Source organism: Ceratotherium simum, chromosome 2 (assembly GCF_057802395.1).
Source record: "Ceratotherium simum simum isolate JZ-2026a chromosome 2, ASM5780239v1, whole genome shotgun sequence".
Taxonomy (NCBI): domain Eukaryota; kingdom Metazoa; phylum Chordata; class Mammalia; order Perissodactyla; family Rhinocerotidae; genus Ceratotherium; species Ceratotherium simum.
In genome coordinates, this window is record NC_141901.1 from 84,117,050 (window position 1) to 84,258,370 (window position 141,321).

General features: G+C 36.9%; 2 protein-coding genes and 1 long non-coding RNA gene across 6 annotated transcripts in view; all 3 read right to left on the reverse strand.

Moving 5' to 3' along the window:
• LOC147918077 (uncharacterized) overlaps window positions 1-4,639 on the reverse strand; it is a 4,870-nt gene extending 231 nt beyond the window's left edge. Inside the window, exon 1 of the long non-coding RNA XR_015549162.1 lies at window positions 4,445-4,639. This is a non-coding gene — a long non-coding RNA (uncharacterized LOC147918077). The remainder of the gene's footprint in view (window positions 1-4,444) is intronic.
• Window positions 4,640-26,138: 21,499 nt separating this feature from the next.
• On the reverse strand, window positions 26,139-47,402 carry IFI44 (interferon induced protein 44). 2 transcript variants are annotated; one of them, XM_004431583.3, is made up of 8 exons: window positions 47,337-47,402; window positions 46,628-47,097; window positions 36,072-36,108; window positions 35,146-35,341; window positions 34,840-34,989; window positions 29,715-29,886; window positions 28,811-28,911; window positions 26,139-27,312 (listed from the first exon to the last, which is right to left on the reverse strand). In XM_004431583.3, the coding sequence occupies exons 2-8, from the start codon at window positions 47,085-47,087 to the stop codon at window positions 27,133-27,135; spliced, it is 1,296 nt and encodes a 431-aa protein (XP_004431640.1). In that variant the 5' UTR covers window positions 47,088-47,097; window positions 47,337-47,402; the 3' UTR covers window positions 26,139-27,132. The 2 variants fall into 2 exon arrangements, with proteins under 2 accessions (XP_004431640.1, XP_087304671.1); XM_087448545.1 differs by lacking the exons at window positions 46,628-47,097; window positions 47,337-47,402 and adding an exon at window positions 39,043-39,260.
• Window positions 47,403-53,312: 5,910 nt separating this feature from the next.
• On the reverse strand, window positions 53,313-79,509 carry IFI44L (interferon induced protein 44 like). 3 transcript variants are annotated; one of them, XM_087448553.1, is made up of 10 exons: window positions 79,413-79,509; window positions 77,896-77,983; window positions 70,466-70,953; window positions 69,862-69,910; window positions 68,924-69,119; window positions 65,164-65,316; window positions 63,154-63,325; window positions 56,751-56,851; window positions 56,299-56,473; window positions 53,313-56,149 (listed from the first exon to the last, which is right to left on the reverse strand). In XM_087448553.1, the coding sequence occupies exons 3-10, from the start codon at window positions 70,941-70,943 to the stop codon at window positions 56,136-56,138; spliced, it is 1,338 nt and encodes a 445-aa protein (XP_087304679.1). In that variant the 5' UTR covers window positions 70,944-70,953; window positions 77,896-77,983; window positions 79,413-79,509; the 3' UTR covers window positions 53,313-56,135. The 3 variants fall into 3 exon arrangements, with proteins under 3 accessions (XP_087304679.1, XP_087304678.1, XP_087304680.1); XM_087448552.1 differs by lacking the exon at window positions 77,896-77,983; XM_087448554.1 differs by lacking the exons at window positions 77,896-77,983; window positions 79,413-79,509 and having other exon boundaries at window positions 70,816-70,933.
• Between the last annotated feature and the right edge of the window lie 61,812 nt (window positions 79,510-141,321).

The following is a 141,321-nucleotide window of genomic DNA, read 5'->3' on the forward strand; positions in this document are numbered from 1 at the left end:
AGAGAAAGATAAGCAACAGGTGTTAGCTCAGGGCAAATCTTCTCCAGCAAGAAAAAAAAAGAAGAATAAAAGAGAAATCAAAAAAAAGAGACATCATTATAGATCCTACTGTCATTACAAAAGAATAATAAGAAAGGATAATGAACAGCTTTATGCCAATAAACTTGAAAACTTTGATGATATGGACAATATGCTTGAAATATAGGAATTATGAAAAGATATCCAAAATGAAATAAAAAACATAAATAACCCAATAGCAATTACAGAATTAGTATTTGTATCAAAATCCTTACCATAAAGAAAATTCCAGACCCAGATGGATTCAGAGGTCTTAGTTAACCAGTTTAACAAGGCAAAAATAAATAGATGATAGATAGAGAGATAGGTAGATAGATAGATAGATAGATAGATAGATAGATAGATAGATAGATAGACAGATGCTTGATTGCTAAAAGCAAGGCATAAATATTTGAAAGAAAGACTAAAAACTGTCTTTATTCACCCAGGACATTATTATGAAGACAGAAAATCCTAATGAATCTATACAAAAACTGCTAGAACTAACAAGTGAATTTAGTAAGGTCACAGGACACAGTCAATAACACAAAAATCACTTTTATTTCTATATAATCACAATTAAAAACTTTAAAATGAAATTAGAAACTACCTTCATTTACAAGAACATCAAGATATGAAATATTTAGGAATAAATTTAACAAAAGAGGGGCCAAATTTGTACAATGAAAACTAAAAGATTGAAAAAGAACATTAAAGAAGACATACATAAATAGATATATTGTGGAGGAATATTGGCCTTTAATTTTATTGTTCTATCTGTGACTGATTTTGATATAACGTTTGTGATGGCCTCAACAAACAAGATTGGAAGTCTTCCCATTTTACCCATTCTCTGTGTAAAAGCACGTACAATGTTTGGAAGAATTCACCTGGGAACTGAGTTTTCTCTGTGGATAGGCTTATTTTTTCAAATTTTAAACTTTTAATGGTTTTATTAAGGTATAACCCACATATAATAAAAAACACCCATTTTTCTTCCATAGTTTGATAAATTTTGTATTTGCCTACTATCCTGCAATCTCGCTGCAATCAGCTTCATCACTCTAAAACGTTTTTTCATGCTCCATTGAAGTCGATTCACTCCTAACCCTCAGCCCCAGGCAATAATTGATCTAATTTCTGTCATTATAGTCTTGTTTATTTTAGAATTTCATATAAATGGAATCATATAGTACATAATATTTTGTGTTTGATTTTTTTCACTTGGCATAATGGTATTAAGATTCATCCATGTTGTTTTGTGTATTAATATTTTCTCTCTTTTTATTGCCAAATCATATCCCATAACATGGTGTATTATTCAGAGGTCTTCAGAGAAACAGCACCAATAGGAGATATATATGTATGTAATTATTTATTATAAGATATTGCCCTGCACAATTATGAAGACTAAGAAGTCTCATCATCTGCTGTCCACGAGCTGGAGACCCAGGAAGACCAGTGGTGTAGTTCAAAGGCCTGAGAGCCAGAAAACTGATAGTGTAGACTCCAGTCCAAATCTGAATACCTGAGAACCTGGAGCACCAGTAGCATGAAGAGATTGAAGTCCCAGCTCATGCAGTTAGGCAAAGAAAGAGCAAATCCCCCTTTCCTCCATCTTCTTGTTCTATTTCAGGACCTCAACATATTGGATGATGCCCACTCATATTGCGGAAGGCAATGCACTCCATTCAGTCTATTGATTCAAATGATAATCTCTTCTGGAAACAGACTCACAGACATACACAGAAATAATGCCTAGTCAGACATCTGGACATCCCATGATCCAGTCAAGTGGACACATAAATTAACCATCACATATGGATATGCCACATATACCACAATTTGTTTATTCATTCACCAGTTGTTGGACATTTGGGTTATATACAGGTTTTGCTATTATAAATAATGCTGCAGTTAACATTCATGCACAAGTCTTTGTGCAGATATAAGTTTTCATTTCTGTTAGATAAATACCTAGAGAGGGATTTCTGGATCAGGTGGTAAGTATATGTTTAATTTTGTAAGGTATGACCACACTGTTTTCCGAAGTTAATGTGCTATTTTGAATTTCCACAGCAATATACGAGAGTATATTGCTCTACATCTTTGTCAGCAATTAGTATCATCCTTCTTCTTAACTTGAACCATGCTGTTGTGTGTGTAGTGGTATCTCGAAGTTTTCATTTTCATTTCCCTAATGACTCCTGATGTCAATCATCTGTTGTGATTATTGGCCACTTTTGTGAAATGTCTGTTCAAATGTTTTGCCCATTTAAAATTTTTTCCTGTCTTTGAGTACAAGTTCTTTATATGCTCCGGATAAGATCTTTGTTTATTTTTATGGATATCAGTCCTTTGTTGATATAGGGGTTTCAAAGAGAAAATGTTTTTAATTTTGACCTAGTCCATTTTAAATTTTTTAAAATTTTATGTGGTTTTTGTGTCCTGTTTAATAAATCTTTGTCAAATCCGGTATCATTAAGATTTTTTCTTATGCTTTCTTCTAGGAATTTAATAATTTTAGTTCTTTCATTTAACTTTCTGACCCATTTTGAGTTAATTTTTGTATATGGGATGAGGTAAGGGTTGAAGTTTCTTTTCTCCCTGCATTTATTTATTTGTTCCAAAACTGTTTCTGAAAAGGCTATCTTTTCCCGTTGAATGACTTTGGAACATTAATTGGAAATCCATTGAACATTTAAGTGTAAGTGCCCTTTCTGGTGCATTTTCACAGCTCCAGCTAGGAAGAACCACATGAGAACAGCGAGTTACCCATCTGAGCCCAGGTGGGATCCCTCTTAAAGAGTCATTTTTTAGGCAGGACTCTCAGAGATGGAGGCAATTTTCACTGGTATCCTGTACAGCCAAGATTCTACCTAATTCCTCACCTGTTTGCATATCTGGGCACTCTTTGGCAGGCACCTGGGAAGAATGAAGTAAACAACATATTTCTTTAGATATTTTAAACTTAGTTTTACTATGCATTAATGGCTTTCCTTATCTTTAATTTTGGTGAGGAGATTTGATAACTCTGAAGTGTCATATAAATTAATAAATGATTATTTAAAAGAGTGCAGGGGTTACAATTAGCCACTGTGTTTGCCTTGTAATACTGTATATTATTCAATAGTTCTGCAATGTATTTATAACAACTGGCATTAAGGGAAAAACGACAATAATAAATGTTGCGCAGGGAAAATAACATGCTTAACGTATTGGGGTTTTATGACTTATACTGGCTCTTAATGCAACTGATTCATTTTGTGACTAATAGCAAAAAAAAGAAAACACTAAATTAGCATCTGAACAGAGCTACCTGGCCGTTGTCCTGATCCTCCGTCACTGTTGGCCCCCCCAGGGCCTGCATTAAGATGATTCTGTCTCAGTGCAGTAGTGTTCCCAACCTATCCAGTCCTCTCTCCTGCTGCTCCTTCTTTTTCTTACTATCTATGTGGTCTGTCATTCTCCTCTCCTCTCCCCTGCCCAAGTCTCATTGCTGATTGTGAACTTGTCTCTTCTTGGTAACACGGACCTAACCTGGTTGAAATAATGAAATGATATTCTCGCATCTCTGGACATACAGTCTTGTCATCTGAGCCCACAAATGAAAAACTGGGACCAATTACAGATATTTGGTACATCATTTGGTATTTTAAATGATGTATGAAAACAGAATAAACACAGATTGAATTTATATCCTACTTTGATTCTACTTGGCTGCAAATTGTGATAAAACTTGTTCGGAATAGAAAACTAGGGAAAGGTGAGATAAAAGTCACAGAAAGACAATTTGTAACTTACAGGTTGCCCTTGTCTTTAAGTATTTCTCCCACCATCCGCTCATCAAAGATACTTTCAAAATCAAGTTATAGTGGATAAGGGAGTCAAGATGGCGGCGTAGGCAGACTCTGAACTCACCTCCTCCCGTGGACACAGCCAATTTACAACTACTCGTGGAAAAATTACCCCTGAGACAGAACTGAAAACTGGATAAGAGGAACTCCTGCAACAACGGACAATCCTCTCTGAGGTGGAAGAGGCAGAGACTCCCTTCTGGAGAGGAAAAACGCCACCTTCACAAGCCGCCAGCTTCACGGCCGCCGGGAGCAGCTCACAGGTACGCAGCCTCCCTGGAGGCGCGGGGCCCTGAGCCGGGGAGCGCCCCCGCTGGGGGCATTTTGTGGACCCAGCACAATCGACACCAGCGGCATAATATCTGACTTTGCTGCTACTAAAGCATTGGGTAGCAGCCCCAGAAAACCCGGTTCACAAAGAAACTAAAACTGGCTCTTAAAGGGCCCGTGCACAAACTCACCCGTTCCAGAAAGCATCCTAAAATCACCAGAAAGAAAGGTACACAGTGCTTCGGTGACAAGAGACTCACCTAATAGGCCCTGAGTGCATCACGGTGAGGGGTGAGACCTCTCCAGGGACTGGGACATTGGCGGCGGCCATTGTTGTGGCCTGGTGTGAGCGTGCTGACACAGACGCCATTGGAGTTCTCCCTGAGGCCTGCTAGCCCAGGGTCTGCTCCACCCGCTAGAGCACCAATTTAATCCAGCTCAGCCAGGGCAGGCAGCCCACCCTAGAGACTGGCCCCACCCAACAACAAGCCCTCAGGCAACGTGTGGGCCTGCATAGATTGGTGACTGGATTCTCTGCAGCCTGGCAACTGAGCTGACTTGAGCGGGGCAGGGTGTGCACAAGGAGCGGTGGAGAGTGTGGGGCAGTGGTGGAGTGTGTGGGGCTCCGCTGTGGAGAGACTGGGTCCACTTGCAGAGGTTGGGGCACTCACACAGGGCAGGACTGTGTTGACTGTGTGTGTGGACCTGTGGGCAACAGGGCTTGTCAGCTGCAGAAGACTTGTGCTTCTCAAAGACCCACATAGGAGGTTTGCCCCACCTTCCAAAGCCTGAAACAATTGGGTGCTCCTGTGCCTGAGGGCAGCCCCACCCAGCTGCAATCCCCAGAGAGCTGACAAGAGACCTAATAGGCTAGAGGTTTACAGCAATTGTAAGGCCCTGAGCCTAACAACCTGCCACACTGGGGGCCTACTCACTTAAAAGAAATACTGCAACACAAATGTGGTATTAGAACTTACAGCCAACTGTACTGGGGCTCCCCACACCTGATAAAGAGACTGAAGGGCCCACAACAACTACAAGCAGCTGAGCATTACAACAGCTGGCCAGGAGCATAACTCAGCCTCCTGGGCGCCTATAGGGAGAGCTAATAGGCCACAATAGAAGGACACACGTAGCCCACATAGGGGCCACCCCTGGAACATTGAGAACTGAGGGAAGCACACTGGAAGCATCCTAAGGCATCACTTACATAAGGTCACCTATCCAAGAGCAGGAGACGAAGCTGACCTACCTAATACGTAGACACAAGCACAGGGAAAGAGGCAAAATGAGGAGGCAAAAGAATACATTCCAAGTAAGGGAACAGGACAAAACCCCAGAAAAGGAACTAAGTGAAACAGAAATGAGCAACCTACCTGACAGAGAGTTCAAACTAAGAGTGTTAAGGATGCTCACTGATCTGGGGAGAAGAATAGATGAACTCAGTGAGAATGTCAACAAAGAAATGGAAGATATAAAAAGAACCAATCAGAAATGAAGAATACAATACTGGAAATGAAAAATTCATTAGAGGGACTCAAAAGCAGAGTAGAGGATACAGAAGAACGGATCTGTGAGCTGGAAGAAAGACTAGAAGAAATTACCCAAGGTGAACAGGTAAAAGAGAAAAGAATTAAAAGAGTGAGGACAGTCTAAGGGACCTCTGGGACAACATCAAGCGCACTAACATCTGTGTTATAGGTGTCCCGGAAGGAGAAGAGCGAGACAAGGGGGCAGAGAATCTATTTCAAGAAATAATAGATGAAAACTTCCCTAACCTAAGGAAGGAAACAGACATCCAGGTACAGGAGGCACAGAGAGCCCCAAACAAGATAAACCCAAAGAGGCCCACACCAAGACACATCATCATCAAAATGTCCAGAATTAAAGATAAAGAGAGAATCCTAAAAGCCGCAAGAGAATGTCAAGTTACATACAAGGGAAACCCCATAAGGCTATCAGCTGACTTCTCAGCAGAAACCTTACAGGCTAGAAGAGAATGGCACGATATATTTAAAGTGCTAAAAGGAAAAAACTTACAGCCAAGAATACTCTACCCAGCAAGGATATCGTTCAAAATGGAAGGAGAGATCAAAATTTTCCCAGATAAGCAAAAATTAAAGGAGTTTGTCACCAAGAAACCAGTGTTACAAGAAATGTTAAAGGGACTGATTTAAGGGGAAAAGAGAAGACCACAAATAGGAAAAATTATCTATTTCCACGATTAGAACGTAATGGATACAAATGCACAAAAAAGAGGTTAGATATGATATCAAAAACATAAAAGGAGGGAGGAGGGTAATTAGGGAGTACAGCTTTCAGACAGAGGTCAAACTAAAGTGACCATCAATTCTGTATAGAAGAAGTAAGGAACAGAGAAGGACTACTTAAACATTGAGGAAAAAAAAAAAAGAAGTTAAAAAATGGCAGTAAGTACATACTTATCAATAGCTACTTTAAATGTCAATGGACTAAATGCCCCAATTAAAAGGCATAGGGTGGCTGACTGGATAAAAAAACAAGACCCATATATATGCTGCATACTAGAGACACACTTCAGACCTAAAGACACTCACAAACTGAAAGTGAAGGGATGGAAAAAGATACTCCACGCAAATGGCAATGAAAAGAAAGCTGGGGTAGCAGTACTCATATCAGACAAAATAGACTTTAAAACAAAAACTGTAAAAAGAGACAAAGAAGGGCATTACATAATGATCAAGGGAACAATCCAACAAGAGGATATAACACTTGTAAATATCTACGCACCCAATGTAGGTGCACCTAAATATATAAAGCAATTATTAACAGACATAAAAACAGAAATAGACAGTAACACAATAATAGTAGGGACTTTAACACTCCACTTACACCAACGGATAGATCATCCAAACAGAAGATCAATAAGGAAACATTGGCCTTAAACGACACCTTAGAACAGATGGACCTAGTAGATATATACAGAGCATTCCATCCAAAAACCGAAGAATACACGTTCTTTTCAAATGCACATGGAACATTCTCCAAGATTGATCACATATTAGGCCACAAAACAAGTCTCCATAAATTTAAGAAGATTGAAATAATACCAAGCATCTTTTCTGACCACAACGGTATGAAACTAGAAATCAACTATAGGAAGAAAATCAGAAAAGCCACAAATACATGGAGATTAAACAAAATGCTACTGAACAACGACTGGGTTAACGAAGAAATCAAAGAAGAAACCAAACACTCCCTGGAGACAAATGAACCTGAAACTCCGACATGCCAGAATTTATGGGCTCCAGCAAAAGCAGTTCTAAGAGGGAAGTTTATAGCGATACAGGCCTATCTCAACAAACAAGAAAAATCTCAAATAAACAATCTAAAAATGCACCTAAAGGAACTGGAAAAAGAAGAACAAACAAAGCCCAAAATCAGTAGAAGAAGGGAAATAATAAAAATCAGAGCAGAAATTAATGAAATAGAGACCAAAAAACAATAGAAAAATTAATAAAACCAAGAGCTGGTTCTTTGAAAAGATCAACAAAATAGACAAACCTTTAGCTAGACTCACCAAGAAAAAAAGAGAAGGCACAAATAAGTAAAATCAGAAATGAAAGAGGAGAGGTTACAACAGACACCTCAGAAATACAAAAGATTATAAGAGAATACTATGAAAAACTATATGCCAACCAATTCGACAATCTGGAAGAAATGGATAAATTCTTAGAATCATACAACCTTCCAAAACTGGATCAAGAAGAAGTGGAGAATTTGAATAGACCAATCACCAGTAAGGAGATCGAAACAGTAATCAAAAACCTCCCCAAAAATAAAAGTCAAGGACCACACGGCTTCCCTGGTGAATTCTACCAAACATTCAAAGAAGACTTAATACCTATCCTTCTCAAACTCTTCCAAAAATTGAGGAGGGGAAGCTCCTAACTCATTCTACGAAGCTGACATTACCCTGATACCAAAACCAGACAAGGACAACACAAAAAGAAAATTACAGGCCAATATCACTGATGAACATCGATGCGAAAATCCTCAACAAAATACTAGCAAATCGCATACAACAATACGTTAAAAAGATTATACACCATGATCAAGTGGGATTTATTCCAGGGATGCAGGGATGGTTTAACATTCGCAAATCAATCAACGTAATACACCACATTAATAAAATGAAGAACAAAAATCACATGATCATCTCAATAGATGCAGAGAAAGCATTTGACAAGATCCAGCATCCATTTATGATAAAAACTCTGAATAAAATGGGTATAGAAGGAAAGTACCTCAACATAATAAAGACCATATATGAGAAACCCACAGCTAATATTATCCTCAATGGTGAAAAACTGAAAGCTATCCCTCTAAGAACAGGAACTAGACAAGGATGCCCACTGTCACCACTCCTATTTAACATAGTATTGGAAGTCCTAGCCAGAGCAATCAGGCAAGAGAAAGAAATAAAAGGGATCCAAATTGGAAAGGAAGAAGTGAAACTGTCACTATTTGCAGATGACATGATTTTATATATAGAAAACCCTAAAGAATCCACCAGAAAAATTTAGAAGTAATAAACGAATATGGTAAAGTTGCAGGATACAAAATCAACATACAAAAATCAGTTGCATTTCTGTACACTAACAACGAAGTAGCAGAAAGAGAAATTAAGAATACCATCCCATTTACAATTGCAACAAAAAGAATAAAATACCTAGGAATAAACTTAACCAAAGAGGTGAAAGATCTGTACACCGAAAACTATAAAACATTTCTGAAAGAAATTGAAGAAGACACAAAGAAATGGAAAGATATTCCGTGCTCTTGGATTGGAAGAATTAACATAGTTAAGATGTCCATACTTCCTAAAGCCATCTATAGATTCAATGCAATCCCTATGAAAGTTCCAACAACAATTTTCACAGAAATAGAACAAAGAATTCTAAAATTTATATGGAACAACAAAAGACCCCGAATAGCTAAAGGAATCCTGAGAAAAAAGAACAAAGCTGGAGGTATCACACTCCCTGATTTCAAAATATACTACAAAGCTATAGTAACCAAAACAGCATGGTACTGGCACAAAAACAGACACACAGATCAGTGGAATAGAATCGAAAGCCCAGAAATAAACCCACACGTCTATGGACAGCTAATCTTTGACAAAGGAGCCAAGAACATACAATGGGGAAAAGAAAGTCTCTTCAACAAATGGTGTTGGGAAAACTGGATAGCCATATGCAAAAAAATGAAAGTAGATCCTTACCTTACACCATACACAAAAATTAACTCCAAATGGATTAAAGACTTGAATGTAAGACCTGAAACTGTGAAAGTTCTAGAAGAAAACATAGGCAGTACGCTCTTCGACATCGGTCTTAGCAACATCTTTTCAAACACCACGTCTGACCGGGCAAGAGAAACAATAGAAAAAATAAACAAATGGGACTACATCAAACTAAAAAGCTTCTGCACAGCAAAGGAAACCATCAACAAAACGAAAAGACAACCTAACAATTGGGAGAAGATATTTGCACACCATACATCTGATAAGGGCTTAATCTCCAAAATATATAAAGAACTCACGCATCTCAACAACAAAAAAACTACCAACCCAATTAAAAAATGGGCAAAAGACCTGAACAGACATTTCTCCAAAGAAGATATACAGATGGCCAACAGACACATGAAAAGATGTTCAAAATCACTAATTATCAGGGAAATGCAAATCAAAACTACAATGAGATATCACCTCACGCCCGTCAGAATGGCTATAATTAACAAGACAGGAAACAACATGTGTTGGAGAGGATGTGGAGAGAAGGGAACTCTCATACACTGCTGGTGGGAGTGCAAACTGTTGCAGCCACTATGGAAAACAGTATGGAGATTCCTCAAAAAATCAACGATAGAACTACCATATGATCCAGCTATTCCACTGTTGGGTATTTATCCAAAGAACTTGAAAACACCAATTTGCAAAGGTACATGCACCCCTGTGTTCATTGCAGCCTTATTCACGATAGCCAAGACTTGGAAGCAACCTAAGTGCCCATCAAGGGACGAATGGATAAAGAAGCTGTGGTATATATACACAATGGAATACTACTCAGCCATAAGAAACTGACGAAAATCCAGCCATTTGTGACAACATGGATGGACATTGAGCGTATAATGCAAAGTGAAATAAGTCAGAGGGAGAAGGTCAAATACCGTATGATTTCCTTCATTAAGTAGTAGATAGTGACAACAATGGACGGATACATAGGGACAGAGATTGGATTGGTGGTTGCCAGAGGGGAGGGGGGAGGGAGGAGGATGAAAGGGATAATTCGGTGCATGTGTGTGGTGATGGGTTGTAATTAGTATTTTGGTGGTGAACATGATGTGGTCCATGCAGAAATAGAAGTACAATGATCTACACCTGAAATTTTTACAATGTTATAAACCAATGTTACTGCAATAAACAAAAATTAAAAGAAAAAAAAAAAAAATCAAGTTATATCACTTAGAACCTCATGTGTTAGAGGTGTATACTTTATAGTGTTTTCACTGCCTGTCCCATATATGCAAATATTCAGATCAGGATTTTTATAGTTATAATATCATAGAGTTTCAGACCTGGAAAAGAGCTTAGAATTAATATTGTGTAGTCCAAGCTCCTAATTTTATAAATGAAAACTAAATCTTACAGAAGTAAAGAAATTAACCTCAAATCACAGAGCTACCTAACGTTAGAGCAAGATGTTGAGTCCATGCTTCTAGAGTCCCATTTTAATGTTAGCCTCCTCAGATTCTAGAATCTGAACAATACCCTGCACAGTGGAGAATCTCATGAATAATAATCATGAAGGATGGAAGGAATCAATTTTCTTGAATACAAATAGAAGTCCATTCTTGTAACTTACCATTTACATGGTTTTCAGAACAAGCATATTTTCCATGCATATGGAATGCATAGAAAATGTAGCCTGGGGGCCGGCCCTGTGGCTTAGCGGTTAAATGCGCGCGCTCCGATACTGGCAGCCCAGGTTTGGATCCCAGGCGTGCACCGACGCACCACTTGTCCGGCCATGCTGAGGCCGCAGCCCACATACAGCAACTAGAAGGATGTGCAACTATGACCTACAACTATCTACTGGGACTTTGGGGGAAAAAAGAGGAGGATTGGCAACAGATGTTAGCTCAGAGCAGGTCTTCCTCAGCAAAAAGAGGAGGATTAGCATGGATGTTAGCTAAGGGCTGATCTTCCTCACAAAAAAAAAGAAAACGTAGCCCAGATGAATGCTAAATGTTTTAAAAACAAAATAGGCCCAGAAAAGAAGCAAAATTAGATTAGTGAAGAAGTGAGTCTCAAAAACATAGTCCGAGACTCTTGAAGAATATCTCAAGTTTGTGGAGATTGCAGAATATTTGCAAGTTTCTAGATATCTGAGATCTTGGACTGACTAACTGAGGCCTATACATTGAAATGCATATCCTTGGCATTGCTATGATGCAGTTAGGTTGTGTTATTTTAATCCCAGCTGAACCTTCAATCGTCCCAAAACACAGCCCTAAAAGGAACTCCCTCATCATCCCAGCGATCATTGTGACCAAACTGTGCAGAATTGACCTTCCTAAGGCCTTTGCACAGTCCGTGGCACATGGGTGCTCAATAAAGAACGTTATTGAACAGGTGAATTATCTCTTCCCAGAATAGTGGAAAATTTGTAGTTTGATACACTGGGAAATGTGTAGTTTGAAGCTACATCTGCAGATACGGACTAGCTCTAACAGTTGTGTTAATAAATCAGCTTCCACATCTCTCGAGAAGTGAAAACATACTGGCCATAATTTTCTCACCCTCTGAACCCTTATCTTAAAAAGGAGATAGAAATCTTCTCTGTATTTGGAAGAAGAAAGCAATCTTTCGAAAAAAATTCAATGCCCTTATTTTTCTAAGTAACTTAGACTCATGCTAGTGATAGATTCTCCAAAGAGAGTGAGGGCAAAATCTTGACATCCAGTGTAGCTTCAACCTTCCCATGCCTCAGGGAGAAAGTCCTTTTCCTATTGTCTCTGAGCTAATAGAGCTCAGGTCCCCTCTGGCGCCGTAGTCCTGGGCCGTGGGTGGAGCCAGAGGGTGCAGCTCACAGTCCACACATTTTGGCACTAAATAAAGTGTTGAATCTGCAGGGATTTTGAGTCAAGCAATCTCCAAAAATGTTTCTAATATTAGGAGAGAAGGACATATACATAGACCACTATACTGTAAAGCAAAAATTACTGCTACAAGAGAAGTATAATCATCAAAGTACTATAAAGTACCCAAGGGATACTTTATTTAACCAATAGCATGAGGAAAGTTATATAATGAGGTGGCATTCAAATTGGACTTTGAACAATTTATTGAATTCTAACAAGAAAAAACATAGAGACTGCATTCTATGCTGCAGGAGTAGTAAAGGCGTGAACATTTGTCTTGCGTTTAGGAATGGAGACAAGACCAGAGGTTGGAATGCAAGTTGTAGGGAAGAAAAAGTGTTTTGGGTGGGCAGTGGCACTCCTGCCTCCAGATCCATTCCTCAGGCAGGCATCCAATTCCACTCTATAGCACAGAAAAGCCCGCCGCCTCAGACTGCTTTTTCCTGGCTCCCACCTCAATGGGCTTATGGCTGGGTTTGGCCAGTGGTAGATACTGGCTAGACATTGGAGGGCAGGGGTGTGGAGACCTATGCTATGTCTGCTCCTCTCGCACTCTTGGGCATGACCTCTGGCAGCAACAGCGTCTTCTTCCTGGCTCCACTCCCATGGGACACCTCCACCCTGCGCAGTTTCCCTTCTCTCTAGGAAGCCCCCACTATGGTTAGAGTTTCCTCCAAAGAGCTTTGGCTTCTTGGTTCGGGTAAGACCATCTCGTCACATTGTTCTCTTCACCCTAAGGGTGGTAGCAGCTTCCTGTTTTAGTTGAAGGAAATCAGAATTTGTCACCCCAAAATATGAGTCTTTGACATAGAAATTATTTTGAGCTAAAGGCAATTAAGAAGCAGTAAAATCTTCTCTACCTTCTCCTTTTCTGCCTAAAGGCAGAATACAAATTCTCCCTTTACTGGAGACAAACTCTCATCAGCCCAGAGAGCACCAGAGGAACCTGCAAACAAAGCTTACTCCACTAGTTCCCTCCCATATAGTTACCTTCCCACAGTTTGCCATCCTCGGAAGCTTAAAACTGCTTTCCTTTGTTCTGTCATTTCTCCACAAATGTATCGGTCTTTGTTGAAGATGCTGCATAAACTGGAGTTCTAAGCCACAGTTTTGAGTTACCAATTGTTGAGGTTTCTCCCACAGGATGTACATGTTAATAAACTGTTTTTCTCTTATTGATCTGTCTTTTTGTTGAAGAGTCCCAGCAGAAAACCTAAGATGGGTGCAAGTCAAGTTTTACCTCCTCTACATAGCTAACCCATGGCTTGCTTCTCTGTCCTTCTCAATTTTCCTGTCACTTACATAGCAAAATTTCCACATTAAATTACTCTGCTTAAAAGACCTGGAGTTGCTTCTGTTTTCTGCCGGGAGTCGGATGAATGCAGATGGCCATTAAGGTTAACAACAGGAGTAGTGGCTTCAGATCCACCTCTCTTCGCCTTTTCCTACTTTAGTCCTCTACATTTAAAAATAGTTGTTTTTGTTGTTGTTCTCAGTGGGTTTTTAATGAATCAGTTGACACCCTATCAGCCTTCATATGTTCTCTAACTGCTTTATTTAATCTCCCAAAACATTATTAAACATATATTATGTGCAGTAAGTGTGCTACTTGAACTCCCACCCACAAAAAACGGTGTGCCATGTACATGGCCATGTGGCTAAATAATTAACATACGGTGTGGTAGTGCTTGAACTGTATCTGTAAAGAGTCAGCAGAGTGCAAATGACAGAGACATCAGTTCCTGATTAGCAGGTGCTAGAGGGGTATAGGGAGAGGAATATTACAGAAGGAAGGTCAGGGAAAGATGAATAATGATAACAGGCATTTATTTAGTGCTTACTGTGTTTCCGACACTTTTCAAAAAGTGCTTTGCATATACTCTCTCATTTAATCCTCACAACGACTCTGAGGTAGGTACTATAATTATCCCCACTTACCAGATAAGAAAACAAGGCAAATAGAAATTAAGGAACTGCTCCAAAGTATTAACAAAGGCATGGAGACAGGAGAATGCATAAAATGGTCAGGAAGAGGAAATCAGTCAGCGGAGTTCTTGTTTTACTGTTTGAGATCAAATATGTCCAGATTAGGAAAACCATCCTAAGAAGTTTGACTCAATACTGTGTAGCTGAAAGGAATCCATTGTAAATCTCTGTGGAGGAAGCATTGGCTGGGAAGCAGGGCATATTATCATGGTTTTGTAGCAATTTATTATAGTAACTACTTTGCAAGCTCTTGGTTCATATAGGATAATCCTAAATCAAATATAAATTAAAATGGAGAGAACTTGGCACTTGAAGCATAATGTTTCTCCTGTTCCACAGGAGTGTAATTTTCCTGTACAAATTAACTCGTGTATAATTGGGTTCAAAACTTCGTTATCCAAAAGTAATGTAATTGGGGATCAAATTTATGAAAAGCGAGAGGCAAAAGTACCCATATTATGTGTTAATTGATCACCATAAGCCTTGAGTATCATACATTCAAATTTCTATTTTGCAGATTAACAAACACACTAAAATGGGACACATTAATGTTAGCTTAAAATGCAAACATGCATGAATAATAAGTCTGACGTAATCCCAGAAATAACAAAATGTAACGCAGAACACAGCATTTCCAAATACTATTACATATACAACCAGGAGTAAATTGTCTTTCATTTAAATATTTCATACATTTTACAAAATTACACCTTTTTAAAATTTTCTGTTGTGATAGATTTTTTAAGATTAGACCCCTTAGCAGTTTTTTCTTCAAGCTTCTGAATTTAACCTCCAGCATCTTCTCCATTTAGTAGAGCATTAGCCACTAGGGGGCAGACGTGACCAAGCCATCTAATACGTTTCTATTTGCTATTTAAATTTTGAATTTGAGATCAAGTATGCTCTTGAAACCAAAGGTATATTTTCTTTAAAACTTCATATCAAAAAGCAAAAAAAAAAAAAGAAAAACCTCTGATAATTCAATTTTCAGTCTTTTTCATTTTCATACGAGCTACAAAGCCCAAGTCTTATCTTTGTTTTCAACTACAATAAAATTAAATTTACAATCAAAAGACAGAGTAAGTTATCAGTTTGTTGTTATAAAGGATTGGCAATGTCCATTAGCACCTGAGTTTGTGTTTCTAAGTGCCTACACTGATAATCTAGTTAAGTATATTACCTAATTTAATTCCTTCAATGTATCTATGAATAAAGTGTTATTCTCATCAGTAAGATGGAGAAATTAGAGATTTTTAAAACATCACAAATTATGTGGCAGAATAGGGATTTAGACCCAGTTTTTTCTAAGTCCAAAGATTGTGTATGATATTACTTCTCATTTTTTTCTGTTTTAATTATAAAATATACAATACACGCAGAAAAGTACAGAAAATACAAACGTACAACCTAAAATTAAGTGTAAAGCAAATATCCATTTCTCCACCACCCTGTTCAAAACAAAAGACATTTTTAGCCCCTGCAGAAACACCAGCTGAGCCCCTCATTCTTTACAACTGCCTCGCCTTGAAAGATAACCATCATCTTCGTTTTTATGGTCACCACTCCCTTTCTTTTATTTAGAACTTTTGTGAAACTTCTATAAATCTATTCATAATATACAGTCATGTGTCAATGACAGGGATACGTTCTGAGAAATGCATCATTAAGTGACTTTGTCATGCAAACATCACAGAGTGCACTTACATAAACCTAGATGGGAGAGCCTACTACACACCTAGGCTATATAGGACTAATCTTACGGGACCACCGTCATATATGTGGTCCATTGCTGACTGAAACATCGCTATGTGGTGCATGTATAGATTCATTCATGTCTTTCTCTTTTTGATCAGTACTGAAGTGGGTCATCAAGGGTAGGTGATTTTTCAGTAAAAAACTAAATCAGAGTTCTTGGGTCAGTCTTGTAGTTTGGCTTCAGTGCCATTCTCTTCACAGAGAAAACAAAAATTCCAGGATCTTCTCTCTGAGTTGGCGATTACTTGGCACTATATGAGAGTGTTGCTCTGAGACACTATCTCAGGAAAAGAGTGATGCATCCTTTCTCAGCATCATTACACATTTTATGTGCTCCCCTCCCATCTGCCGTAACTCCTTCTTTGCTTTCCATTTGTTACTTATTTATCACCAGATTTTGTTTTTTGGATGTGTCTCCATATTGCTTACCTCAAGAGCAGATAGCTGGAATAACTCTGCCGAGGCTTCCACTTCTGTCCATTCCCAGGAAGAAGGAAAGGCAAGTAGTGATGGAAACACCCTAATTCTAGGAGACAGGACAGCACTTACAGTCAGTCCTAGTTTAGACACATGAAATGAGTGACTGTCAAGTCCATTGTTTTCTTACCAGTATGTAAGTCAAATTCAGAGGAATTGAAATAGTTTCCTAAGTATGAACGCCTCCCTCTGCTGTCTATTGTAGTTCTAAACCTTATACAATTGGATCTCGCAAGATAAAAAATAATTTCTATTGGAAAGAGAGTTGTGTGATCGCATCATTGCTCTTCTCTTTATCCCTAAAAGCTTATATCGAAAACCTCCCCAATGGTTTTCCTACTTTATATTGACCTAATCAGGCCAGCCAGTCCTTTACATCCTTATCATCACCAGTTTTTATCAACAGATATTTTAATTGCCCGTTTCAGTTCTTAATCAAACTGCTACTATGTGAATGATACAGAATTTTGTAAGTCCATATGATGTTATATCTCTTATCTCATTTTTATAGATAGGCAACAGTGAAATGTATACTTTCATTTGATGAAATTTAACCTAGGAGACTAAGTTTACTCACATTTTCTTGTTTCCAAATCTCTAAAAGTGTCCTCAGCCATTGCTACACCCAAAGGAGGGCAAAGTCAAAGTCTAATATCTGTTTATTCTAGTCAGGACCCAGTTATAAAGGTCCTACATTGTCTACCTGCCATTTCTTGCCCTTCAGGAATCTTACCCAAAGTCATCTTTTGGAAATTCTTTTCCTATTAGCATTCTGGATACTGTATTACTGCATTAGCAGTTTCCATAAAAGAGATGTCATGGTTCCACTCAATGTTTTTAGCTTGAGTAACAATATCCCTATTTATTTCATGTACCCAAGTAGATACATCCAAGGAGTGGACCAGTGCATAAGCTTTTGTATTCTAACCCTCTATGAGCTAGCAGCCAAGTTTTACCTGGTGGTCTTTGACATGGCCCGTTTCAATTCTTCCACAGAATTCCCATACATTTCCATAATTTAAGTCTCCTCACAGTGGTATTCTTAATTATTCGATCATGTATATTATCCCATCTGCACTTAAAGCAGTCACTGACCACAGCATGTCTGTAAATATACAAGCATTCACCCAGATGAGAATCCAAATTTTCTTGCACTGTCAGATATACTGCCTTCAATTCTGCCCATTGTGTGGACTGAAACTTGCCTTCTTCAACCAAGATTTTGCCCTTGGCAAGATGAAACAGATTAGACTTCCAACAAGCATCATATCCCTCAATTAGGGGACTTCCATCTAAACCAGGAAGCTTGGGTTACTTTAGTAGGATGAGGATCATATGTTCAGACTTTTCAACAATAGAAACTAACAGTTCTTGTGATGGTTCTATCATCTGTCCTAAAGGCAGGGTTGCAACCTGCTCATGGATACAATGCACTTTCTCAGAGCCACCTCCAGTTACCATTTCATTTCCATGTTATCCATCATTGGAGCTGATCCATCATTATTGGAATATCTCTTTGACATTATATTACAATACATATTTTGGGTCTCAGACTTAAATTGCTGTCCTTCAATAATGGAAGCTATCTCCACCAAAGCCCACTTGCGGGATGACAATGGTCTCTTGGAGTGACCATATCTAGCTGTTGCCATCAGGTAACATGCAAGTTCAAATATCTGAGTAGCCACCAAGCGGGAATGGTTATAGACTTCTGCAGAGAATTTACCCTGCATGTGTCTACGTAGTAGATAGTTTCAAAATAATTTGTGTATCAGCATTACATGGCCTTGATTTTGCTACTTGAGCTACCATTCTTGCTTTGTAAATCTCTCAAAGCCTCTTTTGTTCCAGATCCCATTCAAATTCAAATTTCTTTCTGGTCACTTGATATTTTAAAGGCTAATAATATCTCAGGTGCAACATACATACCCTCTAAAATCCAAATAGCCCTACAAGCCATTGAGCCCCTGTCTAATTAGTAGGGCCTGGCAAAGATACTGTATGTATATACAAAGATAGTACATATATTCTGCACTGTCTCTGGAAGGTCTCCTGTGATCCCAGCCCCAGTGTTTCCCTTAAAATTAAATTGAATGAGTTATCATAGTTCTCATTTCTTCCCTGACTTTCTTTTCTGATAGAGAAACTGTCATGACAGCATCGTTGTAATGAATCAACTTACTTTTGATAATGATCAAGTATAAATCCTGATCATTAGGTTATAACAGTATACCAGAGAATATAAGTACCTTTGAGAGAATGTATACTGTTATTCCCATGAGAAAGTAAACTAAGCCTGGCATTCTTTTGATATGGAATGGAAAACAAAGTATAAGAAAGAAATTATACAACTTGTTACCTTGTATTTATAATAGATAGACACATACATACATTATTGGTCCCAATTCTTCACTCCTTTCTGCAATCACACGTGCCATGACGTCATTGTGGGGGGGTGGAATTTTTCAGCACTTTGATTTTGGTTTACCCATATGACTTGCAGTGGCCAATGGCAGGTGGGCAGAAGTGATGACGCGTTACTCATAAGCCTAGGTTTTAAGGGACCTTGCATAGTTCCCCTTGCCTTCTTGCAATTCCCCCACACAACAAGAAGAACTCCTGGCAGATGGCTACTGTCTCTTCAATCTGAGACTCAGAAAGCACTCATGTGGAGTGGAACAGCCCCGCCAAACCACCCCAACAGCCATAGCCTAAAGCAGAGCCCCTCAGCTGAGCCCCCCCCTGGAATAACCCACCTGCAGCCAGTCCTCAGACACATATGATAATAGATGATTCTTGTTTAAGCCATTAAATTTTAGAGTAGTTTCTTAGGCAGCAAGAGTTAACCAAATATAAGGTAATAACAGGTCAAATCTCTCACTTAAAATATCTAATTGAGTAATTAATTTGAACTTGTGGATTTAAGTTGAAATCTTGCTAAATTTGTGTCATATATTGGGAAATTTAGAATAACTTAAGGTTTTCTATGAGTTAGAAGTCAAGATGCTAGATCTTTAATAGTCATTTAGTACTCAGGAAGGTTTAGTTTAACAATTGAACCACTAAAATAGGAAATTAAATATATTAAATTTCTCGATGGAGTTTAAAAATTTAAAAAGGTTTAATTCATTAAATTTTAAATTTTTTATTGAAGTATAATTGACATACAATATCCTGTTAGTTTCATGTATACATCATAGTGATTCAATATTAATATACATTATGAAATGATCACCATAATAAGTCTAGTTCTCATCTGTCACCATGCAAAGTTATTATATTATTATTGACTATATTCCCTATGCTGTACATTACATCCTCCTGATTTATTTATTTCATAACTGGACGTTTGTACCTCTTAATCTCATTCACCTATTTCACCCACACCCCCAACCCCTCCCCCATCTGGTAACCACTAGTTTGTTTCCTGTATCTATGAATCTGTTTCTGTTTTGTGTTGTGTGTTCACTTGTTTTGTTTTTTAGATTCCACATATAAGTGAAATCATATGGTATTTTTCTTTCTCTCTCTGACTTATTTCACCTATCACAATACCTTCTAGGTCCGTCCATGTTGCTGCAAATGGCAAGATTTCATTCTTTTTTATGGCTGAGCAATATTTCATTGTATATATATTCTGCATCTTCTTTATCCATTCATCTATCAATGGACACTTAGGTTGCCTCCATATCTTGGCTATTATAAATAGTGCTGCAATGAACATAGGGGTACATATATGTCTTTGAATTAATGTTTTCATTTTCTTTGGATAAATACCCTGAAGTGGAATTGCAGGATTGTATGGTAGTTGTATTACTAATTTTTTGAGGAACGACCATACTGTTCTCCATAGTGGCTACACCAATTTACATTCCCAACAACAATGTATGAGGATTCCCTTTTATCTACATCTTTGCCAACATTTGTTATTTTTTCTCTTTTTGATAATAGCCAGTCTGACAGATGTGGAGTGATATCTCATTACGGTTTTGATTTCCATTTCCCTGATGATTAGTGATGTTGACCATTCTTTTATATGTCTGTTGGCCATCTGTATGCCTTCTTTGGAAAAATGTCTATTCCAGTCCTCTGCCCATTTTTTTAATTGGGTTGTGTTTTTTTAATATTAAGTTGTGTCAGTTCTTTATATATTTTGGATATTAACCCCTTATAGAATGTATGATTTGCAAATATCTTCTCCCATTCAGCAGGTTGCCTTTTTGTTTTGTTGATGGTTTCCTTGTTATGCAAAAGCTTTTTAGTTTGATATAATCCCATTTGTTTATATTTGCTTTTGTTGCCCTTGCCTGAGGAGACTGGTCCAAAAAAATACTGCTAAAACTGATGTCAAAGAGCTGACTGCCTAGGCTTTCTTCTAGGAGTTTTATGATTTCAGGTCTTACATTCAAGTCTTTAATCCATTTTGTACTTATTTTTGTATATAGTGTAAGACAGTGGTCCAGTTTTTCTTTTGCATGTAGCTGTCCAGTTTTCCTAACACCACTTATCAAAGAGATTGTCTTTTCCCCACTGTATATTCTTACCTCTTTTGTCATAGATTAATTGACTGTATATGCATGGGTTTATATCTGGGCTTTCTATTCCATTCCATTGATCTATGCATCTGTTCTCATGCCAGTACTGTACTGTTTTGATTACTATAGCTTTGTAGTATAGTTTGAAATCAGAGCGTGTGATACCTCCAGATTTGTTCTTCATTCTCAAGATTGCTTTGGCTATCTGGGGTCTTTTGTGGTCCCATACAAATTTTAGGATTCTTTATTCTAGTTCTGTGAAAACTGCCATTGGTATTTTGATGGGGATTGGTTTGAATCTGTAGATTGCTTTAGGTAGTAAGAACATTTTAACAATTAATTCTTCCAAGTCATGAGCATGATATATCTTTCCATTTATTTGTGTTGTCTTCAATTTCATTCATCAATGTCTTACAGTTTTCAAAGTACAGATCTTTCATCTCCTTGGTTAAATTTATTTTTAGATATTTTATTCTTTTGATGCAATTATAAATGGGATTATTTTCTTAATTTCTTTTTCTGATTGCTCATTATTAATCTATAGAAATGTAACCAATTCCTTTATATTAATTTTGTATCTTGCAACTTTACTGAATTCAGTTATTAATTCTAATACCTTTTTGATGGAATCTTTAGGGTTTTCCATATACAATATCATGTCATCTGCAAATAGTGACAGTTTTACTTCTTCCTTTCCAGTTTGGATGCTATTTTATTTCTTTTTCTTGCCTAATTGCTGTGGCTAGGACTTCCAATACTATGTTGAATAAGAGTGATAAAAGTCAGCTTTCCTGTTTTGTTCCTGATCTTAGAGGAAAAGCTTTCAGCTTTTCATTGTTGAGTATGGTGTTAGCTGTGAGTTTGTTATATAGGGACTGTATTATGTTAAGGTACATTCCTTCTATACCCACTTTATTGGGAGTTTTCATCGTAAATGAATGTTGAATTTTGTCAAATGCTTTTTCTGCATCTATTGAGATGATCATATGATTTTTATACCTCATTTTGTTAATGTAGTGTATCACATTGCTTTATTTGCAGATGTTGAACCATCCTTGCATCCCTGGAATAAATCCTATTTGATTGTGGTGTATGGTTCTTTAAATGTATTGTTGAATTTCATTGGCTAATATTTTTTTTGAGAATTTTTGCATCTGCGTTCATCATGGATATTGACCTGTAATTTTCCTTCTTGTGATACCTCTGACTTTGGTATCAGGGTAATGCTGGCCTTGTAGAATGAGTTTGGAAGCATTCCTTATTCTTCAATTTTTTGGAATAATTTGAGGAGAGGTATTAAATCTTCTTTAAATGTTTGGTAGAATTCACTTGTGAAGCCATCTTGTCCTGTACTTTTGTTTTGGGGGGTGGTTTTAATTACTGATTCAATTTCATTACTCTTAATCAGTCTATTCAGATTTTCTATTTCTTCATGATTCAGTCTTGGATGGTTGTGTATTTCTAGGAATTTATCCTTTCTATTTATTTCTGTGTATCTACTGTAGAGTTTGGTTTGTGGTTACCATGAGGTTCATATATATTGATCTATGTATAGCAGTCTTTTTAAGTTGATAGTGACTTAAGTTCAAATGCATTCTAAAAGCACTACATTTTTACTCCCCCCACACACATTTTTGAAATCATATTTTACATCGTTTTATTTTGTGTATCCCTTGACTACTTATGGTAGTTAGAGTTGATTTTTCTACTTTTGTCTTTTAACCTTCATACTAGCTTTTTAGGTGGCTAATACACTATCTTTACCGTATATTTGCCTTTGCCAGTGAGATTTTTTCTTTCATATATTTTCTTATTTCTAATTATGGCCTTTTCTTTTCTGCTTAAAGATAACCCTTTAACATTTCTTGTACGGCCAGTTTAGTGCTGATGGACTCCTTTAGTTTTTGCTTCTCTGGGAAACTCTTTATCTCTCCTTCAATTCTGAATGATAATCTTGCCAGGTAGAGTATTCTTGGTTGTAAGCTTTTTCCTTTCAGCATTTTAAATATATGCTGCCTCTCCCTTCTGATCTGCAGAATTTCTGCTGAAAAATCTGCTGATAGTCTTATGGAGTTTCCCTTGTATGTGACTAGTTGCTTTTTTCTTGCTGCCCTTAAGATTTTCTCTTTAACTTTTACCATTCTAGTTATAATGTGTCTTCATGTGGATATCTTTGGGCTCATCTTGTTTGGGACTTTCTGTGCTTCCTGATGTCTGTTTCCTTCCCCAGGTTAGGGAAGTTTTCAGTCATCATTTCTTCAAATAAGTTTTCTGCCCCTTTCTCTCTCTCTTCTCCTTCTGGGACCTTTATAATGTGAATGGTAGCATGCTTGATGTTGTCCCAGAGGTCTCTTAAACTAGCCTCATTTTTAAATTTTTTTTTCTTTTTGATGTTCTGATTGGGTGATTTCCATTATTCTGTCTTCCAGATCACTGATTCGATCTTCTGTGTCATCTAACCTGCTGTTGATTCCCTCTAGTGCATTTTCATTTCAGTTATTGTATTCTTCAGCTCTGATCAATTCTTTCTTATATTTTCTAACTCTTTGTTGAAGTTCTCACTGTGTTCATCTATTTTTCTCCTGAGTTAGGTGAGCATCTTTATGACCATTACTTCCAACTCTTTATGAGGTAAATTACTTATCTCTGTTTCATTAGGGTTTTTTCTGGAGTTTTATCTTGTTCTTTCATTTGGAACATATTCCTCTGTCTCTTCATTTTGTTTGTCTTTCTGTGTTTGTTTTGATGACTTAGATGAAACAAGTACCTCTCCCAGTTTTGAAGGAGTGGCTTTCTTTAGGAGCATCCCATGTGTAGACTGCATGTGCTGGGTGGCTTTGGCAGGCCAGCTTGTGTTGACATGGGCACATATGGGTGGTCCTGTAGTGCACCCTGCCACAGCCACCCCAATGGGGTGGCTGGAGCTGGAGCTGGTGCAGGCTTGGAGATCCCAGGGCACACTGCACCAGGGCCACCTTGAGGGGATGGCTAGAGTTGGTGTGGGCTGGAGGCCCAGGGTGCACTGCAGTGGCCTTGGCAGGCCAGCTAGAGCACCTGGACCATGCTCCCACCCACACTATCAAGGTGGAAGGGGAACACAAAAATTTGTGTTTGCTAGTGCCTCCAACCCTGGAGAGAGTTCCAGCAGTTCCTTGCTCATTTGGCAAACGCTCTAATGTCAGTAAATGGATTTCCTTCATGAATAGCCTAGGTGTCTTTTTGTTGTTGTTGTTGGTGTGCCCCTGGGTGGGCAAGACTGCATGTGGGCCACTTAGTGATATTCCTCTCTACTGCAGGTCATCATATTGGAGTGGGGTTCCCATTGATACCATGTATCCATCTCTCCTATCAGTCTCTCTGTGGTCCCTCTATCACCTGTTGTGCAGAAGCTATTTATGCAGCCCTCCTGTCTTCTTCACGAAGAATTGGTCTACTGTAGGTGTATATTCAGTGTGTCCATGAGAGGAGTGAGTTCAGGGTCTTCTATGCCACCACCTTGGACCTTCTAATTCATTAGATTTTTAAATGGAACCAAATACTTCTTAAAGTCCCTTTAAGGGGGATTGGCAATATCTATTAAAGCTAGAAATGTACATACTCTACTACACAGCAATTCGGTCCTAGACATACATACCCAAAAGAAATGTTTCCATATGTTCTCCAAAAAGCATGTAATGGAGTGTTTATAGTAGCACTATTTGTAACAGCCCCAAACTAGAAACTACCCAAATGCCCATCAATGGTAACATAGAGGAGAATAAATGATCTTCATCTACATGCAATGATATGAATCAAACAAATATATTATCACATGAAAGTCAGACCTAAAAGAGTAATAGTACATAATACTATTTATATAGGGGATAAAAACAGTCAAGACTAATCTATGCAATTAGAAGTCAAAATAGTGGATTTCCTAGGTAATAACTAGACTGGCACATAAAAGGGACTGCTAGGATGCAGGTGAAATTCTGTTTCTTATCTGAGCTCTAGTCTCATGGGTTTGTTAAGTTTGTGAAAATGTATTGAGCCATATACTTATGAACCATGCAGTTTTTATGTGTATACCATAGTTTAATAAAAAGCTTTTTTTTAATTAACTTAATTTTAGACTTCATAATATTTTTTGTATCAAACCTATAATCTAAATGAGGAACTAGATACAAAACATCCTGAATCTATAAGATACATGTTGTGGTGCCTCACCAACTCAGTTAACCCAACAGTGGCCATGTCCGTGATTAACTCTCTTCTAATAATAATAAATCACTCTCTCTGGGCAAGTATGACCTAAGATGGGCTGAAATATTTCCTTGCTTTTCTGGATAGAATGTTCTTGGGGGTAGGCATATGATTCAAGCTAGATCAATTGTAGTCTTTTTTTGGATTATTTCACAATGAAACTGGGAAAGAAAAGTCTTATTTCTTTTCCTCTTTCTTTTCAATAAGACTGAATAAATGTGAGCCTGAATCTTGCATTTAGATAGTTTAAGATTTATCAAGAATGCTAGCCTGAGACAATGACAGCAATATGCAGAAAGAAGGAACCAGAGGAGTGTCTGTGTGTTTGTGTGTGTGTGTGTGTGTGTGTGTGTGTGTAAGAGGGAGAGAGAATAGCTTTGGATCCCTAGATTCAACCATCTCTGAAGCCAATTCAGTTGAATCCCAGCCTTTTCTATGGGTTGATTACTTGATCCAATACTATAGTCCTCTTTTTTATTCATGTAGTTAAGGTTGAGTTTTGTCACTTATAACTAAAATAGTCGTAATTGACAGAGTAATCAAACTATAGTCCCTATGGAACTCATTAATTGCCACAGCCTGGAAGAGGGGTTAGAATATTAAACAAAAAATGGTTTTAGGTTAAAGCTGGGGACCCAAAGCGAATAAAATCAAGTCCTTTGGAAATAAAATAAAAAGGCAAAACTAAGGTGAAGGAGATAAAGATGAGAAGTTGCTGACAAGTCATATTAAAATAAAATTTTTTCCAAATTCACAAACACACACTCAAGTTAGATTCAGGTTTTAGAAGAAGAAACTTTAATTTTTCACAGATACAAAACATAAATCCAAAAGAAATTATGATTGTTTTTTACAATTGATGACTTTAAATCCTGCTATTCCTAGTTATTTACAGGTATTACAATTTTGTATGTGCATCTTCATCTCAGACGAAAAGAAAATATCCCCTTCAGTTTTAGCTAATTTTTTTCCTATGTTCTCTCATTTCTCAACTTCACTCTTCTATGATGAGATAAAAATTATAAATATACAAAGGGTTCATATATTTATTATGTTCTTTTGCACATTTGATAATTCTTTTTCTAAGAAATGAATTACCCCTGAGAAAAGGTTAACAAAATATTCTTAATGGATTATTTAGGGAAAGCAGCCAGAGGGAAGAGGAACATTGGGCTATGGAGGTCTAGGCCAACCCTGACTTTGGGAGTGCATGTACCATGAGGACGAGAAGAAATGGAGAAACCAAGATGGCAGAGCCAAGAAAGCAAAATTAGTAGTATGAGAGCTTCCCACACTGCATTAAGAGGGAGTCTGAGGAGGGAGAGGTGTCAAAACAGTCAAATCAAAAAAGGCAGAAGTATGAGGTCCCAAGGAGGGGCAAATAATCAAAGGTCACATCTGATCAGGAGCAATGTTGATCCAATCCAGTTCTGGGTCCCAAGCAAAGAAGTACATTTTAAGAGAAGAGGGCAAGGATACAGCTTGGGATGTTCAGACAGAAGGAATGGCAGAAGTGGATCATTTCAAAAGTTTCATTTTAATACAAGATAAGAGGGAAGAGAAGTAGTGCAGATCCTCTAGAATCTACCCTAGGGGTAAAGAATCAGGAAATGTAAGGAAAAAAAATACATCCAGCCAGTGGCTTAAAGGGCAGGATTACTCACATGGCAGCAACCCGCAGAGACTGAGAACTGCCCGGTACCCAAAAGATTCAAGCAGGAAGTAGTCATGTAGCTGACATCTTCAAGTTTCTACACCACCAAAGGTATCTACCTTGTGTCCTCAAGAGGCAAATCCTCTAAGAAGTCATCTGCAGCCCACAGCATATGTCTCAGTGCAGAGAGGATCAGAACGTCCTTTAGAGGGTCCAGCTCCCACTCACAGGTGTAATTACTAACCACCAAAATGTCAGAAAGAGCAAATCCAAGTTCTTTGTGAACTGCCTCTACCTGCAATACAGAAATTAAAACCCAGAAATCTCAAAACAGTAAAAAATGTTATTTTATGTCAATATAGATTATTAAAGCAATAACAAAAAGTAGGAGCTTGGCTATAATTTTCCTGTTGAGAAAAATGGAGACAGAGATCTGGCCCCATTAAGTACTTCTTAAAGAACCTGACAAGTCAAGCTCTAATATCACTGCTAATTTTCACTTAAAATATACACAATAGATTCAACATAAACTAGAAATGAAAGGTAACTAATAGTTCTATATAAACTACTTTGAAATTGAAGCATTTTTAATACAATTACACTAAAGTCCATAATTTTCTTCAGCTTCCTTTTAAAAGTTATTCTCAGGATAAGTCGATTTTACTAGACTGGTTTAATGTTGATATTTAATTCTTGCTTAGACTAGTTTATCTGTGGAGCCAGACTTCCTGGGTTCAAAACAGGGCTCTGTCCCCTCTTAGCACTGTCAATAAACACTAGCAAGTGCTTTACTCCGTGTGTTTTCGTTTTCTCATCTATAAAATGTGGCAATGACTGTACCCACCCCATAAGGTTGTTCTAAGTATTGAATAAGAAAATCTAGCTCATATTTAGTGTACAACAAATATCAGCTATTATTTTATCCTTCCAGCTGATGTTCCCACCTCCAGGTTCCTTTCGACTCCAATCTATTTTGTACGCGTGTGGCAGATTAATTTTTGTGAAGTTTAACTTTGGTCACATCACTACTCTTTCAAAAAATTGCTATGATTTCCCATAGTGCACCTAATTAAGTAAAATTACCTCATGCCAAGGTAACTTTCTCGATTTATCTCCCCCTGCAAAGACTCAGCCCTCCGCTAAACTGAACAACTCCATGCTTCCCATCCACAGTGCCCTCTCCTGCGTTGAGGCATTGACTGATGCTGTCCCCACAGCCTGAATTATTCCCCTTTTTTGTTTCTTCATGTTTTGAAATACTCTGCCTCCTTGAGTGCTATTTCCCAGTGAGAAAATTTTCCCCCATTGTCTTTAACACAATATTTTCCTCTCTAAACTTTCAAAGCATTTTATTTTCAGTCATGTCATGATATTTATCATATTCAATCACATCAAATTATTTTGTCAGCTTTTTCTTTATTGCACTCCCACATCCCTTCACCTCCACCTATAAAATTGTAAGCTTTTTAGTGCAGGGGGATTGTTTTAATTATTTGTGTATCTGATTAGAGATTATTACACTGGCTCGATCATTAAAAGTAATCAATGTTTTTTGACTTGAACTTAATTGAATTAAATTGTAATGAATGGAGTTATCTGTGTCAGTGTGAAGATAAATATATATTTAATTTTTAAAACTTGGGAAATGAGTCTGAATTATCCAAGCAATTGTTTCAATTCTTCTTAAATTCAATTCTTCTTAAAAAAATGTCTATTTTTATTTTTATACACAGTAATATCATGTGATTATAGTGATGTCCCAGAAAATGTTTACAAAGGGCAACATTCATTACCTTGGACTTCACAGGCAGACATCTGTATATGTCTATAAAGTCATCTTTTGTAATCAGATCCATGCTATCCACATGAGTGAGCAAAACCAAATGTACCATACCTATGCCAAACAGATATATATTGTTTTTATCATTATAGACAGCATCACTATTTTTTAGTTAATTAGCTATCAGTTATGCAATAATGAAACAATTTAAGAGATGTGGGAAGGCCCACCACCCCCCACAAAAAATTCCCCTGAACTACTCATTAATACCTGGAATTCTTCCCACATAGGAAGTTCCCTTCATTGCCTTCCATGGTAATAAACGAGGCTTCAAGTGAAACTACCTCTTGGAAAAGGTAACTAAAATTTATGCTACAATACTGCTGATTGATTTGACAACCTATACAAACAGTAATGTTTTTATGTAGACTAGAGAAAAGATCAAAGCATTCTAAAAAACAAGATGGAGGAGAAGAGGCCCCAAGAAGGAGATAGGATGTGTCAAAGCATCACAAATAAACTGCTCCTATGTCACAATGTTGGCAAGCACCTCCCTGCACACCACCCTTGCAAGGTTTTAAATTGCAATGAGCAAGTCATTGAAGTCATACATCATTCCCTGCCTCTAACTTAATCAAAGTTGTGAGAAACTAGCTCTTTCCCAAACAGAACAGATAATAAAGCCAAGAAAAGCCAGTGTGGGGCACCCTAATTTCCTAATCTTGTTTACCTTCTCCAAACCTTTAGTCACTTGCACATAGTCACATAGCTAGTGAGTACTTGATTTGATTAAACCATGCTGATGGACCAGGGAAGATTCACACACGCAATTTCTTAAGTTCTTCATCCTATCCAAAAACCATTCTACAATACAGTCTAATCAATTGCCCTTGGTAGTAAAGTGGAATGAGACTCACCATACTTTATCAACTTCCTTCGAACTCTTCTGATCGTTGACACCATCTCATGAGAGAGGTGTTCAATAGAGTTGGCGTCGAACACAAATGCCACACAATGAATTCTGTCCTTCAGCAATGGGGAGTCAATATAGTTACAATGACCTGATGTGATTGGTTTCATGGGATTAAACTGTAAGGTAAACATAAAGCAACATATTAATTCAATGAATATTTATCAGCACATACTGCATACCAGGCACTGTGCAAGTGAATGACACAGGGAACAAAACCGACAGGTCTCTAATATTGTGAGGCTAGCAATCTGGTAGAGAAGAAAGTCATTATGCAGAAGCTAGCAGTCCTTTCACCTAGTCAGGTAAAGCTTCTGCAAGAAAGGAACATGTAATCTGAGAGCTAAAATATAGAGAGAGTTAGCATGATAAAGGGAATAAGGATAAGGCAGAAAGTATTCTAGATAGAAGAAGCATTCAGAAAGAAATCTGGTATCATCAGGCAGACTGTAAGGGGGAAAAGTGGTGCAAAATGAGATGCAGTTACTCTTGAACTAGTAATCCCTCTACTGGGAATCCATCCCACAGTTACACCGGCAAAACATGAAATGATGTATGCACAAAACTGTTAACTTCAGGACTATTTGTAGTGGCAAAATTCTGATATATCAATAATATATAGTATTCTATCACTACTCTAAGAAAGGAGGAGCCACAATCTATAACTATTTTCTTAAATATTAAAAAAAAGGAAGTAAATCATAAATTTTTATATGGTTACTGATAGAAAGAGGAGAGAAATGTATTTGAAGGGGCAGAGAAAGAAGATGAATTCTTTGAATATATCTTTTTTTGTAGATTTGACTTTAGAACCATATAAATTATAAACATAAATAAAAAACAAAATTAAATTTAAAAAGCAATCCCTAAATTAAATTAAAGTGAACTTTTGCGTCCAGTTGGGGTCATAACTACACAGAGAAAAATCATTTCTGATTGACTTTAAAACACAGTAATTTCTATACTCTTACCACATGATACATCCTAAAGACAGTATAAACATCTGCTAAATTTGTGTGTGTGTGTGAGGAAGATTAGCCCTGAGCTAACATCTGCTGCCAATCCTCCTCTTTTTGCTGAGGAAGATTGGCCCTGGGCTAACATCCGTGCCCATCTTCCTCTACTTTATATGCGATGCCGCCACAGCATGGCTTGACAAGTGGTGTGTCTGTCCTCACCCAGGATACGAGCCTGTGAACCCCAGGCTGCAGCCACAGAGCGCACGCACTGAACCACAGCGCGCACACACTTAACTGCAGCGCCACCGGGCCGGCCCCTAAAATTTTTTAATTGGTTACAATTTTGGTTGTGATTATTGATATTAAATATGATTATGATTAGATAATTCATGGTAGCATTAGAGTTTTTATCCTGAGACTACAGTGACTATTATGTGAAATAAAGCAAATGAGTTGTGACATGATATTCTTTCATCTCTGGTGTCCTTGAAAACAGAGATTCTCTGTTTGGGAGAAAGCAGATATAGATGCAAGATAGAAGATATTAAGTAATAACTGTCTAGTCTTGAATTTGAATGAGAAGTTTCTATGTGAATATATAATGTATTTTACCATAAAAACATATATTTCTTAGTTCTGTCCACTGAAAAGGGCAAAAACCAATGACCAACCAAGTAGCAACGAACAGTGCTATTGACCCAAACCAAGACTTCTTTGAGAAATAACTTATTTAAAATCTGGGGCAGGGCCGGCCTGGTGGCACAAGGGGTTAAATGTGCGCGCTCCGCTTTGCCGCGGCCCGGGGTCGCCGGTTCGCTTCCTGGGCCGCACCGACACACCACTTGTCGGGCCATGCTGTGGCGGAGTCCCATATAAAGTGGAGCAAGATGGGCACGGATGTTAGCCCAGGGCCAGTCTTCCTCAGCAAAGAAGAGGAGGATTGGCAGATGTTAGCTCAGGGCCAGTCTTCCTCACAAAAAAAAGAAAAAAAAACAAATAAAATCTGGGGCTGCAAATATACAAGATGTGGCTTGGATATCTAGTCATAACATAAATCAAGGAACATAACAGGTTTTTAGGTTCATGTCAAAAAGATTCAGGATCCAAACTGTAGAGGCTCCCACTGGTCAAAGATGTTACATTTGACAACAGTATGGAGAAAAACTACAGTGGATTGAGACACATCAAATATGTTCAATTCATGAGTTCATAATGATAATAAAACAATCTCTGGTCACTATTGGCAGATACAAAGAAACCAACTTATTATTTCAAAAGCTTGTATAAAAGAAAAAAAACAAGCAAACATCCTGTCTTTCATATATTAACTGTACCCCTAGGTCATCAAATAGTACATGAGGAGAAGTTTTTCTTTCATATGTGAAATGAAGGAATGATAGAGATAAAATATCACTATTTTCACACCCTAATAAATAAATTGATCCAGGCACTGAACATTAATGAATACCAAAATTAGAAAAGCAATAAAACTGAAAACTGTGTGCCTTCTCCTGGAAGAACACAACGCCATCTATGAGGTAGAAGCTGAGTCTGAATGTGCCTCTAGAGTCAATGACCAATTTTCAGGATACATGGAAAACAAGACCATGGAAAACTACATCGACGGATGCAAACAACAAAGTTCAGACTATGGGGAAGTCTACAGAACAAACAACCAGATTTCTTAAAAGACAAACTGCAAGGAAAAATACCATAAGAGATAGAGGCAGAATGTACAGGCCAAAAGAGGCTGAATAGGGCCGGCCCTGTGGCCTAGTGGTTAGGTTCAGCATGCTCTGCTTTGGCAGCCTGGATTCGCAGGTTCGGATCCCGGGCACAAACCCACAGTATTCATCAGCCATGCTGTGGTGGTGACCCACATACAAAATAGAGAAAGGTTGGCACAGATGTTAGCTCAGGGCAAATATCCTCAAGCAAAAAAAGAGGAGGATTGGCAACAGATGTTAACTCAGGGCGAATCCTCCTCAGCAAAAAAAAAAGAGGCTGAATAAATTTATTTGAATTATTTTTCAAACAAACTGTTAAAAAAGATACATGATACTTATACTTATAAGACAATTAAAAAGCTGAACATTAAGTGATATTTGTTAAATTAAGCAACAATTATTAATTTTAGATGTGATAACAGTATTATGGCTATGTTCATTAAAAGATATGTATATCCCTATGTATATAAATGTATATTCATTTATGGATGAAGTGTTATGACTTCTTAAATTTGCTCCAAAATAATACAGGAGAGGAGACAGTGGGTAGATAGAGATGAAACAAAATTGGCTACGGGGGCTGGCCCAGTGGCATAGCAGTTAAGTTCACATCATCCGCTTCCATGGCCCAGGGTTTGCCGGTTCGGATCCTGGGTGCAGACCTACTCACTGCTCATCAAGCCATGCTGAGGCGGCGTCCCACATAGAGCAACTAGAAGGATGTGCAGCTATGACATACAACTATCTACCAGGGCTTTGGGGAGAAAAAAAGGAAAAAATGGAAGAAGATGGGCAACAGATGTTAGCTCAGGGCCAATCTTCCTCAAAAAAAAAAATTGGCTATGAGTCAAAAATTGTTGAAGCTGAGTAAATGAAAATTCATTAAATTGTTTTGTCTACTTTTGCACAGGTTTAAAATTCTGTATAATAAAGTTTTTTTTTTTAAAAAAAAGGATATTTAAAAATAAACCTAACTAATTCTACAAATGACTCTACACTGAGGAATGAAAGAACCTTGCATGAACAGAAAAACAAAAAATGCTGTGTCTCTGGATAGGAACACTGGATATGTAAAGATGTAAATCAACTTTCAATATAAAATTTTAATGTAATTTCAATCAAAGCATCAACAAATCAAACACAAACAAACAAATAAAACACAAACACACTCACTTGGAAAAGTATATGTGTGAAAATGGTCAAGAAAAACAAATGTGAGTAATGTATAATGAATATGACTTGTCCAGTGAGTTATCAAGACATAACTGAGTTCTATGGGAATTAAAACAATTGAATAATATGGTTATGAAAGCAACATCATGAAAGTATTGATAAATACATCAATAGAACAAACTAGAGGGTACAAAAACCATTCCCTATATTTGGTAAGGAAAAGTTGCAAAAGACATTCAATGAAAGATGTTGGCCCATTTGACTATTCATTTAAAATAAGATAAATTAATGATTAATTCAAGATCTAAATGTTTACAAAAAGGACTAGAAATTTAAAAAAAAAGATAGACTAGAATGACTTCTCTTTAATCTCCTCCTTCCTCTTGCCCGGAACGCTGACAGTTGAAGATCTTGAGAGCATAAAGATGGAAGCCATATGTCTTAGTCAGCTTGGACTGCTATAGGAATTACCATATTGGCTGGCTTACACAATAAACATTTACCACTCAGAGTTTTGGAAGCCAGGAAGTCCAAGATCAAAGTGCTGACAGATTTGGTGTCTGGTGAGAGACTTCTTCCTGATATGTAGACAGCCGCCTTCTTGCTATGTCCTCATATGGCTGAGAAAGCAATCATTTCTCTTGCATTTCTTCTGACAAGGGCACTAATCCCATTCATTAGGGCTTCACCCTCATGACCTAATCATCTCTCAAAGGCCCCAGGTTCAAATACCATCACATTGGGGATTAGGGCTTCAATGTATGAATTTTGGAGGGACACAAACATTTAATCCATATCATCCCATGCTGAGGACCTCAGAAAAGAAAGTCAGAAGGACCCTTGAAATTAATAACCTCAGAGAGCTGCCATATTGGCCCAAAGCTACCTACTTTCAGACTTCCTGTTACATAAGAAAAATTATCTATATGAGTAAGTTGATATAGTTTGATATCTGTTTCATATAGCCAAAGGCAATTGAATGTATAATAACATTCAGAATTGTTATGACAGCTATGATGGAATAGTCCTTCAGATGTTTTAACTCTTTGTAAAATAAAATATCAACAAGGAACAAAGGATTTTGAACAGGTATAGTTTAAGAAAATAAAAGCTGAATCACTAAACTAGACTAGAGTCTGATGTTCTCGACAGTGGGCAAAAATAAACATTTTAAATATCAATTATAATTTTTCAATGATTAACCACATCATACCTGGTATCTGTCAGAAATGTGGCCTTTTAAGATGTAGGGTATGTCATCCATGCAAAGCCCTTCTTCTTCCTCACCCAGCCCCATGGAGTCACACAGAATAAATGGCAAGGAGTTGCCATCCTGCTTATCCTTAACGGAATATGTCCTGTACTACAGAGGAGAAAAAAGTAACTTCAAGATTTCATTTTTTTAAAACTTTAAATTGAGATGAAGTCTACATATAATGAAGTTGATCAGCGAAAGACTTTTCAAATCTAATTAACTTGAACAAAGAAGCAAAGGCTGAGTTACCTAGAACGGACTCACCTTCTCAGATATCCCAGTTGTATCAGAGCCCACCAAAGCCTGGTGCATTACACGGCCTTGGAAAACAGATTTGACTGAGTTGGAAAAGCTAGACTTTCCAGCTCCAATTGGACCCAACAGAAGAATTCGTATTTGGGGAACCAGGTCTCCATATGGTTTGTAAGTTCTGATGCAAGACAATAAGCTCTCCCTGAGCCTGTTTAGACAAGACAATTTTAACAGCTGACTGAGATTAGGTCACAAGACTTTATTATAAATTTTCCTATAATTTATTTTTTCATATATATTATTATTTATTTTTGATTAGTAATTCGCCTTCTTGTATAAAAGACGTGAAACTATCCGACCTAAAATCCTATTGTAAAAGAAGGAAAAGAAAAAGAACACTTTTACCTAAAGCCAATCAGACATAAAATCTTTCAGATTTAAGTAACCAGACCATATAAACCTAGGAATAAATATCAACTATGTTAAACACGAAGATAAATTATCAATAATAGACTTCAAAAACCACAGCATAATATGTGACCTTTGAAGTTTATGGAAGTGGACCATTTCTAACACGTTCTTGAAACTCATGATAGGTATCTCCCACCTGCCAACCACCCCTTCCACAGCAATTTCCTAATGTAGTTGAAACTGTCACTGCAAGAATTCTAAGCAAAAATGTAGGCAGGCAGCCAAATAATTATTTTCTTTTAAGTATATAAAACATTAGAAATGTCTTCCCTCTACTCAGTGTTCTTTTTGTTTTAACTTTACTATTACCAAATTGTTTTAAATTTATAAATATGGGCATACTTTCTTCTTGATGATGCACAAGTTATCTGTTACAATTTGTGCTATCTATTTTATTGACAGAACTTGTAATAGAATAAGTCTAAGATAATGAACAGAATAATAGAGCATTAAAAACATTGACTTACTCAGTGACCCCTTCCATTGTCCTTTTGTCCAATACATCTACCAAAATAATCAGAGAATAATGAAGATTACAAGTTGTTGAATGACTGGCTAACTGAGTGAATGTCAATGAACTCGCTAGGGAAAAATACCAAAATAGCATTTCCAGGAGAACAGTGCAGTACAGTGAAAAGCAAGTGGAGAAAATTATGACAAATCTCCTTAACATCATCTCATTTGAAGAGTCGAGAGCTGGAGACAAGGTGGGCACTGCAAGATTATAGTGTCGGCAGATCTTTTCTCACCCAGTGACTCAGCAGTAGTGTGTGGCTCACTCCAACATGGGAGATGAGGGCTGGGGTCCTTTCTGAATCAGAGAAGCAAGGCCTAGAGGCATGGACAGGCCAAGGAAAGACTGGGAATACTCTAAGATATTTTCCCTTCCACAACCCAATAGGTCTGAAAGTGATAATTGCAGAGACACGCAAACAAAAAAACTACAGGCACCAGATTTTCTCCAAAATCTACTACCAACAATTGGGTCTCCTGGAACTTCCAGTCCAGTTGATTTTCTTCTTGGCTCCAGAAGAGAACGTAGGACTTGCACCTAGCCAACCAGAGCACAGTGAGTGGTCCAGGAGTGGGCTGTGAACTTCATTTGAACCAATGAGAGGCCCAGAATTTTTTTGTTTCTTAGGAAGAAGCACTATTTTATGGTGGATTTAAAACTGAAAGGATTGCATGTAGTGATGCTGGCAACTCTCTAAACCACAAAAGAAGAATACTGTGTGGAATGTTTATAAATATGACTATATGTGTGGTTACAAAGAAAATCTCTTTAAATTCCCAAAAGTAGAAATAGTGAAGACTGCATTCAATGACTACAATATAATAAAACTAAAAAAGAACAAGTGTAAACAAAGACAAATGCAACCTTTGGGGATTTTACAAAGCAGTCTCAACTTTAACATCCCAAAGAAAATAAAAAATCACAATTGTAAATATATAGGAAATAACAACAATATAAACACTCTATATCAACCTTGTGATAAAAGTATATTTCATTAATAACAAGAAAGAAGGAAAGTTTTGAAAGCAGAAAATAGAAACAGAAAAGAATGAAGGAACAAACTTAGAAACATAAGAAGAAAGAATTAAAAATACAAAGACAAAATTTATAAATTGAATAAAGCAGAAATTAATATAGTAGTTGATTAGTTTAAAATGCAAAATAAATAAATTACCAACTAGTAAAATCAAAGAAAACCAAATTCACAAAATGTCATACCACAGCTCACATACGGCTACCTATTGGCTACATATTGTACAGATTTTACAATATGGCTACATATTGTAAAACCAGTAATAAAAAGTGTTGGAAAAGATTTAGATTGATGGAAACTCTCGTACACTGCTTGTGGTAGTAGAATTGGTACCATTATGTTGGAAAACTTTGTCAGGATCCATTGAAGCTGAACATACACATACCCAATGACCCAGAAATTTCATATTTATATTCTTTGAAAAATATGTATATCCTTGAAGCAAAAGACACGTACAAGAATGTTTCTGGCAGTATTATTTGTAACAGCCTCAAACTGGAAAACCCAACCATCCACCAACAGTGATTTGATTAAAAAAAAAAAAGTGTGATGGAATCATTATAACGGAATACTATATGAAAATGAAAAGGAACGAATTACTGCTAATTGTAATAATATGGATGAATCTCTAGGGAGGTAAGATTTAAAACAGCTGGCCTGTGATGCATTGACTCACTTTACCAGGTAACACTTTCAGAAAGAAAGAAAAGTGACCCAGCCTAATTTCCTTATTAATATGCTAATACTCTTATCTTCTGCTAAATAGACTAATGATATTTGCTACCAGGAAAGTATTTCTCTCTTGAATGTCCTTAATAGGATGTTCCTGGCTAAGAATTACTTACAGTAAATAAATCCAGATTTTATGGATATATGAGGCATGTCTTCCTGGGAAATGTCGTGTAAGCTGATTGGCTTAGTCTGCTCAGGCTGCCATACAAAATACCATGGACTGGGGGGCTTAAACAACAGGAATGTATTTCTCGCAATTCTGGAGACTAAGTCCAAGATCAAGGTCCCAGCAAGGGAGGTTTCACTCTGAGGCCTCTTCTCTTGGCTTGTAGGTGGTTGCCATCTTGCTGTGTGCTCACATGACCTCTTTTTGTGTGTTCGTGGGGAGAAAGAAAGATCTCTCTAGTGTCCCTTCTTATATGGACACTTATCCTATTGAATTAAGGCCTCACTCTTATGACCTCATTTACCTAAATTACTTCCTTAGAGGGCCCATCTCCAAGTAAGGTCACATTGGGCGTTAGGACTTCAACATATGAATTTGATGGGGACACAATTCAGTCCATGGCACCGGCATATAAATGTCCCATAACCTAACCACTCTTTGATATGTAAAGTGGCCCTCAAACTTCATTTAAAAACCCATCTGGGAAAGAAGTCAAGATGGCGGCGTAAGCAGACTCTGAACTCCCCTCCTCCCGTGGACACAGCCAATTTACAACTACTCGTGGAAAAATTGCCCCTGAGACAGAACTGAAAACTGGATAAGAGGAACTCCTGCAACAACGGACAATCCTAACTGGGGTAGAAGAGGCAGAGACTCCCTTCCGGAGAGGAAAAACGCCGCCTCCACAAGCCGCCAGCTTCACGGCCTCCGGGAGCAGCTCACAGGTAGGCAGCCTCCCTGGAGGCGCGGGGCCCTGAGCCGGGGAGCGCCCCCGCTGTGGGCATTTTGTGGACCCAGCACAATCGAGACCAGCGGCATAATATCTGACTTTGCCTGCTACTAAAGCATTGGGGAGCACCCCCAGAAAACCCGGTTCACAAAGAAACTAAAACTGGCTCTTAAAGGGCCCACGCGCAAACTCACCCGTTTCAGAAAGCATCCTAAAATCACCAGAAAGAAAGGTGCATAGTGCTGTGGTGAAAAGAGACTCACCTGAAAGGCCCTGAGTGCATCTCGGTGAGAGGTGAGACCTCTCCAGGGACTGGGACATTGGCGGCGGCCATTGTTGTGGCCTGGTGTGAGCGTGCTGACACAGACGCCATTGGAGTTCTCCCTGAGGCCTGCTAGCCCAGGGTCTGCCCAACCCGCTAGAGCACCGATTTAATCCAGCTCAGCCAGGGCAGGCAGCCCACCCTAGAGACTGGCCCCACCCAACAACAAGCCCTCAGGCAACATGTGGGCCTGCATAGATTGGTGACTGGATTCTCTGCAGCCTGGCAACTGAGCCGACCTTCGCAGGGCAGGGTGTCCACAAGGAGCGGGTGGAGAGTGTGAGGCGGTGGTGGAGTGTGTGGGGCTCCCACCGTGGAGAGACTGGGTCCACTTGGGGAGGTCGGGGCACGCACATGGGGCAGGACTGTGTTGACTGTGTGTGTGGACCTGTGGGCGACAGTGTTTGTCAGCTGCAGAAGACTTGTGCTTCTCAAAGACCCACATAGGGGGTTTGCCCCAGCTTCCAAAGCCTGAAACAATTGGGTGCTCCTGTGCCTGAGGCCAGCCCCACCCAGCTGCAATCCTCAGAGAGCTGACAAGAGACCTAATAGGCTAGAGGCATACAGCAATTGTAAGGCCCTGAGCCTAACAACCTGCCACGGTGGGGGCCTACTCACTTAAAAGAAATACTGCAACACAAATGTGGTATTAGAAATTGCAGCCAACTGTGCTGGGGCTCCCCACACCTGATAAAGAGACTGAAGGGCCCACAACAACTACAAGCAGCTGAGCATTACAACAGCTGGCCAGGAGCATAACTCGGCCTCCCTGGGTGCCTACAGGGAGAGCAAACAGGCCACAACAGAAGGAGACACGTAGCCAACATAGGGGTCACCCCTGGAACATTGAGAACTGAGGGAAGCACACTGGAAGCCTCCTAAGCCATCACTTACATAAGGTCACCTATCCAAGAGCAGGAGACATAGCTGACCTACCTAATACATAGACACAAGCACAGGGAAAGAGGCAAAATGAGGAGGCAAAAGAATACATTCCAAGTAAGGGAATAGGACAAAACCCCAGAAAAGGAACTAAGTGAAACAGAAATGAGCAACCTACCTGACAGAGAGTTCAAATTAAGAGTGTTGACATTCTCACTGATCTGGGGAGAAGAATAGATGAACTCAGTGAGAATGTCAACAAAGAAATGGAAGATATAAAAAAGAACCAATCAGAAATGAAGAATACAATACTGGAAATGAAAAATTCATTAGAGGGACTCAAAAGCAGAGTAGAGGATACAGAAGAACGGATCTGTGAGCTGGATGAAAGACTAGAAGAAATTACCCAAGGTGAACAGGTAAAAGAGAAAAGAATTAAAAAGAGTGAGGACAGTCTAAGGGACCTCTGGGACAACATCAAGTGCACTAACATCCGTGTTATAGGTGTCCCGGAAGGAGTAGAGCGAGACAAGGGGGCAGAGAATCTATTTCAAGAAATAATAGATGAAAACTTCCCTAACCTAAGGAAGGAAGCAGACATCCAGGTACAGGAGGCACAGAGAGCCCCAAACAAGATAAACCCAAAGAGGCCCACACCAAGACACATCATAATCAAAATATCCAGAATTAAAGATAAAGAGACATTCTAAAAGCCGCAAGAGAATGTCAAGTTACATACAAAGGAAACCCCATAAGGCTATCAGCTGACTTCTCAGCAGAAACCTTACAGGCTAGAAGAGAATGGCACAATATATTTAAAGTGCTAAAAGGAAAAAACTTACAGCCAAGAATACTCTACCCAGCAAGGTTATCATTCAAAATGGAAGGAGAGATCAAAAATTTCCCAGACAAGCAAAAATTAAAGGAGTTTGTCACCAAGAAACCAGTGCTACAAGAAATGTTAAAGGGACTGATTTAAGGGGAAAAGAGAAGACCACAAATAGGAAAAATTATCTACTTCCATGATAAGAGGGTAATGGATACAAAAGCACAAAAAAGAGTTTAGATATGATATCAAAAACATAAAAGGAGGGAGGAGGGGAATTAAAGAGTACAGCTTTCAGACAGAGGTCAAACTAAAGTGACCATCATTCTGTATAGAAGAAGAAAGGAACAGAGAAGGACTACTAAAACACTGAGAAAAAAATAAAAAAAGTTTAAAAATGGCAGTAAGTACATACTTATCAATAACTACTTTAAATGTCAATGGACTAAATGCTCCAATTAAAAGGCATAGGGTGGCTGACTGGATAAAAAAACAAGACCCATATATATGCTGCATACAAGAGACACACTTCAGACCTAAAGACACTCACAAACTGAAAGTGAAGGGATGGAAAAAGATACTCCACGCAAATGGCAATGAAAAGAAAGCTGGGGTAGCAGTACTCATATCAGACAAAATAGACTTTAAAACAAAAACTGTAAAAAGAGACAAAGAAGGGCATTACATAATGATCAAGGGAACAATCCAACAAGAGGATATAACACTTGTAAATATCTACGCACTCCAATGTAGGTGCACCTAAATATATAAAGCAATTATTAACAGACATAAAAACAGAAATAGACAGTAACACAATAATAGTAGGGGACTTTAACACTCCACTTACACCAACGGATAGATCATCCAAACAGAAGATCAATAAGGAAACATTGGCCTTAAACGACACCTTAGAACAGATGGACCTAGTAGATATATACAGAGCATTCCATCCAAAAACCGAAGAATACACGTTCTTTTCAAATGCACATGGAACATTCTCCAAGATTGATCACATATTAGGCCACAAAACAAGTCTCCATAAATTTAAGAAGATTGAAATAATACCAAGCATCTTTTCTGACCACAACGGTATGAAACTAGAAATCAACTATAGGAAGAAAATCAGAAAAGCCACAAATACATGGAGATTAAACAAAATGCTACTGAACAACGACTGGGTTAACGAAGAAATCAAAGAAGAAATCAAAAATACCACGAGACAAATGAAAATGAAAATACGACATGCCAGAATTTATGGGATACAGCAAAAGCAGTTCTAAGAGGGAAGTTTATAGCGATACAGGCCTATCTCAACAAACAAGAAAAATCTCAAATAAACAATCTAAAAATGCACCTAAAGGAACTGGAAAAAGAAGAACAAACAAAGCCCAAAATCAGTAGAAGAAGGGAAATAATAAAGATCAGAGCAGAAATTAATGAAATAGAGACCAAAAAAACAATAGAAAAAATTAATAAAACCAAGAGCTGGTTCTTTGAAAAGATCAACAAAATAGACAAACCTTTAGCTAGACTCACCAAGAAAAAAAGAGAGAAGGCACAAATAAGTAAAATCAGAAATGAAAGAGGAGAAATTACAACAGACACCTCGGAAATACAAAAGATTATGAGAATACTATGAAAAGCTATATGCCAACCAATTCGACAATCTGGAAGAAATGGATAAATTCTTGGAATCATACAACCTTCCAAAACTCGATCAAGAGAAAGTAGAGAATTTGAATAGACCAATCACCAGTAAGGAGATCGAAACAGTAATCAAAAACCTCCCCCAAAATAAAAGTCCAGGACCACACGGCTTCCCTGGTGAATTCTACCAAACATTCAAAGAAGACTTAATACCTATCCTTCTCAAACTCTTCCAAAAAATTGAGGAGGGGGGGTAGCTCCCTAACTCATTCTACAAAGCCGACATTACCCTGATACCAAAACGAGACAAGGACAAAACAAAAAAAGAAAATTACAGGCCAATATCACTGATGAACATCGATGCAAAAATCCTCAACAAAATACTAGCAAATCGCATACAACAATACGTTAAAAAGATTATACACCATGATCAAGTGGGATTTATTCGAGGGATGCAGGGATGGTTTAACATTCGCAAATCAATCAACGTAATACACCACATTAATAAAATGAAGAATAAAAATCACATGATCATCTCAATAGATGCAGAGAAAGCATTTGACAAGATACAGCATCCATTTATGATAAAAATTCTGAATAAAATGGGTATAGAAGGAAAGTACCTCAACATAATAAAGACCATATATGAGAAACCCACAGCTAATATCATCCTCAATTGTGAAAAACTGAAAGCCATCCCTCTAAGAACAGGAACCAGACAAGGATGCCCACTGTCACCACTCCTATTTAACATAGTATTGGAAGTCCTAGCCAGAGCAATCAGGCAAGAGAAAGAAATAAAAGGGATCCAAATTGGAAAGGAAGAAGTGAAACTGTCACTATTTGCAGATGACATGATTTTATATATAGAAAACCCTAAAGAATCCACCAGAAAACTTTTAGAAGTAATAAACAAATATGGTAAATTTGCAGGATACAAAATCAACATACAAAAATCAGTTGCATTTCTGTACACTAACAACGAAGTAGCAGAAAGAGAAATTAAGAATACCATCCCATTTACAATTGCAACAAAAAGAATAAAATACCTAGGAATAAACTTAACCAAAGAGGTGAAAGATCTGTACACCGAAAACTATAAAACATTTCTGAAAGAAATTGAAGAAGACACAAAGAAATGGAAAGATATTCCGTGCTCTTGGATTGGAAGAATTAACATAGTTAAGATGTCCATACTTCCTAAAGCCGTCTATAGATTCAATGCAATCCCTATCAAAGTTCCAACAACAATTTTTCACAGAAACAGAACAAAGAATCCTAAAATTTATATGGAACAACAAAAGACCCCGAATAGCTAAAGGAATCCTGAGAAAAAACAACAAAGCTGGAGGTATCACACTCCCTGATTTCAAAATAAACTACAAAGCTATAGTCACCAAAACAGCATGGTAGTGGCACAAAAACAGACACACAGATCAATGGAATAGAATCGAAAGCCCAGAAATAAACCCACACATCTATGGACAGCTAATCTTTGACAAAGGATCCAAGAATATACAATGGGGAAAAGAAAGTCTCTTCAACAAATGGTGTTGGGAAAACTGGATAGCCATATGCAAAAAAATGAAAGTAGACTCTTACCTTACACCGTACACAAAAATTAACTCCAAATGGATTAAAGACTTGAATGTAAGACCTGAAACTGTGAAACTTCTAGAAGAAAACATAGGCAGTACACTCTTCGACATCGGTCTTAGCAACATCTTTTCAAGCACCATGTCTGACCGGGCAAGAGAAACAATAGAAAAAATAAATAAGTGGGACTACATCAAACTAAAAAGCTTCTGTACAGCAAAGGAAACCATCAACAAAATGAAAAGACAACCTAACAATTGGGAGAAGATATTTGCAAACCATACATCTGATAAGGGCTTAATCTCCAAAATATATAAAGAACTCGTGCGTCTCAACAGCAAAAAAACTACCAACCCAATTAAAAAATGGGCAAAAGACCTGAACAGACATTTCTCCAATGAAGATATACAGATGGCCAACAGACACATGAAAAGATGTTCAAAATCACTAACTATCAGGGAAATGCAAATCAAAACTACAATGAGATATCACCTCACGCCCGTCAGAATGGCTATGATTAACAAGACAGGAAACAACATGTGTTGGAGAGGATGTGGAGAGAAGGGAACTCTCATACACTGCTGGTGGGAGTGCAAACTGGTGCAGCCACTATGGAAAACAGTATGGAGATTCCTCAAAAAATCAACGATAGAACTACCATATGATCCAGCTATTCCACTGTTGGGTATTTATCCAAAGAACTTGAAAACACCAATTTGTAAAGGTACATGCACCCCTGTGTTCGTTGCAGCGTTATTCACCATAGCCAAGACTTGGAAGCAACCTAAGTGCCCATCAAGGGACGAATGGATAAAGAAGCTGTGGTATATATACACAATGGAATACTACTCAGCCATAAGAAACGATGAAATCCAGCCATTTGTGACAACATGGATGGACATTGATGGTATAATGCAAAGTGAAATAAGTCAGAGGGAGAAGGTCAAATACCGTATGATTTCCTTCATTAAGTAGTAGATAATAACAACAACAAACAAACACATAGGGACAGAGATTGGATTGGTGGTTGCGGGGGGGGGAGGGAGGGGGGTGAAGGGGATGGTTCGGTACATGTGTGTGGTGATGGGTTGTAGTTGGTGTTTTGGTGGTGAACATGATGTAATCTGTGCAGAAGTAGAGGTGTAGTGATGTACACCTGAAACTTTTACAATGTTGTAAACCAATGTTACTGCAATAAACAAAAAATTAAAAAAAATAAAATAAAATAAATTAACATATTGTACACTAAAAAAGAAAAGAAAAAAAAAAAAACAAAACCATCTGTTGTTCTTAGCCAGAAAGCATATGTCTAATATGGGAAGGAAGGATCTAGGAGTCTCACAGAATATGCTAGTACTCTTTCTGTCTTCTTTGATATTTTTTGATTGCCTTTATCCTTGAAATTATTAGTAAAACTTGATATTGGGTAAAATATCTGATTTGTAGAGGTCTGTTCTTATAATCCAATCCCTTGTGTTACCTCAATCTCTCAAACATAAGATTGAATGAAAGAGGCTAGACACAAAAGAGCACATATTTTGGTACGCTTCCACTCATATAAAATTCAAAAAGAGAAAATATTAATTAATGTTGCTATGAACTAGAATAAATAAATGAATCTGGCCTTAGGTTTTCCACAGAAACATCAATGCTGTGGAAAACATCCCCCCCAAAAAATGTGATCCAAGAATCGTGTACTCTGACAGTCATTTCAGTATGAAGACCACAGACAATTAGTTTGGAACATGAAAATACTCAGGGAGTATTATTCCCAGAAGCCCTTCTTTTAAATGGATAGATAGAAACAAGTATTTCATAAAAGAAATGTAAATGGCCAATACATGTAGACTTGTTAGCTATCAGGGATATGTAAAAATGAAAGTGAGAAACCATCTTTTGACCATCAGATTGGCAAATATTCTAAATACTGATAATATCAAAGATTGGCAAGGATATATAAGCATTTCTATAACACTCTTGGGGATAGTCACACACCTGAAGCTTTTGAAAGGTGTCTATCAAAATGCAAATGTACGTAATCCTTAAACAGCAATTCCACTACCAAGAAGTTACCATAAAGAAGTATCTTTGTGCACAGTTATATGTATAAAGAGATTACAGGAGCATTGTTTATAACAGTAAATACTGGAAACAATTTAAATGTCCTTTAGTAGAAAAATAAGTAAATTAATTTTGGTCTTTTGGTCTAATGGATATAAAGGGAAACTGCATCAGAAAGGACCCTGTACCAATCAAGAGAAGGTCAAGCTCTGCTTTCTTTCCAAGAGAGTCTCACAATCTTCAAGTTTTCTTCTCTCTCTCTACCTTCTCCTTCCACTTTTCCTTCTCCTCCCCTACTCCTTCCCCCACACAAATACACTCCAGAAAACTCTGTATATACTTCTTTTGACCATGATTGTGTCTTAGTAAACAATTTGTAGCCAGGTTTCAGTCTGGGCCACCTGGAGATAAGAACAAGTGTAAAAGTCATTTTTCCTGGCAGAGGTGAGTCAGCTCTAACCCTCCAAACATGCAGGAGAGAATTCTATAGCATAGGCTACCTGGTTAAACCTACCTTCACATCGAAACACTTCACATTCCTTGAAGGAAATACTATCGCATTGAGGTAATCCAAGTTTTTTACTTGTATTTGAGTGTATATACATATATTTTTCCTGTAGATCTATGTTGAATTCAGAATTCCTTTGCCATGGCTTTGCTTTTCCTACAGGAAACAACATAGATGGTGTGCATGGTCTTATTTCACATTCCAAAATTTCAGTCTCTTGAAAGGCAAAAAGCTTAATGGAAACTTCGTTTTCTGCCTGGTAACTCTTCTGCATAAATGCCCCAATGACATGATCTCCACTATAAATCACTGTCACAGTAGGTCCTTGGTCAGAGCATATCTGGAGCAAAACTTGAGGAGAGAATTCATGGTCACTAGCTTTATAGAGAAGACTAAACTGCTTTCCTCCAAAGTGATTCTGCAGACTCTTCTCTTGCACCCACGTCAAACGAGTTGTCACTGTCATACTTCTAAATCTAGGGGAAAGTCAAATACATTATCTGCTAAATATTGAAAAATAGATAATATATTCTGTCTCAAAGCTTGTATTTATGCCTCTTCTTTACATTACACATGAAATGAGTAAATAGAGGGTAAATAGATAAGAAAAATCATTAGCTAGTTTTTTATTCTAAATGATTATTTAAAAAAAATTTTTTTTTAAGACTATCATTTGCAAGTGGCTAGGAAAAGTAAAAAGGAGCAAATCATTTACCCGTTTGTAGAATCTGCACAAGGGCTGAAGCTGAGGGTAGCTGTTCTGTCTGGACAGCTAGGCAGGCACAAAGTGGGAGCAGAGAATTCTTCAGCAGCCTTGAGGTTTCAGAGCTTCCAAGAAAAGGAAACTGAAACTCACTACGGCTCAGCCCAATTGGCAGTGTGCCAACTTCTCTCTGTAGCGGGAGCATAAATTTATCCAATTAATTTAACTTAATTTTTTTTAACAGAAGTATAGTTGACATACAATATTATGTTAGTTTCAGGTGTGCATCATAGTGATTTGATATTTATATACATTTATAACCATAGAAATTTATTACAATATTATTGACTGTACTCCCTATGCTGTATATTATATCCCAGTGACTTATTTATTTTATAACTGAAAGTTTGTACCTCTTAATCCTCTTCTGCTATTTCATCAAACTCCCCATCCCCCTGCCACCTGACAACCACCAGTTTGTTCTCTGTGTGGGTCTGTTTCTGTTTTGTTTTGTTTGCTCGTTTGTTTTGTTAGATTGTTGTTAGATTCCACAATGTTAGATAGTAACATATAAAAATAATATTGAGAGAAACAAGGAATTAAAGTCAGAGGGAAGAAAACCTAACAGCTCACTACATTTTTTTAAGTGACTCTTTAAAAGACTTATTTTTAAGAAAAATTCAATAAGTTTCTGTATATGACATATAAAAGAGTGCTGTCTATCCTAACTCCAGAACATATGTTTCAAATTCATCCGCTTCTCTTGATCTCTGCTGTCAATTTATTCTAAACCAACATATTTCCTTGTTAAAAATGTTAAAATATTTCCTTGTTAAAACTGTTAAAATGATCTCCTAATTGGTCTCGCTGCTTTTCGGCTTGCCCCCTCTCCAATTCATTCTCCTCAACACAGACAAAATCAACTCCCTTTGTAAAATGTAAACCAAATCCTGTCAATTTCACACTAAAACCCCTTCTCTGACTTCGCATTGCTGGGAGTCACAAACCTGAGTCCAATAGGCTGAATTCAACTTGTAGATTTGTTTTGTAGGGCCAACACAGTTCCTTTTCTTTTTTGTTTTGAATTTCAAATTTGAATGCTTTTATATCATTGGACATCTGCTCTTCAGTTCCCAATTGTCCTCACAAATCCCCTGTTCCTGATTCTGACAAATTTAAATTACCTACTTGGCCCAAAAAGGAATTTAAGTTTTTGACTGTATTAAAAAACAACAGCAACATCAAATAAAAATATTTTAATCAGCCTTTAGGTATTACTTACCTAGATAAAAAAAATACCAGAAGTTATTATATGCTTATTATTTGCTAGGCATTTTCCATCTATCTCATTTATTCATTTCAATAACCTTATGATAAAAATACCAATATTATCTCCATTTATCATATAAATAAACAGAATTTTGAAGTTAAATAATTTGCCAAAGATCACTCCACTAGTAAATTGCAGAGCCAAGGTTTGAACTATAGTCTATGTGAAAACAGAGGGATGATGGTTTCACAGGTACCTACATTTGTCAAAACAGATTGAGTTGTATACTTTCAACATGTGTGGTTGAATGTATCTCAACTACACTTTACTATATCTGTTTAAAAAAAAGGCCAAACTTTCCAAACAATCTATTATCCTGTTTTTCCTGTGTTGTAAGGAAATTTGTAATACCATTAAACTGCCTGGCCACTGTTTAAGGGCAATGACATATATAAACATATTTAAGTAATGTATTTCATTAATATGAAGATGAAAGTAAGAAAATAACATCTAAAAGATCACTGACCTTCCACTTGAACAGAAGCTGCTTCCCCAAAGTCATTAATATCTGTTAACTCCAGTGTCTCTAGCTATGCAAGGTAAGCTTCCTATTTGGGTTGTGAACTGTTTCTTTCATTCATTCTTTCTTTCAGTAAATATTTATTGAATAGCTACTACGAGCCTCCACAGTTCTGGAGACTAGAGAGATAGCAGTAAACAAGATAGGTAAAGTTCTACCCTCCTGAAGCTAAGTTCTTCTCTGGAAAGCAGGCAATCGACATAAATGTCACCTGGAGAAAAGTGCTCAGGAAAATAAATTAGAATGAGAGGAAAGTAAATTAGAATAAGAGGAAAAGGAGTGATGAGGGAAGGTCTCTGCCACTTTAGACTGCATGATGGGAGAAGGTCTATCTGATGAGATGACATTGGAGAAGAGACCTAACAGAGTGAGGGAGAGTGCCATGGAAATATCTAGAGAAAGGGCATTGTAGGCAGAGAGAAAAGCAAACGCAAACAACCTTGGATGGCAGTTTGTTGCAAGAGGAGGCCAGGATGTCATGTAGGTTCGGAGGAGAACAATGTCAGTGCTCACTCTGGCAAGAGGCAGAGTATAGGACAGCTAGAAGGCTCTTGCAATGTCAGGTGAGAGATGAAGGTCAAGTAGACTAGAGTGAGAATGGTGCAAGTAGTGAAAAGTGATCAGAATCAGGACGTCTTTAAGAATGAAAGAAAGTCAAGAGAACTTATTGCTGGACTGGATGGAGTGGGGAGGGGGCAGGGATGAAGGAAAAGGTAGAACTTAGTATGACTCCAAGGATTTATGGCTTGAGCACTGGGTAACTGTATATGGAGCTGTACAACTGGGAGCTGTATATGGAGATGAGTACACTGGAAGAAGATTTCTTGAGGGGAAACCAAGTATTCTGTCTCATACTGAAATCTATAAGTGCATACATAATATAGGTAGGTGAGTGTATGAGATCAGGGAGTAGAGAAGGGGATCAGGGTTGGACATTAAATTTGAGAGTTATCAGCATATAGACACATTTAAAGCTAAGAGTGAGTTTCAATTAATCAGACCAGTCCTATGGACCAAGCCCTGCCCCTGCCCCCAAAATTTAGAGGTCATAATTATTAAAAGGCTCTATCCAAAAAGACTAAGGAAATGTGACTGGAAAAGTAGAGGCAAGCCAAAAGAGTGAGTCCTCCCAGGAGCCAACTGAAGAAGGAGGACGTGATCAACTGCATCAAATGATGGGGCTCTTTCCTTCAAGGACTCCCCCATTTACACATCTAGAAAGACTGGCTCTCTTTCTGAGGAGCTGGGAATTTGAGGGATGGTCTTGTCTCACTGTGGGGAGAGGCATTTGGGTGGTGGTAGCAATCTCCCTGTGATGAAAATGCTGGGAAGTGCTAGACGTGAGAATGTAGCTCTGCTGCAAAAAAGGAGTAAAACTTCAGAGCTAACTCCACAGAGCTGAGAAACACACTGCAGTCTGGTGCTGACAAGCATCCGAGGGTGGCCTCCCGCCCTGGCCACAATGAATCTTCGAGGGTGAGCAGTTCCATTTCTCTGTTTTCATGCTCTGTGAAGAGGTCACCTTGCCAAATCCCCTTTTGTTTTTCTCATCAGAGTCAACTGCTTTATAGGCTGCTGGAGGTAAGGAAGACTTTGAAACTGACTCCAGCAGAGAAACACGGGAAGATTTCTGAAAATTGTGATAGAGGAGAGGCAGTCTCAAGCAGAGAACACTGGTAATACGTCAGGCTTTCAGAGATCAGTAAGTGTTAAGCACAGTGTCACCACCATCTGAACACCTTCTATAGTCAGATCCTACTGCTTCCCGACAGGCTCAAAAGAGCAGGAGATCCTCTCTTTTTCCATCCTGAAGACTGCCTCAGGCACTCCGACTGGAGCAGGGGGTCTAACATGGTATAGCAAACAGCTGTCAGTTCAATAAGAAAACTGGGAGTCTTAGGGTAATATTTGACAAATTCTCTGTATCTTTGATTGAACTGAAACAAACAAGGCTTAGCTCCTTAATAATAAATAAACAAGACACGGAGATGGGAAGAGAGATCATTTGTTAGTCTATACTTACCTCATATTCTTTCAAGAGATACTGTAGAATTAGTATATATTGAGACACAATTTCAAACTTGCCCCCACCCCCCCCACACACAAATAATCCAATAACTTAGGTAGCCTCTGCTCATAAATTCTGTCATTTGAATAAACCAGCACCTTCTAGAAATTGATATTCTCGGCTCTCTTTTCCTTGAGACTTTGAAAAACACAGATGCTCCGTATGAGCTCAGAGGTGTGATATGTCCCATCTAAAGACTTGTAATGGGGTTCCTCCTTCCATATTTCCACTGGTCTTTTCAGTGTTAAGGACCAACCCTCTATGTTGGGAGCATTCAGAGTGTGTCAGGTCTGTAAAAAGTGGGTCTGCTGTTCAGCCAGCCTTAGCTAAATTTCAGAACAAAGGTAGATCTTTCTGTTGGATAATGTATAGATGACAGTCAGATCATTATTAATGAAAGACCCACGGGCCACATTGACAAGACTAACAAATAACATTTCTTCCCTACCAAGTGAGCTGTGGGGCTTCCTCAAATGGGGATGAAGACTTTGGCCATGTTGCCTGGCCTTCAGGCAGTGTCCTAGCCCCAACTCTGTCAAGTGGTACTCATAGTTCCCCCTATGCTGACCACACCCTTCCCCTGGTACCTCCAACTCTGTTCCTTTCTCATACTTCTACCAGAGCTTTGTCCAATTTCTCTTCCCTCTTCCTTCTCAGGATGGGTGACTATCTTGTAATTTCTATAGAAATGGGAAAGGAGACAGCTTTCCCTCTATTACCTTTTTAATCCATAGCAATTCCATAAATTCAGTATTCAGATTCTTTCATGGGGGCTAGACTCCCAAGAGTCTACTCTGGAAGTAAAAAGTAGGAATATGCTTCAGGGATTTTTTCACTTTCTGATTTAAACAGTCTTCTCAGGAGGACGTTGTAAGTGACTCTGGGAAATGGGGGAAGAACTATATACAAAGTACAGAAAAAAATATCAAAATTGTTATTTTAAGATGTTTTCTAGCTATATGTGGTATCCATTTGAAATATCTGAAATCCTATCTTGCAGATAAATTACTTTTTTTCCTCCGTGAGCTCTTCAGTTGTGGGGATTTGGAAATCCCCTCTCTATAAATCTAACACTGAGAACAGAACCACTGATTATCTACCAGGCAGAACAGGGTCTCATACACTCAGAACACCATAAATATAGTGACCTTGGTATGCTTGTTTAATTGTAGTAGTCCATTCACATTCGAAATACTTCCGCAATACGACACCAAAATGGAAGACAAATGAGCTCAGAGGCTTAAATATATATTTCCTTGCATTTTTCTTTTCATCAGATGAGGATTATCATAAAATGTGCAATAGAAATCAGCTGTTTAAAAACCAAAAAGAATTGTGATTATTTACACATCGTTGTTTAGCACGGCTTGTTAGTCTTCTTCCCTACCCCACCCCATTCCTGCAATCTCTACTTGCAGTTTTGCTTACACTGTCCTTTCTGTCCTGAAGCCTGGAACAGCTTGAATCTATTTGTGTGAGCTGTGTTGGAGAAAGAGGTAGGGGGCATCCTCAGGATGTTGGCTATAATCCTACCTTTATTGTCTGTCTGACCCCAGTGGCTTGCATTTTCTCCAACATCACAGTACGATTTTGCAAGAGTTGCAACTGGTATGCAAGTTTCCATCTTACTTAGACTGATGTCAAAAATCAAATCTACTTAATCTACTCCTCCATAACCTGGCCCAGATACTCATCACATGAGGGATGGCATTTGGGGACTTTCAAATTCCCACAGCTTTTAGGGACACCATGAAGACTTCGATCAGTCTTGCCATCATGTGGCTACTTTAGCATTAGATTGAGTTTTGTCCCTAAAAGATGACTACTCATCAGCTGGTCTCTGAAGATTCTGGGGCCTACTTGGGTCCCCCAATCAATTTTGTCATTTTAGTTATGGACCTGCCTTTTTTAGGAAGAAGCAATATAATCATCTTTAAAGTTAGTTTTCTAAAGAAAATAGGCTTACATATTATCCACCACAAGTACCCCTCTTGGTATTTCATTAAGTTGGAAGCTGGTGAGTTTGTACAATGCTACAAACTTCTAACAGAAACAGTCACTTTTTTTTTTAACTTTCTTTTCAGCTTTATTAAGATACAATTGACATATAACATTGTGTAAGTTTAAGGTGTTCAACATGATGATTTGATACACATATACGTTGCAAAATGATTACCACAATAAGGTTACTTAACACCCCCATCACCTCAAATAATTACTGTTTTTATATGTGTGGTGAAAAAAATTAAGATCTATTCTCAGCAACTTTCAAGTATATAGTATTGTGTTATTAACTATAATCACCATGCTGCACGTTAGATCCCCAGAACTTATTCCTCTTATAACCGGAAATTTGTACCCTTTGACCAACATCTCCCTATTTCCCCTACCCCCCAGCCCCTGGCAATCACCACTCTACTTTATTTCTATGAGTTCAGCTTTTTTAGATTCCACATATAAGTGAGATCATACAGTATTTGTCTTTCTCTGTCTGACTTATTTCACTTAGCAGAATGATCTCAAGGTCCTTCCATGTCATGATTTCCTTCTTTTTGTGGCTGAATTATATATATATATACATACATATATATACACACCACATTTTCTTTATCCATTCATCTGCCGATGGGCACTTAGGTTGAAGAACGGTCATTTTTTAATGCACAACTCAACCCACTCACTCACCTTGCAAAGGCTCTAGCGTTGATACTTAATCTATCTCTACAACATCCCTCCCACTTTACGATGATATTCTACCTCCCACAACACTTAAGTTTCATCCACTAAGTCCCTTAGCACTATTTTGCTAAGAAATATTTTAACGTCTTTGGCTGGACTGTACATCTAGCTCAGTTGTAAATTATGTAAAGTTTAAAAAATCCTGGATGGCCTCTAAAATGTGACAAAGTGCTAAGTCCCACTATCTCTCAGGATGGTAGAGAAAGATCAGTGGAACCCACAAATTCAGGGAAGGTCATCTCTCCAGTGAAAGAAAAGTTTCTCCCTTTTTGAGGCCCTTCTCACCAATCTTTTCCAACCTAGATTCCAAATATACCTTTAACTCCATTGGATATTTAAGTGTTCTCAAAGTAGTATAGAGCCAGAAGATTAGGAGTTGTGACATCATTTATCTAATACCGTCCTTTTTAGTACAAAAGGGAGAATTTAGCCTCAATACTTATGCTCTCTAACAATGTTGGTTCACCTGAACAGCCCCTCATTGTTTCTCTCTCTTGATCTCTCTATTACTCCTCTTCTTTCTTTCAGGGTCTCCATCTCCTTCATAAGTGTGCTCCATGCTACCCCTTTCAAATAGAGTATAGACGCTCCACCTTGAATCTAACTTTGCATCTAGCAAACCCTCCCTCTGCCCAGATTTTTGCTGGCTCCATCCTGGAGATGGATGAGTTATGGCCCAGTAGTGGGTGAGGACAATGATGGGCCTTCAGTCACCTTTAGTCTCTCCCAAGCAACAATGGTTGTGGCTTGTATTCTCCCTGGATTACATGGAGATAAACACACTTTACTTTTGGGACCTGTTGCTCCCTACATCCATACCATAACCATTCTGGCTGTCACTCTGCTTTTGTTCTCAATGTCTACTTTTGGCTCTTTTCCTCGATACCTATGACCATTCTATTCCTAGATCTTTTTCAAAGATCCCGTCCATCTCTTCCATTGAATCATCGCTCTTGAACATTCATTTGAGCACAGCTTCACCTGCAGCTTTGCTTTAGGAAATATTCCTTTTTCCATAACTATTCCTAAGATATTCTTGCCCTTGTAATTCCCAGGACTTCCCAAAGAAGACAATAATTTTGATTAAAAATAAATTAAACTGTTGTAATATAGATAACTATTGAACCAACGCATATTCATTGAAAAAGACTAAGAAATCTGGAGAAGAAAGTTAAAAAGGCTTTAGAGAAAAAAGAAACCTGAAAACTATCTTCTGGGATTCCTTTTTTCTTTATTAATAGTCTTAACTTTGACAGCTACCCAGAGGACTTTAGAATCATTGGGGAGAACTTTCATACAATGCTTCTTATTGACTGGCACTAGTAACCTATTTGATCACTCTACTTTGGAGACATGGCTAGGATGGTTTGGAATTCAATTAATGAAAATCAGGCATGGATTCATTAGAGGAAGAAACTGTATTTTCTCGCAAAATAAAGTGTAAGTTATTAAGAAGTATTAGCTCTTTTTAATTGACTTAAATTTGTATTTTCATCCAGAGATAAGTGAAACATTCTCTCCTTTATTTCCATTTCTTCTCTCCAGCATTCCATTCTCTCTCAGTCTTCCTTTCTATAAGAAGACAAATTTTAAGTACGTGTTATCATTCTGGGGAGGGTGGGAGGGATGCTTAATGGCAGGGGTGCTTGCTTCCTGCCAGGTGCTGTGCTAACGTCTGTGAATACAAAGATAAGTAAAATCCAAACCCTGCTTCTCAAAGAACTCACAATCTATCTAGAGAATCTGATATCTATATATCATTTTATAATCTTATTCAATGTTATTAGTACTCACATAGAGTTTTACATAAAATGCTATAGAAGAATAAGTAAGGGAATAGTTGATTTTGCTAGGGAGGTTTAGAAAACTGTCACAGAAACTAAATTGTAAATGGTGCAGAAATATGGAAAGTGGTTTGTGGTAGGGCATATCTTGAACCACCACTACTTAGGGTTGGCCTTTGGGCTTGAGGTATGACTGATCCTAGAAGGAACCATCAGTTAGATGCTGTCAGGGACAGAAGGCAAAACATGAATGAAAGCAGAGTCTCAAGGAGGCTGTCAGCAGAGATCATCTCTAACTGGGTGTGCCAATCCTGGTTTGGTCAAAGCGTTGGAATCAAGGCAATTGATGTCATACGCAGAGTTGGAACTTTCATGAGATTTCATCTGAAAACCAAACAAAAAAGAGTAGAAATGAAGCACACATGCTAACCTGACTGTCAGAACTACGGCAGGCAGATGGGCACCAGCCATCCAACTAAAGTATAACTTAGTGTTTCTCAAAAAGCACTAGTGAAAGAAAGGGGCTAAATTACCTGTTTTCTCAAGAGGCAAATCCTCTAAGAAGTCATCTGCAGCCCGTAACATCTGCCTCAGCATAGAGAGGATCAGAATGTCCTTTAATGGGTTCAGCTTGCACTCTGAAGCATAATTTTCAACCATCAAAATATTAGAAATAGGAATGTTTAGCATTTTGTTGACATTCATTATCTGTGAAAAAGCAAATTTAATAAGCATGAGTCTTATATCTGAAATTTGACTGAATTTAAACATAATTCAAGAAAGAGACCAAAAAAGCAATAGCTTGATAAACTCCCTCCCAAATATAATTGTAACTCAGATAATTATTGTTTTGAAGTGGGTAAACTTGAATTAACTGGGCAATTGATCCGTTTCTTCATTACATGTAAGTACGTAGTGTGAGCACACACATACACACAGTATGACACTGTTACAATAATATCTGGTTACAAACAGTATTCCTTACCTGGCTTTGAGAAGTTGTAGATTGATTCATGTTTAAAAAGTCATCTTGAAGAACTTCATCATAATTATTCACTTTAGTAAGCAAGGCTACATATGCTATACCTATAACAAGTAGATAAATCAGTTATTTTATGTCATAAATAGCAATGTGTCAACAAGGGTAATTAAATATGTATGAAAGCAGCTCTCTGTAGGCTGATTTTAAGATTTGGAGAATGAAATATCCCCAGTAAACCTCAATACGGAATCTGAAGTTTATCTAATAGAAAAAATGATCTTTTCTCCCAAAGTGAGAGATAGTTTCTAAATGCAACTAAATTCACACTTAGTTGCAATTATCTACTGTTCCATTCAAATATTGTGTTTTAAAGTGGTCAAGGGGGAAAAATGTGGTTGCTGGACCTTGGGAACTGAAAAAGAACCCCAAGAAAGAGAGAAAATGAGAAGGATTGTATATGAACATATAGAAAAGCAAAGTATACTGATTTCACAGTTCTACTAAGGACCTCTTGCCTTCTCCCTCCAACCACAGAGACCAGATGAGTAAATCACACTGACCAGATAACAGAATCAAAGTTCTGCTTCACTAACAACTGCTTCCCCAGGAAAAAATATTATAAAATTGAGATTTCCAAAATCTGGTCAAGGACATCCCTGAGACTCTTTTACCAGAGCTTTTAGTATTTCCCCCTAACAGAAATCTTGTGTTTGTGATTCTTATTACTAAATGATTGCCTTTACAATCTTCTCTTCCTTCAACTCCCAGAGAAACAACTAGCAAAGTTGGCCAATTAACACCTGGCCTCTGGTAGAGGGCAGTTCTCAACTGACATGTAATTTTTTTCAACTTCTGTTACAATGTAATTTTTCTCTTTCAAAATTAATGCAATGTCTTCTTAAAGGTCCTAAGTCAGTACAGTTAGATGCATTAAGCGTTGCCACCCAGCATGATGTGTAGCCATATGTCCGTGAAAAGCTCATTTCATATCTTGGCCCTTCTGTAACTAAGTCTTATCCCAAACCCACCATAATTTTAGAGCTGTTAAATCTTTATATATGCTTATATATTTACACTGAGTATATCTAATGTTTATTACAATCTTTAGATGCAGAACTATTGTTCCTATTTTATAGAAGAGGAAACTGAAGTTCAGTGCACTTAACTTTCTCGAGATCAAAATTTATGATTATTAAAAAATCTAGGTTTACTTAACCACTAAGACCATGCTCAGTACATTAATAGCACAGATTTTTCAGAACCTTAATATAAGCTGTCTTCATATTGATACTAAACAATGAGGCTTTAGAGTATAAATGCCCAAACAATTCTTTACACTAGACGTTTTTGGAAGTTTAATGAGAGGACTTCCAGTTTTGGACCAAATGGAGTAGATACACATTTTCTTATTCTTCCTGCTAAGTACAGCTAAAAACACTGAACATTCTAAACAAATCAGATGCAAAGATTGAAAGGTGGAGAGAAGGCAGCAGACTGGCTAGGGACCTTGGGCCCCAAGGAACACTGTGGGGGGGGGGGTGTTCTCTAGGGTTTCCTCTTACTTTATATATCCCATATTGGCTGCTGGAGACGCCCGCAACTAGGAAACGCCAACTGGAGCTGGTGACAAGAAAAGAAAGGAACGGAAAGGAAATGGCAGAGCAGAAAGGAAAGGGAAGAGAAGAGAAGGGGAGGGAAGGGAAGGGAAAGAAGGAAGGGGAGGGAGAGGAAGGGTAGCAAAGGGAAGGGAAGAAAGGAAGAGAAGAGAAGGGAAAGGGGAAGAGAAGAAAGTCTGTTCTCTCTAGCCAAAGCATGAGAAAAGGTGCAACCTAGAAAGACATAAAACTTTCACACAACAGCCACACTATCCCATCCAAACACCACAGAAATAATCTCAGTCCCACTCCTGGAAGTGTCTCTTCCCGTCTCCAACCTCCACCCCTTCCAGGACGGTATCATAGAAGAAGGACAAGTATGAAGCCAGGACTTTTATACCTGCACTGTGCTAGGTCCCCCTTGATGGTGTCAATGAAGGCTACTTGGGGATCCCAGATATACACTGCAACCGACAGTAATGAGGTACCTCTCTTCCTCTCTACCAGTGTCAGAGGAAGCCAAGTGAGAAACTGAAACTTTAACCACCATTCACCCACCCTTAAAGAGGCTCCTACTTCCCTGTGGTATCAGTGAAGGCCATATGGGGAGTAATAACAAAGTGCTTCCCCCCAAGAGGTGTCACACAAGGCCTAGCGGGGAACCTGTACTTTCACTCCCACAAGCACAGTGTCAGAAAAGCTCTGCTAAAACACAGAGTCTTGTAGTATAATACCCATATATCCAAGATATAATCAAAAATCACTTATACCAAAAACCGAGAATATCTAATCTAATTGACATTTGTAGAACATGGCACCAAAAATCAGCAGCATACATATTATTTTCAAGCACTCATGGAACATTTACCAAGACATACTACATCCTGAGCCATCAATCAAACTTCAAAAAATTTTAAAGAATTTAAATCAGAGTGTCTCCTTTGACCACAATGGAATCAAACTAGAAGTCAATAACAGAATGGTAACAGAAAAAACTCCAAGTACATGAAAGCTAAACAATACACTCTAAACAATTCATGAGTCAAAGAGGAAGTCTCAAGGGAAATAAAAAATACATTAAACTGGATGATAATGAAAACACAACATATCAAAATTTGTGGGACATAACTAAAGCAGCGCTGACAGGAAAATATGTAGCGCTCAATGCTTATAATAGACAAGAGGAAAAGTCCAAAATCAATAATCTAAATTCCCACCTCAAGAAACTAGAAAAAAGAAGACCAAATTATACCCAAATCAAGGAGATGAAAGAAATCATAAATAGCAGACATCAATAAATAAATTGAAAACACACAATCTAAAATATCAATGAAACAAAAACATGGTTCCTAGAAAATATCAATAAAATTGACAAACCTTTAGAAATACTGATGAAGAAAAATGAAAGAAAAGACCCAAATCCCCAATATCAGGAATGACAGAGGGGATATCCCGATAGACCCCACAGACATAAAAAGGATAATCAAGAATGCTGTGAACAACTCTACACAAAAAATTTGACAACTTAGTGTAACAGACTAAAACTAAAAACTATAAATTACCACAACTCACCTAATATGATATAGATAATTTTAATAGCTCTATAACTACTATAAAATTTAAGTTTTGGTTTTAAAAACTCCTGAAAAAGAAATCTCCAGGCCCAGATGGCTCCATTGGAGAATTCTACCAAACATTTAAAAAAAAATTAAGATCATGGGGGCTGCCGGTGGTGTAGCAGTTAAGTGTGCATGCTCCGCTGCAGCAGCCCATAGGTTCGCAGGTTCGGATCCCGGGCACGCACTCATGCACCACTTGTCAAGCCATGCTGTGGCGGCATCCCATATAAAGTAGAGGAAGATGGGCACAGATGTTAGCCCAGGGCCAGTCTTCCTCAGCAAAAAGAGGAGGATTGGCATTGGATGTTAGCTCAGGGCTGATCTTCCTCACAAAAAAAAAATGAAATTAACCTCAATACTACACAATCTCTTCCAGAAAACGGAAGAGGAAGGAACACTTCCCAACTCGTTTTATGAATCCAGTATTACCCTGATACCAAAACTTTACAAAGACAGTAGGGGGAAAAAAAAGAAAACTACAGACCAATATCCCTCATAAATATAGATGCAAAAATTCTTAATAAAATATTATCACATAGAATTCAGCAATATATAAAAAAATATATGCCGTGAATACATGAGTTTTATTCTAAGGAGACAAGGATGGCTCAAGATTCAAAAATCAATCAATGTAATTAATCATAACAACAAGATAAAAAGGAAAAAAATCCCATGATCATATCAATCTATGGAAGAAGACTATTTGACAAAATTCAATACCTATTCAGGATTAAAAAAGAAAAACCTCTCAGAGAACTAGGAATAATGAATAATTTCCTCAACTTGATAAAGTACAACTATAAAAAACCCATGGCTAACATCATAATGGGGAAACACTGAATACTTTCCCGCCTTAGATCAGAAGTAAGACATGAGTGTCTGCTCTCGTCACTATTATTCAACATAGTCTTGGAAGTCCTAGACAGGACAGTAAAACAAGAAAAGGAAATGAAAGGCAGACAAATTGAAAAGGAAGAAATTGTCCCTATTTGAGATGGCATGAAAATCTCTATGAATCAAGAAAAATTTTCCCAGGACGAGTAAGTGAGCTCAGTAAGGTCACAGGAAATAGGATCTACATACAAAAGTCTATTGTAAATTTTATACTAGCAATAAGCATGTGGAAACCAAAATTATAAATATGATAGCATTTATAAGCATTCAAAAAAAGTAAATACTCAGGTGTAAATCTAATAAAACATGTATAGGGCTTGGATGCTGAAAACTGCAGAACACTGATGAAAGAAATCAAAGGTGTAAATAAAGAGAGAGACATAGTACATTCATGGATTGGAAGACTCAGCATAGGAAAGATGTCGATTCCCCCAAAATTGATTTACAGGTTTAATGTAATTACTACCAATATCTCATCAAGATTTTCTGTAGAAATAGACAAGGTAATTCTAAAATTCCCACGGAAATGCAAAGAAACTAGAAGAGCTAAAACAATTTTGACAAATAAGAATAAAGTAGGCGGAATCATTTTACCCAACTTAAGGCCTACTATATTATTATAAGCTACAGTAATAAAAACTGTGTGGTATTGGTGGAGTTTATTCTCATGGATCAATGGAACAGAACAGAGAACTCAGAAATAGACACCACAAGTAAAGATAACTGATTTTTGACAATGAAGCACGAACAATTCAATGGAGAAATGATAGTCTTTTTAACAAATGGTGCTTGAGCTATTGGATATTAATAGGCAAAAATAAAATGAACTTTGACCTAAACCTCACATTTTATACAGAAATTAATTCAAAATGGATCATATATTTAAATGTGAAACATAACACTATAAACTTTTTAGAAGAAAACATAGAAAAAATTGGGGTACCTAAAGCTTGGTGAAGAATTTTTAGACACAAATGAAAAGCATGATCCTTAAAAGAAAAAATTGATAAATTGGAGGTCACCAAAACTTTTTAAATTTTGTTTTGTGAAAGGCTCTGTTAAGATAATGAAAAGACAGCTATGCACTGGGAGAAACTATTTGCAAACCATGTATCTGAAAATTGACTCCTATCTAGAATTTATAGATCTCTTAAAAATCAATAGTAAAAAACCAAACAGTCCAATTAGAAAATAGGCCAAAGGCATGAAGAGAAATTTCATCGAAGAAGATATACAGAAGCAAATAAGCAAATGAAAAGATGTTCAATGTAATTAGTCATCAGTGCAATGCAAATTAAGATCATGATGAGCTATCTCTGCACACCTATCAGAAGAGTTAACATTTTTACAAAAAGCAATAATGCCAAATACTAACAAGAATGCAGAGAAACTGGCTCTCTCATATATTGCTGGTGGGAATAAAAAATGTGGAGTCATTCTGGAGAGTAGTTTGGTGGTTTCTTAAAAATTAAATATATACTTACCATAGCATCCAACAATCACAGTGCTGGAAAATTACCCCAGGAGAAAGAAAACTTATGTCTACACAAAAAACTTGTACACCAATGTTCGTAGGAGCTTTATTTTCCAGAGCCCAAAACTAAAAGTAATCAAAATGTCGTTTGATAGAGAATGGTTAAACAAATTGTGGTATATCTATACCATGGAATACTACTCAATAATAAAAAGGAATGAACAATTGATACACACAACAACTTTGATGGACCTCAAAGAATATTAGGCTGAGTGAAAAAAGTCAGTCTCAAAAGGTGACGTACTGTATGACTCCATTTATATAACATTGTCAAAATGGCAAAATTATGGAAATGGAGATTAGTGATGGCCAAGAATTAGAGATGGTGGGGGATTAGGGGGTACCATGAGGGAGATTTCTGTAGTGATGAAATCGTTATGTACGTTGATCGCAACAGTGCTTCCACGAATCTAAACATGGTAAAATGACATAGAGCTATACATACACATTATAACAGTGTCAATTTCCCGGTTTTGATCTAGTCACATAATACGGCGAGGTGACTCCCCTATCAAACCGCAGGAAAATCACGCATGACAAAAAACTATGGCCATTCTAATTCTTAAGGACTGAAGACTAGGATTTAGGGCCTTTCCTTCAGTCAAGCTGTGGATGATCTCTGCCTGCTCGTGCCACCAACCCACCTAGGGCTCAGGAAATTGGATGAAGGGTACATGGGACCTCTCCATACTCTCCTTGCAACTTCCTGTGAATCTGTAATTACTTTAAAATAAAAACTTTTTCATAAATACAATGAGACTCACCAAAGTTTAATACTTCTTTGTGAATTTGTTTGAACTTCGCCACCATTTTAGAGGAGAGATTGTTGACAGAGTTGATATCTAAGACATAAGCCACACAGTGAATTCTGTCCTTCAGTGATGGAGAGGTGATGAAAGCAGGATGCCTGGGTGTAATTGGTTTATGGGGACTAAACTGTTATAGAGACATAAGGTAACATTTAGAGAGTTTCTGCTGAATTCTTTCAGACACAATTCATGCTTCAAACGTGACCACCACTAACCTCCAACCCAAAACTTTCCCTCCCCCTAGCTACTCCTTCCCAGATTAGTTAATAGTACTCCTTAACATACTTCTCCACTGCAAGCATAATGCCATTATATCTTTTTTTTCTTTTTGGTGGGGAAAGATTAGCCCCGAGCTAACATCTGTTGCCAATCCTCCTCTTTTTGCTGAGGAAGATTGGCCCTGGGCTAACATCCGTGCCCATCTTCCTCTACTTTATATGGGACGCCACCACAGCGTGGCTTGATAAGCAGTGTGTTCGTCCGTGCCCAGGATCCAAACCTGCAAACCCGGGGCTGCCAAAGCAGAGCTCGAGAACTTAACCACTATGCCACCGGGCTGGCCCCCCATTATACCTTTTTTACAAAAAAACCACCTCATTACTTTGGTAAAAATGATAATTATCCATAATTTACATTATCCATAACGGAAATATTTCAGAAAAGTGCAATTTTTTTTGAAAAGCTAACTTCAAATCCCAATCTCAAGAAAAACCTACCGTTAACATTTGTTACACACCATTTAAGATACCTCTCTAAGCATTTGCCTACTTAAATGGACTAATGGATGGAGAGAAAAGGAGAGAGAAAAATATATTGAAAATTCCATTTAAACTAAAATACTATGATTTCTTTTAATTTTACAGAAGAAGAAACTAGAGTGAAACAGAAGAAATACCAAATTTCATGTTAATATCTCCTTCCCACAAGACAATAATCTTTCTAGGATTACGAAAATACATTACAAAACATAGTAAAAGGCTGGATTCATTATTTTTAAACTATATGTTTCAGTGTTGGGCTGATCGACACTCTGCTGTGAAAAAGGAAGGTGTTGGTGTGCTCAAGACTTCTCCCATCTCTCTGCTCTGTTCCTTCTCCCTATATCTTTGTCTCCTTAGATTGTGAGCTCCATGAGGGTAAGAATCATGTTCTTATTCAACTGTATGTTTCCAGTAACTAGCGTAGTATATGGCACAAATTGGGTTTTTAATAAATGGTTTCCGAAGAAATGAGTACATAGTTAAGGTTTCCAATTCTCTTACATTAAATTCATTGATCAATTGAGGGGCAAAGGAAGTCACTGTTTTGAAACTGAGGCTGATCGTCTTACACCTAATCCCTAAAAGAAAAGTGATAATAATGGTTAAATTTTGGGAATTTAGAGTACATCATCTCATTTAATCTTCTCAGTCACTCTATGAGATGGGCATTATTATTACCTACATTTCACACATGAAAAAACTAAGACTTACATAGATAAGTATGTAACTTGCTTATGGGTACACGTCTAATTAGTGACAGAGACAACCTTTGGATCTAGATGTTTAAGTAGTGTTTAAGTAGTCAAGCCTAAGCACTTACAGTATAACATCACACACCAACGAAAAGTGGTTAATTGTTCAAATATTTTGTCTAAGTGATCAAAAAAGTGCAAGAGATTAAACTACTACTTTCCTGTTATTTCACATCATTGTAAAGAGGGATATAAGCACAATCTCCTCCTGACCTTTTCCAGGAAACTGTATGAGTAGAATCCTGCCTTTTGGCTATATTTCTTAGTGCTACAGAACAGAAGAGCGCTTACTGCACTTTCCTTACATGAACACTTACTCATTTAAAGCAGAGTAGTGTTGGTCAATGTTGAAACAACCTTATGACAGTTGAAACAGCTTTATTGGGTAAAAGTTCAACAAAAAGCATTGATGAAAATGATGTGAAATGTTTTGGAGATTGGAGAATTCTTACCTGGTATCTGTCTGGTACGCAGCCTTTTAAGATGTAGGGGATGTCATCCATGCACAATCCTACCCCCTCTTCCTCATCCAGCCCCATGGAATCACACAACACAAATGGCAGAGAGTTGCCATCTTTTCCATCTTTAAGAGAATATATCCTGTACTGTAAAACAAAACATATTAAGGGTAAAAGTTCATTCTTCAACTAGCATTCAAGACATGACAATAGGAAGCAACAGAAACTGGTTAATATTTTAACACTCTGGTCCTCAAAAATTTTGGTCTCCAGGTTACCTTCGACTCTTAAAAATTATTGAGGATCCCAAAGATATTTTATTTATGTGGGTTATTTCTATTGATATTTAACATATTAGAAATTAAAATTGAAAAAATTTTAAATATTTCTTAAATCATTTAAAAATACAATTATGGACCTGTTACATGTTAACCTAAATAACATCATTATAAAAAAAAAAAAGTATTTTACAAAAAAAATATTTTAAAAAAGTGGGATTGATTTACTTTTTGCAATTCTCTCTAATGCCTGGAGCTGGATTCTCATATCTGCCTCTGTAGTCAATCTGTTGTGATATGTTGTTTTGATTGAAGTATATGAAGAAAATCTGCCCTCACACATATGTAGAAAATGGAGGGAGTATTTAATTTAACAGCTTTCAGAGAATTGTGGATATTCCTTGTCAGTAATACATCAAAGCTCAACAAGTGATCATTTCTCAAAGGTTAGTTGCAATGTGAAACTGTGACATTCTTATCCTCTTACATTAAATTCATTGATCTGTCTTACACTTCGTGTATATCTTTTATCCACGCGTGATTTTGTAATGACCGATGCATTGGTCATTTGAAAATATTCGTCCACTGGCTTATCTGAATCTTCCAGATATTGGCACATTTCATTGTACAATATTAAAATATCATATTTGTTAATACCACCATTCATCTCATCAGATAAGTCTTTAAGTATTGGGAAGTTACCAAGCTCACAGTGGTGGATACAAGTTTCCCAAAACTCTGATTTTTTTTAAAAGCTCATATTCTATCATTGGCAACAAACACTGTTGGTTGTTTTTCTTGGAGTGATAGGCTCACTTTATGCGTTTTCCAAAAAATGTCTACCAAATATCCAAATATAAATAAGCAAGCGTGTCGGCTGTCTTTTCAATTAAAAATGATGTTACGTGAGGAAAGTACAGCTCACAACTCAATCGCACCAACGTCTTTGCTTGACAGTCACCACCATACTTTGATATGCATTAGAAGCACTTTATATGCACTTCCCGTTTCATCACACAAAATATTAAAATGATGTGTATGCAAAATTTGAGTTTAAATAAAATCAACAATTGTTACTGATTCATTAAGGACATTCTTAAGTGAAACGCATTTTGTTTATTAGTTTTTACTGCAAGCTCAGGGGTAGGGAGGAATATAGTGACTACTAGCAGTGTTTGGTGACATTGCTTGATTTGTGCTAAGGTGCCAACAGGTAAAACTATGTTTGTATGATCAGTTCAAATGTCAAAACACTAGAAAAGGCAAAAAGCATCTTAGTATTACTATAAAAATAATTCTTAACTCACAGATCCCCTAAAAGGGTCCCAGGGGTCCACAAACCTCACTTTGAGAAGCACTACTTTAACAAACCTTCTTTCCTAGATAAATGCACTCAATCTGATCCCAAGAATATTTTTTGATCAGGAGAACTCTGAAAAATTTTTATTTATTGGTCAAATACATTTTCAACATAGGCACGAGGAAAGATTTGGGAAGAATCACAAAGAAAAGGGTCTCTCAGAGACACCAGACAACCCTTTAATCACAATTCTGCCATTCCAAACCAGGAAGTGGACAACCATTCTATGACCTATTGTAATCTGTGATGGAGTCAAAAGCTCCCATTGGTCCATGAAATGCTTAGGAGTAATCCCATTGGAGATTTTGACCTAAGTGAATGGGAATAACTGGTGCCTCAACATGAAAGGAATTACACAAAGCATTGGAGTTACATGCTTAATTATATTGCAAAATTTCAAGATCAATACGCACATTCATAATTTCATTAACCATTCATTTCCTTTACAATTTCAATTCTTCAAAGAGAAGGGTCTCTGAGCAATAGAATATTCTGTTTCCCTCACAAATATTCTGTTCTATATTCCTTCAGTTTATATGGTATTTGCATTTCATGTGGAGTTCAGGATCTACATCTTCTCTTAAAACAATGCTTTGGAGTTTTCAACATAAAAGGAAGGGAGAGGAATTTTGTCCTGATAAGTACCTCTATTATAGCATCTATCACACTGAATAGTACTTATATGTTTATTGCCTACATTGGTCTCTGAGATCTCTGAGCAAAGGGACCAAGTATTATTTGTATTTAGGTCTCTATTGCCAACATAATATTTAGCAAGCAGAAACATTTTAATCAATGCTTAGTGTATTGAATTGCTGTTGCAGTATCTTGCCTTGGCTTCTGAGACTAGGCTGATATATCAAAATAAAGCCACTCAGGTGGATAGAATCTGGTAGATAGAATGGCCAACATCAAAAAGCAAGATGTGATACTTGAAAGTTCTAGAAAATTCTTTCAGTTATTAAATGTGAGACAAAACTAAAATGAGCCATCACTGTCTTATGCTAAATTTTGCACTGACAATGTACAACGTGTTCCCCACCAGAAGATAACAATATTAGGTTGTAGCAATCATAGAAAAACCCAGCTTGATTATGAAATTTTATATTCATTTTCTTTATTTTTTTTGTTTAATTGTATGATAACATTGACAAGCATAGAATGGAAGAGAGTTTCCAGATAAATGTTGCACTGTAATTTGTAGATCTTTAGAGTAACAGTTTAAAAAAGAATGTTAGTACTTATTTTCTTAAATATATTTGTTTACAAATAAGATACGGTTTGTAGGAGTATTGATAGATTTGCTCTTTGAAAGTTGACCCACCAAAGTGAATCGCTATTTTGGTTTTCATTATCATTTCTTATAGAATGGTCTTATATAATGGAAAATTATTGTATTACATAAATCTCATTATTTTATTATAAAAAAGACAAAATCATTTCAATCCAGGTAGAACCATGTGGGGAACGAATAAAAATATACATCAAATATAATGGACTTAGATTTCCACAAAGTTTTTAAAAGTTTGTTGCTGTTTTTTACAGATGCCAAAAAGCATTCTTCATAAAACTACTTCTTGCATCCATAAAAATGGAAAGCCTCGGGGGCTGGCCCCGTGGCTTACCGGTTAAGTGCACGCGCTCCGCTACTGGCCGCCCGGGTTCGGATCCTGGGCGCGCACCAACACACCGCTTGTCCGGCCATGCTGAGGCGGCATCCCACATACAGCAACTAGAAGGATGTGCAACTATGACATACAACTATCTACTGGGGCTTTGGGGAGAAAAAGGGGAAAAAGAAAAAAGGAGGAGGATTGGCAATAGATGTTAGCTCAGAGCCAGTCTTCCTCAGCAAAAAGAGGAGGATTGGCATGGATGTTAGCTCAGGGCTGATCTTCCTCACAAAAAAAAAAAAAAAATGGAAAGCCTCACTGTATAATATAACTCAAGGAAGGCAATTCTGATTCTGCTTTTGCTCCTGTTTTGTGTTTGATTTGGCATTTAATCGTTTGTAGGTTAGGAGGAGGTTACTGTTCTAAGAGAAAATGGCGAAAAACTTAACACTAATAATTGTAATCTATAAACAAAATCCTCAGGAAATCCTGAAATAACTTACCAGTTCAGTAATGCTGGTGCCATCAGACCCCACTGTGGCTTGGCGAGTCACGTGGCCTTGGAAAACAGACTTCACTGAATTGAAAAAACTGGACTTTCCAGACCCAACTGGACCCAGCAAGAGAATACGAATTTCTGAAACCAAGTCTGCACAGGGTTTGTAGGCTCTGAGCTCTGCTAGCAGCCCATTTCTGTGCCTGTTAAAATGCAATAGTTAAATGCAACAGCCAAACTTCCATAAAGACTAGCTCCGTTATCCTGGAACTTCTTTTCTTCCCTTTTAAAGGTATGTTTTAATTATTTACTTATTATTTTGACATTAACATCTTCTATCAAGTGATTTGAAATGGTCTAAGGTTATGCATTTTGGGCTTGAAGAAAATGCATTTGTCTACAGCTGGCTAAAGTTAAACATTAACCAGCAACCAAATCGTTGTTAAACTATTCGCCTTAGACAACACAAATCTAGTGAAAATATCAACAACACTGAAGAAGAATTACTATTTTCCATAATAATATTATATTAAGAAGAAATAAAAATAAAATATAGGCAACGTATTTACCTAAAAATTGGGAAAGAGGCGCTTTGTTTTTAAAATTTACTGAAGTTCCCAAAAACTTTATTCTCAAGGAAAGGATTCAGAGGAATTATCTAAAATAGTCATCTAGACTCTGTCTGGACAACTTTGAATCTAAATGGTCCAAAGGGAAACATGAAGTCAAACGGTCATCAGGTGGATTTTAAAATTTTCACACTTAGTGGTGGTTTTGTTTTTGCTGTTGTTCTAAATTGTCTTGAACATATTATGTCAATAACATTATAATTCATTTTTATCACTCCAAGTGATACGATTTTTACCTTACTATTTCATTGTCAGCGCCATTTATACAATTGGTCTAAATGAAATGAGTAATAAGTAGTCCAAGAACCTAACTTACTGTGTGGCTCTCGTTATCTTGCGTATGTAGCCTGCATCATCCTTAATTCCTATAGGAAATAAATACAACATAATAATTTTTTAAACTTATTTGGTTAAATGAAGCCAAGTCTAGCTTGTAAATAGGGCATTGAGTCTGGTTGCATAACCCAGGGCTAAGCTGTTCAGTTAGGAGTTAGGTTTGGCAGCGTAATGAGAAGAAGATGAGAGAAAATTATTTTCCCTGCACATTAACTCGCTCTGGAAACTCTCACATAGCTAGGTCTAGAGGTCCTAGGGCTGACGCAAAAGGGGTCTTGTGTCAAAACAGACCTGCTGTGACAGTGAGGCCTCGCTCCGTCTTCCTTTCTCTCTCCATCTCCATCTCTATCTCTGTCTCTCCACTTATACTTCTCAACTTACTTTGCTCAAAGCTGCCTATACTTTCCGAGTAATAACCTCATAATCCTTATGCCTCCGAGGTTTCATTTTGGAGTTTATGAAAGAGAAATTTGATGGCATGAAATTCGATTTTTCGTCTCATTTTTCCCTGTTCTTGTAGATCAATTATGACCTACCAAACACAAAGACTAGAACAGAATGTAGGATTATCTAATTTAACATACCTTCAACTCGAAAAACTTCCCATCCCGAATACATCAAGCGAGAGGATAAATTTAATTCTAATTTTTTCCTTAACAAAGTATGTATAGAAAGTATGGACTTGCTTGGAATTACACAGAAAATCGCATCATCAGAGGAATAAAATGTCAGTCGTTCATCAGTAATTTTCAGTGCTGTACTTAAAAATGCAATTGTCATTTTAGTTGATTCATTCTTTTGAAAGGAAAAATAGAAGGAAGCACTTGGCTTTCTAAAATCTTGGTGCATGACAGGAAAATGCCCAAGCATGAAGGCCCCAACAATATAGTTATGAAAGTAAATCACTGTTATAGTGGGTCCCTGATGAACACACTTATCAAGCATCTTTTCAGTGCTATTTCCATGGACACTAGACTTATAAAGAAGTCCCAGGGAAACGTTTCCAAGCAGGTTTTGCAGACTCCTTTCCTCTTTCCATGTCAAGCTGGTTGTCACTGCCATTGTTCTGTATCTATTGGAAAAACAATAACAGGTTGAGAGGCTAGTATATCATAGTGGTTTAAAGCACAGATGTCTGCTTTTAGTTCCAGTGAGTTACTTTTTTCTCTGACCCAATTAAAACATGTCATTTGGATTATAAGGAAAAAAAAACCCCACATATAGAAATGGAACAAAAATAAGTACATATAAAAAAGTAGATAATTTAGAAATGAAAAATATATTAAATTTTTTAAGTCAGTAGACAAAATAAAGTACAGAATGGATAAAAAATAAAGAAAATTAATAAATTAGAATAAGGATCAGCAAACTTTTTCTTAATGATGGATAGTAAACATTTTAGACTTTGTGGGCCATATGGTCTGTGTCACAATTAGTAAACTTTGCCAATATAATGCAAAAGCAGCTATAGACAATATGTAAACAAATGGGCATGACTGTGTTCCAATAAAACGTTTTTTACAAAAAAAGGCAGCAGGCACAGAGGCCATAGTTTGCCAACTCATGAATTAGAAGACAGAAATGAGGAATTTGTACAGAAAACAGCTCACAAAGAAAGAAATTGAAATATGAAAGGAGTTAACAGATATGGAGGTCCTACAGTGGCAGAATAGATTATTAGCCATTGTGCCAATTCTTTCAATGAGAAAAATTAGAAATGCAGGATAAACTGTAAAATATATATATTTGAAAGCATTGGAGAGCTAGCAAAGCAATAAATAATTATGTTAGTGGGTAAGATTTAGAAAAGAAGTGACAACAGAGAGGTAAGCCTGGCATTTAGGAGCACATTTCCCTGAGGTGCATCTGTTAACTTTAGAAGAGGTACCTGAGATGCTGAGAAGTTAAGCAAGCTGTTGCTAGACTCATAGAGCTTGGGGAATATAGTGCATCAAGGAAGCTGCCTTGGAAAGCCTCCCCCCAGGCTATTGGTTAGGATTCTGAAGAGCTAAAGGGAAGAAACAAGAGTGGATTGGAAGTAGACTTAATTCCATCTTCTAGTAATTTCAGTGTAGGATTGGGTTGAGAGGATTGCTAGTGCACCTAGTTGCATGGCAGATGCAAAATAAATCTTGTCTAGATGAATAAAACATTTTCCAGCTTCAAATTATCTCTATATTTCTTTTATATTCAATGCCTCACACTCATCATAAACACAGGGGAGCATACAGCATATGATAGAAAATCAAGAGAAAAAACAGAAAATAGAAACAAACCCATACTGATAATGGAGTTACCCACAGAGATTTTTAAATAACTATGCTTGCTATGTTCAAATAATTAAAAGATAAGATTGAATGGCTGGCAGTAAAATGAAAAAAAATAAAAAGGATAAAAAGAAATTCTGGACTTAAAATATATAAGCATCTGAAGTTAAAAATTGAAAGATACATTTAACTGCAGGTTAAAAACTTGAAGGAAGAATTAGCAAGAAGAAAATACTTCAAACTGAAGCAATGAGACAAAAAGAGGATGAAGAAGAGGAAAGGACAAAAGAAACTAGAAGGTAGAGTAAAATTGGCTAACACTTGTGAAATTGGAGTCTAATAGTAAAAGAAAGAAAGAATAGGGCAGATATTGAAGTAATCCCACAAACCTCAAAAAGCAAGCAAGTCTCAAAACATTTCAAAGTACTATAATTTTGAACAAGAATACAAACTAGAAGTTAGAAAAAAGATGATAATAGATCCTCCCATTCATTAGAAAATAAAGAAATATACTTCTAAACAATCCATTGATCAAATAAGAAATCTTAATGAAATTTAGGAAATCAAATTAAATGATCATAAAATGTTATTGTCAAAACTTTTAGAATGAAGCTAAAACAGGCTATAAAAGTGTATGTCCTGGGGCCAGCCCTGTGGGGAAGTGGTTAAGTGCATGCGCTCTGCTGCTGGCAGCCCAGGTTCAGATCCCGGGCGCACACCAATGCACCACTTGTCAGGCCATGCTGTGGCAGATTCCCACATAAAGTGCAGGAAGATCAGAACAGATGTTAGCTCAGGGCCAGTCTTACTCAGCAAAAAGAGAAGGATTGGCATAGATGTTAGCTCAGGGCTGATCTTCCTCACAAAAACAAAAAAAAAATGTACATCCCTAAACACATGTATTAGAAAAGAAGAAAGGCTGAATCTGAATGATATAAGCTTCAACTTCAAAAATTTAGGAAAAAATGCTAATTAAACCCAAAGGAAGTAGAAGAAATTAAGTAATAACAGTAAAAGCAAAAATTAATGGAACAAAAACTAGTATACAAAGGGAAGATCAACAAAACCAATTAATTTTTCAAAAGGATTAATAAAATTGGTAAACATTACTGACACTAATAAAGAAAAAATAAAGAAGGAGGGGTAAATAATATACCAAAATCAAGAACATAGAAAAGAACATCAGTACATATGCTACAAACAATAAAAATATTGTTTAATCTGAACAATTTTAAAACAATAAATTTGAAAATAGATGAAATGAGTAAATTCTGAGAAAAACAAAACTTATCAAAACTGACACAAAAATAAATAGAAAAGTTGAATAATTTCATAAATATTTTAAAAAAACAAAATACATCATTTAAGACTTCCAATGAATAGAACTCAAGGATAAAAGAGTCTAACAGCTGAATTTGACCAAACTTTGAGGAATAAACAATATACTCTTAAACAAACTCTTCCAGAGAATAATTTTGATACCAACACATAACACACACAACACATTTATAAAAAAGGAAAATTATGGACTAATCTCACTCATAAATATAGATGCAAAAATCCTCAGCAAAATATAAACAAACTAAAATAAAAAAGAAAGAAAGATAATAGTGAGCAAAATGGTGGAATAGGAAGATCCACACCCTCCTTCACCCCACAGAAACAAGGGCTCAACAATATATGGACCAATTCCCTTTGTGAAAAATCCAGAAACCAATTAAGAGAGTCCTGTGCTACAGGCAAGCACAAAACCAGCCACATCAAAGCCAATAGGAAAATTTATGGCACCTACACTTTTGCTATTTACCTACCCATGGCACTGATGAGACCTAGAATGTTATAGATACCTGAAGGCCTCAAGAACAAAAAAAAATGCTGGGCATGTGCTACTGCTCCAGAGAATCTGTGGTATAGCAGACAGACACCAGAAGGAAGAAGATAAAACGAGCTTCTGAAAAAAAGAAATTGGCAAATTTCTGCAATTAGGAATTTATATTCACAAGTCTAGAGAAAATGCATACACAGAAAAGATTTGAGAGGCTCCCAGATTCTAAAGCAGGGCTAATTAGTAAAGGTCTTTCCCTGTACAAAGCCAGTCCACATAGACTGCAAGAACTGGTTGTTTCTTCAAATGTAACAATACTAAAACAAAGCTAAAAGGAACATGAAGAAACAAAAAAACATGGTCCAATCAAAGGACCAAAATAAATCCCCAGAAACCAACAAGGTATATGAATTACCTCATAAAAAAATTCAAAATAACCATCATAAAGATGCTCAATGATCTCAGGAAAATGATGCATGAACAAAATAAGAATTTCCACAAACAGAAAATATATTTTTTTAAAAACACAGAAATTTTGAAGCTGAAGAATACAATAACTGACCTGAAAAATGCACTACAGAGTTCAACAGCAGATTTGATTAAGCAGAAGATTAAGTGAACTCAAAGATGGCTCACTTGAAATCACCCAGAGGAACAAAAAGAGAAAAGAATGAACAAGAGGCAAGAAAACCTGAGGGACTTATAGGACATCATCATATGACTCAATATACTCATTATGAGAGTCCCAGGAACAGAGAGCAGTTGGGCAACAAGCTTATCTAAAGAAATAATGTCCTAAAACTTCCCAAATACAGGGAGGGAAATAGGCATCCAGATTCAAAGAGCCCAATAGAATTTATATAGGATAAATCTAAAGAAGTCCACACAAAGACACATTATTATCTAATTATCAAAACTCAAAGACAAAAAAGAGAATTTTAAAGCAGAAAGTGAAAAATGACTCATCACATACAAGAGAATCCCCATAAGACAACCAGCAGATTTCCTAGCAGAAACCTTTCAGGCAAGAAGAGAGTGGGATTATATATTCCAAGTACTAAAAGAAAAAAATGCCAACCAAGAATATTATATCTGGAAAAACCATCCTTCAAAAATGAAGGAGAGATAAAGACTTTCCCAGATAAACAAAAGCTGAAGGAGTTCATCACAACTAGACCTGAATTAGAAGAAACTATCAAGGGACTTCTTGAAGTTGAGTGAAAGGATGCTAAACAAAATCAAACTGAATTCAACAACATATTAAAAAGATCATACCCTATGACCAAGTGTGACTTATCCCTGGGATGCAAGGATAGTTCAACAAATCAGTAAATGTGATACACCATACTAATGGAATGAAGGATAAAAATCACATAATCATCTTGATAGATGCAGAAAAAGAATTTGACAAAATTCAACATCACTTTGTGATAAAAATTCTCAACAAACTGGGAATAAAAGAAAATTACCTCAATGTAATAAGTTCATATATAAAATCTCACAGCTTTTCCTCTACGATCAAGAATAAGGCAAGATTGTCCACTCTTGCCACTTCTATTCAACATAGTACTAGAAGTCCTAACCAGATCAATTAGGCAAGAAAAATAACAATAAAAAGCATTCAAATCAGAAAGAAAGAAAGAAGTGATTTCTGTTCACAGATGACATGATCTTTAATGTAGAAAATCCTATTTTGCAAAAATATGACATCGCTGAAAAAAACATAAGCAATCTAATGTTGAAAGTCGGAACCACCTCTAGGTAGTTGCTCAAGCAGTATCTGACAGTTGTCACTATAATTCTCTCAAAAATGTTAAAATATGCCTTGGCACTCTTGTGAGTTTGCTATGGTTATAGTTTGCGTACTGTAAGATCAGGGACGATGCCTAAGAACACATAAAGCACTAAATATTACAGAAAAGTTTGATAAAAATTACACTACATTCAAATTAAGAACTTCCATCCATCAAAAGGTACAGGTAGAGAAAAAGCACATTATGTGAGGGAAAATATATTTGCAACCCACTCAACTAATCATCAAATACACATATTTAGAATATGTCTGTGAGTATGTGTGTCTGTGCATAATACAACTGTAAATCAACTAAAAAAAAGGAAAAACAACTTACTGGAAAAATGGGGAAGAACTTTTAAGACACTTTACAAATGGCCAATAAATATGAGAATATGCTCAACCTCATTAGTAATCAGGGAAAGTGAATTAAAACAACAATAAGAGATCAAGAGTTGATAGAATTAAAGACTAGCAATATCAATTGTTGAAAAGGACTTGAAGAATTAGGAATTTTCGTGCATTACTTTGGTGCTTGCAAGTGTTAAGTATGCATATACTCTGTGACTCAGCAATTCCACTCCCAGAAATTCCACTCCAACCAAGATGAGCACATGTATACCAAAAGACACATATAAGAATCTTTATAGCAGCACTATTTTAATATCCCAACACTGGAAATAACCCAAGTATCCATCAACAGTAGAACAACTTAAGGTATAGTCAAACAGCAGAATACTATACAACAATGAAAACGAATAGCTACATGCAACCAGATCAATTTCTCAATTATATCATTAAGAAAAACAAGCCAGATCATCAAAGAATACATAACATGTGACACTATAAAGTTCAAAACAGGCAAAAGTCATTCATGGTGTTAGAAGTCAGAATAGTTGTTACTTTGGGGGATGAAGACAGGGTAGGGATTGAAAGTGAGTAAAATGGCTGACTGGTGGTTTATGAGTGAGTTTACTTGATGATGATTCATTGAGCTGTGCACAGCATATGTGTGTGCTTTTCCATGTGTATTATACAATAATAAAGGTTTTGTCTTTTTTTTAAGAGACACAGAGGAAAGAATGTGCCATTTCAACACGCATCTAGTAGACACTTCGGAAAAAAAAAATAAAGAGGATAGTGAAATAGTTATATTTGAAAAAGTAATGGCTGAAAATTTTTTTTCAGAATGGAACATAGAGCAAAAGAGAACTTTAGGTACTAAGCAAGATTATTAAAAATAAATCCAGACCTGGATACATCATTGTCTGCATCATCTGCATAATAACATCTGGGTTCAATAAAAAAATTCTCGCAAATGACCTCCAAAAGAATAACAATCAGAATGTAAACAGAATTATTGTTAGCAACTATAGATTCTGAGCACAATAGAGAAATATATTCAAATTGTTGAGGGAAAAATAGTCTCAACCCAGAATTTATCACAGAAATAATGTCCTTAAAGAAAGAGAGCAGAATTATGTAATGACATTCTCAGGCATACAATGACATAGATAGACCTCCACTAAAATTTTCTTTAGCAACAAAGATAGTAAATCCAGGGATCCCATACACGGGTAATTACCCAGTTGGAAAATATAGTGGACTTTTTTCATAACCTCATTCTCAAAAGTAGTCTAAATAGAAGTTGAAATATAATGATGTGCACCCTAAATTTATAGAATGTGATAAACCACTATTACCTCAATAAAAAATTAAATAAAAAAATCAAAAGCAGAAAATAAAATCATGTACCTAGGAGTAAATTTTTTAAAAGACCTGAACAACTTCTGAAGAGATAATTATATGGGAATTTTACGATGAACATGAAAGATGACCTAAATAAATAGAGAGCTACACAATGTTCTTGGATGAGAAGAGCCTTCTTGAAAATTATGTCGGTTCCTCCAATATGTATCTTTAAATTCAGTGAAAGCTGAGTCAAATGCCCAAGAACATTCTTTCCATTGAATGTACCAAGAGGATCCAAAAGTTCACGTGATATTACGAGGCGTGAAGGATAGCCAGGATAGTTTTGAAGAATAGCAAGGTTAGACTTATATAAAATCATAATAATTAGGAGAAAATGATAGTGGCACTAAGGTAGGTAAAGAGCCCTGAGAGACTGACCAACTTTCACATCCTGGGTTCCAGAGGAAACACAACTTGAGGCTGTCAACAGGCAGAGGCGTTATTGCAGGGTGCCATTCCAGAGAAACTAACATGAGATAAAGAAAGAAGTGAAATAGGGAAGGATTGCACCAAATACAAAGTTAGCACAACTGACTACTCAGCCTTGCGGGCAAGTGGACAGCTCTATAGAAAATTTTTTTTGAAAAATTAAATCATATCATCCTCATAATCTCATAACATCCTCAAAAGTAAATTCTAGTTGGTGTGAAGCACTAAATGTGAAAAGTTTTAGAAGGAAATACCGGAGAATGTCTTTATGACCTTCACATTGGGGAAGATTTCTAAATAAGATGCTAAAAGTACAATCTATAAAGGAAAGAAAGATAAATTTGACTATATTAAAACTTAAAATTTTCTTACAATAAAAGATACAACAATTTAAAAACCTGCATATTTTACAAATATTATCCAACACATTTAAAGAGTTACTGTAAAGAAATAAGGAAACCATGAACTACCTAATAGAAAAGTAGTCAAAGTATGTGAAGAAGAAATTCACAGATGAGGTAACTCAAATGGGCTACTAACATATGCAAAAATCATTCTAGTAACAAGGTACGGTAAATTAAAAATAATGGGATATCATTTCACATCAAGCGAAAGCTCAGCTATACCGACAGTTGTCCGGGATATGGAGAGTCAAGAATATTCACATTGTCCTGATGGGCATGTGTCATTTTGGAGAGCAAGTATATTACAACAACATTGTTTATGATGACATTAGAAGATTGGATGTACAAATTTTGGCATATTCACACAATGAAATACTAAATAACATTGAAGTGACTGAACTAGACCTATTTGTATCATCACGGATAAAGCTCAAAAAACTAATCTTGAGTGAAAAAAAGCAAGTTGAGAATGAGACACTTAGTAAATCATTTATATAAACTGTTAACACACAAAGCAATACTAGAGATCATACTTAGATACATACATTCATACAGTAAAAGCATAAAAGCAAGCATGACAATAATTTATACCAAAGTCTAGATAGTACGTCCCTCTGGGAAGGAAAGGAAGAGAAGAGAATGTTGGAGAGATTCACAGATCTTCAACATTATCTGTAATGCTTTTGTTTTTCAGGAAAAAAAAAACTATTCTAATTAAATAAAGCTAACCACTTTAAAAATCTGATAGAACTGTATAAGATTACACTAGAGTTCATTTATTCTCTGGAGTTCCCTGTGTTTGAAATTTTCATTAAAAAACAAAACACATGAAAGAGATAAGTATGATCATTAGCAGCAATTTCACTCCTAAACTCTTTTTCAAAGAAAGGACATGATGTAATCTATGCAGAAATAGAAGTATAATGATGTACACCTGAAATTTTTACAATGTTATAAACCAATGTTACTGCAATAAACAAAAAATTAAAAAAAAAAAAAAGGAAAACAGGCAATTTTCTTCACACACTGCTAGGAAACACTGGATGGCGGGAAGTCACTTACGTGTTTTCAAGAGTTGGAGGGGGCTTAAATGGAGTGGGAGCTGCTCTGTCTGATTTATCCAGCAGTGACAGTTTGGAGACGGAAGGTTCCGATGAGACCCGTGACTTCTTGTCTGAAAGGAAAGTGAAACTCAAAGCAGGAACAATCAGCTGGCAGCATGCCAACTGCCGTTACGTTTCTTTTTCCTTATAACCGTTAAGTTTCTTTTTCCTTACTAGAAAGAAAGAGAGAAAAAAAAAAAGAAAAAAAAGGTTCCTGCTGAACACGTGAAAAAAGATCTTTGGTCCCCTCTGTAGCCTACATGTAGGCATGCATGAAATGGCAGTTATTAATAAAAATTATAATAAAACTAATAATGAACATTTCTTGCGCATTTAACTATGTGCTTGGCACTGTGCAACTACACGCATTTTCCTAGTTTCTCCTCAAAACAATCTCATACAGTAAACACTATATTAACATCCCTATTTCTCAGAGTATGAAAATGAAACTTAAGGACATTAAGTGACTTTGCCTTAATTCAGCTAATAGAGAGGTAGAGCTGGCTGGTATTCAAAATCAAGTCTTTCTGCACTGGAACAAACAGATGAAAGATTTGGCTTTTCCTGAATTCATTCGTAAGGCAGTGCACAGCTTCTTTTCCCATTTATACATTCATTCATTCAACACTGGCTTAGATCCTGGGGAAAGATAATGCTGAATAAGACAAAAACACTGCCCTCAAGGAGCATGCTGTGTACTCAGAGAGACAGTCAGGTACACAGACAGTTATATTAGTGTGCTAAGTGATACAAGAGGAGTAAGAATGAGATTCCCTGGGGACCAGGACAACGGTGGGCTCGCTCAATCTTTGGACACTAGTAGCAAAGTTTAGACTGAGACATAAAGTACGAAAGAAGTGAAGCAAAACAGAGCAGGGGGTCATCAGGGACGTCCCAGTATTTTAGTCTGGCTGGAATGGAGTGACAGCATCAGGTTGGCAAGTAATGAAACTAGGGAGGTGATCAGGGCTTTAAAAGTCTTTAAGTTGGATTTTACCATGAAGACAATATTAAGACTCTAAAGGCAAGGGAATGGAGTGATCAAAATTGAATGTCTTAGAAAGAAGAGCTGTTAGTTTTTTCTTGCTTTGTGACAAATGCCGTGAACTTAGAGACTTGAAAACATCTCACATATATTATCGCACAGTTTCCATGGGTCAGGAGACCAGCATAGCGCAACTGGATTCTCTGCTCAGGGTCTCTCACTCAAGGTGTTGGTCAGCTGTGGTCTCATCTTTCTCTGGGAAAGAATCTGATTCAAAGCTCATTCAGGTTATTGGCAGAATTCAGTTGCAAGTATGAGACTGAGGTCCTCTTTTCTTTTCTGGCTGCCAGCTGGAGGGTAATCTCAGCTCCTAGAGGTTGCTCCCAGTTCCTTGCCCATGGTCTTCTCACTCATCTGAGGCTTACAAAACACAGCAGCGACAGAATCCTCCAAGCAAGGCCAGCAGCAGAATCTCCCCCGTGTCAAATCTACATGCTTTGAGTGTCTCTCTCCCGTCAGGAAGAGCCCGTGTTTTTTTAAGGGCTCCTCTGATTAGATCAAGCCCACTAAAGATAATCTCTTTCTTAAAGTCAATAAATTAATTATGGTGGTGATATGCCATCATTTTCAGATCTCTCCCACGCTAAAGGGAATTATACAAGGTTGTAGGTCATGGGAGCCATCATAGATTTCTGACTGTCACAAATGGCAAGACTGGGATAAAAAAAAAAACAGAACAGTTTTAACCTTTTGCATTTGTTTATTTATTTATTCATTAATTCATCCATTCTTTCTTTCAATAAAAAATTTATTGAGCACCTGTGCTAGACTCTGTGCTAAACTCAGAAAACACAGACACGGATTCCACCCTGATGAAACCCATCTCGAAAGAGATTAGGTGAGGCAACGACTGCCCCTAAGAATAAGATTAAACGCAATAAAGAATTTAAGGCAGACACATAAAAATATTCTCGTTCTTTTAAAAGCGTTTTTAGTTTTTGGACCGGGGCAATAGATTATGAAAAAGCTGCTTGCACTGAAAGAATCATATGATGAATTGATGTCATCTACGCTGGATTAGGAGTTAACACAGTCACCACTTTTGAGCTACTGGAGTACTTACAAGATCTGCTGTGCATACTTTTCATCAGTTAAAAATATGAAAAAAATACACATATATAAAAATATATTGATATTTTCATAAATCTTTGAGAACGCTATAGATTTATAGAAAGGGTGGTTAAGGAGAAAAAAAGGAAGATGGGGAGATATTAAAAGAAGATATTCCCATCTCCCAAATACGGGGTGGGTGGCATTAACAAGTGGATGAAATCATTTCCAGGACTGCCTGGAGGAAGGCCCTAAATCCTAGACTCTAGGCCTCAAAGACTGAAATGGTCGAAGCTTGTTGTCACTTGAGATATTCCTGTAACTGGACAGGGGAGCTAGCTCTGGAAGCAGTGGGCAGCCCCCACACTGTGGTGGTCAGGAAGACCAGAGAGCCACGGCTACCTCACCTGCGGGACATGAAGGTATGGCCCTGCATCTTGCTCCTTCATCGCTCTTCCTCTTCTGCTGCTGCAACCTCTTCCCGGTCCAGACTCGGGCTCTTTGTTTCCCAGTACTGTCCTGCCTCGAAGATTTTGTTTTCCCTCCATGCACTTTGCTTCCTCATCTCCCAGTTCCTTTCTTTTCTATTTTCTGCCTCCTCGACATTTTTCCCTCCTTGGCTTGCTTCCTTCTCTTCTGTAGTTCGCCTCCACTTCTGCCTGTCATACCCAAGCTGCTTAATATCCATCTGAAGAATGAATTAAACAAAAGAGATGAGGGACAATTGAGTAGCCCCCAAGATTAAAGAAGAGCCTAGTCATGACCAAACGTTTTGACATGACCCATTTTCCAAAGGGAAGGTAGAGCATATTTAAAGAAAAATGGCTCTTTGAGAAAATAAAAATAATAAAAATGAATATTTTCCTCAACATTAAGTAATTTCCTTTCTTATGATTAAAAATTTAACTTACACTTATTGATTTCATATTATTCTGTATTATAGATGAACAGTGAGTTGATTTAAACACGACATTCAGACCTCGGCTCAGGAAGAACAACCTACAATGCTATGTAATTTCAAATTTGGGTCTGTGATAAATGTCAAATTTACAAATTTTACTGCAAGGACATTTATAATTTTTTTTTTACTAAATGAAAAGACATGTTTCATAATAACGTGTTCACAATAATCATGAACATAAAATAGAGATATATTTAAAAGAAATATGAATTTCACTCTTCCAACTCAAGTGTATAAGTCATCAGTTTCTTTAAATTGATTTAAATTCATTTCCAAATCCCTCTACCAGAGTGTTGGGAATTTATTATCCATTGTTCGGGCTCTCTGCTTTCAGAATTGGAGCAAGGACATCAACCCAGCAGTGGGACCATACATGTCCTGCAACAGTTAGGGTATGTGTCCTAAGTGAACCGTTCCAGTGACAGGAGCTTGGCTGTGCCCCTTCTTCTTTGATTCCTGGACAAGCCTAGTTCCACAGCTTTTCTGTTGGTATCCATGCAAGACATTCCTGTTCTTTAAGTCAATGAGAGTTGATTATTGTTGCTGGCAACAATACAACCCTGACTGATACACCTGCCTTCCCTTCTCTGTCAATACTCTCACATCCTGGGTGATTTGATTCAGTCCCATTACTTTAAATACTACACGTGTTGATATGTCAATGACTCCCAAATGTATGTTTTCAGTTCTGACCTTTTCTCTGAACATCGGGCTGCCCACTTGATATCTCTACTGGATATCTAAAAGTCATTTCAATTTTTAGCAGGTCTACTACAGAACTCGCCTTAAAACACCAACTCATTTCACCCTCGGATTCTCTACTTTAGCAAAGGATACCAGTACCCACCCAGTTTTATGAAGTCAAAGCCTAGGAACTCTCCTTGTTGTCTCTTTTTTTCATCCCCATATCCAAACCATGAGCAGAGCTGTCATTAGCATATATTTTTCTCTCTAATATCTCTAGTCTAGACCGTTACCTTGTTCAGTTTAGACAGTGATACAAGCTCTGTGTTGGTGTTTCATTCATCTCTTGTTGCATAACAAAGCACTCCTAACATTTAATAACTTAAAACAACAACAATTTATTATTCCTCAAGATTCAATGAGTTGACCATTAAGTGCTTCCCCTTCACTTGATTTCAGCTGGGGTGTAGGACAGCTGGAAAGTCCACAATGACCTCAGTCCCAGGCTGGAAGTTGGAAGTTGTTTCTGGCTACTGACTTGTAGCTCTCCTTGAGCTGTTGGCCAAGAGTCTTGATTTTCTTTGGGATGGCTGCTTGGCTTTCTCACAGCATAATGAGACAAAAGCTTATTCTTTGCAAAGACAAATAAAATTGATAAACTCCTAGCAAGACAGATCAAAAGAATGAGAGAGAGAGTGAGAGAAAACATGAACTACCAATACTGGAAAGAATACACATCACTGCTCACTTAATTCTAAAGACATTAAAAATATAATGAAAATACTATTAACGGCTCATGCCAACACATTTGACCATAAGTATATAATGGAAAATTTTCTAGACAAACACAACTTAAAACTCACAAGAGAAGAAATAAAAAAATTTAAATTTTCTACTCTAGAAATTAAATCCTTTCTTTAAAATCTTCTCACACAAAGACATGAACAGACAAAAAGTTTAAAAATATCTGTTAAACACATGAAAAAGTGTTCAAACTCACTCATAATTAGAGAAATGAAAATGTAGAAAGCACTGATATATCATTTCTCACCTATCAGATTTAAAATTTTTTTAATTTAAAAACTCTTTTTAAATTTTAAAGTATGTTAAATTTTAAAGTTCTGTTAGTGAAACTAGGAGGAAACAGGCACTCACATATTACTGGTGGGAATGCAAACTAGTACAGCCTTTCAGGAAGGGAATTGGACAATATGTAAGAAAAGTACACACAACCTTACCTTTTGGCCAACAATCCCACTTCTAGGAATCTATCTTGAAGAACACGTCCAACAACGTGAAAAAATACATATACATAAGGTTATTCATTGCAGCATTGTTTGTAACTGCAAAATATTGGAAACAAGGTAAATGCCCACGCACAGGAGATCAGTTGAAGAAACGATGGTACATTACGCAATGGAGAACTATGCAGCTGTAAAAGAATAAAGAAGATCTTTGTGAACTGATATGAAGCAATTTCCAAAATATACTGTCAAGTGCAAAAAGCAAATGCAAAAAAGAGTATCTGTAGTAATCTACCTTTCATGTAAGAAAGAAGAAAACATACATGTGTCCGCTCATTTGTGCAAGAGAATTCCAGGAATGATAAACTAGAAACTAAAGAGGTTGGTCACTAACAGGTGGGAAACAGGTGGAATAAAAGGAGGACTGACAAAAGGGTAGAAGTATGAGGAGGGAGCGCCACCTCTCTAAGGATACCCTTTTGTGTGGCTCTTACTCTTAGAACTATAATAATGTTTCATACACCAAAATAACTAAGTAAATAAACAATTGAAATCAATCAAGATATGGCAGGAACCTAAAATACAGTACAGACAGTAACAAAGTACCCAAACCGTATGCCAATAAATAACATACCCACACTGAAGGGGAGGGATGGAGAAGAAAAGAACTAACCTAAGCAACTGTGGAAAACAGTATTTGCACCCTAAGACTAAAGACAAAAAGAAGTGTAAAACACTGTACTCTAGTTAATAAATGTGTTAGCAATAGAGGTTTGGGTTAGCAATTTTGAATCTAATTAATGCGTATACCAAAATTGAAGAAAAAAGTAAATATATTGTAAATAATAAGAGCTAGGTTTCTCTTTGTCAAGAAGTTACAAACAAGAACAGGAAGAAGGCTAGCATGAATCCTGTGGTGCTGTATTGGAACTGCAGGAATTGGTGTAAGCACACATACACGTAGAGAGCTACAGAAATAAATGTAGTTGTATGTATGCGTATAGATTAGCATACGGACACGTATTCCTAGACCAGTCCACGGAGGGAGCTAGAAGCAATGACGCTCCTGTAGCAGTGAGCACACTTACTTCTAAGATCATGGTTTCCAAATATCATTCTCCAATAAAAGGAACCAGGACTTTGGAGAAATGTTTGATTCCAGATTTAGGACAGGGAAAATACATAATGAACCTGGACTACCATGTGGTGCCAGAAAGTAAGGAGGTACTCAAAAAAATGTCAAAAAGACACAGAATGGCCAAAGGTGAAATAATTTGAGAAACAAAATAAATAATGATAGTATGGGATTACAACCCATAGATTAAAATAAGTAGCCATGAGTCCATACTGATGTAAATAATTAATTTAATAAGTAAACAAATGAGGGAGAAAGTTCAGCTGTGAATTCCAATTAATAAATGTAGAAAAAATGAAGGAAATAGAAAATCAACGTTAGGTAAACTCCATAGTCATCATTTTTGTAGGCAATATCCATCCATATGTATTAAAATTAATGACTGTAAGTTTGAGAAGAAATAGGATATTTACAGAGTCTCAAAGTATTTCCCCTGAGATATTTACTAATTTCAAAGGAAAAAATAGTAATTTAAAGTAAAAAAATTCTGCAGACACCACCTTAAGTAAGTGTTCAAAGTTAACATTGCCAGGATAGATATATTGATATATTATGTACTCCTAGATGTCTTGCACAGAGCAGAACATATGACATCTGTGGTATTCTTGCCAAAAATGCATAACCTTCATCTAAACATGAGAAAACACCAGACAAACTCAAATTGAAGGATATTTTACAAAATAACTGACCAGTGTCAAGGCCACAAAAGACAAGGAAAGAATGAGCATCTGTCACAGATTGGAGGAGACTAAGGAGACAACTAAATGCAACGTGGGAACTTGGAGGGATCCTGGGCCAAAGATGTTAGCAGAGAAACTGAGGAAATTTGAATGATGTCTGTAATTGAATTCATAGTACAAGACCAATGTTAATTGCTTAGTTTGACCATTGTATTATGACCAGGGGAGATGTGAATATTAAGGGACGCTGGGTCAAGGGTATATGGAACTCTCTGTGCTATGTTACAACTTTTCTGGAAGTCTAAAAGTACTGCAAAATGGTTTCTAGACTTACTGTGGTGATCACTCTGTAGAGTATACAAATATCAAATTATTATGTTGTACTCCTGAAACTAATATAATGTTATATACCAATTTTACCTCAATTAAAAAGAATTTGAAGAAAATCCTTCTTACAAAGAAAATCCCAAATCCAGGTGGTTTTGCTAGTGAATTCTTTTAAATATTAGAGGAATAAATAATACCAACCCTACACAAAATCTTCAAGAACACTTCCCAACTCTTGAGATCAGTTAACCCACGTATAAAACTTGAGATCAGGAGAACCCATATACAAACTTAACAAGGACATTATTAGACAAGAAAGGAAAACTACAAACCAATATCAACATGTACACAAAAATCTTAAACACAATATTAGCAAATTGAATCTATCAATAAATAAAAAGGGTAGGATGTACCAATGACTTAGGTTCTTTGCAGTAATGCAGGGTGTTTTTACTTTAGAAAAGCAATGCAATTTGACATATTAATAAACAAAAAGATTAAAAATAGTACTAGAAGATCAATACAAGGAGAAAAGAATAAAATTTGACACCTACTCATGATTTAAAAAAATAAAAATAAAACCCTTAACAAACTAGAAATAGAAAGAACATTCCTTATTCTAATAGAGAGTATCTGGTTAAGTAAATAAATAAAAACAGGGGCCTGCCCGGTGGCATAGTGGTTAAGTGCACAAGCTCTGCTGCGGCGGCCTGGGGTTCGCAGGTTCGGATCCCGGGCGCGCACCAACGCGCTGCTTGGCAGGCCATGCTGTGGCGGCGTCCCGTACAAAGTAGAGGAAAATGGGCACTGATGTCAGCCCAGGACCAATCTTCCTCAGTAAAAAGAGGAAGATTGGCTATGGATGTTAGCTCAGGGTGAATCTTCCTCACAAAAAAATAAAAAAGAAAGAAATACAACATGCATCATACTTAATGATGTAATATTGAAAATTTTTTCCAAGAGCAAGAATATTTGCCCTTACCAATTTATTCAGCATTGTACTAAAAGTATTAAATCTAGACATGCAATAAGTCAAGATACAGAAATAAAAGGCATAAGAATTAGAAAGAAGAAAATAAACCCAGTTATTTGCATAAGTATGATTGTGTATGAGAAAAATACAGAAGAATATACAGGCACACTGTTAACATTAATATGTGAATTTAGCAAGTTCAGTGGATAAAAGATAAATTGCCAGAAATCAACTAGATTCCTATATAAGAACAACAACAAAATTAATAATAAAATATAAAAGATACCATTTACAATAACATCAATATACATTAAAAACTTAGTAATAAATCTATCAAATGATGTATAAGAATATAACTAACTAAATGGAAAAACATACCAGGTTCGTCCACAGATTGGAAGGCTTTGTTATAAAGATGTTATAATACCCTGGATACAACCAGAAGAAAGAAACTACACAGTCATTTAACCTGGGAAAGTTTAATATAAAGACCTATTTATAGTAAGAGAGGGTTGTAACAAGGAGGGATTGACTGGAAGCAAAAACTAAAAACTATGGTAAATAGTAGATATAAGGAACAGTCTTACCCTTAGAGTGAGTCAGAACACACAGGGAGAGGTCCCCAGGCGGGCTAAGATACAGACCTTGGCTATGGCCATGACTCACTAAACGGCAAAGAAGTGTCTGTGGTTCTGCACTGGTGGAAATTCACCCTCTAGGGTGCTGGGGAAAGCTGCTCAGAGAAAAGTGTCTCACTGGAGTCATGCTGCTACAAAACTACCCAAGGAAGGATATTGGGGAAAGGTGCAGGCTGCTGAGTGCTGCTGGCCGCCACGCACTGCAGGGGCCTGGCACTGGAACAGCTGTGCATGCTGCAGGAGCTGGACCCTGGAGAAGCCACACTTGCTTCTGAACTTGCAGAACCAAGAATCAAAACCCTTCTCTTGCAATGTCTCTCCAGTGCACTCTACTGACAAGGCTTAACTTCTTGACAGCTAGCAAAGAAAAAACATTTAGAGGCACCGTTTCCATTTTCAGAGACTGGGCATTAAAGGGTCTCTGGAGCCAAGAGGCAGTAAATTGATAAGAGGAACAGAAGAAGAACACCACCAAAACTAGAAGACTCATTATTATAAAACTGTTGTAAAACCATCATAAATAAGATAATATATTATTGATGAAAGATAGACAAACTGACTAGTTGAACAGAGAGAGCCTCACACATACACAGTCACCTGGTTCACGACAAAAACGCACTGCAGTACAGTGAAGAAAGTATCGTTTATTCAATAAATGGTTCTGAGTCAACTGAATAGACATACAGAAAAAAATTAATTTTGATCCATACTCAAAGATCAATTCCAAATGGGTTGCAAATCTGAATGTGAAAGGTAAAATAATCAAACTTTTAGAAGAAAGTTTTATGAGAACATTTCCCGACCTCGGAGTAGGCAAAACATTCTTAAATAGGATACAAAAAGTGCTAACCATAAAATCTAATACAGTGAAAAAAAGTAAATTAAGGATTTCTTAAACAAAGGCACACCACTGGGAAGGAAAATACATCCCACAAATTTGAAGAAGAGATTTTCAATTCATATATTCAAAAGAGAGCTCATATCCAGAATATTTCAAGAACATCTACAAATCAGGGAGGACAAACCAATCCAATAGAAACATGAGTACTTCATAAATGGCCAATAGACATTGCAAAGGTACTCAACTTCATCAATCATCAAGAAAATGAAAATTAAAACCACAGTGAGATATCACTATTCATCAACTAGACTGATTTAAAAAAGCCGAGAGTCAGCCCTGATGGCCTAGCCATTCAAGTTCAGCACGCTCTGCTTCAGCAACCCGGGTTCAGTTCCCAGGCACAGAACCACACCACCCGTCTGTCAGCAGCCATGCTGTGGTAGTGGCTCACCTAGAACTAAAACGACTTACAACTGGAATATACAACCATGTACTGTGGCTCTGGGGAGGAAGGAAAAAAAAAGAGAGAGAGGAAGATTGACAACAGATATTAGCTCAGGGCAAATCTTTCCCAGCCAAAAAAAAAAAAGAAGAAAAAATAAATAAAATAAAAAAACCAACCAAGTGTTGGCTAGAATGTGGCACAACAAAAGTTCTGGTTGTGGAAGTATAAATTGGCACAACTACTTTAAAAACTAGCAGTGAGAACAAAAGAACTATACAGTGTACTTAGATGAATCCCACAAACATAGCATTAAGTGAAAGAACCCAGATGGAAAAAGAATACATACTACATGATTTATCAAAGTTCAAGCATAGTCAAAACCTACCTATGGTGTTAAAAATCAGAATAGTGGCTGATCTTGGAGAGGTAGTGACTAGAAGTGGGGACGAGGGGAATGTTCTGGGTGCTAGTAAGATTCTTATTCTTGATCTGGGTGTTGGTTGCATAGATGTGTTCAATTTGTGATAATTCATTGAACTATACACTTGTGATTTATATGCTTTCCTGTCTGTTATACTTCAATAAATTGTTTCTAAAAGAGAGACAAGAAAAGCAAACAAAAACAGACAAACATGGTGGCATCGTATTAGTGACTATCACAATTCAAGTGTACTGAGTCTATGATAAGAAAAATCTAACTAATTCTAGTTATAATCCTCATTTGGAATAAGCATTCTTCTGCCACAAGGGGGTTCTCTTGCTACACTCCTTCATCTACAACACCATATATTTTCTAGATTCTCTTGGTGTTCTGATGCGTTTACCTATTTATCTTTGAAGGGTTCAACCAGGCACACAGCTGAAAATCTGTAAATCTATAGAACACAATATAAAGCTTGAAGCTTCTTTGCAATTACTCTGAAAATGGTCATCCAACAAGTACTAAAACATGTTTCTACAAAAACTGTTACCTGATTGTTAGAAAATGCATCCTAATTTAACATCTAAATCTATCCATTGTCATTGTTAGCCTTTGTTTTTGCTCTGCCTCTCAGGACTGAATTACTCTGTTTTGGACGGAGTATAAACTTCTATTAAGGCAATTTAAGTATTTTTATCAGCTATATCCTATCTCTACTCTTAAACTGACAGTTGGGTAACACCCACAGATGGTTACTTTCTTGGTGTTGTCATGTTTAAACCATTTGCGCAATCCACATTGCAGGACTCTATTAATCCTTATGTTAATCCTTATTAACTTTCTGTACAATTTAGACAATCATTCCAACCTCTCAGAAAATTTTTTAATCTGATTCTGTTATCAAATTAGATTCCACAAGTCTTGCGTTACGCATAAATATACTGAATGCCTCACACCTCATAATGCGCCTAGCATTTAGTAATAACTCAATATTCATTTAATTCAATTTGGTGAAATAATATATTCAAGAACAGAGCAATTTGAATTCATATAATTGTAAAGTTAATTTGCAATTCTCTCTCTTGTCCACATACATTTTATAATATTTTTTCTTTTTTTTTTTTCTGAAATCCGTATATCCTTTGTCTACAGCATTACATGAGTTTTTAGGTCTAGCAAACCTACTTTGCAAAGAGAATTAGGTTATTCTGGCAGGACCTAGTCTTGACTAATTTTTATTATGGATGGTACCTAATGATCATTACTTTCTTTTATAAGTTTGTTCATTCATTCATTCAATCATTCCTTCACCAAACGTGTATGGAATGCCTGCAAGGTGCTAGGCACTTTCTAAAAACTAGGGATGGGGAACTTGAATGTGACAGACAAAGTTTCTACCTTCAAGGAGCTTTATTTTCAGCAGGAGAAAAATGGAAAATAAATAAGCGAATAAATAAATTAGCAAGCTAATGTCACATAGCAAAAGTTCTGATGAGCTAATAAAACTTATGTAGGAGAATAGTAGCGAGATACGGGGAAAAAAGATACTTTAGACAAGGTGGTGAGGGAAGACCTTTTTGAGGAAGGATCATTTGAGTTGAAACCTGAATTATGAGGAACTAGCCACAAAGCTGACCAAAAAACAGAGTTTCAGGAACAGAAAATAGCAAACAAAAAAGGATCTGAGGCAACAACAAGCAAGATGAGGAAAAAGAAGAAGGTCAAAGTAATGTATAGGGGGCAACAGCAGGAGAAGTGTGAGATGAAGTAGTTAAGCTGGCAAGGACCAGAGCAGGTGTGGACTTATCACCATGTTAAGGGGTTTGTGTTTAATTCCAAGTGTAATAGGGAGCCATTGAAGGTTTTCAACGGAAGAAAGATATAATCTGATTCATAGATTAAACCCAACACTATGGATGCTGGGAAGAAGATAAATTGCAAGGGAAGGTGGCTAAAGTGGGTGATTATCCAAGGGAGTTATGGTTGATTGGCTTAGGGAGGTGGTGGTCAGGATAAAAATAAATGAAGAGGTAGGAAAAATATTTAGGAGGTAAAGCCAGGAGAACTTGCTGATGGATTGTATATGGGACTGGCAGAAAGAGAGAAACAAAGAACAACTCCTAAGTTTTTGGCTTAAGCAACTGACTGTATGGAGATCTCATTTTCTGAACCAAAAAGAAACTGAGGAAAGATCAGATTTGACACACAGATACAAAAGTTCCATTTCGGACGTACAAAGTTATATGTTCAACAGCCGTGCGGCATTTTCCACTTGGCTGTTAGACGTAGGAGAGTTGAGGAGCTCCTTAAGAGCACCTGTCACTTCATGATTTGTTCATCCCTTTATCTTCCCTTCCCTTCTCTGTCTCTCTGTGAGCTGATTTTTGGAAATTCCAGTAGAATGCAGATCCCAGGTTGAATTGAGGTTATGTTCAATGATTCATCCCACTACCATCGCAGCCTAACGTGCCCCCAAACAGCCATTACTTAAAACAGAGAGTGCAGTTTAACTTCTGCCCTACATATTGTATATTTGTCTCCTTCTTCTCCCCAGAGTAGAAAGTTGCCAGGAATCAGGAACTGTTTCTTGTCTATTTTTGTATTACATGAACCAATGCTAATATTTATGTAAAACAGATTTCTTAAACAGAGATTATGTAAACAAATGTTATCATTTAAAAGACACTTTTAAGCCAGCTCAAAAACCAAAACTGCCAATTTTTTTATAAGACCAATACCCATTGTTTGCCTGACTTAAGTTTGTTTTCTCCACTAACATGATAGGCCAAGTCAATCCTAGCAGCCAAACCAGTTTGGCAAAATAGATGAATATTTACCTAAACTGGAATTGGACACCACTTAAATATTATTCTCACCAGATAACTTCTCTTTCTAATGGAAAGAAAACTACTTCTAAAAATCCATGTTTTAATTTTAGTCAGAATGTGGAATAATTAGAAGGCTAGGAGAGGGAGGGAGGGAGGGAGAGACAGACAGACAGACAGAGACAGAGACAGAAAAGAAACAGATTACAGAGAAATATATCGGTTTGTTTACAAACATTTAGGTCTGCTGGGAATTAAAGTTTTTATGTCTTAGAGGTGCTGAAAATATAGTCTTCAATTTTACAGTTTGTTCGATAAAATGTAAAAACAATATTTAGTCAAAATAATAAGAGTATACATTAATATTAATAATGACAGTACCACAGGCAACAAGTATATTTTCTTAGCATGGAAACCATCTACAAAATGACAAATGTTAAAAGAATTATAAATAAAATTCTCCTTTCTTTCTATGAAACAGTCATGAATTCATTTAGTTCTTGAAATTAAAGAAAAGCATTCCAGATTCCACCAGATCAGCAAACATTGCTCCCTACAAGTGTTCAAAAATTGAAAGATAAAGAATGATAATAGAAAATACATGAACGTATACAAATAAAAATTTCTCATTATTTGAAGTCAGATTTCAATTCAGTGATAAGTAGCATGTTGTAGAAAACATCATGGTATACTGAATATAATTCTTTGCAGCTACTAGGTCTTGCTTTGGAATCTTTAGTTCCATTTATTTCCGATCAACAAATATTAATCCTATCTCATATATCTACTGCAGCAAATCATCAAAGTTCTAGCTTACTATGTCTCCTGAAAAACTTCCAAGAAACTTGAGTAAAATATTAAGAGAATTATACTGATCAAGCTTTACTTTTTAGTGTTCTAGAAAGCCAAATTTTAAAACAAGTCTTCATTTGTGTTATTCATATAGTCCCTACTATCTTGCATTACATTCCAGTAAATCTAAACTATACCATTAAGGGTCAAGAATTAAAGAATTCACAGCTGATAAACATGGCAGGATTGGATCATTGGGCAGAGAAATTTTAAAACTATTTTCCATTGTTGTTAATTTACCAAATCTTTATTGACTATCTCTTATGTGCCTTGTTACTAAGCTAAGCACTGAGGAGAGAGTGGTGTATAAGTATGGTCCCTGTCCTCACAGAGCTCTCCATGTAGTGCGGGACTTGAAAATACATTCACATAAATATATATAAACTACAGATAATGATCATAACTATTTAGGGCCAGCCCCGTGGCTTAGTGGTTAGTGCCACGCTCCCCTACCGGCGCGCCGCACTGACGCACTGCTTCTCTGGCCATGCTGAGGCCACATCCCACATACAGCAACTAGAAGGATGTGCAACTATGACATACAACTATCTACTGGGGCTTTGGGGGAAAAAAGGAGGAGGATTGGCAATAGATGTTAGCTCAGAGCCAGTCTTCCTCAGCAAAAAGAGGAGGATTAGCATGGATGTTAGCTCAGGGCTGATCTTCCTCACAAAAAAAGAAAAAAAAAATCATAACTATTTAAATCTCCAACATTTTTCCATCACCCAACAGAATTATTTCTTAAATGTTTGAATCAAGATAGTTCCAGAAGGGTAGGGTTGAATCCAGTTGGATGGAAAATTTGCAAGCTTCGATACAATGGATCAGATCACGCATACAGATAGTTAGAAAGAGAAGAACAATGCTGTCATAATCATCGGATGGCGATGAATTCAGACCACATACTAGCCAGTGGCTTTGAGCTATAACTCATAAATCTGTTTCCTCGTGTCCTCTCACATCTTTGGCACTTGAAAGATATATGCAGTGAGAACATTGCATCTAAGTATCTTTTGCTTTCAATCTCTTTAAGTGTCTCAAATCCTAGTCACTAAGATTATTTCTGACTCACCATACAATCCTATGTCTATGATTGATGAAGTATAGTCTGACAGAACTTACTCAGGAAAATTCAGTTTTGTGTATAGGCCATATATTCAATACCATGTAAACGCCATGTTTATTCTTTTTTCCACATAGTAGACAATTTATAAAAGTTTAAGATCCTTTATAATTCCATTTTAGAGGCAGTTATACTCTCCAGCTTCTTAATATCTTTGCTAACATAACATTGTGTGTTTTATTGTATTTAACACAACTTCATTTAAAATGTCAAAATATCTAAAAATTAACTTTGACATACTCCACAGTTCTTACTATCATTTTTCAAAATATGAATATTATCTTTCTTTCCCTACTATATAAAGTAAGTAACCTTGGTGAGAATCACTCAATTCACTAACATTCGGAATGGTTTCTATTACTTGTTTTAAATTTAGAGTTATTGTGCTCATGATTTCATAAATGTTTGATTTCACTTTGTTAACTATTTCCTTATAATCATTGGTTAGAATCTAGGAAGAAGGTTCAAGGAATAGTGAATAAATTGTGTGTGCATGTGTGTGTTAGGCTGTTTTAGCAACAGAGTCTTACTCAAGTTATTTCAATTAATGAGGATGTAACTGGTAGGATGCACAGGGATATGAGGAAAGTAGGAATCTTAGGCACATGGTTAGTTGTCAAGGGATTCAAGAAAAGCCAAGTACCCAGACCCTACAGAAAGAAAAGATACCACAGTGCTGTTGGCCCTCATGGCACCAAAAAGTCTGCCAGGTGCCAGAACAGCTCTAAAAATCTGGTCGACTTTTCACCCCTCCCACAGTAGGAGTCCCACCATCCCACTCGAGTCTTCTGCCACCAACATGGCTCAGATACTATGTCCATTTCACCTCTAGCTACCAATTAACTAATTTTCTTCATATTTCCCTATTGAAATTCCTGATAATGAGTGAATGTAGTTGGACCTGCTAATTGCCATCAACCCTTTCCAGATCATCTTAAAGGTGTTTGTCCCAATACAATCATACATTTATGATTGATAAGATTGATGGCATGGAACATCGGCACCCCTGATTTCCTCAGCCAAGCGTTGAGGAGACCATTTTCCCTTAGAAAACAGGTAAACGACCAGTAGCCAAACAACCATCTTGCACTCATGAAGCAAAAACAAGAAAAGTCACTTTCTGGTGCCCGCCAGGTGGCTTAACGGTTAAGTGCGCGCGCTCCACTTAAACGGCCGTGAGTTCGCAGGTTTGGATCCTGGGTGCCCACTGATGCACTGCTTGTCAAGCCATGCTGTGGTGGCGTCCCATAGAAAGTGGAGGAAGATGAGCACGGATGTTAGCCCAGGGCCAATCTTCCTCAGCAAAAAGAGGAAGATTGGCAACAGATGTTAGCTCAGGGCTAATCTTCCTCACAAAAAAAAAAAAAGAAAGAAAGAAAGAAAAGTCACGTTCTAATAATGGCAGAGCAGAAAGCTAGACTCTTCATAGCATAGTGGAGCTGCAATACCAACCCAGAACACCTTCCCCCCGCCTTCTCATTACCTACGGGGAAAAACTTCCACCTTGTTTAGTTAATTGCTGTTAATTGGGTTTTCTCTATGAGGCAGAACACAATTCCCAGTGCTGCTGGGATGAAATGTTTTCATGAAGCAATAAGATCCAATATTTTATCTGACACCTAATGACAATGTACTACCTCTGATGAGTTATCTTCCTCCATTATTTATTCCTCCATTATTAAAATGAATCATTTTGGTTTCTATTTTACCTTCTGCCTAACTATTAATAACAAGGCACCCCAGAACACATTCTTTGGCCTCTCACTTTAAGAAATCTTATCCATTACCATGGCTTCAATTACAACATACAGGCCAAAGGCTGCCATATTATACTAGTCGAGACCTCCCTACTAAACTCCAGACACCTGTATTTAACTGCCAACTGGAAATATGAACTTCATCTTTGGTGATATAAGGCACTTTAAACTCATCACTTCCTTCCTAAACCTAATCTTCCTCTGTTCTCTTATTTGAAGAATAACATAGGCTTCCACCTAGTTTATCTAAATCAGTGTCATTGGAATCAGGCTTTATGCCTCCCTCTTCCTTGCCCTCTAAATTCTGTTGTCACCAAGTCCTGATAATCTGCCTCCTAAGTATTAGCTCTCTGTTCTGTCCTTCTCTCTGTCTCTTTTCACTGCCACTGTCCCTTTTGGAATCATCAATGGGCTCATCAAGGGCTCATAACACTGCTCTCAACTAGACAAGTAACAGTCCCTCTAGTACATTCTGCTCACTGCTGTAAGAGGGATCTTCCTAAAAGGCAAACGTTATGTGATTTTCCTCGTAAAACAGTTTGGTGACTTTTCATGGCTTTCAGGATGATTTGATTTCAGGAAAATTCGTTAAGGCCCAGGCACTTCCAGACTCTCCAGACTCGTCCTTGACTACATCTCACCCTGAGCTCCAAAGATAGAGTATTCCTAACACACCATGCTGTTACACATGTGTGTAATCTTTGAATATAGTCTTCCCTGCACCTGGACTAAGCTTTTTCTGTTGTTCATTCTGGTCTTCTCCTAGACTAGCTGCCAGACAACGGCAAAAATCTGTTGGGATGTTACCAAAGGAAATGGTGGTCATATTAAATGATGTAAATATATTGCATATCATTATTACTTATTAAAAAAATATTAAACAATCCCAGGAGACAATGTTACTCCTACTTTATCTATGAGAAAAATTGGTTCCAAAGAGTTAAATAATGTGCCTGAGCCCGAGTAAATCAAAGAAAGATGCATTCATATTATGTTAATCAATGAGCTTTATGTTTTATAGGAAACCAAGGACAAGTTCTTTTATGCTTAAAACTGCCAGGTGTTATTAAATTGGTAATACCCACTATAGGCTTCAAATTCCCATTGTGTGTTCTATTTTATGAAAGTAATATTGACTACTCAGTTGCCATGAGCTTAATGATTAATATGTAATTTTAATATGTGGCTTTTAAAATTAGGAGACACTGAAAGGAGATTAACAAATATTTGTTAAGAGGAAAGGAAGGATCAATATTTCCTATGAAGGTGATATAATGTTACAATTTACACAGAGTTATTAGCACAGGAAAATTAAGCACCTGTTTTGAAGGACACAGAGTGCAGAGATCAGGATCCAACAGATATTGTTTCTATCAACATGCAAAGAGCCTGCTCACTTCCTAAGGCTCTGTTCCACTGCCACGCCTGTATGCCTGATCACTTCATTGGAAATAATAAGATGTTACAATTTGCCTGTCACTATTTACGGCCTTAGGAAAGCTCCTACCAAATGAAGCATGGCTTCTCGCTGAGGTCCTTCATTTTAACCCGGATGTCCAGCTGAGAACACTGAGGCATAATGCATTTTGGGGAAGCTCTAAGACCAAATAAATTTATGCTGATGTGTTGGTACCTTCCTGGAATAAGTGTATATTTTGATATTTACAATGAGACTCCAAACTATCTCCACCTTAGGAGCTAGTAAACTGCTTCCAGGAAACTTAAGAGTTTTGCAAATATTGGAGGGGCTTATATGTATAATATTCTATGAAAGAAGAAATTAAAGATAGATGGTAGATAAGTTATTAGACAAATAGATAGAGATATAGTATATAAAATTATTATAGAGAAAGGGTCTGGAAACAAATAAGTAAGTGATGGATCAAACAATGTTTTGACAAAAGTAATATAGTCTAGATTCTGAAGTCTAATTTAGCCTGAGCCATTATAAAAGACTACATACTGTTCACTATTAAAATACACTTTATACACAAAAATACCGCAAACATTTAATGGATGCAAACTCTTGAGGATTTTGGACATATGCAAAGTTTCTGTTATGCAAGATGGATAAGTTCTAGAGCTCTGCTATACAACGTAGTATGTATAGTTAACAGTATGGTATTGTGCACTGTAATATACTGTTCATTTTTTACAAAGTATATCGAGGTAGGAGAAATTGGGATAAACAGAAATAATCAACTTTATCCAGTTTTTTAATCTTGTTGGCGTGAAATTGTGTGTAGCATTTTCTTAAATTTGAGGAACAATTTAGACATGTTACTATAGCTCGTTTCTCATTGTTGATCTTAGCAGTTTCCTCTTTATCTCAATTGTGTTTGCTGGGCTTTTCAGGAACATCGGATGGTTGAGTTTCCCTCAGACAAGTAACCAATTTTTAGGTTTCATCAGTTTTCTCGTTTTATCTATTTTCTGAGTTATCAATTTCTTACTTGCTCTATATTCTGAGTGTATCATTTTCAGTGTTGAGCTCTTCCTCTGAACTTTTGGAGTGAGATTACTTTTACTTCTCCTACAGAATTTTCCTGTTAGTCCATAGTGCTTTCAATAATTTTTGTTGTTGTTCTTTTTCAAATTTCCTTGGTTAAATGTTTAATTCAATTATTTTTAGATTTTTATCTGTTTGAACAATTAAATAATTAAGGTTTTGAATTTGCTTTTGAGTAGGTCTTTTGATAACATTTCATGTTTTGATATGAAATAGTCTCATTTTTACCTTCTCTAAATAGTATGAAGTTGAGTTTGGATTTTATTTTATATCCAATAGTAGTTTAGGTGATTGTACATAATAATTTATTTTAAAAATATATACAAATTTTAAAATGATTGACTTTGTTATTCTGGAATATCTGGCCTTTGGGTATAACTTGTTTCATTAGTTGAGTGTTTTATAATATTCCACAATTATTGTTTCTATCAGGTTATCTGTCTACTTCTAACACCTTTATACATGAAATATTTTAAGGTTATATAGTCTGCTAAAATGGTTCATGACTTTTAATTGTCATTGTGAACCATACTTATTGATATAAAATTATCCTGTGTAGGGCCAGCCCTGGTGGCCTAGTGGTTAATTTCAGCAAGCTCTGCTTCAGGACCCGGGTTTGGTTCTTGGGCTCAGACCTATACCACTCGTCTGTCAGTGGCCATACTGTGGTGGCGGCTCACAAACAAAAAGAAGAAGATAGGCAACAGATGTCAGCTCAGGGCAAATCTCCCTCAGCAAAAAAAAACTATTCTGTTTAATAATTTGTTTTGAATTATTCTTCTTTGAAATTTAATATTGCTTCCTTTGCTTTTCGTTTCTACTTGCCTTATAACTTTTCATCATCCCTTTGTTTTTTAATCACCTCTGTCACTACTTTAGCTGTACCTTTTACAAGCAGCCTATTGTTGAAATATTCTAAGTCAATATGAGAATGTCACTACATTAGGGAAGCTGTAATAGGGAAGATTAGCCTATTTGTGTTCATTTTCATAACTGTTCTTATTTCACACTTCCCTTTTTTAAAAAATATATTCTTGATTTTTTGCATTTTATTGCATAGGCTAAATATTCTTAGTTTTTGTCTACTCCAGTAATCTAACAGAGAAATAACTTGCTTTAAAATATGCTGGTAATCACATTAAGAATAAAAAATAAAAACACTATAATTTTCTGATTACCAAAATCAGTAATGAATTTGTCTTACCCCACTCTGTGTAAAATGGTAATTTACTTAGGTTTTTTCTCCCCATCCTACATTTGTAAATAAAATCTGAGGAGTTCAATATATATTAGTCACATCAAATTATTATTTCCAGTATTACATATGTTTTCATTTAAGAATTACCTTTCATATTTACAATGTTTTAAAGCAATATTGAAAACAATTGCTTATAATTTATTTTGTATTGAAATGTTTTCTATACCAATCCCTTTCTTTTAATACCACAAATTCCTCATTCTTGGGTTATAAAACTTTATTGATTTTTGTGCATGCTTTGAAGTATTTCTCAAGAAGCATACTTTTAGCGTATATTCTCTGTACTACTGTGCATCTGAGTTTATCTTTTCATTACCATCACATATGAACAACAACTTGACTGGATACAATTTTCTTTGATCAACTCTTCTCTCTTCAAAATTCTGTAAATATTGGCCCAAACTGATGTCTGATGGACATTTGGGTTGTTTCCACCTTTTGGCGATAAACTTGGGCAAGTTTTTGTCTGAATACCTGTTTCAATTCTTCCCGGTATATTCTTAGAAGTGGAACTGCTGGGTAATTTGCTAATTTCGGGTCTAACCCTTTGAGGAACCTCCGAACTGTTTTCCACAGCAGATTCCCCATTTCACGTTCCCACCAGCAATGCACAAGGACTCCAATTTCTTCACATCCTCACCAACACTTGTTATTTCCTGTTTTATTATTATTATTATAGTCATCTTAGTGGGTGTGATATGACATCTCATTGTGGTTCCACAGGGTTTTAATACTGTAATTTTGTAATAAATTCAATATCTGCTTTAGTATTTTTCTTTGGAAACAATCAGACTATTCTTGTTTATTTATTTTTCCAGATGAACTTTATATTAATTTTTTCAGGTTCTAAAAAAATACTGATGTAATTTTTATTAGTATTGTGCTGATTTTAACAGTTAATTTAGGAACAATTTACATGTTTACAATTTTCAAATATCCTTCTACATTTCTCAGTAAGATTTTGTATTTTTCATTTAGATCCTGCACATTTTTGTTACATTTATTTGTAGATACTTGATACTAACTGGTTTGGCTATCGTACAGGAAGGCAAGCTACTGACATTGTAATTTTATCTTGTAATTGGTAATCTAAGGGCTGAATCCAGACTAAAAGCAAGATATTTTATTCTGAATTTGTTTTCATTTCAAAAAATTTAATTAGCAATATTTCAAGCTTCTTCGGAAAAAATAAGAGATCTGACCTGTTCCCACAAATAACCAGTTGGCTGGAATTAAGCTGCACTGTCTCCCTTGTGTAGGAAATACCCTTTCCAGTTTACTTTCATCTCCACTACTCTTTGTTTTATTTCAAAACCAAGGCCGAGTAAGAATGGACAAACATCAGTGTTCTTGGGCTGTTGTTGACATAGTTTTTCTAATAACAGAGTTAGAAAAGTAGAACATTTCTTATAAATGTGTGTCTTGCTTTGGGTTTCCCTGAAAGCAGAGGCTGAGGCAAAGACTTGAAGGCAGATAGTTTATTTGGGAAGGGATAGCAGGAAGCCGGAATGAGGGATAGGAAGACTGAGAAAGGGAAGGAGCTAAAACAAGAGAATATCCTTACTGATCTGGTTCCTGCAGTGAACAACAGTGGCACAATCACCCCGAGGACCCTCTGAGAACTGTGTAGCACCCCCTCAGAATGGTTCCTTCAGCCATTGGGAGGCTGGTGTGTGTATCCACTGCTTCCCTCACTCCACATTAGTTGAGGACTGCACATCAGGACACTTCTATCCCACCCCCCAGCTCTGGGCAGAATCAGCTCCTATGGCTGTGGGGAAAGCCCTGAGGCAGACAAACTGTGAGATACAGCTGGAAGCAGGGAAGTGTCCACCACAGCCACAGCCAAAATCAAAGATGGGCGACGAGGATGTGGCTGGGGACACCAACAGTGTCTACAAAGCCATTTCTCTGTCAAAAGTAGGGGAAAAAAAGATAAAACCAAGCAAAATGCACGTTTGAATAAAGTTATCTCTGTGTCAAAATCATACAACGTTAAGACTCTGTTGTGAAATAAACCGTGGTGACAACTACAACTGTGGTACAAAAATATGCATGTTATAAAAGTTAATGTACCAGAAAAAGCACTGAAATTTCCACGGGGCTTTTTTTTAGTGCAAATAAAATATGTGACAGTGCTACAAAGTAGAGTGATGAATTAAGTGAAAAGTTGCCCAAGGATCAGAATCTTTTTACAGACAGTAAATTTATGAAAGACTGGCCATGAAGGGCAGCAGAAATTGGGTGCCCTGAACGAAGGCAAGTATTCATAAATTTAGTCCTAGTGGAAACACTGGAGATCAGATTACTGAAGGTAAGGTGGATAAATCACAAAACACCTTTCATTTCACAGTGATAAATAGTAAATTGTTTGTGTCTTCTGATACAGTTAATGAGCATTCAGTTATAAGTCAAAACAGCTGGTGATGTACAGCTATTTGTGGTGTCAATGTGTATTTTAATGTGACTAAAAACATTTAGGGCATACTGCTCAAAACAGATACAATATACAAAGTAGGCTTATATTTGTGTTGAGAAAATTCTGAACATCTCAATGTAGTCTGCTCAAAGTAATACACACAATTACAAATGATGTTCCTATAATGGTTGGAGTTAACACTGGGCTTGTTAGAATATGAAGTAGATAACAATTATATACCACTATGTGCTAGGCACTGAACCAAGCAATGAGTGTGTGCATATGTGTGTGTATAAATATATTTATATTTATTCGATGTATATAACCATTGGGGTTGTTATCATTATTACTCCAATTTTGCAGATGAGGAAAATGAGGAACAGGGAAATTAAGTAGCTTGTCCAAGGTGATACAGTGTATCAGTTAGGGTTCTCCTAACTGATAACACAACCAACAGGATTTATTTTAAGGAATTGGCTCAAGCAATTGTGGGAGCTGGCAAGTCCAATATCCATAGGGCAGGCTGCAGGCTGGAACCTCAGGCAAGAGCTGATGGTGCAGTCTTGAGCTTGAAATGTGTAGGGCAGCTAGTCAAGTTGGAAACTCAGGTAGGATTTCTGTCACAGTCTTAAGGCAGAATTCCTTTTTCCCCAAGGAAACCTCAGTTTTTTGCTCTTAAGGTCTTCAAATGGTTGGATGAGATTCACCTATATTATCAAGAGTGATCTCTTTTAACTCAACTGATTGTGGATGTTAACCATATTTACAAAATACCTTCACTGCTGTTTTAATGCTAAAAGCATCTTATCAGAGAGGGCCGTGACTGAGAATCAGAGAAGAGAGGAAAAAACCCACCTACAGCCCTCCTTCCCTTCTTTTTGTCACTCTGTCTCATCTATCCACCTTTGTCCATCTAGATTGCATGCTGGTCTAGACCTATTCTTTCTCATCCTAAATTAGTTAATCTTAAGGCTATTATGGAAAGGAGAGAAGTATGAGTTCAGGACCTGAGGGACCATTTATAATCTGTGTAGTTTGACACGCTCCTTTACTTCTCTGAGTTCAGTATCTTCTTATTTATAATATAGTTTTTATTTTACCTTTTGAGGTGACTGATCCTTTTCTATCTTTCTCTACCTTACTCTATGCCCCAGTAGGCTGACATCAACGGACTGTATCCATAGACTCCTCTGCTTGTGTAGCCCATCTGAGGCACTAATAGAAGACCAGAAGGCAGGAAAAGAGAGCAGCTGAGGTATTTCTTCCCTATCCCCCACCCCCATTGCTTTAGTACTATGAAGTTCAGGCAGTGGCCGAATCTCTCAGGACTACAGCTCCTGCCAGGTGTACCCCCTTCCATGGCTCCAGCTCTCCTTGCACTCTGGTGACACTCCCTTTGTCCCTTCAGACCTCCTCGAGATAACTGTTTGCCACAGTTGCTGGGCTCCAGGTACCTCAGCATCATTTGTTGGCTCTCTTAACCCCGATCCACCTACATTAAAGTCTTTCCAGTAGAATCATCTGAGTGGAATTCTATTTTCCACCAAGACTCTCATTGATACAGGAGGATTAACACTAAAGTGTATAAATTGCTTACTAGTGTACCTCAGCATATAGCACATAGCTATTAATAATAGCTATTATAACTGAGAGCTATTGTAACATCTCTCCAAAGTTTTCAATAGAACCAAATATTTATCCAGAGGTAGTCTTTGAAACTTATTTTCTTCCCACATATTTGAAATACATTTGATATCTCAAAAGTATTTAGATACAACACTAATATTTCATGATAGTCAGCACTTTTTAATACACACTTTTAAAATTACATTTAGGCCAGTTTAATGGGACTATTTATACACATCACTTTAGCATTGAGATAAATATTATTTATAAAAGCTTTTAGGATAATAATAAAGATTAGATATCTTTTATTCCCCACTGGAATATAAAAATTTGAATGTCATTTACTGGAATATTAGTTATGAAGCATGCAAAAGTTAAATAAACACAACATCCAAAATATATACTGTGGTTTTCCAATAATCAAGTGTCCTAAATCACACAGATTTATAAGCTTTAAGAATGTCAGTTAGTAGAAAAAACTACTGCATGACTTCTAGCCAATAATAATCCCACATATTCATCCAGTATATCTAACATATAATACTGAAAATCAGTTCCCATGTGTTTTAATTTACCTTGGCCCGTTTTATTTCATTCTCTCATTCTACCCCTTACCATGCTCCCCACTCATCCCCAGCATATGTGTGTGCATAAGCATACGTGTGCACACACTCAGTGACTGCCTAGAAGAGGCTATCCAACATGGAATAGTTGAAAAATAAGAATGAGTGAGGCCATTGAGTGCTACAAAATAGTTTTTTTAAGTTACTTATATTAACTTTAGAATTATACCAAACACAATCTTTTTGAATGAATAAATGAATATTTACAAAGCAACAACGGTATTTTGGGCACGTTCACTGCCGTATATGTTGTTTTGTTTTAGTTTCACAAAAGTCCTATTTGGCAAGAATTAATCTATCAACACTTCAGATAAAGAGATTGGTTCACGGAGGTCAATGCAATAAATGTTTGCTGCCCATTAAACTGTTCAACTTCTGGATCGGATATGAACTGAGTTCTACTATAGATGTAGATGTTTAGGACTACATAGATGTTTGGGACTTATAGAAGAGCACTTGTGATAAAACTGTACTTACCTAGGATTGAGGCCATGTGGTTAAGTCTAAATCTCTCCTCTTGCTGCCATTTCTCTGTATGATACAAAAGTGCTACTATTGCTCAATAATCACGTCTTGTCAGAATCAATTCAAGGTCATGACTTATTAACCGCAAGCTACTTCTACTACTGACTCCTTCCAGCTTAATTTACTGTCCTGTATGTGTGTTTGTACTCCTCTAACTAAATATATCAGTATATGTCAGTATACATATAAACCATATGAAAATTAGAGACAGAAGGTAAGAATAAACTATGTTATAGGTTAAATTCTGGTCAAAATATTGAAATATTTCTAGCAATATCAATGGGATGGTGGTAGCCCTATGCTCTTTTCTGTTTAAATAATGAGTCTGTAAGTAAATCACTTTGAAATCCAGCAAAATATGGTTTTTCAGTGACTCTCAGATCTGTTTCTATTGAATGTAACTTGGATTCATTCAACAAATGCTCATGAACCCCTTCTAAGGGCCAGCCAGGTGAGATTCTGGATGCCAGGGATACAACAGAACAGACAAAGTTCAAGTTCTAATGGGATCTAACTTTTAGAGTGGGGAGCCAATGACAAAGAGGCAAACAAGCTAATAAACAAGATGATCAAGCTAATATGTTCCATGAGAATAATAAACAGGATGTCTGATTGCAGTGGAGGCATGGGAGTGGGTGGAGAACAGAATTTCAGTCAGAGTAATCAAGGAAGGCTCCTCTGAGAAGGGGACGTTGAATCAGAGAGCTGGTTAAGAAAACTGAGCCAACCATCCCTTACAGATCTAGGAAAGAGTACTCCCAGGTGAGAGCCAAGCCCTTGGAGGTAGCAAGGCTGGCTTGTTTGAGGAACAAAAATGCCAATAGCTCAATATAGAAAGCTGAGGACAGAGGATGCAGGAACGACATCAGGAGCACCTTGTTAGTGGGTGTAATTATCATTATAAAAAGAATTATGATTAAATGCCACCTCTTCCATTAATCCTTATCTGTCAGCAATGACCTTGGAACCAGACAGGGTAGGGTTCAAACTCACCTAAATTAATTCTTAGCTAATTGGGAAGTAACAACTCTCAGAACTGTTGTAGAATTTAAATGAGATTGTGGAAGGAAAGCCTTGTCTACCTATTCATTAGTTAAAAGAATATTTTCACATATTTTTGGCTCCATGGTCATGTTCCAGAAGTTTTGGATTATGGAAAGTCCATTGAGCAAATAAAAAGTTACATATCTAGTTACTTACAATACACTTTTTATGATATGCACACATTAGTACCTATATAGGCATACATATGTATACAGACAGGAAGGTATATAGATGAATGGTCAGATGGATGGATGGATGGATGGATGGATCAATAGGTAGATCCTGGCCACAGATTTAAAATAAATGAGGGCAAACATAAAATAAATTAGACAATGGCACTCAAGAAGCATCAATTTAGTAAAAATTTATGTAGATAAAATTGTTTAGTGCAATATTCAGCATATGGAAGTGATTCAACAAGGCTAATTTCTTTTCCTGTTTTTTAAGTATTAACTGGTTTAAATGCTTCAAAATTCTTGGGATTTCTAGATGTCATACATGTTTTAAAATTTTTTCCAAAATAAATTGAGTGACTCAATTCCCTTTTATAGATCAATAGGTTGTTCAGTAATAGCTTTTTGAGTTACACCTCACACACCACCATCTCACCCTTCCCTCCTCTGCTGTCTGGATTTTCTGAGAACATGAAGGACACATATAATCCAAAAGTAAAGTTCCTCTTGACTTTTCTCCTGTTATATATTATTGTTCACCCGCTATTTATTCCCATTGCTCCTAGGTGCTACAAGCTTCTAGGTGCTACAATGCTGATTCTCTACCTTCTGGCCTCTGTAGTTAAGTGCATGGAACAGCAGTATTCCTTTGACTCAACTCACGCATGGGCAGGCATGGTCCTTGGAAGGAGGATGAGTACAATAACCCCACATCCTTGATGCTGTATTGGGCCCAGGCTTCAGTCTTGGTGTCCAGCGCCTTTAGGCATATTCTGTCCTTCAAAGTCCCTGTTGTCCCAGAGCCACAGAAATCAATTGGCTCAGGTATCTGACCCCTGGGTAATCCATGGCTGCTCTCCCTCTTTTGAGTCGCTGGGCAGCCAGTAAGATTTCTTGATTTTTTCATCTGGAAAAAAACATACAAGAGTATTCCATTCTCCCTCCTGGATAAAAGATTGCCTCTGATAGAGTCCAGATCTTTGAAGCCAAAAGATCTATTTATAGATTTTGCTTGGTGAAAGAGCAACCTTCTGATCAGATTTCATTTCTACCCGCACATAGAAGTTTGATTCGCCCATCCCCTCCACTGTTTCCACTTTCTGAAGAGTAGACTTTGATTACTTCTAAGGAAGGCATAGACCTTTGACATTTCCCCTCCCCTTGAGGAAAATATCTTTTATGCCTCAGAGGTGATTTATCCTCCCAAAGACAATGACTTGGTTCCTTGGAGTGTCACTGGTTGGAGCCAAGATGGAGCACGCTAGAGTAATGTTCTCTAAGATATCTCATTACATGCATATACAATATTCTTGTCATTCTTGCAGAAAAAATGAAAAGCCAGTGTGCTCAAACTTCTTCCAGTGGCATTATAATGGATTGTTCACTGATGAAAACATGCACAGTTTGCTCCATGATGGCTAGAATCTTTGTGTTTTTGGCAATATACGCCAAGAACCTAGAATAATGTCTACCACAGAATGGGTACACGATAAAAATTTGATAAATAAATGAAAGTTGGCAGTTGTTATGAAGGGTCATTTGTATCCAAATTAGATTAGATTAGTTACTTGTACTCAAATTAGTTAGAGAGAAATCTTCATTCAAGACTTTAACATGAACTTAAAAATATTTATGATTGACATATCTCTGGGTCTCCGCATTGCATTTGAAGTGCTAAATTTTGCTAATCAGTCTTGTTATGACAATTCTAAAATGCCTATTCGTTTGGAATGTGCACTAAGGATAGTGAGCCATGCTGAGCTAGCAGCATTGAACCAGTTTGCCTGGAAAAAAAAAACTCAGTTTCTCCAGATAAATCTAGAGGAAATTTTCTGTAAGCGTCGAAACGCAAACTTTATATCACAGTTCTTCAGGCATAATGAATCATTGAAAAGCAATTGGAAGCTAGAATGGTTTGCACAAAATGATTTATCATAGGATTTGAGTTATTATCATTTGCCCTTCTTGCGAAGGATGCCTGGGTGTTTTAATAGCCACGAGAGTGCAGTTGTTGATTTATCAACAGCTCTAAGATTTCCCAACTTCTGAATAGTGCCTTCTAGCAATAAGAAGCAATACAACATGAAGTTATAGGCACAGCCACTACAGCCACACTATCTCCTTACCAGTGGTATAGACATGTATGAGGCCCTCCATGCCTCAGTTTCCTCATCTCTAAAATGTAAGTAGTAATAATACACACTGCTCTTACCCTTGGGAATCTGCACTGCAAGGTCATTTTCTTGTATCAGGACCCAATTTGCACAAAACTGTCTGTTTTTAAATTTTAGATTAAACAATTCATAAAATCATCTAAATGTTTCATATACTTGAAGTAATTTCTTCCTTTGCTAATGAAATGAAATTGTTTCATTCATTGGCAATTTGTTCATAAAGAGTTTCAGTTAATCTGAATTATTAGTTCTGGTAAATAACTGCTACAAAAACCTCCCCCATTCAATGGTTAAACCAAGAGAAATTTATTCTTTGCTCATGCAGCAGTCCAAGACAAAGTGACAGAGAGGTGCCATTCTTGGGTCATTCAGGAACCCAAGATAATGGAGGCTCCACCATCTTCAAAACACAGCTCCTAAGGTTGCCCTAGGCAATGGCCTCCCCCCCAGGATTTGAGGAAGACATATAGGATCGTGCAGAAGATTATAGGAGCCAGCCCTGGAAGGGTATACATCGCTCCAGTCTACATTCCATTGGCCAGAACTCAGTTTCCACTCCTAACTAAAAGAGACTGAAAAATCTAGTCTTCCTCCATGGCCAGGACAAAATGCAATGAATTTAATGAACATGTAGCAAGCACTGTTTCAACCACAGCCTCTTTCCAGGGCCTCTGCTATCCTGCTATGATGTTATGATCTGTATCTTGATATGACTGTGAAGAAGCCCAGATGGGGGAAGTTGCTACCATCACTTTCTAAGTGGATCTTGAAATATAAAAAGCTCATGTAACTCTTGCAACAGGAAGAAATAAATATTGTTTAAAATATGGTAAGTAAAAATAGTAGAGGTGGAAAACAAATATAGCAAAAATCTTGAAGTGAAAACTAAAGTTTGCCAACTGCTAAAAGTAGTACTATCCATGAGCTGAAAGTGTAGCATTTACCTGATAAGTTTTTTTCCCAAAAGTCAAATGCTTAAGATCTAGACATGAAAATAAAAATGATCCCTAGGTGTATTCACCATCTTTTGATTTCTTTGTTTCTCCTCCTGCTTTATCTTTAATATGTAGAAAAGCACTGAAAATAGAATTTTAAATTGTGTGGGGTTTTTTTCTGGAAGATCCATAAAAAAGAGCTAAGTGATTTAAATTAGATTTTATATTATTTGTCCAGTAAAACCCTGTGTTCAAAAATTATTAAGAATTTCAAGACTGTGGCAACAGAACATAAACCAAGCATACAATGTTTCTGAGGGCAGGGTCCTGGTTGACGGCACAGGTCACACACCCGTGAAGTCAGTTTCACCCATACCACACTGTCTTCATTACTGTAGCTTTACAGTAATTACAATAGCAAGTCTTGAAATCAGATAATTTGAATTCTTCAACTTTGATCTTCTTCTTCAGAATGTTTTGGCTATTTTAATTTCTTTTCCTTTCAATATAATTTTAGAACCAACTTGTCAATATCTATAAAATAGCTGGCTGGGATTTTGATTAGGATACATTGGCTCTAGATCAAATTGGGGAGAATTGACATCTTAACAATATTAAGTCTTCCAATCCATGAACACAAGATATTTCTCCATTAATTTAAATCTTTTAAAAATTTCTTTCACTAATGTTTGTAGCTTTCAGCATGCAGATCCAGTTCATATTTTGTTAGATTTCTACCTAAAGTTTTTATTTTTATTGGCACTATTGTAGATGGTATATTCTTTTTTTGATTTCAAATTCCAGTTGTTCATTGCTGGTATATATAAATATGATTGACTTTTGTGTATAGACCTTATATCCTATGACCCTGCTAAATTCACTTATTGCTTACGAGAATTTTTTGGTAGATTCTTTGGGATTTTCTATGTAGACATTCATGTCATCTGAAAATAAAGATAGCTTTATTTCTTCTTTTCTGATTTTCTGCTTATAAGTATATCCCAGCTATACTCCACAGGCATCTAACCCTGTAGAATTTTTCTGGCGTTATTGAAATAGAGTGTCCAATGTACTATCATTCAGAAATTTAATCCATGTGGTTTTGCTCCTCTTAAGGAAATTAGCAGTGATAATGAAGCAGATTAAACTTAATAAACAGTTATCTGCATCTTTGCCATGCAGTCCTTACCTCTAATTCAATATAGGATCATTAATCTTTATTTTGTTTATATTTATACATTAGACAGCAATTTTCAGTCTTTGTGCCTTCTCTCACATCCAAATTTTTATTTAATTAAATTTTTAAAAACATAGGCTTCATTTCCAATTGGACATTTAAATTGTCGACGTAAATCTTTATTTTGTTTGACCAACCAGATAGCTTACTAATAATTCACCATAATTTGCTGTAAGAACTTCCAGCTTCTAACTAAATGGTCTGGAATTTTTCTTTCTCCCTTTTTGGTAGTATAAGTTTACATAGACCCAGTTATCCATGAATTATTTTAATGGATAGATGACAAGAGGTGATCGATTTCTTCCAGGTTGACTACATGACCCAATTCACTAGGTAGTTGGTTGTCAATTCTTCCTAGACCTGGCCTTTCTTAACTTCTCCATGAATGAAGGCACTCTACTTAGATTATGCAATAGGAATGAATTATAGAGAATTTGAGAGGAAACTACCCAAATGATTGTCCTTCCTCCTTAGCAAGTCCCTTTCAGTTGAACTGTTCATATAGTTGAAATAGAAGTGGTTATGTTTCTTGAATGATCAAGTAACTGTCTCAGTTCTCCATCTCATTTGCTTCCTCGGAGAATCACCCATAGTTCTTTTGGCCTCTTAGATCTTGTGTTAATTTCTTATTTTCATGATTTTTATAGATATTACTTGATGATATTAAAAATCCAAAATTTTTTTTCATAGCTTCTCTAGAAACAAATGGTTTCTGGTTAGGTGGGAGGAATGCAGAATCGTTTAGGGAATAAATTCTGTTGAAATCTCAGGTTTGTAGATTGTAGTTGAGTAAGAAAGATAAATGAGTCACTGCCGTAGCTGAGTAAACTAAAGTGAAAGAAAAATCAAATTGTTAAATAGTATCAGTGCATGGCATTGCATCAATGTACAAAGAAAGTTTAAAAATATAAAGAATTGATCCCTCTGATTGTCATAAAATTATAAATATAGTGAAGATCATAAATGCACTGGAAATTCCTTCACGCCCACTCTCAGCCCATGAGGGGCTGAGAAGATGAGTTCAAGTTTCATCTATGCAATATTAACATATTATTAAAAGTCCATGGTCAAGACTGTTACTAGAAGGAGGAGAGGAGAATCCATTGTAAGATTTTGGGAAGAAGAGAAGTCCAGTTCACAATGCGGAGAATAGACTGTAAAGGGATAAAAGTGGAAAAAGGAAGAACATTTGGGAGTCTAATATAATAATCTAGGAAAGATTGATGGTAACACAATGACTTAGACTAGCTTGGTAAATAGAGTCTGAGTTGGTGACAAATGGTCAGCATACGATTTAATGTATTTTTGAAAAGCATTTCATTTTGGAATAATTTTAGATCTAAAAAAATTTCAAGATAGCACAGAGAGTTCCCATATATCTGTCACCCAGTTTCCCTTGATGTCTTATAAGACCTTGATACATTTGTCAAAATTATGAAACCAGTGTTGGTACATTACTATTACTAAACTCCAGACTTAATTGGATTTCACTAGTTTTTCCACTAATGTCTTTTTTCTGTTCCAAGGTGCGGTTCAGGATACCACACTGTGTGTAGTCTCTTCTGGTCTGTGACAATTTCTCAGTCTCTCGTTGTTTTTCATAACTTTGATAGTTTTCAGGAGCACTGATCAGATGTTTTGTAGAAGGTCGTGGTGTTTTGCTCATGATTAGACCGGGACTATGGGTGTCAGGGAAAATACCACAGAGGTGAAGTTGAAGTGCCCTTCACATCACATCATATCAGTGGGTACAAGCTACCATCATGACTTACCCTTAGTAATGTTTATCAAAATCAGTTGGTTAAGGTGTTTGCCAAGTTATTATTTTTTCATACTCTTTCCTTTGGAAGCAAGTTATTAAGCCCAGGCCATACTTAGGAAAGAGGGAAGGTATGGATTAAATGCCACCTTGTGAAAGGGAAAAGATCTCCATGTATTATTTGGAATTATTATGTAAGAAAGATTTCTCTCTTCTTCTCATTTATTTATTTATTCAATCATTTATTTATATCAATATGGACTCATAGGTATTTATTTTATACTTTGGGTTCTAAGCCAACACAACGTTATTTATTTGATGCTCAAATTGTTCTAGCTTTGACCATTGTGAGCTCTTTCAGGCTGGCTCCTGTGTCCCTCTGTCATGTCTCCAGCCTTCGTTTTTTGGCACTTCCTTAGTTTCTGTCACTACGAAATACTACAGGCTCATCTTATGCTTTCCGTGCCCCAGCCCTAGAATCAACCGTTTCTCCAAGGAACGCTGGTTACTTTCATTCAAGAATGGCACAGAGAAACCAATATCTGGGCCTGAGGTGAGAATCTGACATATTTTGAAGGTCAAGCCAACAGGATTTGCTGATGGACTTAATGGAGAGTGTGAGGTCAAGCATTATTCAATCTAAACATCTGAAAAAACTGGAGGTGCCATTTACCGAGATAGAGAAGCTTGGGGTGGGCAGGTTTGTGGGAGATGGGAGGAATCCGGAGTCAAGGTTTAGATGTGATTAAAATGCTAGGTATCCAAGTAGAGCAGGCAGATGCATATTTCAGTCACAATTTCCTGGAGGTGTTCTCTACATTTAGATGAAGCATTAGCGTATAGAGATTGGTAAACAGTTTAATACACACGTGAATGATTTCCATTAGCTATAAGGAAGAAATTCTTGACAAGGTGTTCAAGCATTGGAATAAACAACTTTTAAAAGTTTATGAAATTCAGCTCTAGGAGGGATTTTTAAGTATACATATTCTAGAAATCTTTAAGCATTTCCCTTGAATATAGAAAAAGTCTACATAGCAATGAATGAAAAGAAGTTGGATAACTTTTGACTAATTTTAACAATACAAATAGACATATGACTATTTTAAATCTAAAAGTGGATTTATGCCTGATTTATTAAGATTGTTTATTTACAAAGGCAAAAATAAACAGTTTTAAGGTTTTACATTCATTTATTTTCCAGTACTCTTAGAACAAAAGATCATCCAATTTTACCTAACTGGTGGACATTTTAAGTTAAAATTGAGCATAGTGGAAAAATCATTGTAGAACTTTTTATTCATTGCTATTCTTGTCTTAATGTAGACATTAAATTATATAAAAGGCTATTTGTCCTTATTGTCTGAAAAATACTTTGAATCAGATGCACCTTAGCTTTGCCTGTCCACTATTAAATTTTATACTAGCTCTTTTAGTAATATTTAATATTCAAAATCTGAATTGAAGCAAAAGTCCATTCACACAGAATTAGTCAAGATTTCTTGTCTGGGACACCTTGTTCTATGAATCAGATAACATTTTAGTAATCACGTAAAGTCATTCCTGAAATTACCTTGTTTTTTAATCTTTCACATTGGTTCAAACAATGTTCTCCTTCTGCAATGAAGTAAAATTATTTTACGGTATAAATCTTACTTTAAAATGTATTTCTATTTATTGCTTAATATTTGCCTTTAAGAGCTTAAGATTTTAGACAAAATAAACATTTTAAAAGCTATTTTCACGTGTGAAATTCTCTTTTATCATGATTTAATAAAATATCCAACATATATGTGTTTCTACATGTTCTTTTTGATTGCAAGCTTTAAACAAGCGGCAAAATGTATTTTGTACTTTTTCGTGTGTGTGTCTGTGAAGATCTGGTCTGAGATAACATCCATGCCAATCTTCCTCTTTTTGCTGAGGAAGACTGGCCCTGGGCTAACATCTGTGCCCATCTTCCTCTACTTTATATGGGACGCCGCCACAGCACAGCCTGACAAGCGGTGCCTTGGTGCACACCCGGGGTCTGAACCTGGGCCACCAGCAGCAGAGCGCGCACACTTAACCGCTAGGCCACAGAGCCAGCCCCTGTACTTTTTTTTTTTTTTTTTGATAATTTTCTTCACTCTCAAGCGGCCGACAAGAGGAATGTACAACTGTTTCCCATTAATGAAATGTAGGATTCTTTCTATTCTTTATAATATATGTGATATATGTGATACATCTATCTATTATTCTTGGTGTAACAACAACCATGTTAGGATCTGCTAACATTTCACTAACTGAATTATTTGTTTTAATTAACTAATATATATGGCAAGGCTGAGGATAAAATGTAATATTGAAATCGCTCAACCCTTCCTCCTCCTTACACATGGAATGCATTATTAAGATTCTTCAAAGAAAGTGAATTATTTCATTAAAACCTGATGTAGATCAGGCCTTTCCTGAGGCTTAATAAATGTCCACAAGGCAGTATGTAATCCGTTACTATTTGCAAGCTGCTGAATGTTATCTAAAATCAAAACAGAGGGAGACAAGACAGTAATTGGTCATGTCATCAAACAATAAAACAAATTAATCTTTTTGTTGCTTTATTCCCTCTTTTAGAGCTTCCCTCGATTTCAAAAAAGGAAATAAAATCTCTCCAGCCATCAAACAAGCAGCATAATGAGAAAAACTGCTACTCATGACAGCAAAATGCTAATAAAAGATCCTCCCGATTCAGAGATGCCACTTCGTGTCTCAAGGCAGGGCATCACCAAAACCATTCCTGATCAAAAGATACCAATCGTGTTTTTAAAAATGTTCACAGAAGTAAATTTTCATCACTACTCTTGGGAAGACATTTTCCGTTAACAAAATACCTGCCCCCAAACATTGTTTCTTCCAGCTACTGAGTTATTGTTTTGTGTTCTCTGTCTTCTATTTCTGAAGTTACTGCTTTAGTTTTAGCCTGGAATGTTGGCAGCAGAAAAAACAGAGCACAAGAATATGTAAGTGGCAAAGTATAAAATTGAAACTCACTATGAATCCTGAAAATCTAACAAATTGCAAATGTGTTCATTTAGACAAATTCAATTGATAGTATGGGCACGGCTATACTAAGTACTCAAACAATATTTGTGAAATAAATAAATGTCATAAAATCTTCACAAGATCACCATAATATATATTTTCCCATCAGCACTTCTCTTCATGTGACAAAGTTATTTATATAGCATCAAACAGGGATAGGAATTTCAGAGTACAATCTGTTTTACTTCACCTTATAATCAAAATGGTACATAAAATCGGGAATACAGGAGCCCTGCCGTCCGTGGTTTTGCTTTCCACAGTTCCAGTAACCCATGGTCAACTACTGTCCAAAAATATTAAATGGAAAATTACAGAAATAAACAATTCATACACTTAGATTGATATAATCTGTCATGCTCAGTTTACAACACATTTATCAATATTAGTCCAGACCCAGTCCCTCATCTTTGGTCTTCTTTATCCCCCAATCCTTGCCTTTCTACCTCTCCACCGTCCCGTACACATCTAACACAGTGCATCTATGTTTTCCCTCAAAAATTATGTTTTTGAAACATTGATATCTACCTATTTTGATGTATTTAGATCTAGTTCGTCCCCCTTGAAAGTGTATAATATCTCATTACATGTATAGACAGTTTATTATTCATCCATTTCCTCTTCTAATCACTTCAGTTGTTTCTAACTCTTCATTATTTCAAAAAATGCCACAATGAACATTCTTATCCACACCTCTCTATGCATATGTGAAAGGATTTCTCTAGCAGTGTGCCTAGTAGTAGAATTTCTGGACTTTAAGATGTGAATCTACAAAGTTTCATTAGATACCTTCTCAATTTCTCCAAAATTTTTAAGTTTTGCTTCCTCGCTAGCAGTTTATAAGAGTTCTCATTTCCCCATATTATTGCCTCTACTTGGTATTATTTACTTTTAAATTTTTGTTGTTTTAGTGGGTATAAGGTTCCATCTCGTCATCTCTTGCCAGGGAGATACAATATGGATCTTAAAAGCATTTTAAAATCAGATTTCTCAAACTAAAGAAATTGGTAATAGTAGTGCCTACTAGGTACCAGGCCCTCTACAATGAGCTTTTCATATCCATTATCTTACTTAAACCTTAAAATCCGTTAAAAAAATTATTGATTTTTATCTCTATTTTTTTAGTTGAATACACTGAGGCTCAAATTGTTAAAGAAATAAACAATATAACAACACAAATGGTGAAGCCAGATTCAAACTCACTTTGACTCCAAACCTCTTTGCTTGGTTTACAAAAGCATATTTTCCTCCCAAATGACTACAAGTATAAACATACACAAAACAGAAAAGAGGATGCAATGTATGTGACTTTATACATATGTTTTGTTCACTCAGTTGTTGAAAGATCATTTACCACAATAAAACTAAGCATCTCTTATTAGGATGGTTTAGAACAAAGTTTGTGTTATTCTAGAACATTAAAAACTGAAAGCCTGGGTTAAATCAGTTCTCCAACACCAAAGACACAAACAAAGCAATAAAAGGGAGAGAGAAATCAACATGAAGTGACAGCAACAATCTAAGGAAATCATGGCCCGTTTTACTGGCAGCACAAGCAGCCATCCTTCAGATGTTATTAGTAAAAAGACTGGTGTGATTTGGATGTCATGCAAATACTAGATGCCACATCTTGAGAGGAGCTGTAATTCCTGGCCCGAGTGCCTATTCTAAACTCCCATAGTCCCGGTGGTCTGGGACCGGTGCCTGTGGTCTTGGTGCCTGTGCCCAGCAGCCCAGTGAGTGTGGGGTTCTTTAGAAGGAAACTGGGAAACAAGTTTCCCTGACATGCTTTTTCCCTGTATTATAAACACCATTTCAGGACTGTAATTGTGTACTTGCCTGTGTTCGTGACTATGACAGGCAGGAATGTTACTCTGCTGGGGCCTGAGAAGCTGGTTCAATGTCTGTCACTCTCTACTCACCCCAGGAACGCACATTAACTCTTTTAAGCACTTAGGAGGCAAAATATAGAGTCAATCTCTTTAATTTACACCAGAAACGTATTTTTCTGGGTGTTTTAAAATGTCTTTAGTACTGAGGGAAATGACTCTCTCTGCTTCCGAGGCAGGCAGTGTAGCCTAACGGTAATAAAATGGGACCTGGTGTCACAGCCTAGTGGACTCCTTACCAACTAGCACTTAACTTCTCACTGGTGAAATGGAGACAGTAATAACACCTACCTCACAGGTTTGCTGTGAAGATTTAATGAGATAATATATTTCTTAGTTTGCTAGAACTGCCAAAACTAAATACCACAAAGTGGGCGGCTTAAACAACGAAAATGTATTGTCTCACAGTTCTGGAGGCCAGAAGTCCAAAATCATGGTGTTGGCAGGTTGGTTCATTTTGAAGGCTATGAGGGAAGGACCTGTTTTCGGCCTCTCTCCTTGGGCTATTGATGGCCGTCTTCCCCCTGTCTTCACATCAGCTTCGCTCTATAATTGTCTCTTTCTTTCCACACGGCATTCTTTTTATAAGGATATTAGTCATATCGGGTTAGGGGCCCACGCTAATCCAGTATGACCTCATCGCAACTAAATACCTCTGCAATGACCCTATTTCCAAATAAGGTCACATTTTGAGGTACTGAGGCTTAGAACTTCAACATAGGAATTTTAAGGAGGTAAAATTCAACTCATAACAATGTATATAAAGTGCCTGATTCATAATTAGGCCCCATTAAACATTATATATTTATACTTTTAGTATCAATCTATAGGCAATAATTAGGCTTCTGCAAAGAGTGGGTTCTAAAGGATATCATCATGGATGGAATCAGTGGCTTTCTCATTACTTTTCGTGGAGGCCCCTAGGACGTTGATTCTTCTCTCTAACAGATTTTCAGTCAGCAATTAGGAATGTAAGAACTAGAACAAATTGAATCCAATTGTAATATTTTATCAATTACACTGAAATCATGCAATTCAGAGAGAAATGTGGTGGCGCTGTATTATATGTATGTGTGCTGTGTGTGTGTGTGTGTGTGTATGTATATAATGTGTATGTTCTTTCATGTGATACGGACAGGCACCTTAACTTAGTGTGTGAAGTTCAGAGTCAGACTAACCCGTGCTCAAATCCTAGCTGCATAATTATTAATTTCTCTCAGCGTCAGATTCATCTGTGAAATCAGTCAACAGTCCTAATCTCACAGCGTTGTTATAAATATTAAACGAAATAAAGTATCTAAAAACATCAGTGCAGCTCCAGTGAAGATGAAACCACTCATTAAACAGAAGTTGTACTAAAATAACTATTAATATTATTTCAGCAGAATCACATCATTTGCACGGTTAACTTGAAATTGAACTGCACGCTTTGCAAAAGGAGGAAAAAGGAAAAGAAAAAAGTATGTAAATAGTGATGAGAATTGTTTTGCATAATATTCTTTATTAGATATTATGTATTTCTATGTTCGTTATATATACATATTACCCTATATTGTTGTGTGTACAAAACCTCAAATACTGTGTGTCATGGGTGACATAACAGTTTGTCAAGAATAATTCTCACTCCTTACCGCATGTACTGACTTCGGAAACTAACCGGTCCTTGACAAGCCGCCTCTTGGTGTTATTATCATCAATATATCAGACTCTGTGTCATTGTTTGCCAGGTCGCTTTGAGCTTTCTGCCCCTATTTAGGAGAGTAAGCACCTCGAGAAATGAGGAACAGTCCTGGACTCGGTTTACATTTTCCTCGTTCCTGCCTTTCACTGGAGTCTCTCTCAAACATCATAAACCTTGACAAAAGCCCTTGATTAACATAATCCCCAAACTGGCTGGGAATGAAACACTCACCTGCCCTGCTTCATTTCCTATTCTCCTCCCTCTGTTAATCCGTGCTGATGGGAGAGTCTTGATCACTCCTGGTGGGGGCCCAGACTGTCCTCCCAGAGAACATACCGTTGAAGTGTTTAATCTGTCTGATTTGCGGAATCTTCCATATACTTGAATTTGATAAATTTCCATGTTGATTTCCATTCACATCAGAAAAAGCTTCAGTTCTAGTTTTGCAGACAGAAGATTCTAAGCCATAATTTAAGATTCAATAAACATTTATGCTCATCAAAGCAGCTTGAGTTTATCTCATGTGCACCAGCATCCCTGGCCTCATCTGTTAAATAATCATTATTCTCTAGTTCTCATTTATTTTATCAATGCACAAGACTCCTGATTTGTAAACAGAAAGCACATTTCAAATGGATTTTTCCACTTTTAAGTTTTTCGTGTTGATTTTTAAAGTACTCAGGACAGTACACTTCACCTAGTGAGTTCCATACACACTGTGATGGTTAATGGATATTGAAGAGGTACATTCCAAGAAGATTGGGTTCATTTTATTATTGATTAGTGTACTTGATTACTCTGTAAAATGTAGGCCTTCTGGGACCCTGGTGTTTTTAAAACTTCTTTACAACATCATAAGCATAGTCAATATCTCAAAAATATCAACCACTTTGATTCCAGGAACACATTACTGAAGCATTCGGGAGATGAGTGGCCAACGATTAAAAATCTTTTGCAAAAGATCTTCCACAATGGGTTTTATTTAGCTAATTCCAGGACACAGGGAAAAAAATCCTCCATTTGCCAAAAGCATTTAATATAATCAATTGCTTTACAAACTAGCGATTAAAACTGTAAGAACAAAGCAGACCTTCTTGGAATATTACTTGCAGGAAAAAGAAGCTGTAGCGTAGAAGAAATAACATATGTAGCCACATAATTCACTTGGTTTTTCTTCCAGCAACATACATTATCTGAAAATTGAACTGAGATCAAAGAAAGGCATTTTAGGACAAAAGAAGAATGAGGCAAAGAAGGAAAGACACAAAGAAAGAACAACAAAGCATTTCTGCTTTTCTTCTAAACTAGGAGGGGGTAAGGAAAGGTGAGAGGGTGGAAATCAGTAATGGGCAGATCAAGGTTATTGGGGCAGGGCCCCCTACCTGACTATTCGTGCAGTTCAGATTAAATAGGTCAGGACGAAAGGTGCCGTCAGTCTCGCTGTAGCCCTGCTTCAGCTTGGGAATCTCCCAAATCTGGAATTTTTCTCCTCCTTTGTTTTTACTTCACCTGATAGTCCATCAACCTCCTTACTTCACTGGTTTTTCCAGTGTCTTTGACAAGTGTCAAAATTTGTCAAAACTACGAATATTTTTTTCTAAAACTATAAATATCTTTTAAATGATATATTTGATTTCTGTGAATTCATTTCTGGGTAAAAGACTTTGCCCATATTATTTCTTTCTAAAAAAAGAAAAGGCCTATCAATAAACTATTGATCCTATTTAATCATCTTTTATTTCTTTTTTATTTTATTTTTTTGTGTGTGAGGAGATCAGCCCTGTGCTAACATCTGCCAATCCTCCTCTTTTTTTGCTGAGGAAGACTGGCCCTGGGCTAACATCCGTGCCCATCTTTCTCCACTTCATATGGGACGCCGCCACAGCGTGGTTTGCCAAGCAGTGTGTTGGTGCGCGCCCGGGATCCGAACTGGCGCCCAGGATCCGAACCGGCAAACCCCAGGCCACCGCAGGGGAGCGCGCGCACTTAACCGCTTGCGCCACTGGGCCGCCCCCTTAATCATCTTTTAAATCTATATAAATATCTTTACCTAGATACCTAGTTGTCTGATATCTCTATAGAGACTAACTTTGTTTTACACTTTATGGAATGCATCATAATATCAAAGTTCTCAGCACACCATGATGCTTAATCACATTTCTGGAAGAATCCTAAAATCTTAACTCAGAATCTTTCATTCCATGGAGGAACATCTTATGTTTTAGCAAAGGCAATTTGCCCCTGCGAGTTCTCACTTGCAAATTCACAGGATCAATAGCACAATGCAAAATTACTGCTATAGTCTCACTTCACTCTACTAACCAGACATGAATCTAATTTAAATCTTTGTTTAAAATATGGGTTAAGGTTGTGTTTTAAAATCTTCTGTGGTGAGTCAATAAATTCCCTATTCCCCCAAAACTTCTGTGTGACTCTTGTACTGAGCAATAGCAGTGTGAGGTAAGCTGTGAAGATGTTGGTGGATGTACCACATCTGCGAAGAGAAATGCCAGAGTAGTCAAGTCACAAAGAAACCTGCTTTGATAATGAATTGAGATTTCCTATTGGGTAGGGAAAATTCTTCATCTTCAACAGTCATTGGAAAAGTGACCCACTTTCGATTGGAATCCTCAGTCCTGTGGATTCACTCATCAACGTGAGCATGACATTGTACCCACTCCTTTCCTTTTCTGCTTCAGCCTCATGGAGAAGAGTCAACAGAAGTCAGAAAGAGCAATAGCCATTTCTGGAAAACAGTGCAGAACTTTGTTCCTTCAAAAACCTCAAGTTGAGTGATAGGCTGCAACCATCCATTCTCCTGCAAGTAATTGACAATAATAACAAGGCACCATAACTATAATATTACAATCAAGGTGGAGATTTTATTTCCTCTGACTTAGATTATTTTCACACATCTGACATTCAGTAAAATTTAATTATTTTCACACATCTGACATTCAGTAAAATTTAATCTGCACTATTTCCAGGGATTCATATCCTAAAAGAAACCAAACAGGTATATAAGAGAAACCAACTAGTTAGCCTGAAAGAAACATACTATACTCAAATTACTGTCTCCATTTTATTTGTTCTATTTTCTATTTTATTGATAAAAGACACATTTAATACACTGTCCCTTTCCACTGAGTTACCCTCAGTTATCACTAATCCTGGGAACCTGATTTCATGGACTAATCCTACATATTTCCACTAGTAACCAACACTTAAATTTACTTAATTTGCTTGTAGGAAAAGCAGTTAGAAAAATTAGAGATGACTAAGAGAGGACCATGGGTAGTACAAATTTGGTACTAGAGAAAAGTTTTCTGCAGGCCAGAGGAAATGTCTTAAATCCATGTCAAGAATGATAAAGTTTTCCTTCTCAGCTAGTTTCCATTTACTACCTTCTCACTTAGTTAATAACTGTCTCAGACATTCAAGGATGAAACCATGGCAAGCATGTCCTTGGAATGTGAGAGCATGAAATATATTTCTCTTAAGGAACAAGCAAGTAAACACTGGAAAATAAAACAATTTAAGCATTACCTTCAGTCCCCCAGGTGACTTTATTTCATCCTTCCTGGTCATCCTCCTTTTTTGATGAGTATGTTCAGGAGTCAGTAAGCCATCCTGATTTATTCTCTCAAAGATCAAGGATACATGGTAGTATTGATGACTCTTGGAATTTTTATTATTTTATGACTTTCTGCTCTAGAATTTTCCTTATATAGTTAGTGTCTAAGGTAGTAGTACTCAGCACAAAAGGTCACAAATTATAAGTAAGAACAGTAAGAAACTATGTTCTGCTTATCGAGAGTTGTGCTTCCCAAAATAGTGTTAAGGGATTCCAGTAAGAATGCCATGCAAATAGTTCTTGCTCCAGCTAAGACATTTTTCAAACCATTAAACAACTTAGACTTTTATCCTATTATAGATTTTAACATACCCTGAAAAAGATTGAGAATGAGTTTCTCAAATGTATTTGATCAAGGAATCCTTAATCTAAACAACATTAACTAACAGTTAGTCTTTCGTACATTACAGTTTTGAAGAAGCTAGTATGCAAATACAGAAATCCTGCAGGCACAAAATACCAAAGAGAAAACATGAAAATTGCACCAGAGCCCTTCCTAGTGCACAAGAAAGTTTCCAGATGTCCAGGGCTGAGTGATTCCTGTAACTGCCTCTCATCTGCCCCTGCCCCCAAGAGCTGAACTAATCAATTCTTCGTGATTTTTCTTTAGACATCCTTGTTCATCTACACCAGTGAAAGGAACTAGTACAGATAATGCTAAAAGCTGAGGATATTCAAACTTCTAGCACCACATTTGTATGCCCCAGTTTGGTAATTCACAAAGTCATTTAACATTCCCATGACAAAAATTAAACTCGAATCTCATTGGAGAGATTGACCATCTTAGATTTTCTCTTGTCCTGCCAACCAACACTTTATCAGTAGATTTCGCCTAACAGTTTTTTGGGGAGTTTTCTTGCTAACATAGTTCTCTGCCACGTTAACATTTTATAGTAAGGTTATAGTGTGATGAATACACAAAACCTTTTAGAAATCTACAAAGAATTTTTTCATGAGTTCAGATTCCTTGTAAAATAGTGACAATAATCCATATCTCATGGGGTTTCTTGGGGATTAAGAAATGTGCATCAAGTACAATAACTGGGACAGAGTCTACTCAAAAAATGTCTTTCCTACCCCTTTTCCCTACACACACACATATTCCCCTTTCCCAGCTGGCCCCTTGCAATTGGTGCATAAGCATATCAGCATCAATAATGTCAAGGGACTTTATTGTCCCAAAATTTCTCAAAGCCAATTATCAACTGGAAATATTTCTTTTAAAATTGCACTTTCATTCTGAGTATTCACGTATTAAATATACTTACAATGCAGATTGAAAGTGTTTAGGATATTTCTGGAAAAACAAAAAATGTAATGAGTAGTTTTTGGGAAGAAACACTAAACATGGAATCCTTTAATCATTTTTAAATAACATTAGACAAATGGAATTCTTAATAATGGTTCCAATGTCCAGTCCTATAAATTAGATTATTCATGTAGCTCTTTAGTTATACTACCACATTTAAGAATTTTTTCATGGCTACAGTGTAGCCTGGATCTTAAGAGACTGGTGTCTTAATCATCTGTCTGTGCTTTTAAGCAAATAGCTCCTCCAAGCCAAAGATTTTGTCTATTTAATATTGACATAATAATATAATGGAATAATAACACCAAGTACAGTAGTCCTCCCTTATCCACGGGGATATGCTCTAAGACCCCCAGTGGATGCCTAAAACCCTGGATAGCTTTTTCCTACATGTCCTATACACATATACCTATGATAAAGTTTAATTTATAAATTAGGCACAGATTAGCAGCAATAACTAATAATAAAGTTGGCTTTGGGGCTATTCTTAAGTAAAATAAGGGTGACTTGAACACAAGCACTGCGATACCAAGAGAGTCAACCTGATAACCCAGATAGCTACTAAGGGACTAATGGGTGAGCAGTATATACAGCATGGACACTCTGGACAAAGGGATGATTCATGTCCAGGGCAGGACAGAGCAAGATGGCACAAGGTTTCATCACACTACTCAGAATGGCAGGCAATTTAAAACTTGTGAATTGTTTATTTCAGAAATTATACATTTAATATTTTTGGACTGCAACTGACCATGGGTAACTGAAAACTTGGAAAGCAAAGCCATGGATAAGGGGAGGATCAAATTAGATAATTGATAAGCTTATGAATCTAAAATTCCAGACAAAAGAATCTAATTTACACAACTTGATAAAGAGGACTACTTGTAGTCAAATCCAGCTAGTCTCAGGGTACAAGCACAGTTATTGGCAATGACAAGAAATTTTTCACATATTAAGGTATATGGGGTAGCTACTCTAGTTTAAAACCAATTCGACTTGAACCAAAGAAGCCTGACTTATGGCCTATCAAACATACATTGTAGAGGCCAGCCCGGTGGCGTAGCAGTTGAGTTCTCGAATTCTGCTTCTGCAGCCAGGGATTTGCCAGTTCGGATCCTGGGCTCAGACCTACTCACCACTCATCAAGCCATGCTGAGGCAGTGTCCCATATAGAAGAGCTACAACTCTACAACTATGACACACAACTATGTACAGGGGCTTTGGGGAGAAAAAAAAAAAAAAGAGGAAGATTGGCAACAGATGTTAGTGCAGGGCAAATCTTCCTAAAAAAATTTAAAAATACATTGTACATCTGCTTTAGCCATTGAAGTAAAAGAATGCACTCTTTTATAAGTGAATACAGTAAAGTTGCAGGATACAAAATCAACATACAAAATCAGTTGTGTTTCTATACACTAACAATGAAGTAGCAGAAAGAGAAATTAAGAATACAGTTCCATTTACAATTGCAACAAAAAGAACAAAATACCTAGGAATAAAGTTAACCAAAGAGGTGAAAGATCTGTACACTGAAAACTATAAGGCATTGTTGAAAGAAATTGAAGAAGACACAAAGAAATGGAAAGATCTGTGCCCGTGGATTAGAAGAATTAACATAGTTAAAATGTCCATACTTCCTAAAGCAATCTATAGATTCAATGCAATCCCTACGAAAGTTCCAACAACATTTTTCGTAGAAACAGAACAAAGAATCCTAAAATTTATATGGAACAACAAAAGACCCCAAATAGCCAAAGGCATGCTGAGAAAAAAGAACAAAGCTGGAGGTATCACAGTCCCTGATTTCAAAATATACTACAAAGCTATAATAACTATAACAGCATGGTACTGGCACAAAAACAGACGCAGAGATCAGTGGAACAGAATCGAGAGCCCAGAAATAAACCCAAACATCTATGGACAGCTAATGTTTACAAGGGAGCCAAGAACAAACAATGGAGAAAGGAAAGTCTCTTCAATAAGTGGTGTTGGGTAAACCAGACAGCCACTTGAAAAAAATGAAAGTAGACCATTACCTTATACCATATACAAAAATTAACTCAAAATGGATTAAAGACTTGAATGTAAGCCCTGGAACCATGAAACTTCTAGAAGAAAACACAGGCAGCATGCTCTTCGACATCGATCTTAGCGATGTATTTTCAAGTACCGTGTCTGACCAGGCAAGAGAAACAATAGAAAAAATAAACAAATGGGACTACATCAAACTAAAAAGCTTCTGCACAGCAAAGGAAACCATTAACAAGATGAAAAGACAATCTAAAAACTGGGAGAAGATATTTGCAAACCATATATCTGATAAGGGATTAATATCAAAAATATACAAAGAACTCATATAACTCAACAACATAAAAACTAACAACCCAATTAAAAAATGGTCAAAAGACCTGAACAGACATTTCTCCAAAGAAGATATACAGATGGCCAACAGGCACACAAAAAGATGTTCAACATCATTAACTATCAGGGAAATGCAAATCAAAACTACAATGAGATATCACTTCACGCCCGTCAGAATGGCTATAATTAACAAGACAGGAAACAAGCGTTGGAGAGGATGTGGAGAGAAGGCAACTCTCATACACCACTGGTGGGAGTGCAAAATGGTGCAGCTACTATGGAAAACAGTATGGAGATTCCTCAAAAAATTAAGAATAGAACAACAATATGATCCAGCTATCCCACTGCTGGGTATTTATCCAAAGAACATGAAAACACCAATGCGTAAAGATACAGCACCCCTATGTTCATTGCAGCATTATTCACAATAGCCAAGGCCAGAAGCAACCCAAGGGCCCATCAAGGGATGAATGGATGAAGAAGATGTGGTATATATACACAATGGAATACTACTCAGCCATAAGAAACAATGAAATCCAGCTATTTGTGACAACGTGGATGGACATTGAGGGTATTATGCTAATCGAAATCAGTCAGAGGGAGAAAGTCAATACCGTATGATCTCACTCATAAGTAGAAGATAAAAATAAACAAACACATAGAAACAGAAATTGGATTGGTGGTTACCAGAGGGGAAGTGGGGAAGGAGCAGGGTGAAAGGGGTGATTAAGCACATGTGTGTAGTGATGGATTGTAATTAGTATTTGGTTGGTGAACGTGATGTAATGTATGCAGAAATAGAAGTATAATGATGTACACCTGAAAATTACATAATGTTATAAACCAATGTTACTGCAATAAAAAAAAAAAAAACTCTTTTTAAAAAAAAAGAATGCACTCTTTAAAGACAAGAATGCATACTTCCCCTCCTACAGCACCAGTAATGGTAATGCCCAACAATATTGGTAACAATTGTATCAGTACTCCTGAAGATAAGTTCCCTTTTCCAGACACCAGAGTCCTGTGGACCTGCTAATTTGCAACTGAGTACCTCTTTGAGACTTTGATGAATATGTATCCTAGGTGTGTTTGATGTCTGTTCTTTGTTTTAAAAAGGTATAAAACTGTACTGAAAACCATGCTTCTTCTGAACACTTTCTTCCTTTGTGGAGACTGCTTTCCCAGGTTATAATCCTCAGCTTGGTTCAAATAAAACTCACCTTATCTCTCCTATCTATAGAAGGGTTATTGGGAAATCGTGTTGATATTTCACACCCCTGATAAAGATAGAAGACTCAAAAATCTCAGAGAAGGAAGGATGGTTTATAGGCTGCTCAGATTCTCCAGAAAGGATCCACTACACACAAGATAATAAAGAGCTTGGTGTGTCATGCTAAGTAGTTTGGACCTGATTTTAAAGGCATGAAGAATGGAAATTATTGGAAAGCAGGTAAGCAAAATAGTCATAATTATTATTATTTTTGTGTGTGTGTGAGGAAGATCAGCCCTGAGCTAACATACGTGCTAATCCTCCTCTTTTTGCTGAGGAAGACCAGCTCTGAGCTAACATCTATTGCCAATCCTCCTCCTTTTTTTTGCCCCAAAGCCCCAGTAGATAGTTGTATGTCATAGCTGCACATCCTTCTAGTTGCTGTATGTAGGACACGGCCTCAGCATGGCCGGAGAAGCAGTACATCGGTGCGTGCCCGGGATCCGAACCCAGGCCGCCAGCAGCGGAGGGCACGCACTTAACCATTAAGCCACGGGGCTGGCCCCATAATTAATTTTTAGGAAGAAAATTTCACATTCAGTGTGAATGGTCAAAGTGGTGATCCTTTGGGGAACAAAGTGGTAGGAAAAAAACCAGCAAGACAGCTCAATGTCAGGTAAAACATGATACTACTTAGCCTGCAGTGTCAATTGCAAGGAAGAGAAAAATTAAAAAGCTTTGTACATATTGGGACTCAACAGCTATCCACCATCTCTTAATCATAAGAGCAGAGAATGACTTGTATCTGTAAACAAATGTATCATTAGGCAAGTGAAGGTCAAACCACAGGCTTTTTCTCAGATGGTCTTAGTTGTTACAAATTTAATAATGACACTCTCACCTACTTGCAAAATTTACTCAGCATTATAATTGAAATGTTGAATTTCAGGGGTGGTAATAATCTTGTAAAGAATTACTGGTAGTGCTTATGAGAGTTGAATTATTTCCAAGGACAACGTTGTAATGTGATGGTAGACCATCTTCTATTCTTGAAATCTGCAGAAATTTTTCTTCTGAGGTTAGAAACATTAAAAGCATTTTCTGGCCCTATGCTTACTCACCACAAATCAGGAATGTGGGAAGTCCCTAAACACATATACTGGTGAATGAGAGCAATGCCAGCCAATAGGCTAAGTGGTTGATGTTGCTTCATTAGGTCAGAATGAACTGCTGTCTCAATTCTGAACTGAATTACAATCCATGATAGGTTCTCTTGACATACAAAGTCAAGTTGATTCAAAATATATTTACCTTTTAGTTGGACATAAGCTGTAATTGGCTTAAATTAGTAGAGGACAAACAACCTATCTTCACGGGCATGGAGGATGGGCTAAAGTGTTTAGGGAACATAGGAAACAAAAGCCAGTTGATACCTCTTTATTACAGCACAAAACCACAACCACCACACAAATCCAAGCTCCTTTTCACCTCAAGGCCTTGGAACATGAGATTCTTCTTGAAAAACTCTTCCCAATCATCACCAGTTTCTGATTAGTGCAATTAATAAGGGCTGGGAGGTGTGTACCACAAATCAGACAAAGGGTAGCCATAGTTAGATCTTCTGGAGAATTCTACCTGATGAGAAATGCCATTATTTCTTAAGGCATCGCTAAAGGACGATTTTAATATCTGCCTAACCACAATTTGGAAAGCAAATAGCTATGCGGTACTTCTAATTTTAGCTTCTTTAATTCTCAGGACATTTTTGAGTTCTGTGTTTTTCATTTTCTTTTGAGTATTGCTCTGAGGAAATCACTAATCTTATAAAACCCAAATCGTAAAGAGATGACAAATGTCACAATCTTCAGGAAACTATATCCTGTTGCTGTTTTCTACTCTTCTATTAGTTCAAGTTTTACAAATTAGTATCTTTTGTGCTGATATTTCAGCATGATGTATTTAAAGAAGTTACTACTTGAAACATTTTCATCTGTGTTTATGTTTTTGTTTTTTTATTTTTTTAAAGCATTTTTTTTTAGGAAGATTGGCCCTGAGCTAACATCTGTTGCCAATCTTCCTCCTTTTTTCCTTTTTACTCCCCAAAGCCCCAGTAGATAGTTGTATGTCATAGCTGTACATCCTTCTAGTTGCCCTGTGTGGGACGCTGCCTCAGCATGGCTTGATGAGCAGTGAGTAGGTCCATGCCCAGGATCCGAACCTGCAAATCCCGGCCACTGAAGCAGAGCGCACGAACTTAACCGCAAGAACTCAACTGCCATGCCACTGGGTCGGCCCCCTGTGTTTGTCTTTATGTCCGTTGTACATCTCCCAGTAACCAATGATGTCTTATTCTTAAGAGGAGGAAGAATTTTTCTGGATAGAATTGTGTCTTGAAAAAGCATTGCTTGCTTTTGCTTCTGTAGTTTTTTTTCCCCCCTTACCCTATTATTATTAATTTTTATTGAGGTAACATTTGTTTATAACATTATATAAATTTCAGGTAATAAATACCACTTATTTGGACTTGTATAAAAGACTTTGTATTTTTAATGCCTTTAGAATGAGATTTTTTTTTCAACTATTTCTATTTAGTTTTGATCCATTTATTCTCTACTATCATTCTAATTATTTTGAATAAAATCACTGTAATAATTTACTTGTCCCAAAAGTATTAGTATTATATTTTATTTGGAAACTGAAAAAGTTTCATTAGCCCTCTGGAAAACCAACAGATTGACTAAAGATTTATTTTACTAGAGTGTGAAATTATTTTAAGATCAACTGGGCTCAAACAAGAGTAGAAAATGCAAGGATCAAAGAAGATTATAAACATTGGAAGTGTAGAAAAGAAAATATAAAATGAATCCTAATTGCCTTTTTTTAATGGAAATTTATGAGAATTTGCCTGTCTACAGGAAAACAAAAGTCCTTTTGACACCAGTAAGAGATTTGCAGCCAACTAAACCATGGCCTCGTTTATGTCTGCTTTGTCTTTTTGTGTATATGATTTTTACGGTCAATCTATATCATCCCATGTTTTCCTAGCCCCTTTCTGCATAGCTCTTACATTTTTCTGGTCCAATTTGTTTGGGGTTGGAACAAAAGAAGGATTTGGGAAGGAATTAAATTGCTAATACTAAAATAGTGGTACAATTTCACATCAAAAAGCTTCATAGTTCTTTGTATGTTTCATATTACACTAGCTGCTTAGCCTAGTTGATTAGGCCAGCGGTGCTCAAAGTGTGTTCCTCAACCAGTATTGCCTGGGACCTTCCCCTGGGACCTTGTGAGAAATGTAAATTCTCTGGCCCCAGCCAAGACTGACTGAATCAGTCACTGAGGTGGGGCCAAGCAATTTAATTTAGCAAGACTCCAAGTAAAAGAGATGCTTGCCAGCATTTGAGAACCACTGGATAATAAACCTGAGGGAACAGGCTTGATTCCTGTGTGGGCCAGTTATTGTAACTTTACCTCAGTGTCACAGACTATACTCTTGTTATGGGATGGATTGTGTCCCTCCAGAATGCTTATGTTGAATTCCTAACCCCTAATTCCTCAGAAAGTGCCTGAATTTAAACATAAGGTTGTTAAAGAGGTAATTAAGTTTAAATGAGGTCACTAACCTAACCTACTATTACTGGTGTCCTTATCAGAAGAGGAGATTAGACACAGAAGAAAGACCACATGAAGACAAAGGTAAAAGCCAAGGAGAGAGGCCTCAGAAGAAATCAAGCCTGCTGACACCTTGATTTTGGACTTCTAGCCTCCATAATTGTGAGGAAATAAATTTCTGTTATTTAAGCCACCCAGTCTGTGGTACTTTGTTATAATAGCCCTAGCAAATTAATACACTTCCTAATTAACCCACTTAACCATCTGGAAACTGTTCTTAGTAACCTCAGACATCTGGCAAAATAGGAAAATGACATTACATAAAACTATATTCTTGGGGGTTGCCGAAAAGGAGGTTGAGGTATTATTGTTAGAAGGGTGTGGGTGGTCGGGAGGATGGCTGTGTAGGAGAACTCTGACCTCACCTCCTCCCATGAACATAATAAATGTACAACTACCTGTGGAAAAATTTTCCTCTGAGAGGGATCTGTAAACTGGATAAAAAGAACCCACACAACAAGGGACAACACTGACAGGGATACACCACTACTGAGGAAAAAAACACATTCTAGCCGTGGTGCTTCACAGCCAGGAGCAATCTCAAAGGTGGGAAACTTTCCTGGAGGAAGAGAAGGGATCTGAGCAGTGGATCTATGCCACAATAGGCATCCCAGCCTTTAGATTCAGCACAACTGAGATGAGATCTCGTAATACCTGGCTTTGCTGGCTCTGAGAACCAGTGGAGAATACCCCCAGGAAAACTATTGTACTTAAGAAAAAGAAAAATCTGCTCTTAAAGGGCTATAAACAGATTCATCCATTCTGGATATCAACACAAAAACACCAGAAAGAAAAGTACATAGTCCATTGGTAAAAAAAAAAAAAATATTCACTTATTATGCACTGAGCACATCTCAGAGAGGCAGGAGGCAGCTGAGCCCACCCCCCAGGGACTGAGACACTAGCAGCAGCCATTATTATGATCTAGTTCAGTCGTGCTGATATAGACACTGGCAGATGCCATTGGATTGTTTCCTCTAGCCTGTTAGTGCAGGGGTTTGCCCCGCCCCCTAGAGCACTGATTTAATTGAGCACAGCCAGGACAGGCAGCAGGCCCCGGGGACTGTCTTTGCAAGCAGCAAGCCAGCAGCAAACTTGTGGGCTCATGTAGGTGGGATGTATGGGACCTCTGCTGCAAGGCAAGTGGGTCTGTCTTAGAGTAGGGGGGAGTATGGGCAGGCAGGCCTGCATTAGTGGAGTGTGTGGGCCTGCAGGCAGTAGGAACTATCAACCTCAGCACACTTGTGCTGTGGGCCATCTTAAACAGCTACATAAGGGATCTGCCTCACCTTCCCACATCTGAAAAGACTGTGCATTGTGTGCCTGGGGCCAGCCACACCCATCTGCACTCCTGAGAGAAAACACAATGATTGCACAATGCAGAGAGCTGCTCCAGAGGCCTGAAGCAAATGTGAACAACTGAGTCTAACAACCAGCCACACTGGGGGCTTGACTCACTTAACAGTGAAACAGTACTAGTTCTGTGCTATTAGAACTCACAACCAGCCATACTGGGGCTTGCCCTGTCCAATAAAATGACAACAGAAGCAGCATGCAGCTGGCTTTACAACCAGTTGGCCAGGGGACAGCCTAGCCTACCCAGGTGTCCACAGCAACAACAACCCCACCACAAGAGAAAAGTACATGTAACCCACACAAGGGACACTTCTGGAACATTTGGAATGGGTAACGAGAGGGAAGCACATTGCTGAGCCCCATAAGGCATCTCTTACATAAAGGCCACATTTCCAAGAATGGGAGATGCAGCTGATCTACCTAATACAAAGATATAAGCACAGAGAAGTAGGCAAAATATGGAGACAAAGGAATATATTCCAAATAAGGGAACAGGATAGATCCTCAGAGAGAGAACTAAAAGAAACATAGATAAACAATCTACCTCATAAAGAGTACAAACTAATAGTCATAAGGATGCTCACGGATCTTGGGAGAAGAATCGATGAATACAATGAGAACTTTAACAAGAAATGGAAAATATGAAAAAGGACCAATCAGAACTGAAGAATACCATAATAAAAATGAAAAATTCACTAGAGGGAATCAACAGCACAGTAGATGATACAGTAGAATGCATCAGTGATCTGGCTGAAAAAGTAGGAGAAATCACCCAAGCTGAACAGAAGAAAGAATTAAAAAGAACAAGGACACTCTAAGAGAACTTTGGGACAACATCAAGCATACTAACATTGGCATTATAGATGTCCCAGAAGGAGAAGAAAGAGACAGAGGGGAAGAGAACCTATATGAATAAATAATAGCTGAAAACTTCCCTAATCTGAAGCACATAGAGCACCAAACGATATGGACACAAAAGGCCCACAACAAGACACATTGTAATTAAAATGTCAAGAATTAAAGATAAAGAGAGAATCCTAAAAGCTGCAAGAGAAAGGCAACAATTTATACACAAAGGAAACCCCATAAGGCCATCAGCTGACATCTCAGCAGAAAACTTACAGGCTAGAAGGGTGTGGTATGATGTATTCAAAGCACTGAGTGGAAAAAACCTACAGCCAAGAATACTCTACCCAGCACAGTTATCATTTGGAATGGAAGGAAACATGAACAGTTTTCCAGACAAGCAAAAACTACCGGAGTTTATCACCACTAAAATGGCCTTACAAGAAATGTTAAAGGGACTTATTTAAGTGGAAAAGAAAAGACCACAAATAGGAATAAGAAAATTATAAAAGAGAAATATCACTGATAAAGGCAAATATATAGCAAAGGTAGTGTGTCAACCACCTGTAAAGCTAGTATGAAGGTCACAAGACAAAAGTACTAAAAATATGTATCTCCATGTTAAGACGTGAAGGGATACACACAGACACAGAGAGGTTAAATATGATATCAAAAACGTAAAATGGGAGGGGGAGTAAAAGTGTAGGGCTTTTAGTAAGAGGTCAAATTTAAGAGAAGATCAATTTAATATAGATTGCTATTTATATAGGTTATTCTATATGAACCTCATGGAAATCACAAACCAGAAACCTATAATAAATACACAAAACATTATGAGAAAGGAACTCAAACATAATGCTAAAGAAAACCATCAAATCACAGGGGAAGAGAGCAAAAGAATAAGAAAGGAACAGAGAAGAACTACTAAAAACCTCAGAAAAAAAGTAACAAAATGACGATAAGTACATACTTATCAGTAGCTACTTTAAATGTCAGTAGACTAAAAGCAGAAATCCAAAGACATAGGGTAGCTGAGCACATAGAAATACAACCCAAATATATGCTGCATACAAGAGACACACTTCAGATCTAAAGACACTCACAAACTGAAAGTGAAGGAATGAAAAAAGATACTCGATGAAAATGACAAGGAAAAGAAAGCTGGGGTAGCAATACTTATCTCAGACAAAATAGGATTTAAAACAAAAACTGTAACAAGAGACAAAGAAGGGCACTACATAATGATAGAGGGAATAATCCAACAAGAGGACATAACACTTGTAAATATTTAGGCACCCAACATGGGACCACCTAAATATATAAAGCAATTATTAACAGACACAAAAGGAGAAATAGGAGAGGACTTTAACGCTCCACTTACATGAATGGATAGATCATCCAAAGAGAAGAGCAATAAGGAAACATTGGCCTTAAATGTCACATTAGACCAGATGGACTTAGTAGATATATACAGAACATTCTATCCAAAAACCACAGAATACACATCCTTTTCAAATGCACATGGAACATTCTCCAGGATAGATCACATATTAGGCCACAAAACAAGTTTCAATAAATTTAAGAAGATTGAAATAATACCAAGCATCTTTTCTGACCACAACAGTATGAAACTAGAAATCAACTACAAGAAGAAAACTGGAAAAGCCACAAATATGTAGAGATTAAACAAGTCATGCTTCTAAATAACTATTGGGTCAATGGAAAAGATCAAAGGAGAAATTGAAAAATACCTGGAGACAAATGAAAATGAAAATACAACATACCAAATTAGTTGGATACAGCAAAAGAGGTACTAAGAGGGAAGTTTATAACAATACAGGACTACCTCAAAAAATAAGAAAAATCTCAAATAATCTAACAATACACCAGAAACAACTAGAAAAAGAACAAACAAAGCCCAAAATCAGCAGAAGGAAGGAAATGATAAAAATCAGAGTGGAAAGAAATAAAATAGAGACTAAAAAAACAATATAAAAAAATCAATGAAACTAAGAGCTGGTTCTTTGAAAAAATAAACAAAAGTGGCAAACTCTAACTAGACTCACCAAGAAAAAAAGAGAGAAGCCCCAAACAAATAAAATTAGAAATGAAAGAGGAGAAATTACAACAGACACCACAGAAATACAAAGGATTATAAGAGAATACTCTGAAAAGTTATATGCCAACAAATTGGATAATCTAGAAGAAATGGATAAATTCTTAGAATCATACAACCTTCCAAAACTAAATCAAGAAGAAATAGAGAAGCTGAATAGACTGATTACTCGTAAGGAGATTGAAACGGTAATCAAAAACCTCCCAAAAAACAAAAGTCCATGACCAGACAGTTTCCCCAGTAAATTCTACCAAACATTCAAAGACTTAATGCCTATCCTACTCAAACTCTTCAAAAAAATTGAAGAGGAGGATACATTTCCAAACTCATTCTACAATGCCAACATTACCCTGAAACCAAAACCAGACATGGACAACACAAAAAAAGAAAATTACAGGCCAATACTGCCGATGAACATAGATTCAAAAAGACTCAACAAAATACTAGCAAATGGAATACACCAATATATTAAAAAGATCATACACCATGACCAAGTGGGATTTATTCCAGATATGCAGGGATGGTTCAACATCTGCAAATCAATCAACATGATACATGACATTAAAATGAAGAATAAAAATCACATCATCATCTCAATAGATGCAGAGAAAGCATTTGACAAGATACAGCATCCATTTATGATAAAATCTCTGAACAAAATGGATATAGAGGGAAAGTACCTCAATATAATAAAGGCCATATATGACAAACCCATGGCTAACCTCACACTTAATGGTGAAAAATGGAAAGCTATCTCTCTAAAAACAGGAACAAGACAAAGATCCCCACTCTTATTTAACATAGTATTGGAAGTCCTAGCCACAGCAGTCAGGCAAGAAAAAGAAATAAAAGGGATCCAAACTGGAAAGGAAGAAGTAAAACTGTCACTATTTGCAGATGACATGATACTATATATGGAAAACCCTAAAGATTCTGCCAAAAATCATTAGAATTAATAAATGAATTCAGTAAACTTGCAGGATACAAAATTAATATACACAAATTTGTTGCATTTCTATACACTAATAATGAGCTATCAGAAAGAGAAATTAAGAAAACAACCCCATTTACAATTGCAGCAAACAGGATAAAATATCTAGAAATAAATTTAACCAAGGAAGTGAAAGACCTTACTCTGAAAACTATAAGACATTGATGAAAGAAATTGAAGACAGTATAAATAAAGGGAAAGCTATACTGTGCTCCCGGATTGGAAGAATTAGTTGTTAAAATATCCATACTACCCAAAGCAATCTACAGATTCAATGCAATCCCCATCAAAATATCAATGATACTTTTCATTAGAACTAGAATAAAGCATCCTAAAATTTACATGGAGCAACAAAAGATCCTGAATAGCAGAAGGAATCCTGAGAAAAAAGAACAAAGCTGGAAGTATCACACTCCCTGATTTTAAAATATACTACAAAGCTACAGTAATCAAAACAGCATGGTACTGGCACCAAAACAGACTCATAGATCAATGGAACATAATCAAGAGCCTAGAAATAAACCCACACATCTATGGACAGCTAATTTTTGACAGAGGAGCCAAGAACATACAATGGAGAAAGGAAAGACTCTTCAATAAACGTGTTGGAAAAACTGGACAGCCACATACAAAAAAATGGAAGTAGACCACTATCTTATACCATACACAAAAATTAACTCAAAATGGATTAAAGACTTGAAAGTAAGACCTAAAACCATAAAACCCCTAGAAGAAAACAGGCAGTACTCTCTTGGACATCGGTCTTAGCAGAATATTTTGAATACCATGTTTCACCAGGCAAGGGAAACAAAATAAAAAACAAATGGGACTACATCAAACTAAAAAGCCTCTGCACAGCAAAGGAAACCATCAACAAAGTGAAAAGACAACCTAACAATTGGGAGAAGATATTTGCAAACCATGTATCTGATAAGGGGTTAATATCCAAAATATATAAAGAACTCATATAACTCAACAACAAAAAAACAAACAACCCAACTAAAAAATGGGCAAAGGATCTGAACAGCCATTTTTCCAAAGAAGATATACAGATGGCCAACAGGCACATGAAAAGATGTTCAACATCACTAATTATTAGGGAAATACAAATCAAAACTACAATGAGATAGCACCTCACACCCGTCAGAATGGTTACAATTAATAAGATAAGAAATAATACGTGTTAGAGAGGATGTGGAGAAAAGGGAATACACTGCTGGTGAGAATGTAAACTGGTGCAGCCGCTGTGGAAAACAGTATGGAGATTCCTCAAAAAATTAAGAATAGAACTACCATATGATCCAGCTGTTCCACTGCTGAGTATTTATCCAAAGAACATGCAAACACAAATACTTAAAGATATATGCACCACTATGTTCACTGCAGCAATTATTCACAATAGCCAAGACTTGGAAACAACCTAAGTGCCCATCAGTGGATGAATGGAAAAAGAAGATGTGGTATATATACACAATGGAATACTTCTCAGCTATAAAGAAAGATGAAATCTTGCCATTTGCAACAACATGGACGGACCTTGAGGGTATTATGCTAAGCAAAATAAGTTGGACAGAGAAAGTCAAATACAATATGATCTCACTCATAAGTGGAAGATAAAAACAACAGCAACAACAAACACATAGATACAGAGAACAGATTGGTGGTTACCAGAGGGGTTGAGAGGGGGGAGGAGGGTGAAAGAGGTTATAGGGCATATGTGTTTGGTGACAGATGGTAATTAGTCTTTGGGTGGTGAACACGATATAGTCTATACAGAAATGGAAATATAAGGATGTACACCTGAAATTTATATAATATTATTAACCAATGTTACCTCAAAAAAAAAAAAGCTATAATCTTTACTAGAAAAACAATTAACGGGCCTGTCCTACTGGTGATAGGTCTTAGTGTCATTGTTGAACACTAAGGGTAGTATTACTTTATTACTGTGTGGTCTAGACTAGTGTTTCCCAGTCTGAGTTAAAGGCCAAGTGAGCTAGGTTCCATATTTCAAAAAGTCTAATGGAACTCTACTTAACATAAGACTTCAGGGCCGGCCCCGTGGCTTAGCAGTTAAGTGCGCGCGCTCCACTGCTGGCGGCCCGGGTTCAGATCCCGCTTCTCTGGCCATGCTGAGGCCTTGTCCCACGTACAGCAACTAGAAGGATGTGCAGCTATGACATACAACTATCTACTGGGGCTTTGGGGGAAAGAAAAAAAAAACATAAGACTTCAAAAATATAACTAAAGAAAATTTTTTTTCTAAAACTGCTATCATGATGTTGGGACTATTGATTATACATTTTGAATAAATAAAAAGTTAGATCCCCATCTCACATGACACACAAAAATTGAATTCCATGAAAACTACAAAATCTAAAGATAAAAAACAAAACTCTAATCGTAGAAAATGACATGGGGGATTTATTTATAATCTTTGAGGACAGAAAGTCTTTCAAAATAAGAAACAAAGAATCCAAAAAGATTAGTTCTATCTAAGTAAAAATGTAAAACTCTCGTATGGTGAAAGATACTTTCAATGCAGAAGAAAATGGCAGCCCGAGAAAAAAGTATTTGGAACATATATAAAAAATAAAGGGTTAATGTCTGCTATGGACTGAATTGTGTCCCCCCAAAATCCATATTTAAGTCCTATCCCCCAATTTGAAGGTATTTGTAGATGGGGTCTTTGGGAGGTAATTAGGTTTAGATGAGGTCATGAGGGAGGGGTCTTCATGATGGGATTTGTGCCCTTATCGAAAGAGACCAGAGAGTTTTTCTCTCTCTCTCTGTCTCTCTTTCTTTCTTTTTCTCTCTCTCTCTCTTTCTTCACCATGTGAGGATACAGCAAGAAAATAGCTAGGAAGAGCGCTCTCACCAGATACTGACTGGCTGGCACCTTGATCTTGGACTTCTTAGCCTCCAGAAATGTGAGAAATAAATTTCTATTGTTTAAGCCACCCAGTCTACGGTACTTTCTTATAACAGTCCAAGCTGACTAAGACAATATTCTTAATATACACAGTCCTCCTGAAAGTCAATAAGAAAAAGTTAACGTATTAAAAATAGATAAAGGTCAGGAAGAGGAAATTTACAGAGGAAGTGCAAATGACTAATAAAAGTAAGAAAAGATGCTCAGCTTCATTAGCAACAGGAAATACAAGTAACATACAAAGTATGATTTAAATATGATTTATTTTTGCCAGTCAGATTGGTGACAATAAAAAGATTGCTGTAATACACAGGAGACGATGTTAGGAACAGGCATTTTCTCTTAGAAGAGAACAGGAGTACACATTGCACAGTTCAGCAGTACATATCAACAAGGAAAATGAGGGTGCCTTAATCAGCAATTCCACAAAACACAAAGAAAAAAGTATGAGGCTGTGCATATTGAAATAGCATTATTTGAAAGAGGGAAATAACTGGAAACAAAAACAACTCTCCTTCAATAGGAAAACTGTTCTTTAAATTATGGTACATTTATATTATGTAATGCTATTTGGCTATTAAAAAGAATATTCTGTATGTACTGACATGGACAATTGAAATAAAAAAGCTTCAGAACACAACAGTATGTCTACTACGAGCTCATTTTTTAGAACTAAAGCTATATAGGTGAGTACTGGTGTGGGATTGCCTCATTTAACACGAGAAAGTCAGCGCTTCAACAACTACGGAATGCATACTGTTAATTTGGGGTTTTACCAATCAGACATTGACAATAACTCAAATGAAATTAAATACAAAACTCTAAGACTGAGTTTATATCCTTTTATAAGTGGAAAGTTAAAAGTGCACTTCAAATTCAAAACATGATTCCTTTAGATTTCAATAATTCTGCCTCTGCTTTGCTATGAATAAGATTAACATATAGTTGTATCTTCATTATTCTTTCGTAAACTATCTAGATTAACTGAAAATATGCTTTCGCAAATATGGGATTTTTGAGGCATAAAACCTTCAAAGTACTTTCTCATAATTGTATATCATATTTTTATCATATTGCTTTCAGTTGATATTTTTGCAGGGCGGAAAGACAGCTCTGCCAGAAACTCTTTGCAGTAACTCCCCATAGTAGATTTGAACAAAACACTTGGTATGTTTTAACTTACATCTCAACATTACTAAGATTTCATTTTATCCAAGTTTCTGATTTACTGCATGTGCTGTCACGTTTGGGTTCAAAATGAAGGGACTGTTCTCACTTGGAGAAAAAGAAATGTAGTTTAATCTTGCTCCAGTGCTATTATACCATTTCAGGTTTTCTGACAGTTTGATAGAATTCAATGGCACAGGATATATCAAGGTAAACACATTCTAACATAAGGAGACTGAAAGTGCAAAAGCAAAAACATATTTCAAACACTCTCATTTATCAGAAGAGCAATCATTTCGGACAATGCCACAACTGGTGATGCGTGGGCATGGTACGGAGATGT

Coding starts and splice junctions, on each gene's coding strand:
- IFI44L (XM_087448552.1), bottom strand. CDS start 70,943: ATGGCAGTGACAACCAGCTTGACATGGAAAGAGGAAAGGAGTCTGCAA. Junction 69,120..69,861: donor AAGATAACGAGAGCCACACA/GTAAGTTAGGTT, acceptor GCATTTTAACAG/GCACAGAAATGGGCTGCTAG. Junction 56,852..63,153: donor CAAAGAAGTATTAAACTTTG/GTGAGTCTCATT, acceptor TACTTGTTATAG/GTATAGCATATGTAGCCTTG.
- IFI44 (XM_004431583.3), bottom strand. CDS start 47,087: ATGACAGTGACAACTCGTTTGACGTGGGTGCAAGAGAAGAGTCTGCAG. Junction 35,342..36,071: donor ACAATGGAAGGGGTCACTGA/GTAAGTCAATGT, acceptor TTGTCTAAACAG/GCTCAGGGAGAGCTTATTGT. Junction 28,912..29,714: donor AAGGAAGTTGATAAAGTATG/GTGAGTCTCATT, acceptor TGTTTGGCATAG/GTATGGTACATTTGGTTTTG.